Consider the following 113,380-nt stretch of genomic DNA (forward strand, 5'->3'; position numbering starts at 1 on the left):
AGCTGAAGACATCTGTGTTGGTCCCATGTTCATATGTGCCGCATTGCAAAAAAATAATAATGAAGTTTGAATACATGCAAATGAGCCTCTAGGAGCAACGGGGGCGTTGCCATTACACCTAGAGGCTCTGCTCTTTCTGCAACTGCCATACCCTGTGCTCTTTGATTGACAGGTCCATGCAGTGAAATCATCATTATACTTGGCGCTGCCAATCAAAGTGAAAGGAGGGGGAGCGGGACTTGCAGAGAGAGCAGAGCCTCTAGGAGTACGGGCAACACCCCCATTGCTCCTAGACGCTCATTTGCATATATTCAAACATTATATTTCTCAGCAATGCGGGCACCTATGAACATGGGACCAACATAGATGCCTTCAGCTGCCAAGTGCACATGTAACAGGTCAGACAGTGTCATAGGTACAAATCTGCTGACAGATGCCCTTTAAAGATGCCCTGTAACCTCTCCTGACATGTCTGTTTTACCAACTACTCGCTCCCCCCTTTTATTAACTGGATCATCTTTTCATATGACTTTATGTTGTGCCATTTCTATATTATTCCTTCTAGAATTTTTATGAATGTATTGCATACAGTTTGCAGTGAAGGACCAGATGGGTGTTACCAGTTGGGGGTGTGTCCTTTCACAATCTGACATTATCGTATCATTGCTGCCAGCGTCAGACTGTGCAGGGACACACCCCTAACTAGTAACCCCCGCCCTTGCAGACTACAGGTAATTCATTCAGGATTTCTAGAAGGAATAATAAAGAAATGATACAACATAGAGATATAAGAATTTATGCTCCGGAATTGTTACTACAGGGGAAATGCAGACATGTCAGCAGAGGTGACGGGTTCTCCTTAAAGGGGTTATCCGAAACTATAAACTTCCCCATCATATGCCGGGCCCCTCACATGTCATATAAATAACCTGCTCCCTGCGCCGCTCTTGGTCCCCGCCGCTGCTGCTTCTCCCCATGCCTGGATGAAAACATCCGATGCCAGGGGGGCAGCCAATGGCAGGCGGGGACCAGGAACGGCGCAGGGAGCGGGATAAGTATATTCCGTGTAAGGGCCTGGCATATGGGGGGGGCAGTTTATCGTTTCGGATAACCCCTTTAATCCATGTATCTGACTTACACATTTTCTCCATAGGAATATGAGGACTATATGCCGAATCTGGAATTCTACCGGAACAACATTAAATTTAAGCCTAACGGTCAGTAAAGCTAAATCATTATTAGATTTCTCTATCTTACCATACTTTCCCAGACCCCTGAATCACATCCTTTATTGCGGCTAGTCAGCTATGCATTCACTTCAGTGCTGTCCGCATCCTCTCATCCTTTCTGTGTCGTCCGCAAAACTATAGAACATGTCCTATTCTTGTCCGCATTACGGAAAAGGATAGGACTATTCTATTATGGGCTGGACGTTCCGTTCCACAAAAAGCGCAATGCACAAGTATTTTGCGGATCTGTAATTTGCAGTGTCCATGAGCCCTAAGGATGCTTTAACCCGAAACGTGTAAGCGATTCTAGCACAGGCTGAATTATGTGTCAAATTGACAAAGTGGATGTTCAATCAAACCTCTCCGCAGCATCGGACATGTCTATGGATAATTTTAGATTAAAGTAGTACAGGTCGCTATCTCCTGCCCCCTCCCCCCTCCCTGGACTGCTGTATGATTAGGCCTCATGCAAAATACGGATGCAGTCCGTGTGCCATACACGGTTTGCGGGCATAGTCTATCTTTTTGCAGAACAGACACTTTCTGCATCCGTATCTCCATTCCACACATGGATAGAACATGTCCTATACTTGTCTGCAAAATGCATGCCCATTGAAGTCAATGGGTCTGCAAAACATGCGGATGCAACACGGACTGCACCTGTACTCCGCAGATGCGGACCTCTCAAACGGATATGGTTATGTGCATGAGGCCTAAGGAACATTTGCAGATCAAGGCTCTGGGAAAGCTGAGTGACAAGCCCAGAGGTAGTGAGGACTATATTGGCTGTCACCCAGCTTTCCCAGAAACATAAGAAATGGCTTGGAGGAAACAATTCACAATAGTTTTTTATTGTATTATGGACAATATGAGTCTCCACCCAGCTCTCCAGCTCATTGGGTGGCAAATCTGCCTAGGTATGGAGTAATGTATGCCTTGCTGTATAGCCATGCAGGTCTACTGTTCAGGGTCCTGGGAAAGCTGAGTGACAAGCCCAAACATTATGATGACCATACTGGTTGTCACCCAACTTTCCTAGAAACATAAATAAATTATTGAAATGTAAAGGGCATGTTCACATCTAAAATCCAGCTCCTGGTTGAACAGATGCTACTCCCCTTTCACTATGCTTTACACTGCAGCTCTGCTCGCTCAGATTGGCTGTTTCATGGCTGATAATAGAAACATCAGTGGTTACCACTTTGACCGATTCTCTTCACCAAATACAGGAATAAAAATAGAGGAATTTCATCAGGACTGGTGGGAAGAATATGAAGAGCTTGAAGAGAACCACTCCTTCATTCAGTGGTGAGATTAAGGGTATATTCAGAAGACTGTATGCGTCTTACCGCAGTTCTGCAATGCAGTAATTGGCAGCCTGGTTTTTACAGGTGAAACTAAAATCGTGGTAAAACCACCTGTGTTTTTTAATGCAGTGATCAGTACAGACGCAATACTTCTCACAGCTGGGGGTTTGTTACAGTGATATCCAGTTTAGACGACAGTCTGTGAGCTAAACACTTCGGCAGCAAAAATCTCTCCCCTGTCTTGTTACAATGTATCAGTGCAGGGTAATGTATCAGTCTGGGGTTCAGGAGCTTACAGTTTATCTCCATTCACTGACAGCAATCGAAGAGGAATTCAAACACACAAAGCAAATAAGCACAACTGCGCCACCTGCTGGCAGATAGATGCAGGTCATCTTTTTCTCATAAGCAAGCCACCTTCCATGGGATCACATTGGTGGTGACGCTCCAGTACTATCTATAGCATTACTTAAACAGTTCTGCCTGGTTCATGTCCTAAAGGGTCGGCCTAAAACCTGGAGGTACAGATGTCTGGGCAATGGAAAGTGACAACCATACCTGAGCACCATCTGGGACAGTTTCCCCAGCCCAGTCTGTCTAAGAAGGTAACTAAAAATAATTTATATTATCACATATGCATTATGTATATTACAGGCTGTTTCCGCTGCAAGAGCACGGTGTGAACCCATGCGCCAAACCACTGACCCTGGCAGAAATTCAGGTATAAGATCAGTCCCTTTCTGGCACCATATAATGGAGCATGTATATCATGTACAGAGTGTGTTTATAATGTAGAAACTATGGGGTCCTTTATCAAACTGGTGTAAAGTAGAACTGGCTTAGTTGCCCATAGCAGCCAATCAGATTCCACCTTACATTTTTCACAGCCCCTTTGGAAAATGAAAGGTGGAATCTGATTGGTTGCTATGGGCAACTAAGCCAGTACTACTTTACACCATATAGTATATTGTACCACTGGCGCTACTGCTCCCTAATAAAATGCTGCAGTACCGCAAAACCTGCTGCCAAACAACTGTACAACAAAAAACACTTAATATAAGGTACCGCGCACTACCCTCTCCACTACTTATCCTGCTCACCCGCCAGAGATGTACCACCAGCACGTATCCATATCGCGATCAAGATTACCTTGTTATTGAATCCTTCTCTGTGGTACTTTCAACTCCTATCGCAGGCTTGTAGACAGGTTTTTTGGTGGATTGGGTAATTCTTATTCATAGGAGTGCGCCCCTGCCGGTGGCGTAACTCAGTATTAGTTTGAAACCTCGCTCTCGCGTAGAGCACCTAGTGACGTCACTAATCGAGCTACGGATCGCTGTAAGTGCCAAAATCCAAGGCGTTTCGGACAATACTTTGTCCTTCGTCAGGGAATCACTTGGCACTTCCCGATACCATCCTTTTATAGCTCCCTCAACCTGTTATATTAACTCTTCATGTACCACATTTAACTTTCACCTCACTATTCTTTAGTACATTACTCAAAAGCAAGTAACTTTATTCCCCCATTTAAACCTTTCGGTACCAAAGTGTCCATATTAAAAATGAATTTTGTTTCTGCTCGTGACATACTGTTAAAGGGGTTTTCTCATCTCAGACAATGGGGACATATCGCTAGGATATGCCCCCATTGTCTTAAAGGTGTGGGTCCCACCGCTGGGACCCGCACCTATATCGAGAACGGAGCCCCGAAAGTGAAGGACTGCGCATGCACAACCGCCCTCCATTCATTTCTATGGGGCCGCCAAAAATAGCCAAGCGCTGGCTCGCTGCCGACTGCCCCAAATAAATGAATGGGAGCATGGGCTGCGGATGCGTGGCACGCTCCTATTCACTTCTATGGGAGAGGCGGGGATTAGCGGAAATCTGGGTTCCCCAGCCACAGCACTCCCCGCTCCGTTCTCGATATAGGTGCGGATTCCACCGTTAGGACCCGCACCTATCAGACAATGTGGGCATATCCTAGCGTTATGCCCCCCTTGTCTAAGATGGGAATACCCCTTTAATAAAATCTCCCCACCCCCACCCCCGCTCATCTACCTTTATTATTTCTACCCCACAAAACTTCCCTCCGTGTTTGTCTATATAATGCCTTGACAATAGGTGCCCCTCAAATTTTCTTTGAATGTTGTATACATGTTCTCCCAGTCTATTCTTCAATTGTCTCTTTGTTTGTCCAATATACCGTAGGTCTTTTTACAGGGGCATATGATGGCATATATTACCCCCCGACAGTTGCATGTAATATGTTCTCTAATATCGTGTAAAAAAAAAAATATATATATATATATATATATATATATATGACCCATCCTTATTTTGTATCTGGAGTTGTTTTTTAGTATTTAAGGATTTTTTTTTTTACACCCTATGCATTTTTGGGCAAATTTCGGTACATTTTTCTTTCTCATGCTTTTTTAGATACTGCTGTGCATCCATATTCCCTACATTTTTTGCCTTTTTATACACAAACCTAGGGACATCTGGGATATGGTCTACAATAATTGTATCCTCTTTTAAAATACCCCAATATTTTTTCACTATTTGTTTTTTAAATGTTTGGCCGTTATGTTTGGCCGTTATACGGTATAAGAATCGGTGGAATTTCTTCCTCATTCTTTATCTGCGCTTTTTTCACCTCCTTATTTCCTGAATCTTCCAAAAGAGTTTGTCTGTTTAATTGCTCTATTTCTTTTTTTTGTTTTATTAATATTTCCTTGTTATATCCTTTTAGATTCAAATCTTTTTTGCATATCTTCTTTTTTTATATACCTCGATTTCTGCGCAGTTCCTTGACTTCTAGGTATATTATCCAAGCACTGGGGTAAGTGGCAGCTTTCTCTAGAAATAAAGCTGTTGGCATCAGTGGGTTTATTAAATGTTTTTGCGCAGATTTTACCTTTTTTAATATAAACGGTCAGATCTAAAAAAAATATCTCTTTCACTATAACTTGGTGTAAACTCTAAATAAAAATATTTTTTTTATTAATAAATTAAAAAAATTCCAGAAGCCCATCTTCCCTCCTTTTCATATAAAGAGCACATCATCTCTGAAAGGCCGCCATAGGACGAGGCCCGCTCGGAGTCTGCCTTCTGGGTGCATGGCCAGCTGTTCCCACCATACCACATACAGATTAGCGAACTCCGGTGCGAACCTCGTCCCCATCGCGGTACCCCAAGTCTGAAGATATAAATTTTCCTGATATTTACAATAATTCTTCTGCAAAATAAAAAGTATACATTCCCCTATATATTATATCTGTTGTTTTGCCATTTCTCCCTTTTTGTATCAAAACTGTTTGCCAGCTTCGAATCCCTTTTGATTCTCGATGACAGTGTACAATGATTTTACATCTAATGTGCCCATGATCTATCCTGGTTTCCATTCTATACTGCTTAATATTTGCAACGTATGTTTAGTATCTTTTAAATATGTTGGCAGGGCTTGGGCACATGGTTGTAAGTAACGATCGATATATCTTGAAAGAGAACTAGTTAAACAGTCAGTCCCAGACGCACTCCAATGAATAGTCAATATCCAGGGCGCACTCCTATGAATAAGAAATACCCAATCCACCAAAAAAGCTGTCTACAAGCCTGCGATAGGAGTTGAAAGTACCACAGAGGAGGATTCAAACACAAGATAATCTTGATTGCGATATTGATACGTGCTGGTGGTACATCTCTGGTGGGTACGCAGGATAAGTATATACTGTATATAAGTAGGATGTCTATATAATGTAGGGTCCATGTATATAACATATAGACTTTTATATAATGTTTGGACTTTGTATATATCATACATGTTTATAATGTACAGATTGTGTATGTAATGTCCACCTCTGTTCTAGATGATGAAGGCAGATAAAGACGTCATGAGGAGGTTCCTGGAATCTTACAAGCTCATTTTGGGGTTTTACGGCATTCAACTGCTGGACGAGAAAACTGGAGAAGTGTCCCGGGCAGAGAACTGGGCGCAAAGATTTTATAATTTAAACAAGTGAGAATACTTACCCAACTTTCTCAGAGTACTGAATTGCAAATCTACCTAGACATGATATTAGAGAGTTGTAATAATGTGTCCCTGTGACACCCAGTTTTCCCAGTCTGGGAATGGTGGATTACAACCGTTTAGCAGCCATTACAGCCTGCAGATGGGTTTGTCAACCAGCTTTCACCGACTTCTGATCGGCAAATCAGTCTAGTTACGCAGATATATAAAATTGCCAGATTCACCAGTAAGAAACTGTATGTTATGGGTTGCCACCCAGCTTTCCAGTCTCCTATACATGCATAGGTATGCTGCAAAATAGCCTCTGTTGCCATACTGCTCTGTAAGAAGGCAGCTTAACCATTCATGAGGCCTGGAAAGCTGGTTAACCCAGTCTTTCTCAGACACAGATAAACCTATAGTATTTCTACTAAAATTTCCCCTCATATCCTTGTCACACAGCCGCAGCCACAACAACCTGCGGATCACCCGGATACTCAAGTGTTTGGGGGAGATGGGCTACGAACACTTCCAGGCCCCTCTGGTCAGGTTTTTCCTGGAGGAGATCTTGTGTAACAACAACTTACCCAAAGTGAAAAGTAGCGCACTGGACTACTTTATGTTCACCGTGAAGGACAAGCAGGAACGTAGAAAGCTGGTGCAGTTTGCCTGGGAGAACTTCAAATCCCAGGGACCATTTATCTGGGGGCCAGTGGAGAGACTCCAAAAACTCACACCTAAGGAAGAGAATGATGAGGAAGATAAGGGAAATGAAGGAACTGCAAAGGAACCAGAGGAAGCTGAAAACTCAGACCAAGAATGTGAAGAGGCAGAAGAGGGTGAAGATGTAGCCTCCAAAGACAATGGGGGACCAGTGGAGAGTCTCCAAAATTTCACACCCAAGCAAGGGAGTTACGAGGAAGAGAAGGGAAATGAAGTAACTGCAAAGGAACCAGAAGTTGAAAACCCAGATCAAGAACCTAATGAGGCAGCAGGGGGTGGAGATGTGACCTCTAAAGAAAATTCCTCAAACTCTACTGGATGGCCAAGTCCTCAGCATAATGATCTACACCTGCATCTCCAGTTCCAGCAAGGGACTGGGACTGGTGAGGGTTTGGAAGAGGTGGGGGATGATGGTGGAACCGGTGTGGACCGCCCAGGGAACCATGAAGATGGAAAAGTAGTGATAGATTTCTGTCCAGGAGAAGCTTCAGAACATGAAGATGCAGGGAATGAGATGCAGATAACAGAGGACATAAGCAAAGGGAGTAAAAAGCCGACAACAGAGGGCAATGGTTTGGAAAATAAGCAGACAACAGCGTACACTAGCACAGGAAATGAGGAGCAGACCACAGAGAACACTAGCATCATCGACAATAAACACACACTAGTAAACTATAATCTAGAAAATGGGAAGCTAATAACAGAGGGTGCTAGAACAGGACATGAGGGGCTGACAGAGGGCACTAGTACAGGACACCAGGGTCTGACAACAGAGGGCACTAGTATAGGACACCAGGGGCTGACAACAGAGGGCACTAGTATAGGACACCAGGGGCTGACAACGGTGGGCACTAGTACAGGACACGAGGGGCTGACAATGGTGGGCACTAGTACAGGACATGAGGGGCTGACAGAGGGCACTAGTACAGGACATGAGGGGCTGACAACAGAGGGCACTAGTACAGGACACGAGGGGCTGACAACAGAGGGCACTAGTACAGGACACCAGGGGCTGACAACAGAGGGCACTAGTACAGGACACCAGGGGCTGACAACAGAGGGCACTAGTACAGGATATGAGGGGCTGACAATGGTGGGCACTAGTACAGGACATGAGGGGCTGACAGAGGTCACTAGTACAGGACATGAGGGGCTGACAACAGAGGGCACTAGTACAGGAAACGAGGGGCTGACAACAGAGGGCACTAGTACAGGACACCAGGGCCTGACAATGGTGGGCACTAGTACAGGACATGAGGGGCTGACAACAGAGGGCACTAGTACAGGACACGAGGGGCTGACAACAGAGGGCACTAGTACAGGACACGAGGGGCTGACAACAGAGGGCACTAGTACAGGACACCAGGGCCTGACAATGGTGGGCACTAGTACAGGACATGAGGGGCTGACAACAGAGGGCACTAGTATAGGACAACAGGGGCTGACAACGGTGGGCACTAGTACAGGACATGAGGTGCTGACAACAGAGGGCACTAGTACAGAACACGAGGGGCTGACAACAGAGGGCACTAGTACAGGACACGAGGGGCTGACAACAGAGGGCACTAGTACAGGACATGAGGGGCTGACAACAGAGGGCACTAGTACAGGACATGAGGGGCTGACAACAGAGGGCACTAGTACAGGACATGATGGACTGACAACAGAGGGCACTAGTACAGGACACCAGGGGCTGACAACAGAGGGCACTGGCTTTGACAATGTGAACATTACACTATGCAGCACTAATCTAGAAGAAAAGACATGTCTGACAGAAATAAAAGAACCAGGGGATGAAATCCCCAAAAATGAGGAGGAGCAAAAATTATTGACAGGGTCAGGAGATAAGGAGAAGGACACAGTCGAGAATGTCCCTTGGTGGGAGCAACTATTGTCTCTATGTGATTTTTGCTGCTTTACCTGTTTCTGTATGCGTTGTATGTAATTGACACAAAAAATCTCCAGCTGGCTGCTATGATTGTTCACGTTGGAGACAAGTTCTTACAATCCTGCCCCTTACTGGCCTTTTATATGGTGATGGTGTTTGTATGACTGCTGGTGGGAGGCGACAACTGCCCTGTACACAGAGCAGCTCTTTAGCTCCCCCTAGTGGTTCACATTTACATGACTCAAAAGCACAATAAACAAGATAGGGGGTGCACTTCAGCACCAAATCGTTTAAGTAAAACTAATTTTACTCCACATAAGACTGACGTCACGGTTGTGTCATGGTCACCTTGTTGTTTGCCGTGACACATTAGCCATGCATGCTGGTTGCCTGGGGCAACGTGTTGTTTATGCAGCATGTGTGTGCTTTACTACATTCTCCTGGTTCCTTCTCTGTCTGGTGCGTGTGGGGTTAAGTTCCTGGCTGGGGGTGGTCACGGCAAACAACAACATGACCATGACACAGCCTTGACAACTGAACATCCTAATTAACTTTTATAAGATTTTTTGTAAATGATTTCAGATTTACCTGCTGTTTTGCCGACGTAGGTTTGTTTTACTAATAAAGTTTTCACATTTCTTTCATAAGTCATTTATATGATTATTAGCACAGGGCAGCATGGCGGACGCTGAACAATTCAATACTAAATGGTGGTAAAAAGTAAAAACAAATCATACTTGCCTCATCCATTTGCTTGCAACGGGACAGATGCCGCCATCTTGATTGAAGATCTTGCACGAAATCCCGTGCAACATCACCACGCCGGCTGACATGATGATGTCCTCACAGGCCGCGCAAGAACTCACCCTAGTTCTTTAATTAAGATGGCGGCAGGTAGTCCGTCTCGAGCAAATGTATGAGGTAAGTATGATTTCATTTATTTTACGCTCTGTTATTACTCTCATAGCTGATCGCGGCATCTGAGGGGTACAATGACGGGGAGCAGCGCAATTGCCGCTCCCTGTCATTACACCAACTACTTACAAAGAAATGCGCTTCGTGACATAGTAACTTGTTCTATTTTTTTTTGCGGTCCGGACAGCTCATGGACCCATTCAAGTTGAATGGGTCTGGATCCGTCTGCGGCAGCCGCACGGATGTTGCCCGTGCATTGGGGGCGGCAAATTGCCGTCCCCAATGCATGCAACGGCTGTGTGCATGGGGGCTAATAAACATTGCTATAGTTCATACAAAGGGTGCTGATCTTCTTGGACAGACCCCAACCTCTGGAAAATGCTTCAATATAAAGAGGTATTTTTCCCGTCGCTGGCAGCTTCAACCAATCAACAATTTTAAATCTTTCCCGAGTTAAAGTGGTTGTGCCATCTCAGATTTTGATGGCATATTACTAGGATATGCCATCAAAGTCAGATAGGTGCCAACCCCACTTCTGCAACTATCTCCAAAATGGGCCCCCAAAAGTGAAGGAGAGTACCGCACATAAGCGACATGCTCTCCATTCATTTCTATAGGAGTTCTGAAAATAGCCGAGTGAGCACGACCACCACTCCATTAATTTTTATGGGACTGCCAGAGATGGCCAAGCAATGCTGTAACTGGATTAAAATGTACTTTGCACAACTGCCCTTTATCTGAATTATCCAATGGTATGTGCCACTATAACAATAAACGGGAAAGCAGAGGAGAGAGAAAGAAGATAGAAAAAGAGGGGCGATAGAACATGGAAATAGGGATAAAGGAAGGAATCCAGCAAAAAAAAAAAAAAAAACTTAAAATATATAGCTCTATACCAGTGCATCAACCAATCATAGGGCTCATGCACAAGACTGTTGGATGTTTTGCGGTCCGTAAATTGCGGAACTGCAAAGCACATATGTCGGCCATGTGCATTCCATATTTTACGGAACAGCTGACCCCTAATAGAACATACCTATCCTAGTCCGTCATGGGGACAATAATAGGACATGTTCTTGTCACGATCAGGGGGGGGGGGCTCCACCCTGAAGACCTTGAAGGTAGGAATATTCATAAGCAGGATACCTAGGCCCTGATTTCCCTATAAGGCCCTGGAGTAAGTATAGGACCAGAGACAACCCATTCCTCCGCAGATGGACGAATGGAAGTCTCTGTCTCAGGCCCAGATACAACAACAGGGAATATAACAAATACAAACAAATGCAACACTTAACTTCTGTAGAGATGGAAGAACAGGAACACCAGAGAGGATCTCACATCAGCTCAGCCAAACCCAAATGAAGCTATCAACTGCATAGTCAGAAGGGTGGGGTGAGACTATAAAGGGTATAAGTGATGACCACTGAGCAACAGCTGAGAAAAGGGAAGTGGTTATTAATCCTATCAACACTGAATCAAGAGAAATCAAGGAGGCTGATTCCTCCACGCTCAGCCAATCTCCTTGATTTCCTGACATCAGTCACCTGAGGGACCATGATAGTTCCTCTCCTCTACGGGTGACCTCCGGGCACCCAGGACCGACCTTATCAGGATAGGCTCTGTGAAAGGCCTTCACCAGACAATTCGCATTAACATCGGCCGCTGGAACCCATATCCTCTCCTCTGGTCCGTAATCCTTCCAGTGGACGAGATACTGGAGGGATCTACAGAGAACTCGGGAGTTCACAATCCTGCTGATTTGAAATTCTAAATTGCCGTCCACCATGACAGGAATGGGAGGCAAGGAGGACGGCTCAACAGGTTCGACACATTTCTTCAACAACAACTTATGAAATAGATTATGAATTTTCAAAGCCTGAGGAAGTTCAGGATCGAAGGCTGTAGGGTTAACAATGGCAGTTATCTTATATGGATCAATAAATCTTGGGCCCAACTTCCAAGAAGGCACCTATAGCTTAATGTTTCTTGTGGACAGCCACACAGAATCACCCACTCTCAGGTCCAGACCATTCATACATCTCCTGTCAGACACACGCTTATACCTGTTGCCCATCTTTTTCTGGTTATTTAGAATTTTCCGCCAAATCGAAGACAAAGAAGAGGAAAATCGTTCCTCCTCAGGAATACCGGAAGTTTGAGAACCAGAAAATGTGCCAAACTGTGGATGGAATCCATATGCCCCAAAAACGTCGACTTATCAGTGGACTCCTGTCTGTGGTTATTAATGGAAAACTCAGCCAACGTCAAGAAGGAACAGCACTTCTTCCAGTTCTCCAAAACAAAATATCTCAATTAAGTCTCCAGATTCTGATTGGTGCGCTCCGCCTGTCCGAAGAAAAGGACAATTGTACCCCCAGTCGAGTACAGAACGCTTTCCAGACTCTGGAAACAAACTGAGTGCCCCAATCAGACACCACATCAGAGGGAATGCCATGTAGTTTCACGATGTTATTGACAAACACCGGTGCAAGAGTCTTGGCATTAGGTAGAGCAGGCAATGCTATAAAATGCGCCATTTTGCTAAACCGATCAACTACCACCAGGATCACTTTTTTTCCCGAAGAATTTGGTAAATCCGTGATAAGCTCCATGGACAAATGTGTCCAAGGTCTGGACGGGATGGGTAACGGAAGAAGAGATCCAGAAGGCCGAGTATGTGTCACCTTATCACAAGCACAGGTACAACAGGCTGACACATAGTCCTCAACACACTTACGCAGCCCCTGCCACCAAAATCTGCATGAAATGAGATTGACAGTGGATCTACTCCCAGAGTGTTCTGCCAAGACAGTACAGTGATGTTCCTCAAATACCTTATGACGTAAGTCTGAAGGAACAAACAACTTCCCTGGAGGACAAGAGTCCGGTGCATCCTCTTGGGCCTCCAACACCTTAGCCTCAAGATCAGGATATAGGGCAGATATAACTACCCCTTCAGACAAAATAGGACTAGGATCTTTAGAATCACCCCCTCCAGGAAAGCTGCACGACAAAGCATCCGCCTTGACGTTCTTAACCCCAGGGCGGTAGGTGACAATGAAGTTAAATCTGGTGAAAAATAGCAACCATCTGGCCTGCCTTGGATTCAGTAGTTTAGCCAACTCAAGGATAGCCAAATTTTTGTGATCAGTAATTACCGTAATAGGATGAATTGCTCCTTCCAACCAATGGCACCATTCTTCAAAAGCCAACTTAATGGCAGTCGAAAGTTTTTTAGAGAAAAAAGCGCACGGGCACCATTTACTAGGTGAAGGACCTTGCGACAAAACTGCTCCCACCCCTACCTCGGATGCGTCAACCTCTACAATGAATGGCTGAGACACGTCCGGTTGCACCAGAATAGGGGCTGAAGCAAAACATTCCTTCACAGCAGAAAAGGCTTGTAATTCCGCCTCAGACCAAACAGAGAAATCAACCCCCTTCCTAGTCATGTCTGTTAAAGGTTTAACCACAGTTGAATAGTTCAAGATGAATTTACGGTAGTAGTTGGTGAATCCCAAAAACCGCATAAGCGCTTTTAGATTTTTGGGTCGATCCCAGTCCAACACCGCACAGACTTTCTCGGGATCCATACGAAAACCTGAGGGTGAGAGCAGATAACCCAGGAATTGCACTTCCTGAACAGCAAAAACACATTTTTCCATCTTCGCATACAATTTATTCTCTCTTAGGATCTGTAACACCTGTCTCACATAATCCTTATGAGACTCCATGTCTGGAGAATAAATTTGTATGTAATCCAGATATACAACAACAAATCTCCCCACCAGAGGATGAAAGATTTCATTGATAAAGTGTTGAAAAAAATGCTGGAGCGTTGTTTAACCCAAAGGGCATGACCAGGTTTTCAAAATGACCCTCAGAGGTATTAAATGCGGTCTTCCACTCACCCCCCTCCCTGATCCTTACCAGATTTATGCCGCCCCCCCCTCAGATTCAATTTAGAGAACACCTTGGCACCGACAATCTGACTAAACAAATCCGGAATCAGAGGAAGGGGGTAAGGATCACGGACTGAAATACGGTTGAGCTCACGGAAGTCCAGACATGGTCTAAGGGTACCATCTTTTTTTTTTTTACAAAGAACAATCCAGCAGCCACTGGGGATTTGGATGGTTTGATATGACCCTTTGCCAAGCTCTCGGTGATATACTCTCGCATAGACTTTCTTTAGGGCTCCGAAAGACTATACAACCGAGATTTGGGAAGTTTAGCTCCAGGAATAAGATTGATGGGACAATCATACTCCCAATGCGGGGGTAACTCCTGGTTACCACTCTCAGAGAACACATCAGAAAACTCAGAAATGAACGAGGGTACAGTTTTAGTGGTGACCAGAGAGAAAGACACATTAAGACAGTTGTCCATGCAAAAATCACTCCAATCGAGAATCTGTCTCGCTTGCCAGTCGATGGTAGGGTTATTTTTGCTTAACCATGGTAAGCCCAAAACCATCGGAGCAGGCAGACCCTCCAACACATAACACGAAATAAATTCCTGATGGAAATCACCCACTCTTAAATGGATGTCATTTAACACCTGCGACAGGCATTTTTGGGTAAGAGGTGCAAATTTATTCCAAAGACAGAAATGCTGTCAACCCATAAATACGAACAAACTGTCCATCAATCAGGTTAACCCCAGCCCCACTGTCGATAAATATTCACGAAATGTCCCTTCCTTTCACAACAAAAACAGACTCGCTTCATATGACTAGAGCTCTTACCAGCAGTCCCAGGAGTAGCTCCCCCCAACTGCATAGTCCCTCACAAGGCGTAATTACAGGTGTCTCTTTACCATAAGTGTCAAAGGAAGCCGCCACCTTTTTAGACAGTACGTCCTGAGGATGAGGACCCTTAGATCTCCCCCTCAGGCGTCTATCTAGACATACAGCAAGGGACATGGCTGCTTCCAATGATTCAGGTATTTCATGAAAGGCCAACGCGTCCTGCAGCCTCTCAGATAAACCCTGACAGAACTGGCTAAGGAGAGCAGGATCATTCCACTCCGTATCTGTAGCCCATCTCCTAAATTCAGAGCAATTGATCTCCGAGGAACGTTCTCCCTGCTGTAAACCACGTAACATGGTCTCGGCCTGAGAGATCCTATCCAGGTCATCATAAATAAGACCCAAGGCTCTAAAACATTAATCTACCGACTGGAGGGACGGTGATCCGGTCAGCCGAGAAAAAGCCCAAGACTGTGCATCATCCTTAGGCCTCATGCACACAGCCGTTGTTTTGGTCCGCATCCGAGCCGCAGTTTTGGCGGCTCCGATGCGGACCCATTCACTTCAATGGGGCCGCAAAGGATGCGGACAGCTCCGCTCCGTGGCCCCGCAAAAAAAAATCATACCCACACGTTGACACTCATCAATAAAATATACAGTCTCTCAAAAAACATTGTAGGGTACTTATCGGTGCTGCAGATCCACCGCGTGACGTGGGCCAAGTTCACAAAAAGTTCAAAAAGATAGATAATGGTGGTCGCGCTGCCCAGTAAATAGAGGTCCGTCAGGTAGAGGTATCTCGGATTATCAAGCTCTTCACAATGCATCCACACAATAGAATTCAGGGGTCGGTGCACCAGAGGACATCCAAACCACTGTAAGTTCCACAAGGATCAAATTCCCAAGAATTTTTATTTATACTCACAAGATAGTGAATTAAAAAGGCATAAAACCATATATGAGGAAAGAACGATTTGGTTTTATGCCTTTTTATCTTGTGAGTATAAATTAAAAAACTTGGAAATTTGATCCTTGTGGAACTTCACTATTTGGCGCCAATTTGCATTACAGTGGTTTGGATGTCTTCTGGTGCACCTACCCCTGAATTCTATTGTGTGGCTGCAATGTGAAGAGCTTGATAATCCTCTACCTGACTGACCTCTATTTACTGGGCAGCGCGACCACCATTATTTATCACGTTGACACTCAGAAGAGTATGGACGCAGCTTAAAGTACAATTTACACAATTCCCTGAACCAAATGAAATTGTCACTACCCCCAGAAAATCTGTCCGGGAGGGCAATCTTAGGTTCAGGGCAGGCTTGGTACCCACCATCAGAACCAGCCACCTGTGGTCTCTGAATCCGTAAGACTGTTGCACGGAGGTTAGCTACCTCCAAAGACAGTCCCTGCAGCTGTTTGACCAGTACAGACATAGGATCCATAGCTGCACTGACCTGAACGAAATGGCGGTTGATATTGTCACGATCAGTGGGGGAGGGGGGGGGAAACTCCACACTGAACACAGGAGGGAAGGGGAACAGTAACTGGGCCTGGAAACTAGGGAAGAAACAGGTCACCTCCTAGACAACCCTAATCCGGGCCCTGACTACCTATAAGGGTTCATTCACACGTCCGTAGCGTGTTTTGCGGATCCGCGGATCTGCAAAACACGGAAACCGTCAATGTGCATTCTGCATTTTGTGGACCGCACATCGCTGGCACTAATAGAATATGCCTATTCTTGTCCTTAATTGCGGACCAGAATAGGACATGTTCTATTTTTTTCGGGAACGGAATTGCCGACCCAGAAGTGTGGGTCCGTAATTCCGTATCCGGGCAGCACATTGTGCTGCCCCATAGAAATGAATGGGTCCCCAATTCCGTTCCGCAAAATGCGGAACAAAATTGTGGACGTGTAAATGGGGCCTTAATATGAATAGACCTTGACGGTAGGAATATTCATAAGCAGGATACGTAGGCCCTGATTTCCCTATAAGGCCCTGGATTAAGTATAGGACCAGAGACAACCCATTCCTCCGCAGATGGACGAATGGAAGTCTCTGTCTCAGGCCCAGATACAACAACAGGGAATATAACAAATACAAACAAACGCGACACTTAACTTCTGTAGAGATGGAAGAACAGGAACACCAGAGAGGATCTCACACCAGCTCAGCCAAACCTAAATTAAGCTATCAACTGCAAAGTCAGAAGGGTGGGATGAGACTATAAAGGGTAGAAGTGATGACCACTGAGCAACAGCTGAGAAAAGGGAAGTGGTCATTAACCCTATCAACACTGAATCAAGAGAAATCAAGGAGAATGTTAAATTCCTCCACGCTCAGCCAATCTCCTTGATTTCCTGACATCAGTCACCTGAGGGACTGTGACAGTTCTATTTTCGGAAACGGAATGCACAAAGAGTAATTTACGTTTTTTGTGGCCCCATTGAAGTGAATGGTTCCACATACGTTTTGCTAAATAAAACGGAACAGACATAGAAAAAGAAATACGTTTGTGTGCATGAGACCAAGCAAATTGCTATGGGGCCCCTTGTCATGTGATGAGTTCTTGTTTCACATGAAAAAGTACAGTCACCAGTTTTGTCAAATAAATAATAATCTTTCTAGACATTTACCTGGCCTTTATGAGGATGAAAAACTGGAACATGGCAATAAAATAGCCTATAATAGAGCACCCATGTTAGGCAACATGCTAACCCCTACTTAGAGGGGCCATAGAGATGTTTCTCACTCTTGCAGGATGTGTACCTACACGACTCCTTGCACTTCTTTTACAGATACAAATCAAAAGAAAATTTTTCAGAGAAAAGAATACATGAACGGCAACAGTGACCACGTGGTTTACATAATCCACCGCTCATTGTGAAATCTTGTGTTGGTTCTACAACTAGGAGATGGAAAGCACATGTATCAGAACATCTAAATGATGCCTCCAATCTGGGCAACCACAACAGCACAAGTGCATGGAAACACTTGACTTCATGCCACCGTGCTCCACTAGCTCTTGTTTTTTTTACCAAGGCTCGCAGTGTAGCTCTGCAGCATTGCAGCTAGTGTAAGTGAATGTCGGTCTTGAAAGGAGCGTGTTAAAAATGGAGGTCAGAACCTTGCGTAGGTCAGTCGCAGGAATTTCTTCTGGAATCCCCGAGTTTAATATTGTTGTGACGGCCCCTATTTTCTTGGTCATCTATTTGCAAAAGCAGGTGCCTATTAATGTCTCGTTGCAGGGTCAAGGTTTCTTCCACTTTTGTAAGCCTGGAATCTAATGTTGATGAGACTTGTATCTAGGTGGGAAGCTGAGTAGATACAATAATCAGGTCAGATTTCACTGCCACTGTCAAAGTAGCCCTAAATTAGAGCATTTTAGATGCACTCTGGTGCTCCAAATCAATGTACCCCCAGGGGGTTAATATCCACGCGTGGTTGAGAGACTGGACACTGACACAGAAGTTGGTCAAAGCAATCTCTAACTTTTATTACATTGGGTAAGCGTATATACATCTTCAGAAGAGGGCAGTCTTTCACTGAGGCTTAAACAGTGTTTCATTGGTCAAAAAGGAAGAAGAGATAAGAGAGAGGAGATAGCACCCTGGCTTCTGCGCACTGGGTCCTACTTTGGAATGTGAACTAATGTAAACATCTGGTTACCATCGCCATTTTGTAATGGATTTTATCCTAACAAGAATACTGCCTACGTCATATGTAACACTTCAAAGAGGTGCTTCTCTATAGGCAGTGAATAATATATACATATCATCGAGCCATATAATTGGCTTATGCACTCCTTCACAGTCTATATGACTCTCTATATAGCTCCCTTGTTGGGACGCCTGTACAAGGATGAGAAAACAGACACCTCTCACAGCACAGCCCTTTGCCCCCCCCTCTCTCCTCCAGTCTTGAAACAAAGAGGGAGTGGGTGGGCACTTGGAAGTAGAAAAAGTTAACTCATTACAATCCTAGATATACAAAATATAGAATAAAATTCACACATCTTTAACACCACTATGGCCTGTTCTTGTTTGGTTTCAACTGTTATTATTGCCTCTAGGTCATTTTTTGTGGGTAGGTTATACAGGAGGGATCATATATCTTTCAGTTTCGGGCGTTTGGGGCGCCTACTGTCTGTGGAAGACGCAGATGATGATGTTCCAGAGGCATCTGAAAGGGCCGGCTTTTGGAAAATTGCTGGAGTGGATGGTGGTTCATGAGTAGAGGTCAGAGCAGATGTGGGTCTGCTACCATTGCTGGGTATAAAGTCTCTCGCAGTTGGGGAGAGAGCACCGGAATGTGCAATATACACAGGTGATCTGTCGTCATTTTGTGTGGCACTGTTCCCCGCGTCATGTGCATTATTTGGTTCCTCAGATGGGACCGGGCCCACAAGGCCTGCGTAGTTATTTAACGGTCCGCCACTCACCGAGTCAAGTGTCTGTGCTAATACTGCACTCGGCTGTATCCCATCATGCCTGGGTTCCGACAGGAGCATTGAAGTCGGAGTGAAGGAGGCCAAAGGTGGGTTATGCTAGTGGTTGGTTATGTGTTCCGCGATCGCAGGCTCCATCCCGCCCGCCGGCGCCATCTTGGAATCAGCCATGGTGCGCGTGGGGGCTGCGCTCTGGCTAAAGTAACAGGCGATGTGGGGCTCAGATGCCATAAAAGTGGACCCTCGTTGTGCTGACCTCCTAACCATTCTTGGTTGTGCAGAAACGAGTTATGCCGGTCTCCGTTCTGTTACATCTCTGCCTGCCCCACCGCTCACGTGACTTCCCCTTCCTCAGCTGTGAAGCGCGTGCTCTTGGTGTGCGCTTCACATGTGTTCCATAGTCGACCTGGATAAGGCGGAGTTTAGTCAGGGCGGGATCAGGGTGTTTAAAAGTTAGTCTAGCGCCAAAGATAGCGCTTCTCCGTATTTTTTATACCGACCAGCGGGGTTACTAGGGAAATGTGGTGACACTTCCCCACCTCCCACCTACTAAGGCATGGACCAGTGTCCCTGAGGGGGCAGTTATTTGGACATATCCTACTCTCCTTTTGCGCCTGTAATTGTTTTCGTGCCGTGAGGTGTGTGATTTATTTATGCACACACCTCTATTCTGACTCTCTAAAAACTGTAGAGAGTCTATTTTTTGCCCACTGGGGCACACAGATGTCATTTGTTTTGTTCTTTACTTTTTTCTTTTGAAATATATTTCCCTCTTTACTTATGTATACCCTGAGGAGTCTCGTTCAGTGATAAAACATGGCATGTCGGGACATAAGTAAAAGACAGAATTAGGGCTTAGGCCCCAAATAGAGACAGGTTCCTGACGGGGTTGCCCATATCGGGGCGGGTGCTCTGTATATCGCTAGGCAGGGACTACTAGCCCCTCACCCATTCCTAGGTAGGGTTAATAGCTAGGGTCTTGTAGTTCCAGTCCCCAAAGCAAGCTACGCTGACACAAGCATTCGCCTCGTCACAATCATCAAAGGACGGTACTGCCAATAGAAAAAAAGGCTGCAGACAGTGTTCCTGGATTTGGGAAGATCTTTCCAATCTTCTTCCGGGAACTAATGTGTATAGGTGCACGTTTTAGGGAATGTTTTTCACCGCATTTTTTTTAGCACAATTGGGTACCTATTTTAATCGTATCAAGTAAATGTTACTGTCACGCCTTGCCCTGTGAATGTGCGGAGGTCTGTAAGACTGGCTGCACATGTCTGACTTCTCTATTTGTTTTGGTTTGGGTTTGAGCTGGATCCACCTTCCCTTAGGTGTACTGGGTTTAATTGTTAGTGAGGCTATTTATCCCTCCTTCCCTCAGTGGCCTGTGCAAGTTATAGTTCTTTCCTGGGAGCTCTTGATTTGTGGTGGATTGTCTGCTCCAGCTCTGCTCAAGATAAGGCCTCTAGGGAGACGCTTGCTGCCTCCTGGTTTGAAGAAGCAGGTTGCCTCTTCCCTTTTCCCTGCTGCTTAGGGTTTGCCCAGGGTGTTGAGGTTTTAGGCACGAGGGCATGTGCGTATGCACATGGGCACAGCAGTTTAAGGAAAGCTTTTAGGGATTGCTAGGAGGTAACCCTTTTCTCCCTAGCTTTTGGGCCTAGTCGTTTGTTCTGTTTGTTTTCCCGTGTTTGGTTATTTCCCTGCTTACCTACCTGTCGTGACAGTTATGTTTTAACAATTTTCCAGGTCTTGTTGAGGGTATTTGATGTCATATTGAGAGAGACCATATATCTGTGCAGTCATTACTCTGAGCAGTGATTTTGTGTTGATGTAATTTCATGGATATGGCAAGTTTTCTGAGTACGGGATTTAACCCCAACAGAGCCAAATACTACAGTACATCATAAAATACTGCTGCCAGCAGCACAAAATACATCCCCAAAAACTTCCACTGGCCGGCTGTGAGAAATGCCTAGGCGGCACCCTGGGCATCGGCCCACCGGAAAATTTTCCTGTAATATCTATGGCCAATCCGCCCCTGGGTCCAACTCCTGGAAAGCCCACCGATTTACTATGTGAAGAGGCCACAGCGCTGTCGTGAATGATGTGGCCTCTTCACAACTTACTAAGCGCCATACACTGTATAGCGGTCATGCTTGGTATTGCAGCTCAGACCCATTCACTTGAATGGGACTCAGCAGCAATAGATCATGTGACCAATGATTATGACGTCACTGACCAAGGAAGAGACTGCAGTGCCCACTGGAAAGCTGCAGCCTTTTCAAACAGATGACTGGCGATGATGTCACGAGTCAGACCCCCACCAATCGCATACTGATGACCTATCCTGAGGATAACCATCAATATTGAATTCCTGGAAAACCCCTTCAAAGTGTAATCTTCTCGACAGAAGAGCACTTATTAAATATATCATTTAAAGGAGTTATCCCATGACTAATGTAAAAAATGAAAATCAGACAACATATAGTACACGGCAATCTCTTTCTAACAGAGCTAGAACCAGCCCTGTACCTCACATGGATCCAGAGATCTCCACATTCATTGCTCTGCTAGATTTATATCAAGCTGACAGCTCAAGGGGAGTGTCTTTTCTGCTGCAGCTCAGGGGGCGTGTCTCAGCTGTCCCTATCACAGCTCAGGAGGTGTGTCTCAGCTCTCCCTATCACAGCTCAGGAGGTGTGTCTCAGCTCTCCCTATCACAGCTCAGGAGGCAGTTGAAGGATGAAATTGAGCAGGACAAAGAAATAAGAAAAAAAACAGACAGCAGGTGGCGCTATAAAGATACATTTTATTGAATAACTCAGCGGCTATGCAAAATTTTTAATTACTTGCAATTACAAAAGTATTCAGATCCAGGTGCTGGTTTGAAAACGGTAGAATATTTTTAGTTGGAAACTCCTTTAACCACCTCCGGACCGCCTAACGCAGATTCGCGTTCCGGAGGTGGCAGCCCTGCGCACAGTCACGCATATATGCGTCATCTCGCGAGACGCGAGATTTCCTGTGAACGCGCGCACACAGGCGCGCGCGCTCACAGGAACGGAAGGTAAGCGAGTGGATCTCCAGCCTGCCAGCGGCGATCATTCGCTGGCAGGCTGGAGATCTGTTTGTTTTAACCCCTAACAGGTATATTAGACGCTGTTTTGATAACAGCGTCTAATATACCTGCTACCTGGTCCTCTGGTGGTCCCTTTTGTTAGGATCGACCACCAGAGGACTCAGGTAGCTCAGTACAGTCGCACCAAACACCACACTACACTACACCCCCCCCCCGTCACTTATTAACCCTTTATAAACCCCTGATCACCCCTGATCACCCCATATAAACTCCCTGATCACCCCCCTGTCATTGATCACCCCCCTGTCATTGATCACCCCCCTGTCATTGATCACCCCCCTGTCAGGCTCCGTTCAGACGTCCGTATGATTTTTACGGATCCACGGATACATGGATCGGATCCGCAAAACGCATACGGACATCTGAATGGAGCCTTACAGGGGGGTGATCAATGACAAGTGGGTGATCACGCATATAGACTTCCTGATCACTTCCCTGTCATTGATCACCCCCCTGTAAGGCTCCATTCAGACATCCGCATGATTTTTACGGATCCACTGATACATGGATCGGATCCGCAAAACACATGCGGACCTCTGAATGGAGCCTTACAGGGGGGTGATCAATGACAAGGGGGTGATCACGCATATAGACTTCCTGATCACTTCCCTGTCATTGATCACCCCTCTGTCATTGATCACCCCCCTGTAAGGCTCCATTCAGACATCCGCATGATTTTTACGGATCCACTGATACATGGATCGGATCCGCAAAACGCATACGGACGTCTGAATGGAGCCTTACAGGGGGGTGATCAATGATAAGTGGGTGATCACGCATATAGACTTCCTGATCACTTCCCTGTCATTGATCACCCCTCTGTCATTGATCACCCCCCTGTAAGGCTCCATTCAGACATCCGCATGATTTTTACGGATCCACTGATACATGGATCGGATCCGCAAAACACATACGGACGTCTGAATGGAGCCTTACAGGGGGGTGATCAATGACAGGCGGGTGATCACCCATATAGATTGCCTGATCACCCCCTGCATTGATCACCCCTCTGTCATTGATCACCCCCCTGTAAGGCTCCATTCAGACGTCCGCATGATTTTTACGGATCCACTGATACATGGATCGGATCCGCAAAACACATGCGGACGTCTGAATGGAGCCTTACAGGGGGGTGATCAATGACAGGGGGTTGATCACCCCATATAGACTCCCTGATCACCCCCCTGTCATTGATCACCCCCCTGTAAGGCTCCATTCAGACGTCCGCATGTGTTTTGCGGATCCGATCCATGTATCCGTGGATCCGTAAAAAATCATACGGACGTCTGAATGGAGCCTTACAGGGGGGTGATCAGGGAGTCTATATGGGTGATCACCCCTCTGTCATTGATCACCCCCCCCCTGTAAGGCTCCATTCAGACGTCCGCATGTGTTTTGCGGATCCGATCCATGTATCCGTGGATCCGTAAAAAATCATACGGACGTCTGAATGGAGCCTTACAGGGGGGTGATCAGGGAGTCTATATGGGTGATCACCCCTCTGTCATTGATCACCCCCCCCCTGTAAGGCTCCATTCAGACGTCCGCATGTGTTTTGCGGATCCGATCCATGTATCCGTGGATCCGTAAAAAATCATACGGACGTCTGAATGGAGCCTTACAGGGGGGTGATCAGGGAGTCTATATGGGTGATCACCCCTCTGTCATTGATCACCCCCCCCCTGTAAGGCTCCATTCAGACGTCCGCATGTGTTTTGCGGATCCGATCCATGTATCCGTGGATCCGTAAAAATCATACGGACGTCTGAATGGAGCCTTACAGGGGGGGTGATCAGTGACAGGGGGGTGATCACCCTGATCACCCCCTGTCATTGATAACCCCCCTGTAAGGCTCCATTCAGACGTCCGCATGTGTTTTACGGATCCGATCCATGTATCCGTAAAAATCATACGGACGTCTGAATGGAGCCTTACCAGGGGGGTGATCAGTGACAGGGGGGTGATCAGGGAGTCTATATGGGTGATCACCCCCCTGTCATTGATCACCCCCCTGTCATTGATCACTCCACCTGTAAGGCTCCATTCAGAAATTTTTTTGGCCCAAGTTAGCGGCAATTTTTTGTTTGTTTTTGTTTTTGTTTTTTCTTACAAAGTCTCATATTCCACTAACTTGTGTCAAAAAATAAAATCTCACATGAACTCACCATACCCCTCACGGAATCCAAATGCGTAAACATTTTTAGACATTTATATTCCAGACTTCTTCTCACGCTTTAGGGCCCCTAAAAAGCCAGGGCAGTATAAATACCCCACATGTGACCCCATTTCGGAAAGAAGACACCCCAAGGTATTCCGTGAGGGGCATATTGAGTCCATGAAAGATTGAAATTTTTGTCCTAAGTTAGCGGAAAGTGAGACTTTGTGAGAAAAAAACAAAAAAATCAATTTCCGCTAACTTATGCAAAAAAAAATTTCTATGAACTCGCCAGGCCCCTCATTGAATACCTTGGGGTGTCTTCTTTCCAAAGTGGGGTCACATGTGGGGTATTTATACTGCCCTGGCTTTTTAGGCGCCCGAAAGTGTGAGAAGAAGTCTGGGATCCAAATGTCTAAAAATGCCCTCCTAAAAGGAATTTGGGCACCTTTGCGCATCTAGACTGCAAAAAAGTGTCACACATCTGGTATCGCCGTACTCAGGAGAAGTTGGGCAATGTGTTTTGGGGTGTCATTTTACATATACCCATGCTGGGTGAGAAAAATATCTTGGTCAAATGCCAACTTTGTATAAAAAAATGGGAAAAGTTATCTTTTGCCAAGATATTTCTCTCACCCAGCATGGGTATATGTAAAATGACACCCCAAAACACATTCCCCAACTTCTCCTGAGTACGGCGATACCAGATGTGTGACACTTTTTTGCAGCCAAGGTGGGCAAAGGGGCACATATTCCAAAGAGCACCTTTCGGATTTCACAGGCTATTTTTTACAGATTTTGATTGCAAAGTACTTCTTACACATTTGGGCCCCTAAATTGCCAGGGCAGTATAACTACGCCACAAGTGACCCCATTTTGGAAAGAAGACACCCCAAGGTATTCCGTAAGGGGCATGGCGAGTTCCTAGAATTTTTTATTTTTTGTCACAAGTTAGCGGAAAATGATGATTTTTCTTTTTTCCTTACAAAGTCTCATATTCCACTAACTTGCGACAAAAAATAAAAAATTCTAGGAACTCGCCGTGCCCCTCACGGAATACCTTGGGGTGTCTTCTTTCCAAAATGGGGTCACTTGTGGCGTAGTTATACTGCCCTGGCAATTTAGGGGCCCAAATGTGTAAGAAGTACCTTGCAATCAAAATGTGTAAAAAATGGCCTGCAAAATCCGAAAGGTGCACTTTGGAATATGTGCCCCTTTGCCCACCTTGGCTGCAAAAAAGTGTCACACATCTGGTATCGCCGTACTCAGGAGAAGTTGGGGAATGTGTTTTGGGGTGTCATTTTACATATACCCATGCTGGGTGAGAAAAATATCTTGGTCAAATGCCAACTTTGTATAAAAAAATGGGAAAAGTTGTCTTTTGCCAAGATATTTCTCTCACCCAGCATGGGTATATGTAAAATGACACCCCAAAACACATTCCCCAACTTCTCCTGAGTACGGCGATACCAGATGTGTGACACTTTTTTGCTGCCAAGGTGGGCAAAGGGGCACATATTCCAAAGTGCACCTTTCGGATTTCACCGGTAATTTTTTACACATTTTGATTGCAAAGTTCTTCTCACACATTAGGGCCCCTAAATTGCCAGGGCAGTATAACTACGCCACAAGTGACCCCATTTTGGAAAGAAGACACCCCAAGGTATTCTGTGAGGGGCACGGCGAGTTCCTAGATTTTTTTATTTTTTGTCGCAAGTTAGTGGAATATGGAACTTTGTAAGAAAAAAAAAAAGAAGAAAAAATCATCATTTTCCGCTAACTTGTGACAAAAAATAAAAAGTTCTATGAACTCACTATGCCCATCAGCGAATACCTTAGGGTGTCTACTTTCCGAAATGGGGTCATTTGTGGGGTTTTTCTACTGTTTGGGCATTGTAGATCCTCAGGAATCATGACAGGTGCTCAGAAAGTCAGAGCTGCTTCAAAAAGCGGAAATTCACATTTTTGTACCATAGTGTGTAAACGCTATAACTTTTACCCAAACCATTTTTTTTTTTTTGCCCAAACATTTTTTTTTTATCAAAGACATGTAGAACAATAAATTTGGCGAAAAATTTATATATGGATGTCGTTTTTTTTGCAAAATTTTACAGCTGAAAGTGAAAAATGTCATTTTTTTGCAAAACAATCGTTACATTTTGATTAATAACAAAAAAAGTAAAAATGTCAGCAGCAATAAAATACCACCAAATGAAAGCTCTATTAGTGAGAAGAAAAGGAGGTAAAATTCATTTGGGTGGTAAGTTGCATGACCGAGCGATAAATGGTGAAAGTAGTGTAGTGCCGAAGTGTAAAAAGTGCTCTGGTCATGAAGGGGGTTTCAGCTAGCGGGGCTGAAGTGGTTAAATTCTAGGTTTCCAGTGAAAATTAAAGGGCATCTGTCAGCAGATTTGTACCTATGGCACTGGCTGACCTGTTACACGTGCACTTGGCAGCTGAAGGCATCTGTGTTGGTCCAATGTTCATATGTGCCCGCATTGCTGAGAAAACTTATGTTAAAATGATGTTAAATGTCTTATTATATGTAAATGAGCCTCTAGGAGCAATGGGAGTATTGTCGTTACAGCTAGAGGCTCTGCTTTCTCTGCAACTGCTGCGCCATCTCCACTTTGATTGACAGGACCAGGCATGAGGATGTTTACACTGCCTGTCCCTATCAATCAAAATGCAGAAGGTAGTTGTCACGGTCATATTGGTGTTTGACCGTGACTCGGTTGCCGTGCAGACTGGTTGCCAGGGGCAACGTGCAGTTTGTGGTTTGCAAGTGCACTTCCCCTTTAAGGTGTGCCTCCGTGCAATATGGAAGTCAGGAATAAGAGACAGCCAATTCATCCACGACACTGATAAATTGGAGTCTCCCACAGGCCTAGTAACAGAAGGGAAAAGATCATATGCAGCAACTGGACGGCAGGTAAGTACACAGTGCAACAACAGAACACTAGCAACAACCAACACTTACCTGCCGCAGCAGAGATGGAAAGACAGCGCCAAACATGTAACTACCGGCAACAGCATGCGTGGCAACCATGTCACAGCAATCACCCAGAAGGCCGAGACACTGCCACCACATGCTCTCACAGCAAAATGTTGCCGCGGGCAACCGCAAGTGTGGCAACAGTGTCACAGCGTACACCATAGGACGTGACAGTAGTTGCAGAGAAAGCAGAGCCTCTAGGTGTAATGGCAACTCCCCCGTTGCTCCTAGAGGCTCATGGGACCAACACAGACGCCTTCAGCTGCCAAGCGCACATGTAACAGGTCAGCCAGTGTCATAGGTACAATCTGCTGACAGATGCCTTTTAAAGGGGTTATCCAATACTGTAAACTGCCCCCCATATGCTGGGCCCCAAACAGGGAATATACCTACCTGGCTCCCCATGCCGCTCCTGGTCCCCGCATCGCCGCTGCTGCTTTTCCTTGTGCGCGGATGAAAACATCCGGGGGGGTTAGCAGTCAATGGCAGACGGGGACGAGCCTCCCTAGTGTCACCCCCGATGCTAGAGAGATCCCCGTCACCGCCTGCCATTGGCTGCTCCCCCCTGGACACTGGATGTTTTCATCCGTGCATGGGGAGAAGCAGCAGCGGCGGTGCGGGGACCAGGAGCCAGGTAAGCACATTCACTGTGAGGGGCCCGGCGTATGGGGGGGGGGGGGGGGGGGCAGTTTATAGTATCGGATAACCCCTTTATCTTATAATGTACTTGTCTGCCACTTTTGCAAATAAAAGTTAATCCCTTATCTGTCCGATGATTTGGGCCTGAATCCTTCCAAGCAAGAACCGGAAAAAACGGTCAAAGTACGGTTTTTACCAGTTTTCCTTCCGCTGTGTATACCTCATCCACTGGGGCACCACAGAATGACTGCGGCTGCAGCCTGGAACAAGTCGGTCGGCGAACTACAATTACCAGCAAGGCTCTCTACAGTGGTTATGACTCCTCTCTCTACAAAGTGACCCCGCACATGTGGCGCTGCCTCCCTCTTTTACTAGTTAGTAACGGGTTAATGACTATTAGTCACTGCATCTCTTGCTTGACGTGACAGACGAGTGATGACTTCTACTATCAGTACACAGATTGAAACGCATCCGTGCTCCGGTCCTGCAGTATATGGAGTTCCAGAGCTGGATCTACTGGGTTTTAATAGACAGACAACCATTCGGACTTTATCTGTGAACTGGATCTGGGGGAAGTAAAGACGGTTCTATCACTTCTGGCCAGTCACATTTGCTTTTCTTGACTCCAGGAAAGCTGGGTGGCGACTCATAGCCAATACTACAGCTCTGACAGGAGCTATCGCTCATCTCTCCCAGATTCCTGAACGGAAAATCTATTCAGCCGTGATACATCATATCATTGTAGGACTAGGCAGATGTGCCATTCATGAGTGTGCGACCACCTCTGTTGCACTTACAATGGCAGGCATTGGCTAGACAGTCTTCCAATGTCACATGACCTTGTGACGTCAAAAGATCCTTACGGCACAGGAGTTTAGATACTAGAATTTGCATAGAGGAACGTCAAACTCTAGTTCCAGACGTCTGACTACAACTTCCAGCATCCTCTGCGCTCTACCTGCGTGACGTGCTAGCCTGCGCCTCCGTTCGTGTGACGTCACTGCCCGGCGCCGGGTTTCAGTTTCGCTTCTCAGCTGTCAGGTAGCGGAGACTCCAAACCTGTGGCCTCCAGAACGTCAGCCGGCACCGTGCTCCCCTGCCTGGTGCTGCCCGGGCCCTGGCTCCGCGGCCCCGCTACCAACAGCATGTCCCGGGACGGTGGTGAGGACGGGTGGACGTCCCAGTATGACTCTACCTGGGAAGATGAGGAGGAGGAGGACGGGAGGAAGGAGGAGAGAGCTCGGGAGCCGAGGACGCAGCCCCGGGTACTGGGATAAGGCCTCTCCTGGGGGGTGATGGAGGCTGATTATAGAGGGGGGTGGGGGAGATCCCTGTAGGCTGCATGAAAACCCTGAGGCCTTGGCAGCCGGAGATTGATGGTGTCCTGTGGGTCCAGAGACCAGATGTCTGTGCGGTTTTTTACACCCATGTTCACACAATGCAGAAGTAAATGACAGCATCAGATCACACAGATTCTGGTGCTGCTTACTTGTGGTTTCTAAGAGATCTTAATGGGGTTTTCCAGGACCCAGCAACCCACCTTAAAAGGGTTGTCCGGCCTTGGAGCCCACAACTCCTGGGATCCTGCCCTTAAATAAGAACAAAATAAAAATAATTACCTGCCCGCCGTCCCACCCCTGCTCCACTCCACACAGGACCAGGAAACGTTTTTCATCCCGTGACCGCTATGGACAGTCACACCGGCTTGAACGCTACATCACAACCGTTAAAGCTGCTGCGACCATTGGGGCCTGTGGCTGCCTGGTCCTGCAGGTTGATGAGTAGGGTCTTTATGCTCAGGGGCACATGGGAGGACCCCTAGGCTTGTCTGCTCCGAGGCCAACCCTTTAAATTCATCTTAATATGCCTATAGAAGGAACTTTGTAATATACTTACCGTCTGGGAGTTTTGTGGATTGGCTGCTCTGGAACCAGGTCAGGTGACGGCCTCTCTTTGCAAAATCGTACAGCCACCTATATATCACACCGTCAGAATATTAGGCATTTGGTCAGGTCTGTGGACGGTGCTCATCGCTTCTGCAGCCAAGGACAGTGAAAATAGTGTGTATGTGGCCCAAACCATTCATCTCCCTGGCACATGTGCAGATGAGGTGGATTTAGGAGTTCGTGCATGTGCCAGGTAGGCAGCATCTCCCAGTCCTGGGCTGGACCATACTGGAGACCAGGTATTTTGACTGGTGGGTGTAGAATTTCAGAAGCTCCTGAGTGCCGTACATTATATAGTGGCCGTGCTAGGTATTGCAGCTCAGTCCCATTCATTTAAGGGCTCTTTCACACCTGCGTTATAGTCTTCCGGCATAGAGTTCCGTCGTCGGGGCTCTATGCCGGAAGAATACTGATCAGGATTTTCCTAATGCATTCTGAATGGACAGTCCGTCCTTCAGGATGCATCAGGATGTCTTCCGTTCCGGAACGGAACGTTTTTTGGCCGCAGCAAATAGCGCAGCATGCTGCGCTTTTTGCTCCGGCCAAAAATCCGGAACACTTGCCGCAAGGCCGGATCCGGAATGAATGCCCATTGAAAGGCATTAATCCGGATCCGGCCTTAAGCTAAACGTCGTTTCGGCGCATTGCCGGATGCGACGTTTAGCTTTTTCTCAATGGTTACCATGGCTGCCGGGACGCTAAAGTCCTGGCAGCCATGGTAAAGTGTAGCAGGGAGCGGGGAGCAGCATACTTACCGTCCGTGCGGCTCCCGGGGCGCTCCAGAGTGACGTCAGGGCGCCCCAAGCGCATGGATCACGTGATCGCATGGATACGTCATCCATGCGCATGGGGCGCTCTGACGTCATTCTGGAGCGCCCCGGGAGCCGCACGGACTGTAAGTATACCGCTCCCCACTACTACTATGGCAACCAGGACTTTAATAGCGTCCTGGCTGCCATAGTAACACTGAAAGCATTTTGAAGACGGATCCGTCTTCAAATGCTTTCAGTACACTTGCGTTTTTCCGGATCCGGCGTGTAATTCCGGCAAGTGGAGTACACGCCGGATCCGGACAACGCAAGTGTGAAAGAGGCCTAAATTGAGCTGAGCGGATACCAAGCACAGCCGCTATCAAATGTACAGCGCTGTGCTTGGTGAGCTGCGAGAAGGCTGCTGTGCTCACGGGAGCAACGGTGCCTTCTCAAAACAGCTGATCGGCGGAGGTCCCGGGTGTCGGACCCCTACTGATCAGATACTGATGACCTATCCTGAGGATAGGTCATCAGTATCAACATTTTGGGCTGTTTTTCAGTAGTACTAGGACTCATGCACACACAGGTGTATGACGCAGATCCTGAATATGGTTTTACTGGTCCCCTGGCCACCAGTATTTGATCAGTGGAATGTGGAGGTGCTGCGTCTCCATGTCCTCTTTATTATTTACAAGGACATAGCGGCTCAAACATCTGTATTGCAGCCTCTTCCTTCTGGGATTCACATCCCCACCTATCCCTTGGTTGAACTTGATGGACTTATCTTTTTTTTTTTTTTAATCTTTTTTCAACCGTATTAACTATGTAACTTTGTAACTGTGTCCAATTTACTTCACTGTTGGCACAGCCGCTTATCGCAGTGCCTGTCCCTAAACAATGAAAGTAGCACCAGCCGGGGTTGGACCCTGTGCTCAAACACAAATAGGTATATTCTGGCTGTACTGACCGGGAACTGCCTAGAGAAGAAGCTGAGACTTCAGAACTGTCCTATGGTGGCATTTAACCACAGTCCCCATTAAGAATTAGTTTGATTACTGTAGTGTTGCAGTTTCTAAAATTGATTGTTCCTCCTTTTTCCTTGCAGCATAACTACCCTCGGCGGTGGAGGAACAGAGCAGCCAGAGACCTGCAGTGCTACAGACATGGTTACAGGGGCGAACTTTCAAGCGACCAGCCTTGCATGGTAATCTTGTTACCCTTCTGTTCTGCTTTGCTGAAGTGGTTAGTACAGTCTTCCATAGCAAGTAAAGGAAAACCCCCTCTTTAGTTGTACACATTTGGCCCAAAGCCTGAGGCTGCACTACTGAACAACTCTGATGACCGCATAGTAAGAAAGCCATATAAGTGGCTATAAACAATCAGACCTGTATCCAAGTGTTTTGAAGTATAATGTTAGCTTGGTACCATTTGTGTTGACCACAATGCTAATCCGGACAGGCCGTCCTGTTGAGCTTGTGCTGACAAATCAGTAGCCAAAATCATGGAAAATAATGCACTATGCAAACAAAACATGTTAACTAAGCCCTCAATTCTAATAATAAAATCTGAGACTCTCAGTCAATATATTTTGAGCAAAACACATCTGTGCCCGCCTACCAGCACCAAGGTGGTCTCAGGCAGGTCCTACTCTAAACCTACCTATGTCTTATGGCATTTATATTCAGGAGAACAGACCCTGCACATATAGTGTGCTGCTCCTAGTCACTTCTATGGGCATCAGTAACCAATGAGAGGAGGAGCAAGCACAGCTATATGTACCATCTAATCAAGGTCACCTGTGGAATAGGGGGGGCAAAAGTGCACAAAAATTCTACTCCCAAAATAGAAGCGCATTCACACCTGAAGGTGCCTCTCCTTCAAGACTATTCAGAAAATCACGGAAACCAGCAGCCAGTCTGAACAAGCAAAGCTGCACTGTAACACTTGAATGCATTTTTATTAAAATGAAATCTTTTCCCAGGGAGAAAATTCTAGAACAATGCCCAACCTGGACTTCTACCAGAACAAGAAGTGTTTTGAGCCAAATGGTGAGCAAGATAAGCAGTGTCCTTGGTGTATGTGATCGGATTATAGAATTTGCTTGTCTTCCTAATTATGAGTATGTATCCAGCCTGGCTTTAAAGGTGTTGTCCAAGTTATTTTTATTCATGACCTATCCTTAGGATAGGTCATCGATATCAGATTGGCGGTGGTCCGACCCCTGGTATCCTCACCGATCAGCTGTTTGAAGAGAAAGCGCATGCCGTGCCAGCACAGCCTTTCCTTCATTGTTTACCTGCTCGCCATTGACATCGCAGTGGTGAGCATGTGTAATTACACCTAAACCGTCCCCTTAGTTACACCTGCTCACCCCTGTTTTTATCGAAGCGCTTACTAGACTATTATTTTATATTTCATGATATATGTATTTTTATGTGAACTTATAGATATGCGCCACTAGCACGAGTTTGGATGCACGATTTTTATACCACGTGATCCATCACGTGACATCCACTTAATACACTTGTGCATTTGTCGTATATACATCTATCCTAATAAAATGCACTTTTATTTTTACCAAAAGCGTGTCAATATATTGCCAGAAGCCAGAGTGCCCCCCCGAACTCTATATATATATATATATATGTATATATTCTATTTACTAAAATTACAACGACTTTGGGTAGGTTGTGGGGTGTGCACCGATTTATCCTGAGGCATACTGGTCAAGCCACTGGTACTATAAATATTTCATCTTAAGTAAGACACAATTTATCATGATTTGAAGTCAGTTTTGCTTGAGTCTGCGTTGGTGTACTTTGCGCCAAATTTATCAAACTTTGCATGTTGTTAATTTGGAGCATCTTTAAAACTAACACTTTTGTCTGGATATGCTGACTCCAGGTTTCAACTCCTTTTTTTTGTAACTTAAAAAAAATAAAAATTTGCAGTGATAAATCTGGAATAAAACTCGTTAACATAGCTACCCACGGCCACTCACCAACCCCCTTTTCAAAACTGGAATGAGTGGTTTAAAAATGCATAAAGTCGCAAAATTGTTGCTCACGTGAGCTGAAAAGACTTTTTGAAGACAGAATTCTGGAATGCAAGGCATGATAAAGTCCTTACAGGGTCTTGTGTGGACAGCAATTCTCTGTACTATAAGACTTCATGCACACTACAATATTTTTCATCCATGTGCCGTGTGTATGTTTTTGCGGATAGCACACTGACCCATTCATTTTTAAGGCGCTGTGCACACATCAGTAGCTCAGATTTACTAATGTGTCTGTGGCAGGAATCTGTCTTAAAAAAAAAAAAAGTGCTGCAATTTGGTGCATCTAGGGTTTCTACGCTTTTTTTTCCCAAGATGATTGAAAATGGTGGGACTCTGTAGAAGATGGGTGGGGCTCCACGGGCAAGGGACAGGGCCTAAGATGCACCATTTAGCTCCAAAATTTTGGCGCAATTCTAGTGTAAAAATCTGTTTTAAAGTAAGCCAACCAATAGTTTGTAGAGAGAGACAAGTGTCTGTCCCTGCACCAGATTTGTCATCCAGCCTGAGCCCTTGTGGTAAATCTGGTGCAGGTTTAGACAGCACTTCTAAGCTTACATCATCTTTACGATTAGTATATCTGGGCCGTATTTTTTTTTTTTTTTTTTTTTTTTTTTTTTTAGATCTGTGCAGCTATTCCGCAAGTTATAGATCATTTCCTATTCTTTATGTTGACTAGTGAGAATTCTGAATGCACGCAGAAGGTATCCGCCACAGCTGTGTGCGTGAAGGCTGTACTACACTGGCCGATTTTTATTTTATTTTTTTTAATTTATTTTGGGGCAATAATCGCTAATGAGCATTCACATGATGGCAGATCATGTCTAATAGCGATCTGCTGCTAGCAAACTAGACAGCATGGGGACTAACAATAGCATAGCGAGAAGTCCCCAAAGATGGACCACCCATTTACAGAGTATAAATAACCATGTGCTCTAAGTTGATTGGGCAAGATAAGGCTCAGTTCACACTGGTCTCTCCTGACGTCTGCATTGCACTTGTTACTGATCAGATAACTCTCTCACCCAGGTTTGTATATTGAAGAGTTGCTCAGTGAATGGAAGGAAGATTACAACACTCTAGAGCGAAACCATTCTTACATCCAGTGGTGAGTGGTTCATGTACTGCAGTATGTAACTACATGTCACATGCACAAATCATATATGTAATTAGTCATCTTCCCTCCTGTACTAAAACTAGGAAAATGTATTGTATCCAGAGAGCAGGCAGTGGAAAGAGTTGCTGCTATGTGAACAATATATAATCTACCTAGGGTTGGGTGATGAAGAAAATTAATTCAATTAAAACACCCTTTTAGTGCCTAGCAATATTTTTAAACGCATAAATGATTTATTTTTTCATCCTGTGGAGTGTTTTCTGTATAGCGCAGTCTGTATACTCCCTTCACTCTCTGCTGCCTGTGCCATTAATGGCTATGCTCCTACAGCGTTCCAGATTGCCACAGTCAATAGCAACAGTGGCATCTATGTAGTTACACAGAGGAACCCTGTCACCATTGGCCATGATGAACACAATCATGGGGCGCCAATATGTTACCTAACATAGCCCATAGGCCTGCCATGACAGTATGTCTGTCACACTGTGCCACAGACACAGCCTAATTGACAGCCTGTCACTGTTAAGGCTCCATTCACACGTCCGCAAAATGGGTCTGCATCCTTTCCGCAATTTTGCGGAAAGGGTGCGGACCCATTCATTCTCTATGGGGACAGAATGTGCTGTCCGCATCCACATTTGCGGATCCGCACTTCCGCATCCGTGCTTCCGTTTCCGCAAAAAAATAGAACATGTCCTATTCTTGTCCGCAATTGCGGACAAGAACAGGCATATTCTATTATGTCGGCAATGTGCGGTCCGCAAAATGCGGAAAGCACATTGCCGCTTTCCGTGTTTTGCGGATCCGTGTCTCCGTGTATCCGCAAAACACATTGTGGACGTGTGAATACAGCCTAAAGTGATAGGCTATAATGCAGTGATACAAGGTATCCCACTGCATTATACAAGCCATGTTGACGAGTGAGAGTAAAAAAAAATATATAACTTTTAAATAAACAAAAATACATTAAACATATTTTTCTAAAAACAAACAAAAAGCACACACATCTATGGAATCGCGCTGTGTTTGCCACAGCCCCTTTAATAACCGCATTGAAGAAAAAACATTAGTTGCTGTATCATACAACATGTTTATATTTGTAACAATGCTTTATTGTTGTACATTTCTACAATAAAAATGATCTGATTTAAAAAAAAAAGCAAAAGATAACGGAATTGTAAACATCATAAATTTAAAGTGGAATAGGCTTTTTTTCCCATTACCTCATGCCAAAAAATAATAAACGTTAATCCCCCCAAACAAAATGTATCAAATAAAATTAAGAACATTTTGGGTTTTTTTATTTAAAAAAGTTATAGTCGTTGTAATTAGTAAAAAAAAAAAAAAAAAAAAAACGCTCCAGTCATAAAGACCTGTGGATAAAGAAACAACAACTGCGTTATGTATGTTTTTTTTAACATAAATTGCTGTTTTGTTCTCCATTCTCTCTGTTACAAAATGAGTAAACAACAAATGATATGTCCCCTACAATGGTGCAAAAGCATAAAAACCAATATAAATTTAGTAACACATTTCTCATATTAAGCCATACAATAAAGATAATATATTATTTATAGTGCATAGTGAAAAAGAATGCCAAAAAAAGCTGAATTGCTGTTTCTCTAAGCCCCCCCCCCCCCCCCCCCAAAGAAAGTAAATAAAGTTAATACATTACATGCATTATAACATATCATTCCACAACATGGTAATGTCAACAGAAAAATGAAAAGTTACTGACGTTCAGTATATAGAGATGAGAAAATACTTCATCCTTAACACCTTTGCACATTTTGACGTACCTGCCATGTAACCCCTCAGGTGTCATGATAAATGCTGATCGCAGCACCTGTGAGTGAAGGCAGAGGAATGCGGCTTCCTCTGTCTTTCAATCAGAGCCCACGCAGTGAAATCACAGGGCTCTGATCGATTGCCATGGCAGCCTAGACGCTGCTGAACCGATCCAGGCCTGTCATGGCATTCTCTATGCTGAGCTATGCACAAGGCATAGTTCAAAATGGAGAGAGTAAAAATCCTATTCACCCTGAGGCCCCATGCACACAAACGTATTTTCTTTCCTTGTCCGTTCTGGGTTTTTTTGCGGACCGTATACGGAACCACTCATTTTAATGTTCCGCAAAAAAAGGAAGTTACTCTGTGTGCATTCCGTGTCCGTATATCTGTTCTGCAAAAAAATAGAACATGTCCTATTATTGTCCGCATTACGGACAAGTATAGGACTGTTCTATTAGGGGTCAGCTGTTCCGTTCTGCAAAATACGGAATGCACACGGATGTAATCCATTTTTTTGCGGACCGCAAAATACATACGGTCGTGTGCATGAGGCCTAATAGAGATCTATTAGAGTGAATAGGAGAGGGGATCAAAAGATCCCATGTACAAGGCCCCTAAGGGGGCTAATAGTTAAAAAAAAACTTTTTTTATTTTTATAAAACACCAATATATTAAAAGTTTAAATCACCCCCCTTTTCCACTTTTACATGTAAAAATATAAGCATATTAGGTATCACCGCATCTGTAAATGTCTGAACTATTAAAATATATATAAAAAGAAGAAAATAAGTTCCTGTACGGGGAACACTGTAACAGAAGCAAAATGAAAAACGTGCAATTTGCCATCTTAATAAATTATGGTTATTGGAACGTAGAGAGGAAAAATGCAAAAATCAAAATAGGCCTCGATGCCAAAGGGTTAATGTCGGATTCTCCTTAGCAACACTCAGTTAGATGGTTGCTAAAGGGGCAATTTACCTCTTTTTAATAAAAGCTTACACAATTGCCTAATAAATATGTTTCAAAAACATGCACCTAGATTTTGGAGTAAATTGCGGCAAAATGGTGCATCTAGGTTTAGAGAAATTATCATTGCTTAGCAGAAAAGGGTTGTGACATGGTGGGAAGAGGTGTGGCCTATATGTAATGGATTTACAATTTTGGTGTAAAATTCTGCCTCAACCTAAGCCAACCAGTAGTTGGCATAAAGTTAGACAAAAGTGTCTGTCCCTGCACCAGATTTATCATCCAGCCTGAGCCCCTCTGATAGATCTGGTGCAGGTCTAGACAGCCTGTTGCATAAGAGGCAGCAGTACACCTCACTGCTGGTTGGACGGCCAGTGGCTGGTTTTGGGAGGGCAGAGTTAAGAGACATGATGTGATTAAATCTTCTTTTTCAGGCTGTTTCCACTACGGGAATTTGGGATGAACTCTTATGCCAAACCGCTGACCCTGCATGAGATCAAGGTACAATGAATACAGTGTGTGTGTGTGTGTATATTTTTATATAATATATCTATTTAAGTTTACTGTTAACTGTTTTTATATCTGACCTGTTTTTGTCATTTGTTTGCCTGTTCTAGATGATGATGGAGGATAAGGCCGTCATGGCAAGGTTTCTTGAAGCGTACAAACTTATGCTAGGCTTTTACGGTATCAAACTGGTGAACGAGGAGACAGGAGAAGTGGCGCGGGCAGAGAACTGGGAGGACAGATTTAAGAACCTGAATTAGTAAGTGATGCAGTTCTTCCATCATCTTTGGGGTTTGATTTAAGACCCTGAAGTCTCCTTCTGCTATATGTTAATTTCTGGGAAAGCTGTGGAAGTGTGGCTGTGATTGGAGTTGTCAGCTTTCCTAGATTTATGAATTGCACACATACAGATGATAATGGGGTTGACTAGCTGATGCATTATTACTTACTACCAGTTGTTCCTCTTTTGGGTTGGAGAGACGCTTAGCAAGTGATCACCTTCTCCTCAACAACACTACATTGAAATCAGTGGGACTCCATGTAATCCAGAAACATTAGCAGTCCTCAAGCCAGAGAATCTACAATACTGTGACTAATAGAGAGGACTCCCATCTGGGGACTCCTCTCTAACAGGGCATAGAAAGAGATTGTCCAAAGAGGGCAGCCCCTGTAGAATGTGTGAGAAGGCTGTATCACTCAGAAATTGGGGGTTTCTGGTGGCCATATTGGTTGTCACCCAACAAAGGTGGGGCATGTGTTTGGCTGTGAAAAACAGGGACAGATTTTTGTCAAATGTTCTCTCAAGCCCCATTTTTATAGGAAAAAATGGTAAACAAGCACCTTCTAATCTAAGTCTTCATCTTTCTACAGTCACAGCCACAACAACCTGCGGATTACCAGGATACTGAAGTGTTTGGGGGAGATGGGCTATAATCACTTCCAGGCTCCTCTGGTCAAGTTTTTTCTAGAGGAGACCTTATTGAGAGACAAATTACCCAATGTGAAAAGGAGCGTATTGGACTATTTCATGTTCGCCGTGAAGGATAAGCACGAGCGCAGGAAGCTGGTGCATTTTGCTTGGGAGAACTACAAGTCAAATAATCACCAAGACAAGTTTATCTGGGGACCTGTGGAGAAGCTAAAACATTTCCATCTACGGGAACAGAATGCCATGAATGCAGGCTCAGAGGAGCTAAGAGATGACGCAGAAAAGAATACAGTTTCAAAGACTTACAAGAACCAGGAAAAACAGTTTATAAAATTCTCTGAGTCTAGTAGAGCCAGAGGTGATAAGGTTACGGCAAGTCAGCATGGCTCCAAGGTGGAAAAAGCCACCGGCAATGAGTTGATACCTATGAAGGACAGAGCTGCCTTTCCTGAGAACAGTACCAATCATAACACAGAGACCAGTCCTGACCAAAGCACTCCACTCTTCAAGGACTCCAATTCCATCATTGGTCTAGAAAAAGACAACATACAGGAAATAAAGCATGTTGAAAAAAAAGAAGAGCGCGTTGACTATGAGAACGCCAAAGAAGACTCGAATATAGAGGACCTAACAAAGAAAGTCCGTAAGGAGGAAGTCATCAAGAAGATCAAGGATGACCAAGAAGGTGCATTGGAATTCAATGGACTCTCTAACTGTGGAGATATCCAGAATGAAAATAAACATCACCAGGGAGAACATCAAAGGAAAAGAAAGATGCAAGTCCATAGCCCCATAAGCCCTCTGGCTGACGGCTGTGCTTCTGGAGACGGCACCCAGTCCAGTCATAATGCAAGTCCTTCTCAAGCTGTAGACGAAGTAGGTCAAGTAGAGGGCGTGGAAGACGAGGTGAAGAAGCTCAAACTGGTGGAGAGAGCAGCCACAGATTGTCCTAACGGGAGGGAAGAGAAAAGCTACCCTCATGACACCACTCCTGGAGAAAGAGCGATAATTCACTTATAGAATGTACCTTAAATGAACATGATGAGTAGTGAGATGGGAATCTCCAGTAGGTTCTAGATTAGAATGAGTCCAGTGTGGTGCTGGGTAGTGGCACAGAGGCAGGTCAGCCTCTGGCAGGGGGAACAGTCGACATTACCAACCCCTATGTAGACCAGCATGGGTTGTGGAAGATCTTCAGGTTCAGGTGTAATGTTGTCCATGGTCCCGTCCTGTCATCTGATAGAGGAAGTGCTAAGAGATTCGGGCTCTTGTCTGTCCTCTCTGCCGCCTTAATTGCACATCCTGGCAGGACGGCGCCACCAGAAATGCTTGTTTTTTGTTTTTTTCCAGTATGATCCATGTTTCTTGACTGAAGAGAGAACTTTTATGACCTCCTCCCTCCTAGCTTTTCTGACAGCAGAGACAATGTGGAATCGTTTTCTTTATATCGGTGCTAGTAGGTAATTTTGCAGTCGTATTTCAGTAACTTGCTGATCATCAAAATGTTCAATTTATCAGGAAAAATTTCAAAACATTCTTTCTAGATATACAGTATTTATGTATGGTATTGTGACTGCGGATAGGTTGTTTATTTAATGAGAAATAGTTTCATTTGATGTAAACTCAAGCAGTCTGCAGCTCTCTTGAGGGGTGGCTGTTTTGTTTTATATGCCCCTTAAAGGTAAAAGAATACCAGTAAATGAAAGTCTGTGAGTCGCCCCGTTCGGTTGTGAAAAAATTCCCTGTCTGGAAAAGCTGGTGATATCCAGTGGGCACAGATTTAGAGATCCTACTGGAGTTGTCACTCATCTTTACAGGCAGGTTTGCTGACTAGGAGTCTTGTAAAGCTAGGTGGAAGCCATAATGAAGGTCACCCAGATAGTCACCTAGCTTTTCCCAAAAAATACAATTTGGTATGGAGAAGAGAGCAACTCAAAAACTTAAAGAGCACCTTTCATGGAATTTTTTATGTTTTGTCTAATTTAAGTACCTTTTATTTGCGGGATGCCCTGCCCTGATGCTGTCATTTTTGTTCTTTTTTTCAAATACCCCTCGCTTGTCCCGCTGTGCCCCCCTGCAGTTTTGCGCCCAGTATGTTAATACTGAGCATCGGGTACAGGGAGGCAGCTTTTCTCCTTGGCTGTGCCGCTTTCCAATCGCAACGTGTCACAGCCAGGGAGAAGGTGAGCTGTTTTCTCTCCCTGGCTGTGACGCGCTCCGCTACAATTGGACCGCGGCACAGCCAAGGAGAAGGAGACGCCCACTGAGAAACATGGCCGTCTCCTCCTCCCTGTATCGATGCTCATACTGGGCGTGAAAACTGCAGGGGGGCAAGCAAGAGGTATTTGGAAAAAAAATAACAAGGATGACAGCATCAGCTGAGGGTATCCTGCAATTAAAGGTACTTCATTAAGCAAAAAAATTCCATGAAAGGTCCTCTTTAAGGGACTTTTTCCTTTATATATCTTGCACCATATTCCCATTACTTATTTAAACACAAATCTCTATGCGAAATGACCCATGTAATTTCTAGATCCCAAATTCTGTTATGATTTATTACATAATATATTTTGTAGCCGTAAGATCTCCTTTTCCAGCTGCCTGCAGCCACCACTAGAGGGAGCCTTTTGGAAACTGGTTTATTATTGAGTTCAATGTGTAAACAATATACAAGTGGTGACTGCAGGCGAGCACAACATTAGCATGACTTCATGGCGATACAGGGGATTCGGAGCTCTGACCACACTAAAGATGTATTAAGAAATTAATCAGGCCAGAATTCTGGACCTATTTAAATAGTTCAAGTGTGGACATTCCCTTTAAGCAAGTGTTGGCAGTGACCATGAAAACAGAGATGTGGTGAGCATAGCACAGACCGCACTGATCCTGCTGGACATGTTAGCCACAGGAGGCTTGGAAGTCATTCAGAAATGCCTGGTTACAAATATGAATTGTCAAAGATAAGAGGGAAGGGTGGGACCTTTTTAATGAACATGACATTTGCCAGAAATTTCCATAGATTTGTATAATACCTTTATGTGGATGGGATTATGTTTTGCTTTGTTTGTAAATTGAAGGAAAAAAAAAAGAAATAAAAAAAGATTTTGAGGTTTTTGTCTCTTTTTCTGTGGGAATGTTTCAGAGGAGTGTGGAATTTACACTGTATATAAGGAATAGATGGCGGCAGTGTGACATCACTTATGCAGCGGCCAACAGGATGGCACATGGCTGCCACATGTGTGAATTCTGGAGTTAGCTCAGGCAGGGTATGTAATGGGTTCCTTTAAAAGAAGTGAATGTGACCCTACAGTCATGGTCATAGATGGCACTGAGGACGGGAATCCCTTGGCACCAGGTCCCTGTGACTCAACTCGGCAATTTCTAAGCTAATGATGACGTCACCTTCATGGGAACCAATGGGACTGAACAAGCTTTTCTGCAATTTTTAAGTTGTGAAATACTCTTTTCATTGGGGATCATTTACAAACCTTTTTACATCGGTTTTTGGTGTAAATTGTTGCATGATCCCTCATTTTGTGACTTTGAAATATTTTGTCTCACGGGCATTTTTGCCCCGTGTTCCACACATAGAAGTGAGACAGGGCTGCGCTGGGAGCCGGGATACGGCACCAACAAATTTACCAAGGGCTGGTCTAGTTTTTCCACCTAGCGCACGGGCTGCTGAAGGTGCGCCTTATTGACGACAGATCATAATCTAGGAATGTTGGGTGACGGCTGACGAAGCAGTAGTGGGTTTTCAGCATCTGCGTATGAACAAGAATGTCTCCAATCACTGACAGCAAGCAGAGTACTACATGAACGTATTTTCTAAATCATGTAGGTTGATTTAATGAAAGGTCAGTCAGTAAAATTCGCAATTAACCTCTTTTTTTTTGTGCTTGCCACTTGATTCTAAAGAATCTAGTTTTTCCTGAGTGGTCTCCTCATTAGCAGACAGCTATCACATTCCACACAGCATTCAAAGCAGAGAAATAGACGTTATTTGGACTCCCAAAATTCCCAGCTCTGCAGCACAATTTTAACACTGTCTGGGCAGGACCTTTAGCACTGTTCATACTGAGCTTCCTGGTTCAGGATTAGGTGAAGGGATGAGGCAGGGGGAAGAACACTACATAACTATACACATTTGCAAGCAATTTAAAGTCAGTGGAAAGCTGGATGGGTCAGTAGGTCTGACAGGTTTCTTTTATAGAAGATTAACTGGCCCTCTTCTGTTATGAGAATGATCCATCTCAGAACATACAAGATAATGTACTACCAAAAGATACCCAGGTTATACAAGCATGGTCCATACCACTGTATACAAGAAGATGTATAACATATACCAGCTGTTATTATATACAGAAGATACCCAGGTTATACCAGCATGGTCTATATCACTATATACAAGAAGATTTATAACTTGTACATATATAATTATATACAGAAGGTGCCTGGGTTATACCAGCCTGGTCCATATCACTATATACAAGAAGATGCAGAACTTATACCAGCTGTACATATATAATTATATACAGAAGATACCCAGGTTATACCAACATGGTCCATTTCACTATACACAAGAAAATGTGTAACTTATACCAGCTGTACATATATAATTATATTCCAGAAGATGCCCAGGTTATACCAGCATGGTCCATATTACTATATACAACAAAATGTATAACGTATACCAGCTGTACATATATAATTATATACAGAAGGTGCCCAGGTTATACCAGCATGGTCCATATCACTATATACAAGATGTACATATAGAATTATATACAGAAGATACCCAGGTTATACCAGCACGGTCAATATCACTATGTACAAGATGTATGACTTATTACTCATTAGAAGAGGCCCATTTACACCAGACGATGTTACAGTTGTATTCAGTCTAGACAATTATCTGTGAGTTCACATTGACATGTCCCTTCATCTGCACCGTTACATGGTAGTAAATTATCAGTACAGGAGAGAGATTTGAGTTGAGGATATTTAGCTTACAGAGGATTGTCTAGACTGGATGCAACAGTGAGCTGTAAGAAATATTAGACCTGTGCCAGTTGCCAACTTCTGGAAATAAAAAATAAAAGAATATCCACATTCACTGACCGCAAGCAGTGCTCTTGAAAATGGTGAGAAACATTTTCAGAAAGTTTTATTATAAGTTTTATTGAGTCTTTGATGCACAATAATGCAAATTTATGTGCCAGCTATGGGGCATCACAACCATGGCACCTGGTGAAATAATGGCAGCTGCCAACTCTTCAGTGCCCCCTTCAGTATGGTTTAGAGCAGTGTTCCTCAACTCCAGTCCTCAGGACCCACCTGCCGGTCATGTTTTCAGGATTTTCTTAGGCCTCTTTCAGACGGGCGTTGCGGGAAAATGTGTGGGTGTGTTGCGGGAACACCCACGATTTTTCCGCGCGAGTGCAAAACATTGTAATGCGTTTTGCACTCGCGTGAGAAAAATCGCGCGTGTTTGGTACCCAAACCCGAACTTCTTCACAGAAGTTCGGGCTTGGGATCGGTGTTCTGTAGATTGTATTATTTTCGCTTATAACATGGTTATAAGGGAAAATAATAGCATTCTGAATACAGAATGCATAGTTAAATAGCGCTGGAGGGGTTAAAAAAAAATAAAAAAAAATTTAACTCACCTCAGTCCGGCTTCTCTTCTGTCTCCTTTGCTGAACAGGACCTGTGGTGAGCATTCATTCCAGGAACAGGACCTGTGGTGACATCACTCCGGTCATCACATGATCCATTACCATGGTAAAAGATCATGTAATGGAACATGTGATGACCGGAGTGACATCACCACAGGTCCTGTTCAGCAAAGGAGACAGAAGGAGATGCCGGGCAGCGCGATCAAGGGGACTAAGGTGAGTAAAATTATTATTTTTTTAACCCCTCCAGCGCTATTTTACTATGCATTCTGTATTCAGAATGCTATTATTTTCCCTTATAACCATGTTATGAGGGAAAATAATAATGATCGGGTCTCCATCCCGATCGTCTCCTAGCAACCGTGCGTGAAAATTGCACAGCATCCGCACTTGCTTGTGGATGCTTGCGATTTTCACGCAACCCCATTCATTTCTATGGGGCCTGCGTTGCGTGAAAAACGCACAAAGAGGAGCATGCTGCGATTTTCACGCAACGCACAAGTGATGCGTGAAAATCACCGCTCATGTGCACAGCCCCATGGAAATGAATGGGTCGGTATTCAATGCGGGTGCGATGCGTTCAACTCACGCATCGCATCCGCGCGGAATACTCGCCCATGTGAAAGGGGCCTTAGTATTGAGCAGGTGAAATAATTGGTGTCAGTGCATCAGGATTTACTACAGGTATTCATTCTATGGAATATTCTCAAATCATGACCGGCAGGTGGGCCCTGAGGACTGGAGTTGAGGAACACTGGTTTAGAGGGTCTTCCAAATTTGCTTGAACATTTTGTTCTTGGGAATGCGATTTGCATACTTTTTCAGATAGATGTTCTATTTTAGGTATTTGGGTGGGGCTTATGGATGATTTGATCATGAAGGTCTCCTGGTTTGAGGGGTCTGAGATGTTCAACCAAGGTTCTGAGTATTGTGAGGAGGAGGGCTGTGCATCCTTCCAGGTTCCCACCTCTCTCCATTTCTCCGGTTATTCCAGGCATTCCAGGGAATGCAGCTGCCAATCATCAATGCCCTCATTCATAGGTGGGTTTCAGGTTTTCCTCCTCCCTTTGCCCACACTCTCTCCACCTCCAGCACTCTGAAGCCCCCTGGCTCTGCACATCTCGGGAACCAGCAGAACAAACTTTATCTGGAGTCAGACACCCCTCACATAGGGGCTCCAAACCAGCGCAGAGGGGGAACGTTAGGACGGTGTAGAGCCAGCGGAGGGGCGAACGTTCTCTGGTCACCATGGCAAGGTTCCCAACTATTGGGTTCCTTTTTATAATCCACCTAGTGGCATCGCAAGGGCAGGTAAGCAAAGTTCTGTTCTGAGTCCTACAAGTCTGCCTCATCTGCTAGTTGCCAATTGTATTCTGGGTTCTAGGAGACAATATAAAAACTGTTGATGGTGCCATTATCTTCACTGGCACTTCTTCCAGACTTCCAATATACCTAGATATGACAACAGCCTACTGCTGAATCTACCAAGGGGATGTGAATACAGCACATCAATGTGTGTCCACTGTCCTCTACATCAGTGCTCTGCAAGCTTGGGCTGTCCAGCTGTGGCTGTCAAGGACATGATGGTTGTCGGATTGCCCTGATATATCATCAGGTGATATCTGGGGTTTCCCAGAGGTCATTTACAGTGAGCCACAGATGTAGCAGAGCTGGATTTGTCATTAGGCATAATGTGACCAGATACATCTATTACATCGTCCTTTAGATGTGGCACAGGTAAAGTCATGTTCCATTTTGGCGTGCATGTGCCGTCTATCAGGAAACACTGTGCCATATGGCGAGTTCAGCTCTACTACTTCTTCATCCCCATGACCATACGATGCAGCCCCCAAAAATTGCAAATTCCACTGAAATATATTTAGATATCTGTATGTACAAAATGTGCTGCTGTGTAATCTAATATTGGATCTGCGTCATACAGATGCACCAGAGCTGAATTGATCATTTAACTCTTTGAGGTTTGCAGCATCATGAGCTGAAATGATGAAATAGGTTAATCTGCAGTAAAATTACATAAAGCAATTGGTGTTAAATGACAAACTCAGCTTTGCTACATCTTTACCTTTGATCCACAGCTAATGTCAGTTCCTGGGATGTCAAAACTGAAGAAATAATCCCCCCCCCCTCTGATAACAAAGCCCCTCTTGTACTCCTGCCTGTAGCCTGTTCCCGTCCCTTCTGCTTTTTCATAGCCACTGGTCTGCTGTGTAAACATGTCCTACACATGGTGCCTTGTGCGTTCCTGCCTGTGCAGACACTACACCGTCTGTGTGCTCTACAGACTCTTTTTAGTGTATTCTGGAATTTGTAATTCCCCCGAGACATCCGCCTTGAAACATTAGAGTTATTTTTGTCTGGCACATACAGCCATGTAGTAGATTGTAAGCTCAGAAGACAAGGATTTAGAATAGATTCCTCTATTCTATTACTTTATTACATTAGCCTATTATATTAGTCATTTATATTACCTGGCTATATTAGTCTGTTATATTGGCCTATTACTTTACTCACATTATTACCGTAATCACATGGATTGTAATAGTCTATTTTAGTAATCTTTATACTAGTCTGTTGTCGGGTGCATTCACACGCTGCAGATTTTGTTGCAGAAATTTCCACAACTGAAAATCAGTTCCATTCATTTTAATCGGATGGCAAGCACGTGAATCTCTGCGAGCCTCAGCAGGTGAATGGAACCGATTTTTAATTGCCAAGATTTCTGCATCAAAATCCGCAGAGTGACTTCACGCGTACTGGTCAGTTATTTTAGTTGATTATATAAGTTGCTATAGTCTATTTTATTAGTCTATCATAATGGTTATAATAATAATAATTTATATTAGCTGAATATATTAGTTACATTAGTCTATTATATTGGTGGTTATAATAGTCATTTATTAGTCTATATTCATCTGTTGTATTAGTTAATCACTTATTTTAGTTGATTATATTAGTTAGTTGTAATTGTCTATTATATTAGTTTGTTGTATAAGTCGGTTTTATTAGTTGGTTATTGATTGTATTAGTTGGTTGTTAATTGTCTATTATATTAGTATGTTGTATTGTATGTATTATATTAGTCTGTTGTATTAGTTGATTATATTAGTCGGTTTTATTAGTCTGTTATATTAGTGTTGTATTAGTTGATTATATTAGTCGGTTTTATTAGTCTGTTATATTAGTGTTGTATTAGTTGATTAGTTAGTTATATTTGTATCACATTAATGACTTAATGGAACCTAATGGTGGCTTGGACTAGGTTTTTCCAGGATCTGATAAGCTACAAGTCCTGTTATCACTTACATGTGTGGGGTAACAGATTTTTTGGTAAGGTAAATAGTTGGACCCAGAAATGTCCAGTGGCCTCCACCAGATGTTACATGTGACCTGACTGGATAATGTATACTTGGTGCTGTCTATATACTGGCTGTATGCACTCAGCTGAGTATATAGTTGGTGCTAGCTGTATGCTCAGTGCTGACTGTATTCCTGGTAATGTACATTATATTAAGAAACAGGTGGGGGAGGAAGGCGACAACTGGGCGATAGTCACATATATGAGGAATGTCACACTACCTGCTCAGGACACAAATGACTCTGAGGAGACTACATGTATGTGGATATCATCATGTGATACCTATGGCCATATTGCATCCACAGCACATTGCATTCCTTTCCTTATACCGCTTGCACTCTGTCCTCATGTAGCATATTGTCCTCTATTAACAGTGTGACGTTTATGTGTCCGGATATCATTGTACCTACCCCATGTGCCTGGCGCCAGCTGACCTGCTAACCCTACCTTTTCTAAATACTTCACTGATTTGCTGTCTGTCCCTTTACAGAGAATTGGACCACCAGGACCTCCAGGTCCACAGGGACCCCCTGGAACACTGGGCAAGGATGGAATAGATGTAAGTAATGGAACTGATTGGGAACCGGGATCACTATGCACAGAAGCAAAGGGGGTTAACACTATCATTGCTGAAGAGTCAGTATTTAGAAGCCTTTTCATTGTGAGGTCAAATGCTGCAGCAAATAAGTAGTTAATAGAATTCCTGTGCACTGGAGAGCGAGGGGTGTTTATACAGTGGAGTATAAAGGATGCTCTGTGTACCCCCTCCCTTCCCTGCCTCCTGCTAGGAGGCTGCACAGAGCCTCTAGTGTCCTGTCACCACATTACTGCTCAGTGCCCTCTGGTCTATGGCACCTTCCAGACTTGTACCAATCCTCCTTATAAATGAGGAGACACATCTCTGGCCTAGAGTCAAGAATTTACGGGACAATTGGTTAACTTACAATTACAGAATGCTATAGTCATCTCTCCCTGTATGGATTCCAATACATGCCTGTTCACATCTTGCTATGGCCTTCAAAACGCAAGGCCACATTGGTATGAAATATGCCATACCGCAAAACAAAAAAGTATATTGATGAATACTGGTCCTGCTGAGGGCAAAAGGGACACTTTTTTTTAGGCTCGGCGGGTTGAATGGAGCCCTATGAAGATGCTCAGCATGTATGCCAGGAGCATACATTACTAAGTGGTTGTGAAGAAATATTAGTGTATATGCCCCATGGCACAGCTCTCTTAGGGCTCTGCATTTATTAATCCATTGCCCCCCTCCTTCTATGGCAAGGAAAGTGAAAGTATGGAGGCAGGAACAGGTTTATTGAAGTCTGAACAACTCGTTTCGGGGCTGAAAGGGCCCCTTCATCAAGTTCCATCCAATACCAATCCATAAGTATTGGATTGAACCCAATGAGAGGTCCATTCGGCCCTAATATTGCATCGTTCCTACTTCAGTAGGAGTAGTGTCGCTGTACTTTCATTTTCCTTGCCATTGCCATGATCAGGCCTCAGATGTGACCCCTGACCCTGATTTAAGGGTCACACGATCGCTCACATTCAATGTCACAGCTACATACCACAGTGACAGAGACAGTGTAACCACATGCAACCTCCAAAACGAGTGCGGTCACTTTGGCCCCACAGATATGGTACAGCATGACCCTCTCCTAGTCCCCTGTGTCCTACTGTGTCCTACTGCTGAGCCTTGATATGAGTGATAAGCAGCTCCAGTGTCTGATACTGCCCCCTGCTGGCCTCTTCTGTGGTCCGATTTCACAGTGACACAAACATGTTCACGCTAGGACATATTTGCTTATGATATAGGTCTGCTTGGGTGTAAAACATCATAAGGGCGCATTGATTGGGACGTGTCTGTGATTGATTGTAAAGTTCCCTCCTGATACTTCACTAGCAGGTAAAAATAAACCACAGTTCCTTTAAATGTGTGAGGGGGCCCATAGCAGCTGTAATGCCCACTACTCACACACTGGTGTATGGGATTAGGAATTTACCCAGTAGTGGCGTAACTAAAGGGGAAGCAGGAGAAGGGGCCCGGGAGCAGTGTCTTTTCTAGTACATCTCAGGCCAGGCCCCCAGTGTGACTGTATCTGAAGGGGGCGTGGCCTGAAATGTACTAGAAAAGGTGGACCTTTGGAATACAGTAATGGTAGGCTAAAGGACCTTTGATGTCATCATGTCACATGATCGAAAGGTCCTTTAGCCTACCGTTACTGCATTCCAAAAGTCCTTTAGCCTCCAAGAGACATCACAGGAGAACAGAGAACCTGCAGCTTGTAAGTAAATAAGTGTGTGTGTGTGTGTGTGTGTGTGTGTATGTGTGTGTTTGTTTATCTGTGTGTATATATGTGTGTATGTCTGTGTGTATATACTGTATATATATATATATATATATATATATATATATATATAATGTTTATCTGTGTGTGTGTATATATATTTGTGTGTGTTTCTGTGTGTGTATATATGTGTTTATCTGTGTATGTATGTATGTGTGTGTGTGTATATGTTTATCTGTGTGTATGTATATATGTGTTTATCTGTGTATGTGTAAGGCCTCATGCACATGACCGTTGTGTGCATCCGTGGCCGTTGTGCCGTTTTCCATTTTTTTTCTGGAAAAATCGGAAAATGCACAGTTTTGCAGCCGAGACCGTGATCCGTGTATCCTGTCCGTCAAAAAAATATGACCTGTCCTATTTTTTTGACGGACAACGGTTCACGGACCCATTCAAGTCATCGGGTCCGTGAAAGACCACGGATGCACACAAGATTGGCATCCGTGTCCGTGATCCGTGGCCGTAGGTTACTTTCATACAGACGGATCCAAAGATCCGTCTGCATAAAAGCTTTTTCATAGCTGAGTTTTCACTTCGTGAAAACTCAGATCCGACAGTATATTCTAACACAGAGGCGTTCCCATGGTGATGGGGACGCTTCTAGTTAGAATATACAACGAACTGTGTACATGACTGCCCCCTGCTGCCTGGCAGCACCCGATCTCTTACAGGGGGCCGTGATCCGTACAATTAACCCCTCAGGTGCTGCACCTGAAGGGGTTAATTGTGCTATCATAGCCCCCTGTAAGAGATCCGGGGCTGCCAGGCAGCAGGGGGCAGACCCCCCTCCCTCCCCACTGCCACCAATGCTATTATTACAATAGAGGGAGGGAGGGGGGGCGCACACTGCCACCAATGCTATTATTACAATAGAAGGAGGGAGGGGGGGGGGGCGGGGGCGCACACTGCCACCAATGCTATTATTACAATAGAGGGAGGGAGGGGCGGGCGGGGGGGTGGGGCGCACACTGGCCACCAACGAGTTAACTACAGGGGAGGGAGGGGGGGGCCCACTGGCCACCAATGAGTTAAAAACAGGGGGGGGGGGGGTCTGCCCCCTGCTGCCAGGCAGCAGGGGGCAGTCATGTACACAGTTTTTTTGTATATTCTAACCTGAAGCGTCCCCATCACCAATCCGATGGTATAAAAGAACTCCAGACTTTACATTGAAAGTCAATGGGGACGGATCCGTTTGAAATGGAACCATATTGTGTCAACGTCAAACGGATCCGTCCCCATTGACTTGCATTGTAATTCAGGACGGATACGTTTGGCTCCGCACGGCCAGGCGGACACCAAAACGACTTTTTTTTCATGTCTGTGGATCCTCCAAAAATCAAGGAAGACCCACGGACGAAAAAACGGTCACGGATCACGAACCTACGGACCCCGTTTTTGCGGACCGAGAAAAAATACTGTGTGCATGAGGCCTTAGTATGTGAGTGTTTAGTGTATCTATGTCAACATCTACTTATTGTGTATATAAGAGATATCTGGATATGGGTAGTAGTGTGTGTTCATGTACAGGTGAAACTCGAAAAATTATAATATTGTGCAAAGCTCATTTATTTCAGTAATGCAACTTAAAAGGTGAAACTAACATATGAGACTCAGTACATGCAAAGCGCGATATTTCAAGCCTTTATTTGTTATAATTTGGATGATTATGGCTTACAGCTTCTAAAACCCCAAAGTCACAATCTCAGGTCCCCTTTGCTCAGGGGGTATGGATTAATTAGCTGACTAGAGTGTGACACTTTGAGCCTAGAATATTGAACCTTTTCACAAAACTCTAATTTTAAGCTGCATTAATGCAATTCCTTTTAATTTTTCATTTGCATTACTGAAATGTACTTTTGCACAATATTCACATTTTTCGACACCTGTATATAATTAGAGCACTACTACTCCTATTCAGATATTCAGGACACTGATCCTCAGGCTAGGTCATCAATATCTGAGGTGGGGGGGCCTGTAGAAAATTTGCTGTAGCTACGCCCCTGAATTTACCCACTGTTGCATGTAAAGCTCATTGGCAGCAGAATACAAGCTCTTTTTTGATAGCCTGTACCCAGAGCCAACTGACAGATAGCTCACTGCTTTAAACTGCAATTTGCATTTCGCTGATGAGAGGGCAGGGCTGAATCCTTGGGGCACTGCTTTTGTAACACCCCGTGCTCTGCACACTCCCCTTGATGGACAGGGCTAGACATAAGCATGCAGAGGGCAAAGCTGTGTCCTAGAGCTTAAAGGGAGTCTTTCACGCCTATTGACCCTATTAACACACTTATGTCCACGGCATCCCCCCTATTAAAACTGTACTTACCGTTAGTTCCCTGCTAGCATCATTTGTCCAAAAAACACTTTTATTCCGTATGCAAATGAGGCTGTGAAGGTGCCCAGGCCCCTGGGTCATTTTCATACCAATTCACACCCCCTCCTCCGCGTCTGCCCGCCCATCCGCCGCGTCTGCCCGCCCATGGTCTCTTTTCTATCTTTCCTCCTACTGTCCGTAATCCCGCGCATGCGCCGATGACCGCGATATCGGCGCGTGCGCATTGAATGACCACAGTCTGGCCGGGGCATCACAGATTACTGTGCGCATGCGCCGGCCCGGGCCTAACTTACGTTCTTGCCGTGATTATGGGGGGGGGATCTGTGGATGCTATTTATGTGTCATCCACAGATACCCCCCAAAGCAGTGTCATGCTATCCACAGATGCCCCCATAACAGTGCCATCCACAGATCCCCCACCCTAACAGTGCCATCCACATAGCCCCCCCCATAGCAGTGTCATGCCATCCACATAGCCCCCCATAGCAGTGTCATGCCATCCACAGATGCCCCCATAACAGTGCCATCCACAGATCCCCCCCATAGCAGTGTCATGCCATCCACAGATCCCCCAATAACAGTGCCATCCACAGATCCCCATAACAGTGCCATCCACAGATCCCCATAACAGTGTCAGCCACAGACCCCCATAATAGTGTCATCAACAGACCACCATTAGTTCAAAACCCACCAAAAGCACACCTTTTGGTTCAAAAAAAAATTTCCCCTTATTTTCCTCCTCAAAAACCTAGGTGCGTCTTATGTGCTGGTGCATCTTATAGGACGAAAAATACGGTCAATTATAAAGACCAGTAATATGTATTAGCTTTCTAAGCATAACAAACTCAATTGTCAATATAAGTCTGTAGCTTAGAAGTAAGTGGTAAGCCTTGCATGTTGAGATCCCAAGTTTGAATCTTGTGAGAGACTTTCAGATTTTTTCTCTTCAGATTTTTTTCTCTCCCTAATTTAACATAATAAAAGGCTATAGCCTTACTGTATTGAGAACAGTGTTGTGTATGCTTAGAAAGCTTATACATATTACTGGTTTCTTTATAATCATATATTGCACCTATGAATAAACCTGTAATATGTTTTATTGCAATAATAATAGTAAGTCTATAACCTTTTATTATGGAGAAAAAATAAATAAAAAATCTCTGCTAGGATTGAATCTAGGATCCCTATATGCGCGGCTGACCACTTACCACCAGGTTATTGTCACAGTGTGGTTCACTGCGATACCACGTTGCTCTGTAGGCTGGATGCCTACGCTCTTGCATACTCGCTGCGGATGATGTAACATAGTAACATAGTACATAAGGTCGAAAAAAGACATTTGTCCATCCAGTTCGGCCTGTCATCCTGCAAGTTGATCCAGAGGAAGGCAAAAAAAAAAACTGTGAGGTAGAAGCCAATTTGTTTCCGTGTATGCTGGTTGCTTGTGTTATGCGTGCTGGCTGCGGACTTCTGTAGGTGTGTGTGAACAGTTCCCTGTGACTGTATTCTCTCTATGTTTGTATATAGTTCATGTTTATGGTCTGTGTCTGAACATCAGGTGCTCAGATGTCTTAATTACCCTGCTATTCAGATCTGTGGGCGGTGTGCCTGGGAGGTGAGTCTGTCTTATGTCTCCAGGAAAACGGTGTGCAGGCTGCTTGCGATCCCGACCAGAGTATTTGTACTTCTGCCCTGACTCGTATGGTCAGCCTGATTGTTCATCGGTTTCGCATACGTCTGTAATGTCTGCTATGTCTTCATTATATCTTTGGTTATGTCCTGGTCTGTCTGTGTACACCATGCTGCCTGTGTGTTCTGATCTGCATGACTTTCAATTTATATTTTGATCCTGATTCTGTGTATTTGGTCTGGTTTTGTGTTCATGTTTCATGTCTCCTTAGTATGCTCTGGCAGTGTGAACAGGTCCCATAGGTGCTTGTACTTTATCACCGCACTTAGTCAGCATAGGGACTGTCGACCAGTTGGGAGCTGTCATTTAGGACAGATCATTCAAGTAGTTAGGGACAGTGGTTGGGTGGAGTTTTGGTCTGCACTGTTCCCTATCCGTATGTCCTGTTTGATATGTCTAGTGGTTCTTGTAACCCTCTAACGTGACAGCTATAGTCTAAACATATAAAGAGTAATGGTTTTTATATGTAATAGCTATCAAAGCATAGAAATCCACTCTTCTCAACATGGCAAGGCTATAGTAAGTAGTGTATATGATATGTACATGCTATTACAAAGCTCTAGGACACAGCTCTCCCCCCAGCATGCTGATGACTAGCCCTGTTAATCAAGCGGGAGGAGTGTGCAGAACACGGGGATGTTCCAAAAGCAGTGCTCTAAGGATTTAACCTTGCCGCCTGGTGCTCCAACGTGCACATTTGTATAAGAATAAAAATGTAGATACCTCTGCAACTGTTTAACAGACAGACAAAATAAAGGTATCGTTTTATTCAGCATGATCAACCCTACCAGGCAGAATGCTTGGTTTAATAGCATTGATCATGCTGACATAGGCTCCATAAGCTTAAAACTTACAGTCAAGTCCATAAATATTGGGACATCAACACAATTGTAACATTTCTGGCTCTATACACCACCACAATGGATTTGAGATGAAACGAACAAGATGTGCTTTAACTGCAGACCTTAATTTGAGGGTCTTTACATCCAAATCAGGTGAACAGTGTAGGATTTACAACAGTTTGCATATGTGTCTCCCACTTGCTAAAGGGCCAAAAATAATGGGACAGAATAATAATCATAAATCAAACTTTAAAAATCAAAAATCAAATTAAATCAAATCCTTTGCAGTCAATTACAGCCTGAAGTCTGGAACGCATAGACATCACCAGACGCTGGGTTTCATCCCTGGTGATGCTCTGCCAGGCCTCTACTGCAATTGTCTTGAGTTCCTGCTTGTTCTTGGGGAATTTTCCCTTCAGTTTTGTCTGCAGCAAGTAAAATGCATGCTCAATCGGATTCAGGTCAGGTGATTGACTTGGCCATTGCATAACATTCCACTTCTTTCCCTTAAAAACTCTTTGGTTGCTTTTGCAGTATGCTTTGGGCCATTGTCCATCTGCACTGTGAAGCGCCGTCCAATGAGTTCTGAAGCATTTGGCTGAATATGAGCAGATAATTGTCACGGATTTTGTAGGGGAGAACACCAAAAGACAATAAGAAGGAAACTCCTATCCATATGGGCACCTCTCAATGGCAGAGATTCCCATACACAGGAACCTAGAAAACCCTGGTGGCCCTCAGATGCCCTAATAGGAATGACAGGGCAGAGACAACCCGCACCTTCCCTGGTGAAGGAACCAGCGTCTCGCTGAGGCCTAGTAAACAACAGAGGTGGGGGGGGAATACAAAACACAACAAGCGGAACACTTAACTTCTGAGGCTGATGGATGATGGACAAACAGGACTTCACCACGAACCACACTCCAGCTCTTCCAAAAACCAAATGAAGCTATCCAGAGCAAGGAGTGATGGGTAAAGTCAGACTAAATAGGGGGAGGTGAAGGTCACATTCTTTCAGACCTTCTCAAACCTGTCACCGGCGTGACAATAATATTGCCCGAAACTCTAAAGAATTAATCCTGCTGCTTTTGTTAGCAGTCACCTCATCAATAAATACAAGAGAACAAGTTCCATTGGCAGCCATACATACCCACGCCATGACACTACCACCACCATGCTTCACTGATTAGGTGGTATGCTTAGGATCATGAGCAGTTCTTTTCCTTCTCCATAATCTTCTCTTCCCATCACTCTACTACAAGTTGATCTTGGTCTCATCTGTCCATAGGATGTTGTTCCAGAACTGTGAAGGCTTTTTTAGATGTCGTTTGGCAAACTCTAATCTGGCCTTCCTGTTTTTGAGGCTCACCAATGGTTTACATCTTGTGGTGAACCTTCTGTATTCACTATGGTGAAGTCTTCTCTTGACTGTTGACTTTGACACACATACACCTACCTCCTGGAGAGTGTTCTTGATCTGGCCAACTGTTGTGAAGGGTGTTTTCTTCACCAGGGAAAGAATTCGTCGGTCATCCACCACAGTTGTTTTCCGCGGTCTTCCGGGTCTTTTAGTTTTGCTGAGCACCGATGCGTTCCTTCTTTTTAAGAATGTTCGAAACAGTTGTTTTGGCCACGTCTAATGTTTTTGCTATCTCTCTGATGGCTTTGTTTTGTTTTTTCAGCCTAATGATGGCTTGCTTCACTGATAGTGACAGCTCTTTGAATCTCATTTTGAGAGTTGACAGCAACAGATTCCAAATGCAAATAGCACACTTGAAATAAACTCTGGACCTTTTATCTGCTCATTGTAATTGGGATAATGAGGGAATAACACACACCTGGCCATGGAACAGCTGAAAAGCCAATTGTCCCATTACTTTTGGCCCCTGAACAAGTGGGCGACACATATGTAAACTGTTGTAATTCCTACACCATTCACATGATTTGGATGTAAATACCCTCAAATTAAAGCTGACAGTCTGCAGGTAAAGCACATCTTGTTAGTTTCATTTTAAATCCATTGTGGTGGTGTATAGAGCCAAAAATGTTAGAATTGTGTCAATGTCCCAATATTTATGGACCTGACTGTATATGTTAGCTTTCACCTTCAGGGGTTGATTATGTGCTGTTTATTTTCTTATCTGTTTGGCTGCTTTTTAGCTCAGCTCCATTAGGGCATGTCTGTGATCTGTGACTACAGTTTATCTACAGTGCGTATAGGAAATCTGAGTTAATCTGAGACACACATCCTCTCTCATTATTGGTTATCATTGCTGCTCACTCCCTTTCCCCGCAGTCCTGCCTACTTAGATTGACTGCTGTATATAAACTAAGTCTATCAAATGCTCACCAGGAAGAAAGTGCATGGACAGCAGATTTCTATTAAAGCAAGGGCAGAATAAACTACAGACTACTAAACCATTAGTGATAAAAAAAGATGAAAATCAGTTCCTTTTTGTTTTTTGTTTTTTTCTTCTTATATGCCCTGTGAGGCACTTGAGCATTACAGTGCTGTATGTTGTTCATATAAAAACAAAAATCCAATAAAAATTATCCTGAAAAAGGTATATACTGAGGCACATGAGTCTTAGGGCTCATGCACACAACCGTATGGCTTTATCAGTGTTTTGCGGTTAGTTTTTTATGGATCCGTTTTCCTTCCGTACTTTGCAAATATGCAAATACAAAATTTTTCACTGTTTCTTGACCCTGTACTACAGGGCTGGCCAACCTGCGGCTCTCCAACTGTTGTAAAACTACAACTCCCACCATGCCCTGCTGTAGGCTGATAGCTGTTGGCAGACTGGGCATACTGGGAGTTGTAGTTCTGCAACAGCTGGAGAGCTGCAGGTTGGCCATCCCTGCTCTACTAAGAAGAAAATAATAATAAAAAAAAAAGCTGATTAAAACAAAAACAAACTGTACAAAAAAATTGCATTTCCATATATCACACTGATAACAAATAGAGTGGGCGGCACAGGCTGGTACAGTGGTCATAATGGGAGATTTTAACTTCCCAGACAATGACTGGGGTCATAATTCTGCCTCAACCACAAAGGGGAGAAGATTCCTCAACTTGCTGCAGGACCACTTTATGGACCAGTTTGTAGAAGCCCCCACTAGCGGCGATGCTCTGTTGGATCTGGTAATTTCTAATGATGCAGAGCTTATTGGTAATGTTACTGTTCGAGAAACACTAGGTAATAGTGACCACAATATAATTATATTCCCCCTACACTATAAGAAGCAAACTCTGTCAGGCAGAGCAAAGACACTGAATTTCAAAAAGGCTAATTTCCCTGGGTTGAGGGCAGCATTTCAGGGCATAGACTGGGAGCAGCTACTGTCACATAATACTACTGAGGATAAATGGGACAGCTTCAAATCCACATTGAGTAATTGCACTAAAAAATGTATTCCTTTAGGTAACAAGTATAAACGACTAAAAATAACCCCCCCCCCCCCCCCATGGCTTACAGCTACTGTAAAATGGGCAATAAAAGACAAAAAAAAGGGCATTTAAAAAATACAAATCTGAGGGGTCAGCTGTAGCCTTTGAAGATTACAAAGGGCTTAATAAAATCTGTAAAAAGGAGATAACATTTGCAAAAATACAAAACGAACAGAAAGTAGCAAAAGAGAGCAAAACAAATCACAAAAAATTATTTAAATATATAAATGCTAAAAAAACCTAGGTCTGAGCAAGGCAGATGTGGTGCCCATATTCAAAAAGGGATCTAGATCCTTCACAGGTAATTATAGACCAGTTAGTTTAACTTCTGTTGTGGGAAAAATGTTTGAAGGACTCTTAAAGGGAACCTGTCACCTCCCAAAACCATCCCAAGCCGCCAGCAGTACCTGCGTGTAGCCAACAGCGTGTTTCTGATGATGCCTTTCTTCCTGAAGGCAGATGCAGCAAAAGTACTGAAAACTTAGTTTTATCCCCTGCCGGCGCGCTTCTCCACACATGCTTAAAGTCATGGAGGCAGCGGCCCCCTTGCTTCAAGTCACGGTAACCGCGCCCCCTTCCCTGCCCCTTCGCTGTGACTGACAGCCTTACCGTCTCTGCATAAGCGCTGTCAGTCAGTTCCTTGCCGCTAGTGTGAAAGTACCCTAATACAAGTTTTTACCAGTGAATACCCCATGCTGGATGGTTTGGTCTTCTAATCAATCACACATGTCACAGATCGGTAATGTCTGTAGCACTGTATGTTGAATGTGGCTTCAGTTAAGGTGAATGCGCTTTTTTGGGGTGGTTCTTGGCTGATACAGGCCATACACATTACATAGCTGCTGACAGCTATTCCTCCCAATCCCCTTATACACATGCATACTCGGCTTAGCCAAGTATGCATGAGTTCTGAATGGGGAGAGAGGGAGTACACCTCTGCCAGACACCTGTGATGGAGCTTAGTGTATGGCCAGCTTAAAGGGCTTCTGTCATCAGGAACATCATTATTAAACTGGCTGACTTTAGACATGCGCTAATGTCAGCTGAAGCTAAAAGTCTTTGTCCCTTCTTTTTATGTGCCTCCGTTTTTGTGAAAAATCTACTTTTGTTTTATGCCAATGAGCCTCTAGGAGCAACGGGGGTGTTGCCCCTACTCCTACAGGCTCCTTTCTCCCTCCTCTGGCCGTGCCCTCGTCATGCTGACATCATCCACATGTTCACATCATCCTTACCTGGCCCTGTCAATCAGCAGTCCACATTTTACGGACAAGGATGGGACATTTCTGCAGGAGAAAAAAAATTGCAGCATGCAGAACACTTACGGACGTGTGCATGAGCCCTAAACTGGGAATGCGCATCACCTTTGGTGTATTATACCTTTCAGCTACTACTGTATAGAAAAATGAGGACTGCCACTAAGGGGGAGATTTGTTATACCTCTACATTTGTGACTTTTCTGCTGTAGAAAAGTCACAAATTTTGTCACAAATGCAGATTTGCAACTAAATTGCGACTTTTTAGTTTTTTCTAAAACAGTTTGCCACTTTTCCAATAAGTGGGTGGGACATAGGTAGGGGGAGGCGTGCCATGGGCGGGACCTCCACAGCCCAAGTCATGTGTGCCAAAAAACTGCCGCACGTTACACCAGCTCCTGCTCAGGCAGCCTGGCACGTGCCACAAATATTAAATGGCGTGCTATTCTAATTTTGGTGCATCTTATGCGCGTGCAGGGCAAATTAAGACCCATGTGCACACTGCTGGCCTTAACAAAGCAAAGGTAGAGACATTGACCGGCACTGCAGCACTGTAACGCAAAGATCTGCACAGCAACCAGCTCTCACCTCATTCACCTGGACCTGGAGTGGGCACACAAACCGGCGGTATAGGAGCTCAGCGATGTCAGCATAAAAAATGGTAGTAAATATAGAGAAAAGGTTCTGGCGCTCACCACTAAAAATCTTCTTTATTCCAAAATAACGATTAAAAGCGCCATTGCGGTACAGGACGCAGGGTACATGGAAAGGCGAAGGCCATTTTGCGTACCTGGCCTTTCTCTGGGTCTTGCATGCTGGGGGCGGATACCATCATGTGATTTATACATGGGTGCGCCCACGTCATGCTGTTAACCATTTCATTACCATCACACTAAAAACAGCAATGCAATTCATTCAGGGAAGAGTCATTTACAGGAATACAGACATGTCATTTCTATTAATAAAGGGGTTGAACGTTTTTAGAGCTGAACCTGAACATATCCCTTCCTTCCCCCACTCATGCCCTCTGAGAATTTCATGCTCTGATGCTCTCCCTTACCCTGCACTGTATTGCTCAGGGCGAGGGCTTTTTTGCTTACAGACTTACACTGCTAGGCAGAGGTTTCCACCTAGCAGTGTTCCTGGTGATGTCACCGACACTAATGGGTGGGCTTTAGTGAGGCTTTAGTGCTGTTTTACAACCTAGGGCAGTGCTAAACCCCACCCATTAGTGCTAGTGACATCACCGGTGAACACTGCTAGGCGGAAGTCTCCACCTAGCAGAGACCCGGTACGTCACTGGATAGGACATCAATATAGGAGAGCCCGGAGAAACCCTTTAAGACTTAAAGGCCCCATCCCCTTCATTTTCATAATTAAAGGGGTTGTCCAGGTTTAGTGCTGAACCCGGACATCCCTCCATTTTCACCCCGGCAGCCCCCCTGACATGAACTGCTCCGATGCTCTCCTTTGCCCTGTGCTAAATCGCGCAGGGCAAATGCATTTTTTGGAGATCGGGGCTCTCCATGGGGCTGCCAGGAACCCTGGTGACATCACCGGCACTGATGGGCGGGATTTAGCTCTGCCCTAGCCAGTAAAACAGCTAGGGCAGAGCTAAAGCCCGCCCCTCAGAGCCGGTGACGTGACCGAACACACTGCCGGGCGGAAGTTTCCGCCCGGCAGTGTGTTATTGAAAACAAAAGAGCCCGTGCCCTGCACGATTTAGCATCGGGTAAAAAATAAGGGTATGTCCGGGTTCAGCTCTGAACCCGGACAACCCCTTTAACACTGCTTCCTTCCTAAGCAAATCTTTGTGTCGATCACCCCCTGTGCCCAAAGCGTGTACGATCTGCAGGCATGCAAACCGCAGTATGTGTGCATCTTCATTAGACGTCCTTTTTACATGCTCAATAAGACGAGGTGCGCCTAGTCCTGTAGAGATTGATCTCAGATGTTCTTAAAATCTTTCGTAAAGACCACAAATAGTTTTTACAATATAAAAATAATCACATGGACAGAAAATAGCAATACCAAATACTTTGTTCTGCAGTTTATGAAGTCATTTACCCAGTCAACACCTCCTATACTAGACCACTAATACGTGGTCTAATATATCTGCTCCTAACTAGTACATCTTTAATAGTTTTACGTCTTCTGAAAGAGATGATCGCTTGTCTTTCTACCCCTTCACCATCTCCCTTTAACAAGTGCAAATATTATGTGTAGCAGAACGTATTGCTGATACCATTGGGCTGTGTTTAAAAGAGAATGCGCTGGTCTTAATAAATCTCCCCCTAGCTTTCCTCTCGTGTATATACTCTGTTCTACAATTATGGGGTGTGGAACACTTGATGGGATGGGTTATCTTGTGGGTAGGACATTGCACATACCATGTAGTGAAAACAGACTGGTTATACATATTGGGGTGTCATGTTATGTCACAACAATAGCCGGAATCTGCATGCCAACCACGCTATTAGCCACAGTACTCCTGAAGACTCCAGCGTATCTAGTGAAACTTGCCGGGGCTCATGAAATGCGAATTAGGGTTCTTAAACATTATAACGAGTCAATTATCGTCCATTTAAAGAACCCATACACACTGAAACGTTTGCTTGTTTATCGGCTGATTGCTGCCCATGTGAATGGGCCTTTAGAGTAATTCCCATTTTTCTATGCAATAGTAGCAGAGAGGTACAGTACACTAAAGGCTATACAAGAAGATTGTAGGAGACTAGAGGGCAGTATTTTTAGACAGTGTTTTTTTTTATTATTGGGGGCTGTGGGAAGGATCCTCTGCCTGTGCTCTCTTCTACTGCTGGGGAGAGCATAGGCCAGGGAATGACAGCCATCAATTAAAGCCCGGGCCCCCTTACCACTGTGGGCTATGGTGGTAGTTCCTCCACTGATTACAGTTCAAATAAATATGTATTCACTACCAGCGCTGTACATGTACAGATCTGGAGTGATGGGCAAACATGGCGCCCGCTCGCACGTACAGTGTTTCAAACAGCAGAGACCCACGGCTAATGACCTCGACCGGCAATGATGCCGTTCGCGGTCATTAAAGCCTTTAGATGCTGTGACAAGTAAGATCACAGCATCTAAAGGGTGAAAAACCAGGAAGCTCTCTCTTCCGGGCTTCTTACCAGCATCATTTGTGGCCAATGAGGATGCCGGTAATTGAACTCAATACCCAGGGTCTCTCTGAAGGCCAACTTAAGAAATTAGCAATTCTGTACAAATAATGGGTCTAAAAGAACCATGATTGTTCAGAATAAAAAAACAATAATAGTATTTTGTAGGCTCAAATACAAGCTTCAAATGCATAAAAAAGGTTTAAAAAAAACGTAAAAAATATATTAAAAAAATTTAAAATAGAAAAGTTCAAATCACCCCCTTTTCCATAGAATAAAATAATTACATAAATAACAAAAAATATAAACATCATGGGCATCACCGCGTCTGAAAACACCCGTACGTTTAAAATATAAAAATATTTGTCCAATATGGCGAATGGCGTAACAGAATTTGCCATTTTTTCATTGCTTCTCTTACCCAAAAAATGTATTAAAATGTGATCAAAAAGTCACACATACTCCAAAATGGTATCAATAAAAACTACAGATTGTCCCGCAAAAAATGGGCCCCCACACAGCTCAGCAGATATAACTATAAAAAGTTATGGAGGTCAGAATATGGTGAAATGTTTACACTATTTAGACATAAAAATGTATACACATGTGGTATAGTTGTAATTGTACTGACCCAGAAAATGAAGGGCACAGGTCAGTTTTGCCACAAATGGAACGTCTTGGGAACAAAACCCGTGAAATGGGGGTGCATTTTTTTTCTCCAATTCCACCCCATTTGGATTTATTTTCCCGCTTCCCACTACATTGTATGCAATATTACATGGAGGCATTAGAAAGTACAACTTGTCCCCCCAAAAAATAAGCCCTTATACAGCTATAGGAACAGAAAAAAAAAAAGTAATGGCTCAAGGAAGATAGGGAAGAAAAATAAAAATGCAAAAACCTAAAAACCTCCTGTATCCTAAGGGTTAAAGGCTATGTACACCTTTGGGGGCAATTATTTTTATGATTGCATTTTACTCATTTTGGGCTAACAAAAATAATCTTTTTTTCAACTAGTCTTTATAAAAAAAAAATATTCAGCTATTCTGTCACAAAGGGTAACTTCTTTGTCTAGTTGTGAATAGTACTTTTACATTCACTTTGTGCCAACCGTCTAATAAACCTTATCTCTAAATTACTAAAAGGTCATAAACACATATATAAGCCACATATTTAAGCAACATTCTTATCAGTAAGATACGAATTGAGCTATAATGAGTATTTATAAGGTCAGAGATAAGGAGCCTTCAGCTCAACTGCCTGATGGAACAGAGTAAAAATGCAGAGCTTACTACTACAGAATCTCAAGGCTGTACAGGGAAAGGGGTTCAACATGTTTAATAAAGACAATTGCAAAAAATGATTTTAGCGCAAAATGAGTACAATGCAATAATAAAAAAATGCCCCCAAAGGTGCCAACAGCCTTAGCTTCATATACAATTTATCTGTAAAGCACAACTTGTATAACATGGTATAGTTACAAAGCTATAAAACAATGCTTCTTTTAATTCCTCATCGTGTTCAAGATCTCTACTTGCTGTCAGTCAGTGAGAACACTTTTACATCTAGAGACTGAAAACCAGCCTGCTTATGTCCAACTCACACAGCTGCAATGCTTGTTACATTGTATCTAAGATTATTATTTTTTTGGTCTCTGGATTAAAATTACAATATTCCAATTTACTGCCAGCTGACATGGGACTTGAATATGGTAAGGAATTGAAGTACAAAGTGTAATAGAATGTTGCAGAAGTTTTCATTGTATTATAAGTTTAATTTATGTAAAACTAGATAACCCTTTAACTTGATTTTATACGGTATAATTTCCGATTTACTTTGGGAAAGATTTGCGGAATATATCAATTAGTACTTTATGTGCATTATTTTCTCTGGACTTGACCTTAATTAAAGACCTACTTGCAATCAGCTAATCAATACGGATCTGGTAGTTGAAACCTTCCTGCGCTGCACACTTCTGCTGCAGTAGCCACTACAGGAGAGTTGTGGTATTGCACAGTGAGTCCTCCAGAGAGGTGCACTTTGCAGTGACTCTTCATCTAATAGCGATGGGTCCTGAGTAAACCCCATTTATAACATACTTATGTCTAATTAAGCACAGGGGTTATGATCACTCATGACTATTAATTAGCTACTTTAGTAGATATTTTTAGCACACATACTAATATTTTTCTTTTATTTTTGCCTTGCAGGGTGAAGTCGGCCCCCCTGGTTTACCTGGACGCCCAGTAAGTGCAAAACCAATAAGATTCTAACTGAAGAATATTGTATCCATAACAACTATCCCATTCTTGTTTTAACGGACTGACTTCCTAGTTAGCTCGTGGTGTTCTTGGACTCACAGCAGCCCATCAGAACAAACAGAGCTGCAGTGTGAAGCATGGAGAAGAGACAACACAGATAGCAGGAATTAAAGAGACAGATAATAGATTTCAGACTTCTTTAGTCTACCCAAGTAGACTAAGTGGCTAAGCAGGAGTCACTGTGACATAACACAAAACCATACAGGGCAACGGGCATCATTGCACCCGCATATTATCGGAGGTTTTAGATAAAAACTGGACTAATAGATCTGTGTCTTCTTACTTCCAAAGGGTCCAAAAGGAGCCCCTGGAAAACCAGGTGAAGCTGGAAAACCAGGACTGTCTGGACTGCCAGGTATTGATGTAAGTAATTCAGTCTCGTTTACCTACAGTTTGGTCCATATATATTTGGACACTGACACAAATTTAGTTTTTTTTTACCTGTTTACTAAAACATATTCAAGTTATAGTTATATAATGGACATAAAGTCCAGACTTTTAGATTTCATTTGAAATCCACATTAAAACTGGATAAAGGGTTTAGAAGTTTCAGCTTCTTTACAAGTGGTACCCTGTTTATTAAGGGACCAAAAGTAATTGGGCAATTGACTCAAAGGCTGTTTCATGGGCAGGTGTGGGCAATTCCTTCATTATTTCATTTTGAATTAAGCACATAAAAGGCCTGGAGTTGATTTGAGGTGTGGTGCTTGCATTTTGAAGATTTTGCTGAGAAGTAAACATGCGGTCAAAGGAGCTCTCCATGCAGGTGAAAAAAGCCATCCTTCATCTGCGAAAACAGAAGAAGAAAAAAACATCCGAAAATTGCTACACTATTAGCAGTGGCAAAATCTACAGTTTGGTGCATCCTGAGTAAGAGAGAAAGCACTGGTGACCTCAACAATGAAAAAAGACCTGGACGCCCACGAAGATAACAGTGGTGGATGATCGCAGAATAATTACCATGGTGAAGAGAAGCCCCCTCACAACAGCCAACCAAGTGAACAACAGTCTCCAGGATATAGGCGTATCAATATCCAAATCTACTATAAAGAATACAGAGGGTTCACTGCACGGTGCAAGCCTCTCATAAGCCTCAAGAATAAGAAGGCTAGATTGGTAAAAAAACATCTTAAAAAACCAGCGCACTTCTGGAAGAACATTCTTTGGACAGATGAAACCAAGATCAACCTCTACTAGAATGATGGAAAGACAAAAGTATGGTGAAGGCATTGTACAGCTCATGATTCAAAGCATACCAGATCATCTGTAAAACACGGCGGAGGCAGTGTGATGGCTTGGTCATGCATGGCTGCCAGTGGCACTGGGTCCCTAGTGTTTATTGATGATGTGACACAGGACAGAAGCAGCCGGATGAATTCTGGGGTTTTCAAAGACATACTGTCTGCTCAAATCCAGCCAAACTGATTGGTCGGCGTTTCATAATACAGATGGACAATGACCCAAAAAGCCAAGCCATAAAGCCAAAGCGCAACCCAGGAATTTATTAAAGGAAAAATGTGGAATATTCTTGAAAGGCCGAGTCCGTCTCCTGATCTGAACCCAATAGAGCTTTTCACTTGTTAAAGACTAAACTTCTGACAGAAAGACCCGCAAACAAACAGCAACTGAAAACCGCTGCAGTAAAGGCCTCGCTGAGCATTAAAATGGAGAAAACGCAGCGTCTGGTGATGGCCATGAGGTCAAGACTTCAGGCAGTCATTGCCAACAAAGGGTTTACAACCAAGTTAGTAATAAAGTTAGTAATAAAATTAACATTTTATTTACTGTTATTTAATTTGTCCAATTACTTTTGAGCCCCTGAAATAAAGGGATTGAGTTTAAAAAATGCTTTAGTTCCTCACATTTTGCAATCATTTTGTTCAACCCACTGAATTAAAGCTGAAAGTCTGAACTTCAACTACATCTGAATTGTTTTGTTTAAAATCCATTGTGGTAATGTACAGAACAGAAATGAGAAAAATGTTGTCTCTGGCCAAATATATATGGACCTAACTGTATATTATGTTCAGACATGCACATGTCATCATGCCAAGGTGAGATTAGCACCCCCTCCCAATGTCACATAGACATGGGAGCTACCTAGCAGTAATGAATTGCAACATACAATACTGTTCCAATACAATCCGGCCACAGCAATGTATACATATTGTGTTGCTGTTTTCTAGGGACTGACTGGACCTGATGGGAAACCTGGCCCTGATGGACCACCAGGAGAACGGGTAGGTGACCTTTGTAAGATGTAATTAAAGGGTTCCTCTCAAACTTTGATTTAGATTATTTGGCTGCTAATGTTGAGAATTCTGAAAGAAAAGCAGTAGTCTGATGAAGAAAAGGGCTTAATTGCCACTGAAATACAGTAAAAAATGGTTGCATTCTTCCAAAAAACTGTGCCATAGCTGCCCAAAGGTTGTGCGTAGTATTGCATCTCATCTCCACTGGAGGGAATTGACTGAGCTGCATTACCCATACAACCTGTAGACAGGTGTGGCACTGTTTTCTCTTCTGTGATTTGCATATGTTTTTGTACTCTCGATTATCATGAACTTCTACTTATCTTTTTCAAGTTTACCCCAAGAATATCCAGTTTACCTTACCATCATCCATAACCTCCATCATGGTTTTCTGTCATAATCCATTTCCATTTCCATTATTATCCTCTTCTCCTTACTTTAGCCTCTTTTTCACCTATTAATCAACATCCTACTATCATCATCCATGACCATCATGCCCAACATCAAGACTATCTTCAACAACCCATTTCCAGCTATTGTCACCCATCTCTTATATACAGTAATCAGGCGTGTCATCAACATCAGCTCATTTTTATTCACATCCAACTATCAATACCCACCATAATCAACATCAAAACTATATGAATCAATATCCCATTGCCATCATCTATATCCGCTATAAACACAGACCGATCATAGTCATCATCAATACTATCACCAACATTATGATAATGATCAACATTAAGACTATCATCATCGACATCCTATTTCTATAATCATCCACACGACCCTCATCATTCATCTCTTATATAATCAACCATAGGAGTATCATCAACACCAGCTCATGATCATCAATCATCATCCACATCCCACTATCATTATCCATCATGATCAAGATTATCATCAACCTCCCATATCCATCACCAACATCATAATTCCATCTGTCATCATCCACGTCCCACTATCATCATCTATCTCATATCTATTTAACATTAAGGGGAGATTTATGGAGCACTCTGTGCCAGAATTGTAGCTTGCATATTTTGCACAAACTTTTGCACTACTTTTGTGAAGAAATGGGAGGACAGTTGGCAGGGCCTGCCAGGCCCAACACTTTTAAGATGATATATGCCACTTTTCTGTCGCACATACAGGATATACTCCAGTTTTCTGGTATATATCTGTTGCAGATTGCAGCACAAAGGTTATTTGCGCCGTGATCTGCAACTTTTCCTCGCTCTTGCCCGGTAAAAAAAAAGGGCGTGTGGGCGGGGAAGGGGGAGGCCTGCCAGGCCCATCTTATCATTTTCTACGCCTGTTTTAGGTGTAGAAAATGTTCAATAATTACACCAGCAAGGAAGCTGGCGTAGATTTAGAACGGCGGTGGATGCACTGAAGTTATGTAGAGGCTGGCACCTCTACATAACTTTGGCGGATCCACCGCTAGTGCAGGGGTTATTACAATCGCCATCTAAAACGCATGTTTTAATAAATGACCCCCATAAGATCCAAGATCTATGCCAGCTAGAGTCTGGATTTTTCATAGACTTCCTGACTCCTCAAAAATGTGCTAAAATTATTCAGACATGTGGCTCTTAATAAGTTTGGCGCATTTCAATCCACTGCAAAAAAGACAATGACTGGCATTAGAAACTTCAGCCTTGATACATTTCCTTCCCCCAAGACTTAACTTAAAGGGATTGTTTCACCCCAGACTCTGGAGGCATATCACTAGGATGTCTGATAGGTACAGGTCCTACCTCTGGGGCCCACAACTATCTTTAGAACGGAGCTCACTTCACACAGCGCATGTTTGGCCTCCTATTACACATTGTGGCCATATCCAAGCAACATGCTCCCAATGTCTGAGGTGAGGCAACTCCTTTAACACTAATAACACTTATCCGTCATCATCACTAATTGATTTGATTTGTCAGTATCCACATCCCACTATTATCATCCATCATAATCAACATCAGGATTGTCATCATCCAGGTCTCTTGGTAGATCCTTTCACCACATCTACAATTTTAGAAGAATAAAAGAATATTGGCATTTCTCTAATAGATCCAAGTTCTGATATCAGAACACGGCCCAGCATAATGGAGTTTATGAGGCCTTTGTAGAACTTAAAGGAGTATACCAGTTGTAAGAAGTTGACCTGCCACTCCGTTCATTTCGGGAGGCCCCAAGGGGTATGGGGTCCCCTTTCTTGTGATTGGTAGGGTCTCAGTTGTATGACCCCTACTGATCTAATAGTTCAGTCTTGTGGATAGGGGATAGCTTCTCACATCTGGAATACTCCTTTAAAGTACAGAATAATTTCCTCTGGTAGTCCAAACATACTCTAGTCCAGGGCTCAGCAACCTACAGCACCCCAGCTGCTGTGAAACCACAATTACCAGCATGCTCCATTCATTTGTATGGGAGTTCGGAGAAGAGCAGAGTAAATATGCATGCCGGGAGTTATAGTTTCACAACAGCTGGAGTGCCAGAGGTTGCCTACCCCTGCTCTAGTCCAACATGATTTGAGCAAAAGATCCATGAGTTTAGAGGCAATCCATCACCATCAATCATAATCGACATCAAGAGTATCATGTTTTAAAAAAGGGGTATAGTTGTCAATGCCAACCCATTTCCATTTTTTCTATCACTATTCACATCCCACTATCTTCATTAATCATAGGCAATATTAAGAGTATTAACATCAACACTATCCCATTTCCATCTATCATCATCCACATACCACTATCATCATAATCCACATCAGGAGTATCATCATCAACACCAGCTCATTTTCATATATCATCAACGGCATCCAACTATGATCATACATAATAATTAAGATCAGGAGTATCATCATCAACAACAACCCATTGCTTTGGATCATCATCTGCATCCCACTATCAACATGCATCATAATCAACATTAAGACTATAATCACATCAACTCATTTTCTTTTATCATCTACTTCTTCTCTTTGTCACTGTTAACTCCCCAACATTGCCACCCTCAACCTAGTCTAACATGATTCAGTTTCCTCTCCCATCATTCTTCTGTCCTTATCTATACTTTCACCACATCTTCATTTTAACCCCTGTCAACAACATCATTCATTGCCCTCTATTATCATCATCTATTTGCTTATTTCATCATCATCATGAAAATCTCTATATAATCAACTGCTGTACTTCTATATTATGATGCATCATTATTCATTTCATCATCCTTTTTCACCAATTATCATTATTCAGCTTAACAACAGTAAAGGAATAGGCATTCTGAACTTAGCAGGAGAGCTGTATAAAGCAAAAGGCAAAATCACCAGGCCAGGCACTCATATCTAGATACATCATATATCTAGATGATTGATCATCAGGTTAATAATTAAGCTGTGTAGACCACGAGACACCCGCAAAAGGCAGTGTGACTCATTTCGGGGAATCCAAACCATCTAGGATTCAACACATAGAAACTGATATTTTTATATTAGCAGGCGATCATAAGACTGGGGCAATTCATAGAACTTGAAGGTGTCTAGTTACTGTTAGAAACAAGTTAGAGCCATTGAGGTTAGATATAAAGACCTGGTGATTATGACCAGTCCATTTAAGCTTATGTTGGGTGTGTTGTATATTTACATGTATGACCATCCATAGATGAGATAAGTATGGAGCCCTTATGGATGTTGATCAAGTTACATGAGCTTATCAATGTGTATCTTGTTTTAGGGAAACATTGGACCACCTGGGCCTGATGGACCTGCAGTGAGTATTGACCTACACTTTATGTTCTAGACCACACAACCATGCCTCTACCAAGTTATATGTATAGGTAGGGCTTACTATTCAAATAACACTTTTGTTTTGGTTAAACCTCGAAGCTTCTTATGCTTCACGTTGACATTGAGGAGATTCATTCTACTGTCCATCATTACCCACCATGGAATGAATTCCAGCACAGCAGAGAAGGAAAAAAATTAGCTGCTTCCCTTCTTTTTGAAGATCCACTATCATTATTTTTAGTAAAATTTGGATCCACCATGTTGGATTTTTGTAGCACATCCCTTACTGGTTTTAGGGGAACAAGAAAGTGTCCAGGAGACACTCCTCCTGCCTCTTTCCATAGAAATTAATGAGAACGTTTGGTCATGATTGGTTCAAATGTGACAACTACTGGCCAACATGCTCTAGATGCCATTGGCAGTATGTATGGCCAGTGAGTTGTATAAAGGAGAGATGCCTCCTTATTAAAACCTCATATGGGTCCCACTGCTGGTGCTACTCCATTGCATTACACCCCACCATACAGGTACAGAAAGGCCCAAAGCTTTACCCTCTATCTATCATTACCTTCTGGCCAATTTCTCTTCAAGTGTAAGCCTGAGCTGCCCCCTACCCGATCAATTCTCAGTTCTATTGTCTATGGCTGACTCAATGATTTTATATTTGTTCTTGTTTTTAGGGAAGAGGACCACCTGGACCTCCCGTAAGTCTGTTACATAACTATATATTGTGGTATAAACTGAGTTTTAATCATATAGACACATTACATGGCTCGTCTAAGTGTTCTTGGTAATATCAAATAACCAGCTTGCATTCTTCATGTTTGGACCTCTTGTCTTTGCCTATCCATCTTTGATCTTCAGATGCCATGGGCCTTGTTTCTGTCCTCCTCTAATAGCCAGACTGTCATTCCTTGGTCATCATCCCATGTCTACATTCTTTGTTTAGTTTTTTCTTGGTTGCCTTTCCTAGTATAACTGGTGTCTGTACTGTTCTACTAGGGTCTTGCTGGACCAAGTGGTTTACCAGGCGGTAAAGGGCCCCAAGGTCCTGCGGTAAGTTTTTTCGCCATATATGGTACATTGGACTTGCTGTGATACTGTTCCAGTATTCATATAGGGATATTCGACTTTTATTCAGATGTATCAATTGTAAAAATGCCATACAGTGCTCGAAGAACTGCACTATTTAGTGCCCAAAATAAGTTTGCTTTAATTTTTCTGGATAAAAAATACTACTATTCAATGCTCAATAAGTTAGGAGCTTCTGCAATGTGCACAGTGACATGCAGATATATGGAATGTCACCTCTGCAAAGAATCATTGTCCTCATCGCTAAAGCGGTTAGACCAATGAGGACCATGACCGGCATGGCTTCTGCAGTAAGATGCTATATACAGGAGGGACCACTCTGCAATTTGTAAACAAGTAGTGGACATAGGGCCGGACCAGCACAGCAGAAAAAAGCGCTTGAGAAAGGGATGTAAAATATTTTTTTTTATTCTAATCTACAGCAGGGCTTCTCCAAAAAATTGTATTATCTCGGGCAACCCTTTTAAGAATCTTTCTCTTGGTTTTGTTTGATATTTGTCCTTATTTTTCAGGGACCTTCTGGCCCACCTGGACTTCCTGGGCCTCCAGGACCACCAGGCCCTCCAGTAAGTCATATCAACAACATGTATTTTACTGTACACTAATGATAGGACACACATGGCTGAGGTGTACTATTCTTCTGTCAAAAGAGAACACCTAGATTTCATTTCTTAAGATTCCTAAAGAAAAAATAGTTACTGTGTTAGCCAGTAGAAAAATGTTATATCCGTATTCCTGATGAAAAGTCCTACGTTATCTCAACAGCTTGATATGTAACATCATTGCTCTTATAATATCTGTCATCCATTTTGCTCCCTACTCCACCTGTAGACATGGATATTGTTTTCACTGGGGAGAAGGATGTAAGCCGCTGTTAGAAACCTAAAATCCAGCATGCTTGGAAGGGAAGAGTCAGGACATCTCCATACACATTAGATAGTCTGCCAATCCCACCAAAATTTACTGGTTTGGTCAAATTTCATTAAATGTGTATGGCCAGTTTAGCATGTAGGACTACACAAGTAAAATTACAGATGGTTGATCATGCACTATCTATTCAACATATAATTTTGCCCTCTGTTACTGTAGGGTATTCCTGGAGTTGTTCCTGATAGCAATGGAGACCTCCAGGTAAGTACTTTTTGAATGTGGGGTTGTTTGTTTTGTTTTTCTTTGTTTTTTATTCCATAAAGCAGAAATAACTGAAAAAACACTTTGTAGTGTTCCAACAGGAAATTTTATTTTCAATTTGACAAATCTAAATCTCCTCCTAATAATGACTAGATTACCGTATATGATTACTAGATTGGATTAGACTATATCAGTGCTAAAATCCCAAATGCAGAATTTGTCAGAAACTAGAACCAATAATTTGATCTTGTCAGTTACTGGACTGCCAATGACTGAATCCAGTGACTAAACCTTACCAATGACTAGATCCAGCCTATGACTGCATCTTAGTAATGAGTAGAATAGTGAGTATAAATAGTCTGACAATTACTAGATCTCATTAATAAATAGATCCCAAGGGCAGATAGCCATAACTTATATTTAACTAGATCTAAGTTGATCTTGTGACTAGATCCAGTGACTTGATACTGTCAATGTCTTGGTCTTGTCAGTGACTGGGGCAATTACTTAATCTTGTCAATGTCTGCGTCCAATTAATAATTAGATTCTTTCGATGACCAAATCCACTGGCTAGGTCTCTTCAGTAACTAGATCCATGGATTAGGTCCAATGACTCAATGCTGTGAATGATTAGCTCAAATTAGTTACTAGATTTGGTCAGTGACTAGATTTCAATAGTAAGTAGATCCAATCCTAGTGACTTGGTCAATTCAAAACTAGATTGTGTCAATAACTAGATCTCATCAATAACTGTCAATAAGAAATGTTGAAATCCAGTGACCAAACCCTATCAATGACAATCCTGTCAATGATTTCTTTAGATGGATAGATCTTATCAATAACTAGATTTATTAACTGGATCGCATTAATGACTACTTCCAATAACTAGGACTAGGGACACATATTTAGAGTGGTTGTCACTACTGCTTCCTTCCTGTTGCTTACACAGCAGTGAATTGGAATCAGTATTTTCATAGACTTGTCATAATGCATCATGCTCAATTTAGGGCATTTTTATACATGGAGTCTTATTAGAGTATTAGTGCAATTTCCCTCTAACTTACATTAGTGTACTACAGCTTTGTTTTTATCTTTTGTGTTATTTTTTCATCATTTGTGATAAAATATATAATGACTGACTAATAGGTCAGTGAGGATAATATGTGCATTTGATGATGTATGTTTTTTTCACCAGTGTCCAGCTGTTTGCCCACCAGGACCTCCTGGTCCCCCAGGAATGCCAGGTTTTAAGGTAATTTGAAACAATTAGAACCCCTCATTACTGATTGGCCAGACCTCCCTTTTAGTATGTGCCAATCTAGTTGATAAAGTTTTAAACTGTGACAATGGGGTTTGTATTGGTTAGTTGTCTACCACATGGTCTATGCTGCCCAGAAAAGGGATGGTTACATGCAAGTAATTTTTTATTGTGTTACCAAAGTCAACATTGTAATGTTATCCCATCTCCTAAATTTCAGCCTGCTATGTGGCTTTCCCTTTATCCAATATTACAGATCCAATATGCTGTAGATCACATTCTATAGGACCCCTGTCTATAACCAAGAGCCAAGAATCATGGAATACTGCTGGTGTACAATATACTATACAACCACTGACTTTCAAGGGTGTCTAGCAATGCTGCTTCACATTTGTTATTTCACATTTGTGCTTTTGGTTTTGGGACACATTGTCCTGACAATCCATGATGTGATCTAACAGATTCTACATGGTTCTATAGATCCCCTTAATTCCTCATGGTTCAGATCTTTAACTGGCTGGATCTACTGGATTCTGTCATGATGAATTTCTCACTGATCTGTTATATGATATGGTTTAGATTAATTGATCTCAGGTTTCACTGGTCACATCCAGGTATTAATCGTTATATGATGTGTTTTACAGGGACACACAGGACACAAAGGAGAACGAGGGGAACTTGGAAAAGATGGTCAGAAGGTAATGCTAAAGTGTCCAGGACTCTCTCTGGAATGGGGCATGGTCACATGAGGCACAATTACAAATTTTACCCCATAGTTATTATTGGTTGTTTGTTATGAACCTGATGGCAATTACCCATCAGTACAAGATGATCCTAGACAACACATGTACGCATGTAAGGCTCCAAAGTTGGCCAGGGAAATGCAATTGACAAGTTGCTTATAGCAACAATGGTAGATCCTTGAAACCAGTGCAAAAGTTATACTGTGGACCCACAAGGTTTTGCGGTCTGGTTGCTATCCTGACAACCCATATTGCTATGTCACAGCCAGTAATAGATCATCTATGTGATGACCTTGTTCACCTTCCAACATTTTTCCACCAGCATATGAAATTATGTGCCTAGAGAACCTGGTGAATACCTGATCATGTCCTCAAAGTCAGGCTCCTGAGCTAGGACTAGTCACCATGGCACAGTGACACCAACCAGAGTAGTGGATCAAACCAGTTATTGAAACTTGTTTTACTGGTATCGTCACCTAGGGATCCACTGTTAGACAAATTTAACTGCATGAAGTAGGATTGGGAATGTATGCTTATTAAAGTCCTGCAACGCATGCCCAGCAGTTCACTTGTCGCTAGTTGAGTGATAATTCCACAAGACCTTCACCCCATAGATCAATTATATCCAATATTGGTGCTGCTTCAGTCATTCGGTGACCACGTGCAGAGCCGATGGCAACATAAACTCAAGCAGATCGTTAAACTGGAACATGATTAGCAGTAAAGTCTTGTTTATTTTTTTATTTTTTCAGTTTGTTGAGTTTAGAAATTATTTGAAGCTTTAACTGAATTTATTACATTTTCTTAAACCCACTGACTCTGTGCTCTTCTCCACAGGGCGATGCGGGTCCTCCTGGGCCAGCGGGAATCCCTGGCAGTGTGGGCTTACAGGTAAATAACACTTCATAGTAAGTTGATTACCAGCTGAAATATGAATGCTGCAGCAGCCTGGGGAACTACAAGTCCCAGCCTCAACTCTAATCGTTGTCATATCATGGAGCGGGTTCTTCACCTGACATGAGCTAGAGCTCTGAAGAAACATACGGTAAGCAAGCTAAATGTCCATGTGCTTTGTCTTTGCAGGGCCCAAGAGGTGCAAGGGGCCTAGTTGGACCTCAGGGACCTGCAGGAGACAGGGTGAGTTCTCCATACAGTGTACAATACATCCATTATTGGATACAATACATCCATTATTACATTATAATGGTGTACATCTGTTGTAAAACTATAACTTCCACCAGCTTTCTGGAAGGTGTAGTCGATGCTTACTTGATTAATTTGATCTTTTTTTTTTTTAAGGGACCCAATGGATTTAGAGGACCCCCTGGTCCTCCAGGACCCCCTGGGAAAGCTGTACGTATGAACTTGAGGCATGTTCCCCATTCCCTGACTCCTTATTGCTTCCATCAGATATGTAACCCTAAAAAAAGCTCACTCTCATTAAATTGTATAGCTGGCAATTCAATACTTAGATGTCATGATCTATATCAGTAAAGTGAATGGGCCCTTACATTCTCCTTCAGATCTGCATGGATAACCAAACATTTCTGACCTCAAAGTTTCTCATCAACCATGAATCATCCATCAGTCTGTCTGTCATTTCAGGGGGATCAAGGCGTAGGAGGACCTCAGGGATATCCTGGACCTAAAGGTGACTCTGTAAGTGACTTTTGTTTTACACACTAAAGATATACACATCTCTCATAAGCTATGCTTGAGCCACATCACACATAGAAACATTTATACTGTATATGGTGATAGGACCCTAGATTCCATGGTAGCCATAGCACTCGTCCAAGAGGAGTCTAAGTGCTAACCCATCATATCATTGGTAATTTTTGTTGTCCTGTAATACCGGGGGTATCATAATATACATACATGTGTTTGGAGCCAACAATCTGAGAATCATGATTGCTTCATATATGTGTAAATGTGTGGTATGTGATGAATACTTTGGTTATATGTATGGTTTTGTACTTTTTTTTAGGGAAAAGCTGGTCCCAAGGGGATGCCAGGTGGTCCAGGTCCCATAGGAGAGCCAGTAAGTGATCAAATGCCTTTTGTGTTGATGTTGCTTTGGGCCAAGATGCATTTGTTTCTGCCAGTAGGATGCAATATGCATAGAGGCAAAGCCATCAGCAGTGTAGTATGGTTGGCTCTGGTCTCTAGCCTGGTACCAATGTAGCTGATTTTCACTGCACTGCACTATGGAGGTCATCAAGTTATATCATGACCTTAAAATGTGAATTTGCCTTTGGAATGTTATTGATCTTGGCAATTGCTCTTTTTGTAGGGAATGCCAGGGAAGGATGGGCGTGACGGGACCTCTGGCCTGGACGGTGAGAAGGTTTGTACTGCTGGGAAAGATATGGAATAAGTCACATGGAGGGAGATTTTATTTAGGCAGGATAGGAATTGGTCAACTCATGAAATGTAATGGGGAAGGGTGTAGACAATGTTGATTTGCAGGCAGAAGGGGCTGGTACAGGTAGGCTCTTGCTGCAAAGCCAGAGGGCTATATAAGCTTTGTTGGACTGCAATGCAGCACCTGCAAGTCCTCATGGTGTTGTCACTGTATTCATTACAAACATCTCTTTGCTATCAAATTATCTCTGTGGTAGACTCTGTGGTTTATTATTGTATCTCATGAATCATGACATGCGACCATAAGTTCTTGCGACTTGTGTTTTCAGGGTGATCGTGGAAGGCCAGGAGTTCCTGGTGAGAAGGGGCCAAATGGACTCCCAGTAAGTATGTTATATTGCTATGACTTTGTTGGGTACTAGAAGTAGGAAAGATATTTAACATTGGGTGTCAAGGGTGTCCACGGGGTCAGTCAGGTATTGTATAGAGATACTGAGAAAATGTATAATGCAGTAGTAAAAACTCAGTGTCTGAGATTCCAGTGTTTAGTACAGCCCCAGTGGAGAGCACCTTAACTGGCAAGGCAATGCTCCTCTGGAATCCTGTGAAGAATGTATGCAATCAAGCTCTTAACAAGCTCTGTCTCTAACACTCCCAGATGTAAGGTAGCTATCCTATAAGTTCAAACTTTAAGGGGCATTGAGACATGACTTGGTTAATAGTTAAGCCAGCATCTCATCTGCAGACAGCTGTTTTGGGGTGATTGCCTCTCATCAGGGCAGAGCAGAAAATACTGGCTTAAGAGGGTGAGAGCTCTAGGTCAGGATTTGGGGTATACAATATCTCCTTATGGAGAGATCCTTAAATAGTGTGGGGAGTCTTATAGGCCATACATACATGCTCCTCTGCATACCTTTTTTTGCATACCTTCTTCCCAGAATTCCAAAGTATTCCCAGTATGGAAAAGAAACCAATGGTCTGGCATGTCTAATAGTGGAAATGCGTGTTATATTTATTCATTCAGCTAAAAATGTGCACCATGTACATCATAAGGGCAACATTTTGGGCTATAATTGTTGAAGTTCTTTTTGCAGGTGCCCCCACTGCCTGTCAGTGTGACTTTGCAACATCAGGCAGTGTGCTCATGTCTTTGCTTGAAAAGGGGACTCAACAATTATAGCCTGAAACATTGCCTTTATTTATTGATACATGTTGTAAATTATTTGGCTAGATGAATAAATGTATCAAATGTTGAAGCAATAAAACTATGCAGTGATGTTTATAGTTGGCATACAATACTATCGTAACCGGCTGGTAGGATGGGTCAGAAGACGGGTACCAACAAAAGTGTTGAGTGCTGTTGTCCCCTAGAGTCAAATGTATCACTGAGGTATACTCATAGACTGGTTACTTATGTTTTATCTTCAATGTTTCTGTACCATTAGGGGCTTCCTGGCAAAGCTGGAACTAAGGGAGAGAAAGGTCAACTGGTAAGTGACTATACATATTATCTATGGACATGTTACGTATACAGTTTTGCTATATTCGTTATGTCTTGCAGAGACATTACATTGTTCACTGCTATTCCTCTTTCAGGGCGCCCATGGAGAACTAGGAGAAGCCGGCCCCTCTGGAGAGCCAGGTATTCCCGTATGTATCCACCAACACCCAATGGCAATGCATTTGTACACATACCAGACAAAGAGTAGATGGAACCAAACCAGGATACCTCCCATCGTTCTGATGATCTCACCATCCATAACCCCATAACTGAAATAAGGGGTCAATAGGAGTAAAGGAGGACCCAAATAATAAAAGTTGAATTACCTACTGTGCTGTTAGGCTGTCATTACATCTTCCCCAAGCTAAGTTACAAGGTTTATCTTATGTTTTAGGGTGAAGCTGGACCTCCAGGAGAAAGAGGAGTGGCTGGACCCAGAGGAGGATCTGTAAGTGGACATGGTGATACCTAATGTTCTTTAACCTAATGTTGATCCATCTGCTACATTGTAGGAAAGCAGCTGTGAACATCACAGACTTGAACTCAGAGAAGAACCAGAACTTGATATATAGCCACACATATAGGATAGGTTGTGTCCAATCACTTGATGGGAGACAGCTAACAAACCGGCTATAGCTCATTGGAATGGAAATACATTAGCTTCACTTAGAGCAGTGATGGCGAACCTTTTAAAGGCCGAGTGCCTAAACTGCAACCCAAAACCCACTTATTTATTGCAAAGTGCCAACAAAGCAATTTAACCTGAATACTATGCTGTTTATAGAGCGCCCTGCGCTGATGAAAGGCAGGAAAAGTCTAAGGCATATTGTACACTATAGACTTTTTCAGAGAGTGCGGGTGCCCACAGAGAGCGCTCTGAGTGCCGCCTCTGGCACCCGTGCCATAGGTTCGCCATCACTGACTTAGAGCCTCAGGCAAAGTTTCAGCACTAGCTCCCATTTTTACACGGAGAAGAGAGATAAATAGTGGAGATCCTCAGTTTCAGGGTCTTCAAGGTTAACCTCACTCTTAGTTAAGCTCACATGATCATTTTGCTAGATAATGGATGATTTGATAAACTGCCATAACAAATATTTGCAGTCAATGAGATTTCACTTGTTCCATAGCCAGAGATTATGGACCTCTCAAGAACCATAAGACTTGGTTATAATGCTCATAAAGCTCACAGACATGTTCTACAGGCTTTCACAAATGGAGAAGGAAATTCACAATATTGAACGTTCCCTCAGTTTCCTTCCATTTAGTGCTGGTTCACACCATCAGACCTTTTCTGCCTATGATGAGACTGAAAAGCTAGTTTCCTTTCACACCCTTCCATATTATGGTTAGAGGAGTCCTGTGCAGGTTAGAATTTCCCATAACACATGGAATTAGTTTCAACTAAAGCTATAGACCCCATGCCCAATGGGGCCTCAAAGTTGCAGCATGTGCTTCTTTTATGACTTATACGCCAAAACGGGCACATGCACAAAGAAATTTCTCTTTATCTTCTAAAGGAAATGACCTCTATACCGGTAGTTGAAAGTCGTTTATGTTCTTTGTCAGCTATGGTGTAACTGAACTAGACTATCACCTAAAAACTTTAATGCATTCTTTTCTGCAGGGTGGTGTCGGTCTCCCAGGACCAATTGGTACTCCCGGAGTGCGTGGCTTCCAGGTTGGTGGTTCATTCTTTCAGATAAAAATATTACGATAAATGATTTCCATTCTATGAAATTGACTACAAAGCAGACACAGTGGACAAGTAGAATGTTTATACTGCATTGTCTCTTAATCTGAAGTATGAACCCAGAAGTGGGCCAAAGATGGTCCCTGGATATCATAGCACCAGCATTATTAGGACTACTAGATGACATGGATGCAACACTATGTCAGTTACCAGAGTATTGGTGGTTCCATGGGACATCAAAGCAGGTCTACTGTGGGATTGTATCCGTGGATGTAGTAATAGGGGTGCAAATGTAGCAGTCTCACTCAGGCCCAGGTCCCACATAAGAAGACACTAGTATTATAAATGGTACAAGGTGGCAGAGCAGGACCTGATACAGATTTTACACTGGGCCCATGAGCTTTACGTTATACCTCTGACCCACCAAATAATATGTAGGGGATCAGTAGTTTGAATTTTATGGTAATAGTTTACATAGTGTCATTATAATGGTTGTAATAAAAATTCTATACTTTTAAAACAAAATTTATATCTTTTTAAGGGCCCAAAAGGCAACATTGGTGACCCCGGCTTACCTGGACCTACTGGAATCCGTGGTGGATTTGGAGAACGGGTAAGATTTCTGTGGTATAGTGCTGCTTTCTTTTTTTTTTAGCTAGATAGATGGTACTTTGACCCTACATTTGGCTGCATCTAATTATCATCTGAATTAGCATTTACTTTGAATGTACCAGCAGTCAAGCTCTGGATTGTTCTATGATCCAACCATCCAGAATGAATGGCACTGACACCTGACAGACTAAGTTTGTGAGGTACCTGGCCTTTACTGTAATCCCTCATTAAACCCAATTAATCAGCAGTAAATACAAAGGCTGGAGAGTTCACACTGTGCAAGAATGTCTGACGGAAGCCACGGCTTAACCTTATGTCCTCTCTTCCAGGGTCCTGTTGGAGCTGCTGGCCCCAAAGGCGACCAGGTGAGCATGAAATGTTAAAAAGTAACTGCAAAAAAAAAACTTGTATCGTCTTCGGAAAGATGTTTAAGAGACATTCTAGAGTAAGCACAGACCACTGTAAAGCATAAGCACCAACCCAAAAATGTACCACACCCCCATAACAACTGCATAGTGGCCCTATGACAGGACCTCATAACAGCGACAGTCAGGGTGCATCATGACCCCTTGTGGAGTCTGTGGTACCTCTATTTTTCCACATTCCAACCCCTGCCCTGATCCCTAAGTCCCTCACATACGGCTCGTACATAATTAGAAATAACACATTTAGGCCTCATGCACACATCCGTTTTGCGGTCCACAGACCACAAATCGGCAAAACATGGATCCTAGCCGTGTGCATGCATAATTTTTTATTTTTTTTAAACCATGTAGAAATGTCCTATCCTTGTCTGTATAATGGACAAGAATAGGACATGTTCTATCTTTTTGGAGGGGCCGCGAAACAGACATATGGATGCAGACAGCACACAGTATGCCGTCCGTATCTTTTACTGCCCCATTGAAATGAAAGGGTCTGATCTGCATTCTGCAGACAAAAAATACGGTCATGTGTATGAGGCCTTACAGTGATAAAATGCACGCTTTATAATGTTTTCATCACTATCTGTAATAGTTTAATATCAAAGCTGGTACATTTCTACCAACTCCACCCAAAATGGTCTCTGACTCCACGACTCCCAACTTCATAACCCTGAGATTCATAACAGTGCATACCAAAATGACACCGTAACACTGTGCCCATAGCAGCACCAGAGTGCTCCACACTGGTGCCAGATGAGCAGATCTCATAACTGTGCTAGCAGCTGTCCCCATAACAGTACCATTATAACAGCATCGGAATAATACCCCATAACAACGACAGCCATAATACCCCTATGAATAATTCCAGTGAAGTTTTATTTGCTGACTAGACTGCATGTAATTTTGTTTTTGCTTATTTTCAGGGCATTGCGGGTTCTGATGGACTTCCAGGTGAAAAGGGGGAGATGGTAAGTAGCAGGGAGTCCAGAATAATCTGTTATTGGATACTATTAGAGTGTAGGCCTTTGGTAGCGCAGCAAAGTCCCACACTCTGGAGTTGCTGATCATAAAATATGCTTATATTAGTAAATGAAAGACTAAATCATTATTTGTAACAGAAACAGAATGTATATATTTGAATGATCAGTGATGTATGGCATTCTCTGTGTAAGTGCATATACAGTGATAGCTGTCAGTCACGCATAAGACCTCCCCTGTGTACAACTGAACCCAGAAAAAGCAGAGACTAAAATGTATAAATTACAAGTATTGCTGAACCATTTTCCACAAAACTATATATCAATCTGCTCAGCATCTCCTGTTCTATAATATGGTGCTTCCAGATTGCACTACATTTACAGTGCTAATCATGGAGACACATGGCACAGAGTGGCACTTGCCACAGGAATTTTGGATTAGTTGGCTGTTGCAGCTGATGTTGGCCTCTGTATTGTATGGCACATTTCTTTGTATGCTCATTTCTTTTTCCTCTTTGTGTTTTGTAGGGGCCATTTGGACCAGTTGGACAGAAAGGAGAGGTAAAATAATTTTAAGACTGTTTTAATACATAACCTTTGAGCTGAGAAACATCCATTCTTGTGTCAGTGGGTGAGCGACTAAAGTTTGTCCATAAGCCTCAAGGAATATCAGGGTCCATTTAGATCCAGACCTTTCCACTGCATACCAGCATCTTTGGACAGCCATTTAAAAATGAGGGCACCTAATATATACTCAATGTTGTATGCAATGAAGCATTTTGCATATAGTACTGCAAACATATTAATGGCAATAGAGCCAGCCAGATAGTAGTACCTATATAATTGTGCCAGCAATGCTTAGTGCTGCTGGAAATTGGAAAAATATTTGACCTAGATGGCTCCTTCCACTGTCTACTGGCACCAAATCCAAACTGGGAAATGTCTACTGAATTTACAGAATTAAACTACCCAAGATATCAGTATTTTGTAATACTCCCCTGTAATACCACCATACACTCTACACTCCCTGGCCTTAATGCAAGGGAATTGATTACAGGCACTTACGTAATTTTTGCAGTGTGCAGTTTATTTGCTTCTAACTTTTGCATTGCTTTTTGTCTTTCTATCAGCCAGGACTGAGAGGTGAACCCGGCCCCAAAGGTATTTCTGGACCGAATGGAACATCTGGCATACCAGGAATCCCTGGCCCACCAGGTCCAATGGGTTTCCAAGGAGAACAAGGAGTTCCTGGCATCACAGGAAAACCTGGTGTCCCTGTAAGTAGCTTCCTACAAACATCTCTGTATATGCCAGCCTTCTGTGATGAGTGAGCAAGTGTTGTATGTGGTGTCATTTTTATTTGTCTAGTGGAGTCTTGTATAACAGGATGTCTACTATCTCAAACAGTCAGGGACTCTAATTATGTTCTGTTGGGTGGCCACCAATTCCTGTGAGTCTATGTAATGGGCCTTCACAGTAGCTGACATGGTACAAAGAATGCCCTCTATCTCATTTAAAAAAAACTCTTGGAAAACTGTTGAATTTACAATGACTTATGCTTACACTTCTTCTATTAATGGGGTTTTGCCATGTAGAAAATTTGTGGCATATTGCGACGATATGCCACAAATGTCAGATAAGTGCGGGTCCTTCCACTGGGACCCTTTCCCACTGCTGTGAGGCTTTGGCTATTTTCGGAGGACAAATAGCACTAAATGAGAGCAAGCCCTGCGAACACTGCTATGGCTCCATTCAGCACCACAATGTAATAACATTTTTACAAAAGGAAAAACTAAAATTTTGTATAGCTATAAGTATTCAGACCCTTTGCTGTGACACTTGAAATTTAGCTCTGGTTGGCTACCCATTTCTCTTGATCATCTATGAAATGTTTCTACACCTTGATTGGAGTCCACCTGTGGTAAATTCAGTTAATTGGGCAAGATTTGGAAATACACCCTACAGTCTATATATGGTCTCACAGCTGACAATGCATATCAGAGCAAAAAGCAAGCCATGAGTAGGAAAGAACTGCCTGTAAATCAGAGAGACAGGATTGTATGAAGGCACAGACCTGGAGAAGGGTACAAAATATTTCTGCTGCACTTAAAGTTCTCAAGAGCACCGTGGTGTCCATAATTGATAAATGAAATAACAGAAACAACCAGGACTCTTCCGGGAGCTGTCTGCCCCATTAAACTAATAAATCAGGGGAGAAGCCCCTAGGTAAGCGAGGTGACCAAGAACCCAATAGTCACTTTGGCTGAGCTACAAAGATCCTGTATGCAGATGGGAGAAACTTCCAGGTCAACCATAACTGCAGCACTTCATCAATCTGTACTTTATGGCAGAATGGCCAGAAATAAGCCTCTCCTCCGTAAAAGACACATACAAGCCTGTCTGAAGTTTGGGGGAAAAAAGCACCTAATGGACTCTCAGACTGTGAGAAACAAGATTGAACTTTTTGGCTTCAATTCTAAGTGTCATCTCTGGAGGAAACCAGGCATTGATCATCACCTGGCCAATACCATCCCTACAGTGAAGCATGGTGGTGGCAGCATCATGCTGTGGGGTGTTTTTCAGTGGCTGGGACAGGGAAACTGGTCAGCTGTTTGTTCTTTTCTTTATTTCTCCATCCACCTCACTGAGGTGGTCGCACATGTTCAGTTTAAATCTTCAACTGTCACAGCTTCTGTTAGAAGTTGTGACAGTTACAGGGAAAGAGCTACAACAGAAAGGACACGGACCCCTGAGTTGCCAGCCTGAAATAAATCTAGCAGAACAATTGGATCAATAAGCCCATAATAAATAATCTATAAACCCAAAGTAGAACAACCCTTTAAATGGATTGCCTGGGATTTTGATACTGATGGCCTATCCTCAGGAGTCAGGATAGGTAATCAATAGCTCACTGGTGGGGGTCTGACCCCAGCACCACCACCAATCAGCTGTTTCAAGAGGATGTGGTGCTCAGGTGACCACTGCGGTCTCTTCCTAGGCTAGTGACATTAAGATCACTTGGCCAATGTGCAGCTCAGTCCCATTGTGAATTGGCCGGAGAAGCAATACCAAGCACAGCCACTATACAATGCAGAGCATGCCATGCATGCCCGGTGTACTCTCCTTCACTTTAGAGGCCCTGTTCTGAAGATAGGAGCGGTTCCCAGAGTTGGGACCTGCACCTTTCTGATACTTGTGGCATATACTAGTGATATATCACAAATGTTTAGCTGGGAATACCCCTTTAAGCAAGAAGAGGAAATAACATGCTCAACTCACACAAGGGTTTGCTTGTAGTTTGTAAGCATGGACACAAACAGATTTACATGGTAGCTGAATACACAAAACGGTAGCATATTTTTTTCATTAAGACTAGTTGCAAAGGTATAATTGCATAATGCTTGACAGGTTCCCCAAAGATACACATAGATATGAAAGTAACAAAAGAGACCTGGATAAAAGCAGATGTGATTTGAGGTTTCTGTTATTCTTATTGGTCTGCCCAGTTGAGTTTACAATCTATTTTGTCAATGGTTTTTAAGTATATGTTTTTCATGTTTTAGGGCAGGCTGTCAAGTGAGCAGCATATCCGGGAATTGTGCGGTGGAATGATCAATGGTGAGTGTTTCTGCACTTTAAAGGGAACCTGTCATCAACTTTATGCCGACCTTACTGAGGGCAGCATAAAATAGTGACAGAAATGCTGATCTCAGCGGTGTGCCACTCATCAGCTAATAGTAAGTGTTTACTGAGAACCAGGATCATAATCATGGCAGCCCAGGACTTGAAAAGAGTCAGATCTACCTGAGAAGAGTCCTGGTTATTCCTAAGCTCCTGCTCTCCCCGCCCATCTGCTGATGATTGGCAGTTCTCTCCTAGAGAGAAAGGGAGAAAACTAGGTAGAAGCCTGTCGGTCATCAGCAGGTGGGCGGGGGAGCAGGACTTCATGGATAGCCATGACTCTTCTCAGGTGGCCGTGACTCTTTTCTAGGCCTAGTCTGCAATGATTGTGATGTTGGTTCTCGGCAACCACTTACTTTTAAATGAAAGACTGCTGAAATCAACTCACCTGTCTCTACTTTATGCTGCCATTAGTATGGGCAGCATAAAGTTGGTGACAGGTTCCCTTTAAATACTGGACTCAGTAGGATCAGTCACTCAGCTGCAAAGGGTAAACCTAGATGTGGAAAACCATGCTAAGTCCATGTTTTGCCATGTGTCTAGTTCCTGGGTCATTAGCACAGGTCTTCCGAAACTAGTGTAGTAGTTTCCTATTCTAACCTGGGTCTAAAAGAAAGGATATCTGAAATCTAATTGGTTTCCATGGGCAGTATCTTGATATAGACATTTTGTTGGCACAACCTCCTGTACATTGATAGTCTATTCTAGAATTCAATCATGTCCAAGCATAACTGCATAAACGGTGGTGTTAGATTTAGGATTGAGATTAATGTAATAGTTTCTTATTGAGCACCTTGGTTAACCACATAATGAATAAGAAAATGGAAATAGTCAGTGGATGATGCTAGCTACAACTGTATGTTCATCTCAATACAATGTCTTCCACTCTTCTTTGCTCTATGTCCTTGCAGATCAAATTGCCCAGCTAGCAGCTAATTTAAGAAGACCCTTGGCTCCAGGGTTGGTCGGTCGACCAGGACCCGCTGGGCCACCCGGACCTCAAGGTACTCCTGGACGTGTAGGACATCCTGGTAGTCGTGGACCTCCAGGATACAGAGGGCCAACTGGAGATTTGGGAGCTCCAGGTTTCAGAGGTAAGGGAAGACTGCTGTTTACAAGAAGACCATGATTTGAAGTCTTTGATTTCCATACTCACTGAAATTGATTGAGGCAGAGGACTCTAACATGGGAAGGACTGTTTCTAATAAGCCAAAGTCTTCTGGAGCTATAGAAGGGTATTTTAGCCCAGTCTCTTTGTTTACATATATGTTAAATGACACATTTACCCCCATTTACCAGACAGAGGTCTAGATTGTTATTTTTATTTACTGTACAGCAGAGGGTGCTATTGCATACAAAGGCAGTAAACAAAAACATAGAGCATGTTATACAGTTTTTTTTTTAACATAAATACTTATGGGTGAAAGATGTCCCTTAGTGGCATCTGTCAAATGCATACATCAGACTTTGCAGACGCAGTGTGAAAAGATCCAAAGAGAAACACTTAGGCCCCTTTCACACGGGCGTGAGTTGAACACATTGCACCTGCACTGAATCCCGACCCATTCATTTCTATGGGGCTGTTCACATGAGCGGTGATTTTCACGCATCACTTATGCGTTGTGTGAAAATCACAGCATGCTCTATTTTGTGCGTTTTTCACGTAACGCAGGCCCCATAGAAATGAATAGGGTTGCGTGAAAATCGCAAGCATCCGCAAGCAAGTGCAGTACGATTTTCACGCACAGTTGCTAGGAGACGATCGGGATGGAGACCCGATCATTATTATTTTCCCTTATAACATGGTTATAAGGGAAAATAGCTTTCTGTATACAGAATGCATAGTAAAATAGCGCTGGAGGGGTTAAAAAATAAATAAAAAATGTACAGGAACAGGACCTGTGGGGACATCACTCCGGTCATCACATGATCCATCACATGATCTTTTACCATTGTGATGGACCATGTGATGACCGGAGTGACGTCACCACAAGTCCTGTTCCTGCACACAGCAAAGAAAGAAGACAGAAGAGATGCTGGCTGCGCGATCAAGTGGATTAAGGTGAGTTAAATTATTATTATTATTATTATTTTTAACCCCTCCAGCGCTATTTTACTATGCATTCTGTATTCAGAATGCTATTATTTTCCCTTATAACCATGTTATAAGGGAAAATAATACAATCTACAGAACACCGATCCCAAGCCCGAACTTCTGTGAAGAAGTTCAGGTTTGGGTACCAAACATGCCGATTTTTCTCACGCGAGTGCAAAACGCATTACAATGTTTTGCACTCGCGCGGAAAAAACGCGCATGTTCCCACAACGCACCCGCACCTTTTCCCGCAACGCCCGTCTTAAAGAGGCCTTAATGATTGATGTATTTTTATGTTCTAGGCAATCAAGGTGACAAAGGAGACAAAGGACAAGGTGGACGAGGTATTGATGGACCATTTGGTGATCAAGGAGAGCAAGGTATAGTTATACCATTGGTGGGGGAATTTTTGTGGTGCTAACTTGCTTAATTCAAGTCTCCAAGTTTTATGTATTAGAATCATTTCTAAGTGGTCCATTGCTATATTTCCAGGTGCACAAGGAGTACCCGGAACAAGCAGAGATGGTCGGGATGGTGCTCATGGTGAGCCTGGTTACCCTGGTGAGCCTGGAAGATCTGGTACAGTAGGAGCTCAAGGAACTCCAGGAATATGTGACACATCCGCTTGCCAAGGTGCAGTTGCTGCAGTAAAATCTGGTTCCAAAAAGTCATAAAGACCACAATGAACATAGAGAACTGTCTATTTAATACAGCACCCTGCTGTATGGAAGACCTTCCCTTTGAAGACCTTCAGGGAGGTAGACCTTCACAAACACCAAGAATGGAGCCATGCATCAGCTCCACCAATACTGGAGAACATCTGAATTAAAGTATTCTAAACAATTGTTATTTTTAAGTTCACTATTACCCTTTCTTACCTTTCTGGAACCCCCTCTTCTTCCTCATCCTTCCTTGTGGCCATATTTCCTTGGTACGCTGCTCACCCTTTATGTCAGGTTCTAAGCTGTCCACCCAGCATTCTGAAACCAAGAAAACCCATCCCTCTTGCAGTCAAGCCTCGCTAGAGGTAAGTGTACATAGAAAATTCCATGGGAGACCAATCTGTTCCATTTTTCCATCTTGAGAACCCTACTCCACCATCTGCAGTGTGACTGAGATATGTTGTAATCAAACAATCCCAGAGATCTAGACAAGTACTGTACAATGTGTTGTAAAAATAAAAAGTCCGTTTTTTAAGTCATGTGCAAATGATGTCCTGTTTTAGCACACTGCCCTTACGTATTAGACAAAATAAATGGCTGCAAACCTTGTGAATATCAGCAATTCAAAGACAATTAGTATTTATTTTGGTGACTTGTGTGTACAATAAAGCCTGTTGCTTCATCTGATGTAATGACTGAATAAAGCCACTTTCACCATCTGGAAAATAACTTTTCAAGACATTTGCAATTTATTAACAACACTTTGGTGCATATTGTTAATCACAACGATGGAGGTGGTTTAGTGCATATACTGAGATATCGCTACTATACAACCACCAATACTATTACTCAAAAACAGTTGAACAATCTAAACGATATTTTTTTAACAACATTCCTGCTAGAACTTTGAGATGAAGAGTAGTAGATCAATGTTAAGGACAATGGTGAGTGAACTGTCTCTTATAGGGGTGCATATGGTACCCATGGCAGTTCCTATTTAACCTCTGGAGGGAGATCACTGTCACAGAGAATAACAGTTGGATTAAACCTCTATATTGATCAGCTTCTCTACATAGGGGAGTGTAGTCATGGCAGTGCTACATCTAGTAAACCGGCCGCAGTCCTGGGTGTACTCCCTGTAAATATCCAACACTTTTCTATCCAATAAAACAAATGAAGTATCAAAATTCTGTCCAGGAGTGTAATGTTTCCTTGGCGACAGATTTCAAGAATAAGCCCCGTTGTGCTATTCTGCCTATTGAGCCCAGCTCAACAAGGACAGATATCAAAACACTCACAGGAAGGGAACACTGCGGCCCTCTTGATGAGGTTGGTAACCACAAAAAAGTAGCATTTGCCTATTTGTGATAACAAGTAGAGTGACTGACTCTAATTCCATCTATCTGTACTGTAACAAAATAATTAGGCAGGAAGTCATCAGGCAGACAAATAACTAGCTCCGTGAATGTGCTGCAAAATAAATCATATTGGCTCCATTAGGCCAGCAAAACAATGCCTCTGCTAATTACAGCTTTATATGACTATCAGATGTAGCATTCATCAAAATAACCACCGGCATGTTATCCTATTAATGTAGCGTGCCACTTCCCTCTATGCCATTTGTGTACTATGCCTGTTTTTATACAAAGTGAATAAGTGGTTCAGTACGCCATTAGCACTGGATCGCTACGTTAATGGCATAGCATGCCACAGCAGTCATTATAATCAATGCTACATCTGTGGCTACATGCTATAAAGTCATGTTTTGCAATCTACAACTCCCAGCATGTATGTGGTTGTCATTGTATGCCGAAAGTGATGGTTTGCACAAAAGTCTGTAAACCCGTTGTTACAGATACTGCTCTAAACTATACAAAGACTGGGGCTACCGCATGGCTCCTGATCGCCCCCATACACAAATATGCTAAAACTGTTATTGTGACTATTATTATAAAAGGTGCAAAGGATCCACCTTCCACACAGTGCATTGTGGGGATTTAGCTATTGTAGTTTAAACTAAATAATTAGCATATAGTGAAAGAGAAAAAAACTGCTTCCATAGCTTACACTAAAGGTACATTACTTCCTAAAATAAAAAATAACCTGGAGATGTTAGACCTTGAGTAGTGTAAGATCTTAATATTCTAATTTGGCATTATTTAATTGTCTTGGTCTCCTTCACAGGCAATGGATACTGAGTGATAGTTAACTATGTGTCTTTTAGGGTGTGGGGAAAATTGGTGACAACCTTTATGGGCACAGGAATAGGGTCATCACCCAGACAGGAGAGCAACTCATAACTCAAAAACTACTCAAAAGGCATATGAAAATAAATATCTCCAAGTTATGGTTTTGTGTCTTAACATTAATGGAAAATACTATTAAATGTTAATATAATATGTATGTATCACAAAGAAAAGATAAATTGGTATTTGTTAAAATGTCCTGCTCCTCTGTCCGACAAGGTGGATGCTACAAATGATGTCCTCACTGTGCTGTGCTCTGGTCACACACCCGCCATCTTGCTATTTGACATCCTGGAGTGTGGTGCTCCCTGCCGCTTCCTGAACTGAGCCAGTTCTCGGACCTTCTGATCTGGCCACTTTCAATCTCCTTCCGGTTCTCCCACAGAAAACTGCTTCAAACTCCTGGAACATGAAATACAATGTAATAATAAAGATCACATACGGAGAATGCTATCAGACTGTTTGCAGTGGCAACAAATTCACCAAACCTCACATTTTTCCTCAAACATGTTCAAAAATTGGGGAAAGATCTCCAGAAAACCCACAGGGGCAGAACACGCTGCAGTTAGCAAAGAATATAATTCAGCATAACAATCCACCATTCAGGTCATATGGTAAAAAAAAAAATCATGGTTGTAGAGCAGCCATTGGTTTGTGCAGCTTTGCATGCAACTTTTTCTTCCATTTGGTATAGATAAAGTTGCGCAGCAATGCAATTTTAGCTCCAGCCTTAATCCATTATCAAATGGACATCTGCTTAGGAGGGTAGTGGAAGGTTGGCTCTACTTAAAGGAGTCACAAATTAACCTTATAACAAGAACTGTTAAAAAAAAAACATTACTCTTTTGTTAAATTCCTGCCACTCCAGTGCCTATGCCTTGGTGGTCCCCTCACCCATTTTATTTTCCTGCATATACATCCACGTCGAGTGCTGCAGCTGCCGGAAAACAAAAGACATGGGGAAAGTGGGACAACCCCTTTATGCTAGTAGCCACCCCTTAGGGCTGTTTCCATATTAATAATGTCTAAATGCAATAGATATATCAATTTTTTTTCAAAAGAAGCATACTGTTAGAAGCTTGTCGTCAGGATATTCACAGGGCATGACCATAGTGACATGTGCTGTTGGGTTATGTTTTTAGAGCTGAGCAGGAATCACTGTGCTTAGGACACACGTACCACCCAAGTGCTCTAATGTAAGGCCTTAATCATGTACACATGAATAACAGTGTAAACTGGTATTACCATAATTTTTTTTCATTTTTTATCCACAGGATACACCTATTTTCCTCTTTCCTAAAGATCTTAGTGGCTTCCAGGTACTGGATGATAGATTTCCTTACATCTAAGAGATGGAATTGTTCTTCTGTAGGGTTTTGTGGGTCACTATAAAATGACGGTAAGACAAGTTCTAGGTCCCGATAGAAGTCAGAGACTACCCTTAGAAGGAAGCCCGGGTCGAAATTTTAGCACTATCCTGTCAGCAAAATATTACAAGAAAAGGTTGTCGGCATGAGAGGGCCTATTTTTCCCCTAGACGTCTAGCCGATGTTATGGCTATTAAGAAGGACGTTTTAAAGGAGAGATGTTTAAATGGAGTAAAAGGTGATCTTGTTAACGCCTTTAGGACTAAATTTAAAAACCCCTACCCCTAAGGAACCTTAGGAGTTAGTGATGGTCTAAGTCTGGATGCTGCTCTCATGAAACATTTCATCCATCTATAGCAGGCATGGCCAACCTGCGGCTCTCCAGCTGTTGTAAAACTACAACTCCCAGTTTTGCAACAGCTAGAGAGCCTCAGGTTGGCCATGCCTGATCTATAGAATGCCCCCAGGGCAGAGATGTGGACTTTTAGGGGGTACTTGGCCCAAGTTCAAGATCTCGACCTTTCTGAAGAAAATCCAATATTTTCTGAATACATGGGGAGGACATATTTGGAGAATCATCTCCCAACCATCTACAGTACATCTTCCAGATTTTTCAAAGCAGTATGCTCAGGGCTCTACTTGGTACGGTTGCGCCCTCTTGGTCACTCAGGCCCTGGTGTCCCGGCGCTAGGCCCTCCCCCTGGTTCGTGCGAGGGACTGCGAGGCTTCCAAACTTACCGCCTGACAGCGAGCAGCCAGCTATTGTGTATAGAATGGAGAACCAGCTTCTTTTCGGCCAGTAGGGGGTTATCAATATCACCATTTCACCATTACTGGGTCTGTTTAGAATTTCCTGTAGGACTCAGGGAATTAAGAGTCCAGGGAGGAAAAGCATATGCTAGGTCCCGTGTCCGTTTTATTGAAAAAGGCATCTACTGCGCAAGGCCTTTCTCTGGGATCTAAGGAACAAAAGTATTCGACTTTTGCATTTTTCTTTGAGGAGGACAGATCTATTTGCGACCTGCCCCATTTTTTAAAAATTTCCCGAAAGATTCCCCGATTTAATAGACCATTCTTTCAGGTCTAGGGTTTTTCTACTTAAAAAAACCCCTCTGGATTTTCTGATCCCTTGAGATGAACCGCTGTAATGGGTAGAACCTCTTTTTTTTATTTTTGGTTCCGCACAACTGGTTTTGAGATACTTTGAGTCTTCCAGACTGCCCGCATCTCTCTGTAGTTTGAGGATTTGTTTTTAATTTCCTCTGACCATTTTAACTGCTAGGTTGAGGGGGCTATTTTTGTTCCCCACCCTGTACTGCTTGCGTCTGTCATGATCTGTATCTATGGTTCCTTCCGCCAACGCTCTTTGATAGATTTGTCTTTCTGTCACCAATTTAAAACTGACTTTACTTTGTAAGGAATGATTATCTTCCTGTCTAGGGATGATTGCTTTCTGTTCCAACACCCCAGGATCCAGGTCTGCATAACTCTGGTGTGAGCCTGACCCCAAGCTACTGTTGTTATGCATGATGTAATGAGTCCCTGAATGCTCATAGCTCCCTGATAGAGCATCTATTTCGCGATTGTGATTATTCTTTCCTGGATAGTCTCTATTTTTTCCTGTGGGAGAGATGAAGTTTCGGACATTGAATCTAACGTTACTCCTAGAAACTTCCTGTTGGATGACAGGATCAAGAAGGACTTTTTCATGTTTACCAACCAACCCAGGTCTGCAATTTTTTACAAAAATTAGTCTTTTTGACTGATTGCTTCTAATTCTGAGTTCCCTATTATAAGGAAATCATTCAAGTATGGGAAGATTTGTAGTCCTTATCTTAGAGGAGATATCGTCTCTACAACCAGCTTTGTGAAGATCCTTGGTGCTGAGCAAGCAAGGGCGGTGAATTGGAAATATTCCGCTTTTTTGGGCGGAATCATTGACTTGAATGGAGCCACGGAACGTGATTTGCGGGCAATAATAGGACATGTTCTATCTTTGAACGGAATGGAAAAACGGAAACGGAATGCATACGGAGTACATTCCGTTTTTTGGGGCGGAACCATTTAAATTAATGGTTCCGTATACGGAACACAAAAAACACAGTTCTGCCCCCCTCTGTCACGGATGGTGTAACAGAAAACAAGAAGTTACAAATAAGGATCCGACTGGCTTGATCCGAAACTAAGGAACAAAAGGGTGACCCCTATTTAAGCCCTGAAACTCTCCCTGTCTTCTCAGCCCATGCAAAGATTTCTATGATAGAAAATTGCATGCCCTCGTGCCTCGACTGTATGACACCTGAACACCCTATAATAGTGAGGGGACACGACCACCGGCTCCCTACACTTAATACGGAGGGAGTCAGGGCAGTGGCGTAGGGATCGCCATAGCAACCATAGCAGTGGCTATGGGGCCCTACGCCACTGGGGGCCCGCCCGTCCAGACCGCATCATTTTTATTTTTTTTTATAATCACAGCACTCACAGGCACCCAGGGCCGACCGCCCGCCCAGTGTAGTGGGCGGGGCGCGGGCGGTCCAACATGAGGTAGGCCGGCGGATGCGGTGGAGGGGGCCGGAACGGGGGCGTAGCGGAGGCGGAGCCAGGCTGGCACCAGCGCCGCCCGCATACCGCAGTGCAGGAAAAGAATGAATTTCCCCGCCCCCTCCACTGCCTGAGTCCGCCTCCTGAGTCCGCCTCCTGAGTCCTCCCACCCAGTCCCTCTAGTTAGTAGGAGGCGGACTCAGGCGGTGGAGGGGGCGGGGCCGGGGCGGGGCCAGGCCGGGGGGGGGGGGTTGGGGGTGGTTGTTACCTGTCCTGCTGTGTGGAGGAGGGACTGGGAGTGGGACGAGGGAGACTGGTCCCGCCTAAAACCTACTACTGCTGTCACTGGATGGCACAGAGGGGTGATGGCACCTACTTCTCCAGGCTGCCTGTGAGGACCAGACATCAGCTGTCTACAGGAAAGGTAAGTGTCTGTCTGTAGAAATAGTGTCTGTCTGTAGAAATAGGTGTATAACTACTTGAAAGTTCATGTGTATGTAATGTGTGTGTGTGTGTGTATATATATATATATATATATATATATATACACAGTATATATGTCCATATATGTGGTGAGTGCGTATGTGAGTCTGTCCATGTATGTGGTGAGTGCCTGTATGAGTGCGTCCATGTATGTGGTGAATGCGTGTATGAGTGCGTCCATGTATATGGTGAGTGCCTGTATACGTGCGTCCATGTATGTGGTGAGTGCCTGTATGAGTGCGTCCATGTATGTGGTGAGTGTATGAGTGCCATCATGTATATGGTGAGTGCCTGTATGAGTGCGTCCATGTATGTGGTGAATGCGTGTATGAGTGCGTCCATGTATATGGTGAGTGCCTGTATTAGTGCGTCCATGTATATGGTGAGTGCCTGTATGAGTGCGTCCATGTATATGGTGAGTGCCTGTATGAGTGCGTCCATGTATATGGTGAGTGCCTGTATGAGTGCGTCCATGAATGTGGTGAATGCGTGTATGAGTGTGTCCATGTATATGGTGAGTGCCTGTATGAGTGCGTCCATGTATATGGTGAGTGCCAATATGAGTGTGTCCATGTATATGGTGAGTGCCTGTATGAGTGCGTCCATGTATGTGGTGAATGCGTGTATGAGTGCGTCCATGTATATGGTGAGTGCCTGTATGAGTGCGTCCATGAATGTGGTGAATGCGTGTATGAGTGCGTCCATGTATATGGTGAGTGCCTGTATGAGTGCGTCCATGTATATGGTGAGTGCCTGTATGAGTGCGTCCATGTATATGGTGATTGCCTGTATGAGTGCGTCCATGTATATGGTGAGTGCCTGTATGAGTGTGTCCATGTATATGGTGAGTGCCTATATGAGTGCGTCCATGTATGTGGTGAATGCGTGTATGAGTGCGTCCATGTATATGGTGAGTGCCTGTATGAGTGCGTCCATGAATGTGGTGAATGCGTGTATGAGTGCGTCCATGTATATGGTGAGTGCCTGTATGAGTGCGTCCATGTATATGGTGAGTGCCTGTATGAGTGCATCCATGTATGTGGTGAATGCGTGTATGAGTGCGTCCATGTATATGGTGAGTGCCTGTATGAGTGCGTCCATGTATATGGTGAGTGCCTGTATGAGTGCGTCCATGTATATGGTGAGTGCCTGTATGAGTGCGTCCATGTATATGGTGAGTGCCTGTATGAGTGCGTCCATGTATATGGTGAGTGCCTGTATGAGTGCATCCATGTATATGGTGAGTGCCTGTATGAGTGCGTCCATGTATATGGTGAGTGCCTGTATGAGTGCGTCCATGTATATGGTGAGTGCCTGTATGAGTGCGTCCATGTATATGGTGAGTACGTGTATGAGTGCGTCCATGTATGTGGTGAGTGCCTGTATGAGTGCGTCCATGTATGTGGTGAGTGCCTTTATGAGTGCGTCCATGTATGTGGTGAATGCGTGTATGAGTGCGTCCATGTATGTGGTGAATGCGTGTAGGAGTGCGTCCATGTATGTGGTGAATGCGTGTAGGAGTGCGTCCATGTATATGGTGAGTGCCTGTATGAGTGCGTCCATGTATGTTGTGAGTGCCTGTATGAGTGCGTCCATGTATGTTGTGAGTGCCTTTATGAGTGCGTCCATGTATGTGGTGAATGCGTGTATGAGTGCGTCCATGTATATGGTGAGTGCCTGTATGAGTGCGTCCATGTATATGGTGAGTGCCTGTATGAGTGCGTCCATGTATATGGTGAGTGCCTGTATGAGTGCGTCCATGTATATGGTGAGTGCCTGTATGAGTGCGTCCATGTATATGGTGAGTACGTGTATGAGTGCGTCCATGTATGTGGTGAGTGCGTCCATGTATGTGGCGAGTGCCTGTATGAGTGCGTCCATGTATATGGTGAGTACGTGTATGAGTGCGTCCATGTATGTGGTGAGTGCGTCCATGTATGTGGTGAGTGCGTCCATGTATGTGGCGAGTGTGTGTATGAGTGCGTCCATTAAGTTTGGGAGGGGCCCAGTACAAAAATTTGCTATGGGGCCCAGTCAGTTCTAGCTACGCCCCTGAGTCAGGGTCACCTAGGATCAAGCAAACAGGAAAACACAAATCAATGAACAGACTTATCTGTAGAAGCCTCAGTTGTAGCATCCAGCATGTACACACTCCAGGAAGTTGTATAAACCGCAAAGTGATGCAGTATGGGAGGGGATTTAAAGGGATGCAATCAGTGCAACTAGATGACAGCTGAGAGAGGGAAAGGAGATGACAAAACGAAAGCAAAACAAAAGAACCTCAAGCAGGAGGTTCTGAAGAACGTCTGTCAGAGCTTCTCAGATGTCTGGCGGTGACAGTACCCCTCCTTCTACGAGTGGACTCCGGACACTCAGAGCCCACCTTCTCAGGATGGGACCTATGGAAAGCCCTGATGAGACGAGTGGCCTTAATGTCCGTCACTGGGACCCACATCCTCTCCTCAGGATTATAACCCTCCCAATGAACGAGGTACTGGAGAGAACCGCGGACAACACGAGAATCCACAATCCTAGAGACCTGAAATTCAAGATTACCATCAACCACAATCGGAGGAGGAGGCAAAGAGGAGGGTACAATGGGTTGGACATACGGTTTTAATAGGGACTTATGAAAAACATTATGGATCTTCCAAGTCTGTGGAAGATCAAGACAGTAGGCAACAGGATTGATGACGGACAAGATTTTGTAAGGCCCAATAAACTTAGGACCCAACTTCCAGGAGGGAACCTTCAATTTGATATTCTTAGTAGACAACCACACCAGATCACCAACATTCAGGTCCGGACCAGGCACACGTCTCTTATCCGCCACACGCTTATATTTCTCACTCATGCTCTTTAGATTATCCTGAATCTTTTGCCAAATAGATGACAAAGACGAGGAGAATCTCTCCTCATCAGGTAAACCAGAAGACCCCCTCTCCAGAGAATGTCCCAAACTGCGGATGAAACCCATGTGCACCAAAAAATGGTGACTTATCAGAGGACTCCTGACGACGGTTATTTAAAGCAAACTCAGCAAGGGACAAAAAAGAACACCAATCCTCCTGATTCTCCGCCACAAAACAGCGCAGATATGTCTCCAGATTCTGATTGACCCGCTCTGTCTGGCCATTCGACTGTGGGTGGATAGCAGAAGAGAATGACAACCGAACCCCCAAGCGAGAACAGAAAGCCTTCCAGAATCTGGAAACAAACTGTGTGCCCCTATCAGAGACTATGTCTGAAGGAATACCATGCAATTTGACAATGTGATCAATAAATGCCTGCGCCAGCGTCTTAGCATTGGGCAACCCAGGAAAAGGAATGAAATGCGCCATTTTGCTAAAACGGTCCACCACCACCAGAATCACAGTCTTCCCCGAGGAACGAGACAGGTCCGTAATGAAGTCCATGGACAGATGTGTCCAAGGACAGGAAGGAATGGGTAACGGAAGAAGAGGACCTGATGGCCGTGAATGAGGGACTTTGGCATGAGCGCAGGTCTTGCAGGCTGCCATAAAACCCTCAACCGACTTACGAAGCGCCGGCCACCAGAATCTCTGAGCGATGAGATCCACTGTGGCTCTACCCCCCGGGTGCCCAGCAAGGACAGTATCGTGGTGCTCCTTAAAAACCTTGTGTCTTAAAGCAAGAGGCACAAACAACCTTCCAGGAGGACAACGATCAGGAACCTCTGCCTGGGCTGCCTGAACCTTTGCCTCAAATTCAGGATAAAGAGAAGAGACCACCACACCTTCAGCCAAAATGGGACCCGGGTCTTCAAAATTCCCACCTCCCGGAAAACAACGTGACAGGGCATCCGCCTTCACATTCTTAACCCCAGGGCGGAACGTGACAACAAAATTAAACCTTGAAAAGAACAAAGACCATCTGCCCTGTCTCGGGTTCAGACGCTTGGCTGACTCCAAGTAGGCCAGATTCTTATGGTCGGTAAACACGGTAATAGGGTGTCTGGCTCCCTCTAGCCAATGGCGCCATTCCTCAAAAGCCAACTTGATGGCCAACAACTCCCTATCTCCCACATCGTAATTTCTCTCTGCGGAGGAGAGTTTCTTCGAGAAAAAGGCACACGGTCGCCATTTGGCAGGAGAGGGACCCTGAGACAAGACCGCACCCACACCCACCTCAGAAGCGTCAACCTCAACTATGAAGGGCAGAGAGATATCAGGTTGTACCAAGATGGGAGCGGAAGCAAAACTCTCCTTGATACTAGAAAAGGCCTTACGCGCCTCTACTGACCAGGAGGATAAATCTACCCCCTTTTAGTCATATCAGTGAGTGGTTTAACAACAGAGGAATAATTCAAAATAAACTTCCTGTAATAATTGGCAAAACGCATCAGCGCCTTCTGATTCTCAGGAAGCTCCCACTCAAGCACACCGCGGACCTTCTCGGGGTCCATGCGAAAACCAGAGGCGGAGAGAAGAAACCCCAGAAATTGAATTTCTGAAACCGCAAACATTTTTCCAGTTTAGCGTACTATTTATTCTCCCGCAGGATGAGCAAGACCTGATGTAGGTGGTCCTTATGAGTTTTGAAATCAGGAGAAAAAATCAAAATGTCATCCAAATACACTAGTACAAATTTCCCCATTAAATGATAAAAAATGTTGTTCACAAAATGCTGAAAGACGGCTGGAGCATTCTTCAAACCAAAAGGCATAACCAAATTCTCAAAATGGCCCTCAGGGGTATTGAAGGTCGTCTTCCATTCGTCTCCTTCTCTGACCCTGACCAGGTTGTATGCCCCTCTTAGATCCAACTTGGAAAAAACTTTAGCCCCAACAACCTGGTTTAACAGGTCCAGGATCAGAGGAAGCGGATAAGGGTCACGAATTGTGATACTGTTCAGCTCCCTGAAATCCAGACATGGTCTTAAAGAACCATCTTTTTTCTTAACAAAGAAAAAAACAGCGGCAACAGGTGACTTCGAGGGTCGTATGTGTCCCTTTCTCAGGCTCTCAGAGATATAAGCACGCATAGCGACCATTTCAGGTTGGGAGAGATTGTATAAACGAGATTTAGGCAGCTTGGCCCCCGGGATGAGATTAATAGGGCAGTCATACTCCCTGTGAGGGGGCAACTCCTGAACACCACTCTCAGAAAACACATCCGAAAATTCAGAGAGAAAAGATGGTACAGTCTTAGTAGAAACCTCTGAAACAGATGTCGTGAGGCAATTCTCTCTGCAAAAGTCACTCCAACCATTTATTTGCCTCGCTTGACAATCAATGGTGGGGTCATATTTAGTGAGCCAGGGTAGCCCCAACACTAGAGGAGTAGGCAACCCGCTTAGGACGAAACATGACACATCCTCAACATGAGTATCACTCACAATCAAACGGATATTGTGAACTATGCCCTTTAACAATTTCTGAGAAAGTGGAGCGGAATCAATAGCAAAAACAGGTATATCCTTTCCCAAAGTGCCTACCTGAAAACCATGTGTTATAGCAAATTGATTATCAATGAGATTGACAGCTGCTCCACTATATATGACCCAGGGCTAAAAAAAATTCATCCACTGAACAGAGGGGCCGTGCCCCCACCGGCAGCGAAAAGGCCCAAGACTGAGCGTTATCCCTGAGCAGCGAGATGATGATCCCCACCCTCCGCTCCTCATCACCAGAGGAATAGGGAAGTAGGCGAAAATGGAGTTTGCAAGCCTCTCTAAAACAAACAAAATTCTCACTACCCCCGGAGAACGTATCCGGAAGCGAGATCTTAGGCTCAGAACAAACTCCATGAACGCAAGCTGAACCGGTCACCTGAAACTGAGATACAGTTTTACGGAGATCTGCTAGCTCCAATGAAAGACCCTGCATGTGTTCAGTCAAAAGTGAAACCGGATCCATGCTTGAGACGCTTTTGGCGGTTTATAATGTCACGGATGGTGTAACAGAAAACAAGAAGTTACAAATAAGAATCCGACTGGCTTGATCCGAAACTAAGGAACAAAAGGGTGACCCCTATTTAAGCCCTGAAACTCTCCCTGTCTTCTCAGCCCATGCAAAGATCTCTATGATAGAAAATTGCATGCCCTCGTGCCTCGACTGTATGACACCTGAACACCCTATAATAGTGAGGGGACATGACCACCGGCTCCCTACACTTAATATGGAGGGAGTCAGGGTCACCTAGGATGAAGCAAACAGGAAAACACAAATCAATGAACAGACTTATCTGTAGAAGCCTCAGTTGTAGCATCCAGCATGTACACACTCCAGTAAGTTGTATAAACCGCAAAGTGATGCAGTATGGGAGGGGATTTAAAGGGATGCAATCAGTGCAACTAGATGACAGCTGAGAGAGGGAAACGAGATGACAAAACGAAAGCAAAACAAAAGAACCTCAAGCAGGAGGTTCTGAAAAACGTCTGTCAGAGCTTCTCAGATGTCTGGCAGTGACACCCTCACAGTTGGTATTTCCTCTTTGTGCCCCCTTCAGAGTAGTTATGCCCTCATTGTGCCTCCCCACAGTAGACATACCCTATCTGTGTCCCCATAACAATTGTTATGCCCCTTCACAGTAGTAATGCCCTCTCTGTGCCCTCTCTGGAAGTTTTTGTGATACATGTTGATAACAATCAATCTATTTGCAGACTATCTGAGTTCCGTGAGCTGACAGTTTCTGTGAAGCCTTATCCCTGATCTCCTGACCTCATAAACACACATTTAAGACAGATTCTTATCAGTTTGATAACAGTGTAGCTATAACGAGTGCCAGTCTGCAAATAGATTTATTTTTAAGCGCATGTATCACTCAAACTGCTGAAAACGTTTAAGTGAAGGTGTCCACAAACTTTAAAAACATTTTTAATAGCCTGACCAGCCCTTCAAATGCGCTAGTGATGTCTGACCTTTTTCAGAGTGTCCCCGTGTCTCTCCTGGATGTATTTTAGGAAGGCAGTGGTCCACTGCAGTGTGGTGGCCTTATCCGTCTCCACTGTGCAAAATGGAATTAAATTGTTTAATTCATCACAGCAAACTCTTATTCTGCGCCTGCGAAAATAAGAAGATTATGAAGCAGAGATGCATTTGGGCCCCCTGAGACACCATGTAGCTGTCTAAAAATCTGCACATGCCCAGCAGGGAGACTGCTGCAGAACTGACACTGGCAGCAGGAAAAATATCATGGTTCTGCCCCAGATCTTCAGATTTTTTTGTGATTTAGGATGGGAGCAACATATCCGACATCCTCACCTTCGGTCTCTCTCCATACGATTGTGTCGCTCTCTTCGTTGGGACAAGCCAGTCTGCTTGTTATCAGACCCCTTCTCTGCAGTATTACCCCGTGTAGGTGCCCAGGGTGCCACCTGGCAAGTGTTTCCAATGTCATTTAGGATTCTCCTCTCCATGTCAGTGTCTGCTTGTCGTATGCGGGTGCAGCTTCTCTTCTGTATTGATTGCTTATGCAATGTATCTACAAGGGAAGAATCATGAAACGTTTCCATCATTGTCAAAATTCTAACAAACAGAAAATCTGAGCTTAAAGGGTAACTCTGGGCAAAAACAGAATCTTCAGCTTTTGCCCACAGTTAAGGAGTTAAGGAGATTAATCAAATAATGACCATGCTATACATGGACAACACCTGCCCATGGGCTTTAAAGGGGTTCTCTCACTTCAGCAAATAGCATTTATTATGTAGAGAATGTTACTACAAGGCACTTACTAATGTAATATTATTATCCATATTGCCTCCTTTGCTGGCTGGATTCATTTTTCCATCACATTATACACTGCTTGTTTCCATGGTTATGACCATCCTGCAAGCCAGCAGCAGTGGTCATGCTTGCACACTATAGGAAAAAGCACTATGTAAGGTCCAACGGTTCCGGCCACAGAGAGGCTGATGCTTTTTCCTATAGTGTGGAAGCACGACCACCACTGATGGATTGAAGGGTGGTCGGAACCATGGAAACAAACAGTGCATAATGTGATGGTAAAATTAATCCAGCCAGCAAAGGAAGCAATATGGACATTAACAATACATTAGTAAGTGGCTTGTATTAATTTACTAAATACATAATAAATGCTATTTGCTAAAGTGAGACAACCCCTTTAATCTTCTGAAGTTGTAAATGTACGTTGTGGTATTAAAGACCCTCACCCTGCACTTTAGCATGGATACGTCAGGTTCCCAAACCTTAAAAATCAGAAGCTGAACTACTGGACCCGGCAAATTCCCAGATCAGCCCTGCCTGGTTGTAGGGGATCCAATGCTCACCACAGTTGCACCGAGTATTAGTCAGATTGGTTGACTGCTGAGAAATCTCACCTTCGACTTTAATAGAGACCACCTCAGGTAATGGTTTATTTTGGGGTCCCAAGTTCTGCTTTGCTGATTCAATACCCTGCTGATAACAGAAGGAATATCCTCTGGAGAGAGAGATCTCGTGGTTCTTTGCCGCCTCCAGCAGGGGGCAGGATGCTCCAGAATTCAGGGAGGAACTAGTCTAGAAAATAACATGAAGTCAGTGGCCCAGATTTACTAATGTGTCTAAAAATGGCCTAATTTGGTGCATGTAGAGTTTTTAAACTTTTTTTTTGATATGATCGATGGTGGGTTGGGGGGGGGGGCAGCTTAACAAAAAGAGGTGGGGCTTAGTGGGAAAGTAGTTGTGACATAAGGTGTGCCATACTGTGCCAAAACTGCACCACAATTCTGAAGATGAGAACAGCACCGCACTAGCAGTCCTCACCTTCCCTGACCTTTTCCCGGCCTCGCTCTGTGTCCTGACACGTACAGAGTCAGGATGTAGTGCATGTAGACGCGCACTATGACCTGATGCTGTGCGCTGTCAGATCACAGTACAGCGCAGCGGGAAGAAGACCAGGGAGGGTAAGTGAATCTGCCAAGTGGCAGCGCCATCCAGAGCTGGAGAGGTCAGTTTATTTTTTGTATGTCTGATTGGATGCTGGTTGGTCTGATCTGAGGCTGGGGAGGGTCTGATGGGAGTCTGATCCTAGGCTGGTGAGGGTCTGATGAGTGTCTGATCTGAGGCTTGGGGGTCTGATCTGAGGCTGGGGTGGTCTGATCAGAGGCAGGGAGGTCTGATGGGAGTCTGATCTGAGGCTGGGGGGTCTGATCTGGGGTTTAGAGGTCTGATCTGAGGCTGGGGGAGGTCTGATCTGAGGCTTAAGGGGCTGATCTGAGGCTGGGGGTCTGATCTGAGGCTGGGGGGTCTGATAGGGGTTGATCTGAGGCTAGGGAGGGTCTGATCTCAGGCTGATGTAGGCTGGGAGGTCTGATAGGAGGCTGATGGAGGTGGGTGCAGATCTGAGGCTGAGAAAGGGACAAAGGCAGAGACAGTTGCAAAGAAAAAGACAGGGACAGTGGCAGGGAGAGTGAAAGCTGGGTGAACACTTTCTGGACCCCCCGGGGTCTAGCTTGGCTGCCATTAATGCCAAATAAAATAAATAAAGCAAAATACATAACATTCTGAACTTAAAAATTAGACTACTCTGTGTGGTTGAAATGGTGCCTGTACTATATGTCATATATTGCGCAAGCACCATTTTGTGCTGCAAAAATACAGCGCTCTAGATTATTTTTTATGAGCAATTTATGTAACTTATTAAGTCAATTATATGTTAGACCAAATATAGCCGTCACATTTTTACGTTGAGAAGTTTGTATGGCCCACGAATGATGTTACAAATATTCAAATGGCTCTCGGCAGCAAAAAGGTTCCCCACCCCTGGTTTACACGATTAGTAAATCTGGCTTTAGTGTGTAGCTCTTTGACTTATGTGACACATACTGTTGGGAACTGAACATCACCTGTGTAAGCAAAGGATCAGAGTTTCCAGCAGGAGTCGTATTCTGTAGATTGATACCAGAATATACCAAGTGAAGTGAAGATGAGGCAGCTTTGTTTTTCACTAGGGGGCTGCACTTGCCCAACTGTTGGGTTCCTATGAGCTGCAAAGGTTGGTGGACAATGTTCACCAAACTGAAACGCAAAGATGGAGAAGCATAGTTTAGCATAATATCTATCTTACTCCTGTACAAGTTGTCTAGGTCTCTACACAAGTGCAAGTAAGATTCACTTTTTCACATAATCTCCCAAAGGTGGCCTTCAAGGAAAACTGCAATGGAAATGAAGTCTCCATGCACTGACTTCCTAGTGATCTTCTGCTTATACACAGCAGACTACCTGAGACTACCATCAGACAACAAAGCTAAACTGGAGTCACTGATCCACAATTTGGATTCAGATGACTTGAGTCTGCCAGAGCACAGAACATTGCCGTAGAAATATCTGATTCATATAATGTTCTCAAAGACTTTCTTGGGTCTTCTATAAGTTATATCTTTTCTAAGAAGTGGTATCGGTACTACCTTTTCCAAGGAGTGTCTATTTTACATTTTAAAAGCTTTGTTGGGCCCCAGTGAATTTGATTTCCCCCCCAAAAATGGCTCCTCAGAAAAAAAGAAGTTCACTGGCCCCAATTTTTTTTTTACATGTGGTAGCTGAAGCTTCTCTCTATAGGACACCACCAGACAACATCCCTTATCTGGGCTACCTGAAGGCTTGTGTGACAAAAGGGGTATAGCCCAAAGAATCCAATTAGATCAAAACTGAAAAAAATGATCATGATTAAACTGTAATTGACTATCAACCACAAAAAAAAAAAACATTAAATCATGAAATACACACTTGTTCGTGGTTGCACCAGTATCCAGCATCTCGGTACACCTGGGTATATCTGTTGCCAAGCTGTTAAATCTGTCCTCTAAACGAACACGAACTGTAGACCTTGTTCTGGGTTCAGACATACAGCCAAAATTCTCATTTTCCTTATTAAGACCAATGATATCACTAGCTGATCTCACCCGCATTGGACCTGCCCCCGAGATGTCACCACTGGTGTTATTGGGGTGTTTTTCCGCTATGTTACCACTAGAGGGAGCTAAACTGGATTCATTAAGCATCATCAGCCTCAGCTCCTGAAAGTCAACGTGTCCTATGGTTTGGTTAGCATTCATTATGTTATTATCCGTGGACACTACTGACTGGCATATGATCGGGCAGACATTTTCTCCTTCACAGCTGCCAGTGTTGAGACTGGTTGATTGATACTGAGGAGCATTGGACAAATTACTGGATGGAAGGAAAGGGGTGCTCCTCCTTGTCTCCACATCGCCCTCATTACTCTGGGAATCTATCTGTGAGTAGAGGAACTGCTGCAGTTGGGTGTACTCGATTTCGGTCAATTCAACTATACTTAAATCAGCTGCGGTAAAATCCACGGCCCGCTCAATAACCACATCCTCACCAGTGCTGGCGACAGAGTCCGAAGATTCAGTGGGACAGCCAGGAGTTGCACGGTGGTCTTGAGTCGGCTCAAACATAATAGCACCAGACCGAATAGGTCATAAAAACACCAACGAAATAGAATTAACACTTGTCACAAATTCACTATGCTAAAAATCGTTTCTCGTCGATATCTCATCTATAGATAATTAAGAGATAATATCAATAAGATCTCAGTACAGAAATGGCGAACACAGCAGAGTTCATATAAACTACCTAAAGTGACAGGATGAAGGTGACAAAGTATTGCCAATGGGTAAAAGTATTAAAACCTCTTGAAGACTACAAACTGCAACAGCAAGCAAACGAAAGCAAGAAACCAGGAACAGACAACCTTCAGGAACCTCAAGACTTAATGCTATAAAACAATAAATAGTAATAGAAACCAACTAAATACATCTCAAAAGTGTGAGTACCAACAGATGTGGCATGAATAAATTCTTACAGGCGCACAGGACTGGGTATTATTATATCATGGGTTCATAAAGGAGAGCTGCGGAGCCACTGCAAACAACAGCCAGGCAGGAGGAATCCGCGGGGGTGCAGCAACTAAAACGGCTCTTAACCGCCTCCCCGTGACGTCATCGCTTAATAGACGGTAACCGTGCACAAACCCCGCCCACACCTAAGCGCCCGCCCTCTCTAAAGCTCCAGGGAACGGGAGATGAAGCCGGAATCTCGTCCCTTCACCGCATGTATTAGGGCTGTGCCCGTGGTGGATACAATCATGGAGGAACAACACGGAGATGCCAACGTCCGCTCAGAGCCTTACCTGACGTTTCTGACGTATCCCCACGTGACTCATCCAAGTACGTCGCTCGTGGAGGAACGGCGCCATATTGTTGGAAGGCTGTGCATACGGCGGCTCGTTAGGTTCTTTGACGGGCAATACTTTCCTCATCACAATCTCATTCTCGTATAGTAAACAGCAGTTTCCCCTCCAAGTATCTGGAAGGCGCTGTTCAAAATCAGTACAGTTTCCAATACAGTCCAAACAGGCCCCACCACCGTTATATCTGCTCTGGGTTTACTTTGTGCAGCTATTCGGAAATATACCTTCCAGGAATTGCCCTTCAGGCTGCTTCTTGTAGTGCAGACTTGTGGTATCTAGAACAGACTGGTTGCTAGGGAAGTGCAGTGTGGTTGCTAGGCAATGTATCTTTGCACAAGTTTTTGTCTAAAGCCTGATGAGTTACTGGGGGAAGTTTATCAAAACTGGTGTAAACTAAAACTGGCTTAGTTGCTCCTTTCATTTTGCTAAGGGGCTCTGTAAAAGGAATGGTGGGATCTGATTGGTTGCTATGGGCAACGGCCAGTTTTCCTTTACACCAGTTTTGGTAAATCTGCCTCACGGACAGTAGGCGGAGCAGCGGCCTGGGATCAGTCACACATAGGGTTGCCGCCACAAAAAATACGGACCATCAAGAAACCTGACAATTCAGGGGAATGGCCCGGCGGTACTGCTTAGGGTACTTTCACACTAGTGTTATTCTTTTCCAGCATAGAGTTCCGTCCTAGGGGCTCTGTACCGGAAAAGAACTGATCAGTTTTATCCTAATGCATTCTTAAAGGAGAGCAATCTGTTCAGGATGTCTTCAGTTCAGACTTTTTGACTGATCAGGACAGAGATAAAACCGTAGCATGCTACGGTTTTATCTCCAGCCCAAAAAAACGGAACACTTGCCTGAATGCCGGATCAGCATTATTATTTTTTTACATAGGAATGTATTAGTGCCATATCCGGCATTCAAAATACCGGAATGCCGGATCCATCCTGCACAGACCAAACAAAATGTGAAATAAATAAATGCCGGATCCGTTTTTCCGGATGACACCAGAAAGACGGATCCGGCATTTCAATGCATTTGTAAGGGTACTTTCAAACTTGCGGCAGGACGGATCCGACAGGCTGTTCACCATGTCGGATCCGTCCTGCGGCTATTTCGCCGTGCCCACGGACCGCCGCTCCGTCCCCATTGACTATAATGGGGACGGGGGCGGAGCTCCTGCGCAGCACGGCGATGCACGGAGAAAGCCCGCCGGACTAAAATTACTGCACGTCAGGCTTTTTAGTCCGGCGGCTTTCTCCGTGCTGCGCCGGAGCTCCGCCCCCGTCCCCATTATAGTCAATGGGGACGGAGCGGCGGTCCGCGGGCACGGCGAAATAGCCGCAGGACGGATCCGACGTGGTGAACAGCCTGTCGGATCTGTCCTGCCGCAAGTGTGAAACTAGCCTAAGACGGATCAGGATCCTGATCAGTCTTACAAATGCCATGCCCAAACTGCTTGCCGGATCACTTTTCCGCAAGTGTGAAAGTACCCTTACCCGGTAGATCCAGCACCGCCATGCAGGTTCTCCTTGCCGGGCTTTGTTTACTCAGCAAGGACGTTGCCCCACATGACCACTGCAGCCAATCACTAGTCTAGTTGCAAGGACCACCCAAGCAGCAGATTGAACAGGCATGTAAATTTTTAAAAATTTGTTTTTATAAACTATCAAACAATATTTTAAAGGGGTTATCCAGCCTTTACTATGTGATGGGTTTTTCCTCAGAATAGGCCATCTCTAGCCGATCGGCTGTTCAGCTCTTTTCTCTCAGGTGGTCGGTGCTGGGCCTACACGGCCCTGTGAACCTTGTTGTGGAGGGAGCGCATTACTACAGTGCTTCTCACATTTAGAGGGGTTCTCCACTTTTGCTATATCAATGACTTATCCACAGTGTCAGTGCTGTGTTCTCTGTGCGATGGTGACAGGGAGCAGGTGTAATTACAGCTCATCCGTCCACATTTACTTCAATGGGACGGCTCCATCCTATTCACTTGAATCCAGTGACAATCTGATACTGATGACCTATCCTGAGGATAGATGATCAATATAGCAAAAGCAGAGATCCCCTTTAAGTACGAGTTCACGTCACTGTTAATTTTTCCACTCTTCTGATCCGTCAGAAGAACGGAAAAATAAAGTAAAAAACAGAACCTAAGCATCAGTTATGCACATTTGGCGTCTCTTTGAGCCATTTCCGCCATAGATCCGTTATTTTAGACGGGGAAAAAAAGTACTGGATGTGGGACCTCTTTTTTTCCATCTAATATAAGAGGTCAGCCAGTTTCATAGGTACAACTCTCCCGTTTAAAGGGAACCTATCACCTCCCAAAACCATCCCAAGCCGCCAGCAGCGTGTTTCTGATGATGCCTTTCTTCCTGAAGGCAGATGCAGCAAAAGTACTGAAAACGTTGTTTTATCCCCTGCCGGCGCGCTTCTCCACACATGCTTAAAGTCAAGGAGGCGGTTACACCACATATACCCAGAGGTCTCGCCACTATGCTTTAGAGGCTGTACAGAGGATGGTACAGTTTTACATATTTGGTGGACTTGCCCTCATGTCCAGCGGTTTTGGTCTAAAATAGGCAAACTGATTTCATCAGTACTAGGTTGCACCTATAAGCCCACCCCTTCACTATGTCTACTAGGGGATAAACCCCCTTGGGGTGACTTTCACCATTTTCAAGTTATCGCAATATATTTTGCTAGCTGCTAGAATCCATAGTGCGTCCAAATGGAAATCTGATACATTAAGTTTTCGTGCAGTTATTGATAGAGTCAATAAGATTTTGCTATATGAAAAGCTGTCAGCCATTCGCATGGATACGTATGAACCTTTTGAAAAATTGTGGGAACCTTGGGTCTCCTCCTCCTACTCTGCCAATGTACAACAAAGTATTTTGTTATGAATCTACTACGCCCTGTGAGACCTCAAACACGCGAGGCCTATAGACCACTTGAAGATGTATGGATGTAACATTTTATTCCACTCCCTTGTAATTGACCACTGTAAGATCTCCTTTGGATATTTAAGTAATTTTACTTTGTTCCTTTTGTTTTATTATATGTATGTACCAAATACCTTTATCATTGGTATCTCATGATACATTTCTGATGCTAGAAAACTTCAATAAAGCATTTGAAACATAAAGTCAAGGAGGCAGCGGCCCCCTTCCCTGCCCCTTTGCTGTGACTGACAGCCGGCAGTTCGGCTGGCTTTGCCGAACTCTCTGCATAAGCGCTGTCAGTCACAGGGAAGGGAGTTACCGTGTCTTGAAGCAAGGGGGCAGCTGCCTCTGTGACTTCAAGCATGTGTAGAGAAGCGCGCCGGGCAGGGGAAAAAAAAACGTTTTCAGTACTTTTGCTGCATCTGCCTTCAGGAAGAAAGGCATCATTAGAAACACACTGCTGGCGGCTTGGGATGGTTTTGGGAGGTGAGTTTCCCTTTAAGTGGAGAAAGGGGTTGTCTGAGATATATAAAAATCCTGGACTGGCGCTCTAAGACTCCCTGCACACATTTTTTTCTGCTGATATTCTCAGCACCTGCAAAGTGTGTGAGATTAGACAATCACGTACATATTTCGTGTTTTTTCGTCCGTGCGGAAATTGACCGGCTATGCAGATTGTTTATGCGATTTGTGGTGCCGATTTCATCCTTTTCAATGGCGAGATGTGCAAAATGGTGCATGCAGATTTGGTGTGGAAGTGGCAGATGGATCGGACTAGTGCTGGAGAACGTGGCGAGTATAATTTTAAGGCTACATGCACACGAATGTTTGTTTCTGTTCCGTTTTAGTTTTTTTGGCGGATAGGATGCGGACCCATTCATTTCAACGGGTCCACAAAAATGCAGACAGCACACAGTGTGCTGTCCACATCAGTATGTCCGTTCCGTAGCCCCGCCCCAAAAATTAGAACAGGTCCTATTCTTGTCCATTTTAGGCATTGCTACAGTGGATCTGCAAAAAAACGGATGGCATCCGTTTTTTTTGAGGACCGCAAAACACATACGGTTGTGTGCATGTAGCCTAATTTATATATTTTTTTGATTTTAGGCTATTGCAGGGCTTGTCAGAAATTGTAAATTATCTTGGACAACCCCAATGAGGATTGTCTGGAAATGCTTACACTTGACCACTGCCATAAAGTATGAACACATCTCTGGGCCTTTTCGCACCAGTTATGGAAGAAGAATCCTTGTGTTGTAGCAAGATGAAAAACTTACAAGATAAAGATGCTTTCCCTACCTATCCTGTGGCTCTGCCACAGTTTCAGAACTACAACCCTGATCATCCCCCGACAGGCTATAGCTCGCTATTACTGCCATAAGGAGACGTCTTCCCTGGACAAGCAGGATATACAGTATAGTAACTGTATACAGAGATCCTCTGTTGTTGTGGCGGAGCCGATGTGTCCATACCGGCCAATCACTGCTGTAGGATCAGATGTAAACTGGGTGAGCAACAGTATGACCATAAAAATGTGTTTAATTCACACAGTATGAGTGTAGATGGCAAATTGTGGACTTGTCATGGTTAACAGCTGGACACCAGTGATAACCACTATGACCAGAGCAGTGTGACAATTAAGCAGACTGGCCCCATT

General features: G+C 43.7%; 4 protein-coding genes across 5 annotated transcripts in view; 3 read left to right on the forward strand and 1 right to left on the reverse strand.

Annotated features, from left to right (window-relative positions):
- The window catches only part of LOC122940200, a 17,908-nt gene extending 8,111 nt beyond the window's left edge, over positions 1-9,797 (forward strand). The window contains exons 4-8 of the mRNA XM_044296646.1: positions 1,154-1,217; positions 2,459-2,537; positions 3,191-3,257; positions 6,406-6,554; positions 7,008-9,797. Of these exons, the coding sequence (XP_044152581.1) occupies positions 1,154-1,217; positions 2,459-2,537; positions 3,191-3,257; positions 6,406-6,554; positions 7,008-9,213 (2,565 nt within the window). The 3' untranslated portion in view covers positions 9,214-9,797. The remainder of the gene's footprint in view (positions 1-1,153; positions 1,218-2,458; positions 2,538-3,190; positions 3,258-6,405; positions 6,555-7,007) is intronic.
- Positions 9,798-29,200: 19,403 nt separating this feature from the next.
- Positions 29,201-42,370, forward strand: LOC122940287 (opioid growth factor receptor-like protein 1). The gene is made up of 7 exons (XM_044296873.1): positions 29,201-29,463; positions 32,002-32,100; positions 32,878-32,944; positions 34,981-35,059; positions 38,260-38,326; positions 38,443-38,591; positions 39,203-42,370. Exons 1-7 carry the CDS (start codon positions 29,344-29,346, stop codon positions 40,278-40,280), a joined length of 1,659 nt encoding a protein of 552 aa, XP_044152808.1. The 5' UTR covers positions 29,201-29,343; the 3' UTR covers positions 40,281-42,370.
- A 3,772-nt stretch (positions 42,371-46,142) lies between these two features.
- COL9A3 (collagen type IX alpha 3 chain) lies at positions 46,143-90,531 on the forward strand. 2 transcript variants are annotated; one of them, XM_044298901.1, is made up of 32 exons: positions 46,143-46,249; positions 48,805-48,873; positions 65,587-65,622; positions 65,989-66,060; positions 67,884-67,937; positions 71,681-71,716; positions 72,414-72,437; positions 72,736-72,789; positions 73,338-73,391; positions 73,915-73,956; positions 75,152-75,208; positions 75,859-75,912; positions 76,795-76,848; positions 77,041-77,094; positions 77,257-77,310; positions 77,563-77,616; positions 77,945-77,998; positions 78,251-78,304; positions 78,651-78,704; positions 79,767-79,811; positions 79,918-79,971; positions 80,217-80,270; positions 81,447-81,500; positions 82,054-82,125; positions 82,454-82,489; positions 83,473-83,517; positions 84,055-84,087; positions 84,657-84,803; positions 87,090-87,144; positions 88,119-88,301; positions 89,605-89,682; positions 89,795-90,531. In XM_044298901.1, exons 1-32 carry the CDS (start codon positions 46,187-46,189, stop codon positions 89,974-89,976), a joined length of 2,031 nt encoding a protein of 676 aa, XP_044154836.1. In that variant the 5' UTR covers positions 46,143-46,186; the 3' UTR covers positions 89,977-90,531. The 2 variants fall into 2 exon arrangements, with proteins under 2 accessions (XP_044154836.1, XP_044154837.1); XM_044298902.1 differs by lacking the exons at positions 87,090-87,144; positions 88,119-88,301; positions 89,605-89,682; positions 89,795-90,531 and having other exon boundaries at positions 84,661-84,782.
- Positions 90,532-92,246: 1,715 nt separating this feature from the next.
- On the reverse strand, positions 92,247-107,986 carry TCFL5 (transcription factor like 5). Its single transcript, XM_044299652.1, has 6 exons — positions 107,292-107,986; positions 106,412-106,583; positions 104,906-105,083; positions 103,830-104,049; positions 103,487-103,628; positions 92,247-92,612 (listed from the first exon to the last, which is right to left on the reverse strand). Exons 1-6 carry the CDS (start codon positions 107,984-107,986, stop codon positions 92,490-92,492), a joined length of 1,530 nt encoding a protein of 509 aa, XP_044155587.1. The 3' UTR covers positions 92,247-92,489.
- Positions 107,987-113,380: the final 5,394 nt, after the last annotated feature.

The sequence above is a fragment of the Bufo gargarizans genome, chromosome 6, assembly GCF_014858855.1.
Source record: "Bufo gargarizans isolate SCDJY-AF-19 chromosome 6, ASM1485885v1, whole genome shotgun sequence".
Lineage (NCBI taxonomy): Eukaryota > Metazoa > Chordata > Amphibia > Anura > Bufonidae > Bufo > Bufo gargarizans.

Bases quoted from the DNA above. Each gene is read 5' to 3' on its own strand.
- LOC122940287 (XM_044296873.1), top strand. From the start codon at position 29,344: ATGTCCCGGGACGGTGGTGAGGACGGGTGGACGTCCCAGTATGACTCT. The intron at 35,060-38,259 runs GTGAGTGGTTCA...CTTCTTTTTCAG, and splicing joins AACCATTCTTACATCCAGTG to GCTGTTTCCACTACGGGAAT. The intron at 38,592-39,202 runs GTAAGTGATGCA...ATCTTTCTACAG, and splicing joins AGATTTAAGAACCTGAATTA to TCACAGCCACAACAACCTGC.
- TCFL5 (XM_044299652.1), bottom strand. From the start codon at position 107,986: ATGTTTGAGCCGACTCAAGACCACCGTGCAACTCCTGGCTGTCCCACT. The intron at 106,584-107,291 runs GTGTGTATTTCA...TTTGCGTTTCAG, and splicing joins ACTGGTGCAACCACGAACAA to TTTGGTGAACATTGTCCACC. The intron at 92,613-103,486 runs GTCAGACATCAC...TTCATGTTCCAG, and splicing joins ACGGGGACACTCTGAAAAAG to GAGTTTGAAGCAGTTTTCTG.
- COL9A3 (XM_044298901.1), top strand. From the start codon at position 46,187: ATGGCAAGGTTCCCAACTATTGGGTTCCTTTTTATAATCCACCTAGTG. The intron at 73,392-73,914 runs GTAAGTCATATC...CTGTTACTGTAG, and splicing joins CAGGACCACCAGGCCCTCCA to GGTATTCCTGGAGTTGTTCC. The intron at 84,804-87,089 runs GTAAGTAGCTTC...TTCATGTTTTAG, and splicing joins CAGGAAAACCTGGTGTCCCT to GGCAGGCTGTCAAGTGAGCA.